This window comes from Lepidochelys kempii, chromosome 7 (genome assembly GCF_965140265.1).
Source record: "Lepidochelys kempii isolate rLepKem1 chromosome 7, rLepKem1.hap2, whole genome shotgun sequence".
Lineage (NCBI taxonomy): Eukaryota > Metazoa > Chordata > Testudines > Cheloniidae > Lepidochelys > Lepidochelys kempii.
The window spans coordinates 23,937,763-24,059,658 of NC_133262.1; the positions used below are offsets into that span (position 1 = coordinate 23,937,763).

Consider the following 121,896-nt stretch of genomic DNA (forward strand, 5'->3'; position numbering starts at 1 on the left):
ATCTTCTAGATGTTTGCAAATTGATTGGTTAATTATTTGCTCCATTATCTTTTCAGGTACTGAAGTTAAGATGACTGGTCTGTAATTCCCTGGGTTGTCCTTATTTCCCTTTTTAGAGATTGGCACTATATTTCCCCTTTTCCAGTCCTCTGAATCTCTCCTGTCTTCCATGACTTTTTGAAAATAATCGCTAATGGATCAGATATCTCCTCAGTCTGCTCCTTGAGTATTTTAGGATGTATTTCATCAGGCCCTGGTGACAAAGACATCTAACTTGACTAAGTAATTTTAACTAGTTTTTTCCCTATTTTAGCCTCTGATTCTACCTCATTTCCACTGACATTCACTATGTTAGACGTCCAATTGCTACTAAACTTTTTGGTGAAAAACTAAACAAAAAAATCATGTAGTACTTCTGACATTTCCACATTTGTTTCCCCGCCTCATTGAGTAATGGGCCTACCCTGTCCCTGATTTTCCTCTTGCTTCTAATGTAGTTGTAGAATGTTTTCTTGTTACCCTTTATGTCTCTGGCTAGTTTAATCTGGTTTTGTGTCTTGGCTTTTCTAATTTTGTCCCTACATGCCGTGTTATTTGTTTATATTCATCCTTTATAATTTGACCTAGTTTGCACTTTTTGTAGGACTCTTTTTTGAGTTTCAGATAATTGAAGATCTCCTGGTTAAGCCAGGCCATACTTCCTATCTTTCCTACGCAGTGGGATAGTTTGCTCTTGTGCCCTTAATAATGTCTCTTTGAAAAACTGACAATTCTCTTGAACTGTTTTTCCCTTTAGACTTGCTTCCCATGGGATCTTACCTACCAACTCTCTGAGTTTGCTAAAGTCTGCCTTCTTGAGATCCATTATCTTTATTGTGCTGTTTTTCCTTCTACTATTCCTTAGAATTATGAATTCTAATATTTCATGATCACTTTCACCTAAAGCTGCCTTGCACTTTCAAATTCTCAACAAGTTACTCCCTATTTGTCAAAATCAAATCTAGAAAAGCCTCTCCCCTAGTCGCTTTCTCCACCTTCTGACATAAAAAATGGTCTCCAATACATTTCAAGAACTTGTTGTCATAGGCGCTGATTCCATGAGTGCTCTGAGGCTGGAGCACCCATGGAAAAAAATAGTGGATGTTCAGAACCTACCCCCCACAACTGTTTGGCAGCACTCCTGGTCAGCTAATCGGGGGCACTGCCAAACAGCCCTTCCGCAACACTGCCAAACAGCTGATCGGTGGCTTGGGAGGGAGTTTGAGGGAGGGCAGAGGGCAGTGAGCAGGCAGGGGCCTCGGGGAGTGGGTGGAGCGGGAGTGGGAAGAGGTGGAGTGAGGGTGGGACTTTGGGGATGGAGCAGGCGCAGGAATTGGTGGAGCAAGTACAGGGCCTTGGGGGGAGGGGGTGGATCACCCCCTGGGAAAACGAAAAGTTGGCACATAGGCTTGTTGGACCATCTGTGCCCTGCTGTATTATTTTCCCAACAGATGTCTGGGTACTTGAGGTCCCCCATCACCACCAAGTCCTTTTATTGGACCAATTTCTCTTGGTGAAAGAAACAAGCTTTTGAGTTACACAGAGCTCTTCTTCAGGTCTGGTGCTGAAGGGTAAGCTGTTCTAAGCCTTCTGTAATTAGAAATGAAAACTAAAGTCTTTTAAAGCCAACAAAAGTCACACTTAAACCGCTACAGTCACACAGTTGCACTGCTGCAGCACTGTAGTGTTTCAATGTAGACACTACCTGTGCCGACGGGAGGGGTGCTCCCACTGACGTAAGTAATCCACCTTCCCAAGAGTCAGTAGCTAGGCTGACGGAATAATTTTTCCGTCGAGCTAGCACTGTCTACACCAGGGGGATGTAAGTTTCCAGTGTAGACCAGCCCTTAGTCTGATAAGGTTGATTCCCCGCCTTTCGCTCCTCCCATCCTTATGGTTTACAAATCTCAATACAATCTAACCCTCAATTGCCCACTTCATTTTTAAGTGGTTTCCTACAGCACGTTTGAACCCTTTATGCTTAACAATGTGTCCCAGTTTGTCATTAGCTTGGACACTCTGGCTCGTAGTTACCTACCCTCCCCAGACCTGAAGAAGAGCTCTGTGGCGCTTGAAAGCTTGTCCTTTCCCCCAACCAAAGTTGGTCCAAAAAAATAGTGTTAGCACACCTACTTTGTCTTTCTCATATCCTGTGGCCAACTGGCTACAGCAACACTGCAAACACTAATTACTATTGTGCTTTTGAAAAGTTGAGGTGAACTGCAGGTATTTTGTTCTAAACAAGTGGTATGTGAATTACCAGTTTTCAGTGCATTCACTCATAAATTATAATATGTATATACACATAGTCAATCTGGCTCTAAACATACGCAACTTCCCACTACACATGCAAAACAGGAGCAGGAAATTGGGCTGGGCAGGGGAACTATTTACTTCCTAAATACACACCCCTTGCTCATTAAATGGTTCAAATTTTGGGTCCAAGTACACTGTTCTGAATTTTGCAGAGCAGTACTGATTTCACAGGTCTTCGGAACAGCCAGACTTTCAGGATGTTTGGAGAGCCCAATGTGACTTCAGGTTAGATTCAACATCATTGTGTTACAACATTGCAAGGGAAAGATTTTGGCTCAGATCCTCAGAGATATTAGGCTCCTAACTTCCACTGAAATCAATCAAGTTAGATGGCCAAATATATTTTGAAGATTTGGGCCCTTGTTCCTTAGAGAAAGGGCAGAGCAAAAATGCCTCTATCAAGAGGAGAAGTAATGAGGGTTGCCACTTTTCCCTGCTTGACAAGACAAACTCCTGTATAACAACATGACAACTTAATGTAAGAATGTGGTGTGCCAAACATTGCTGTGTTTATTTTGCTTGATGGCTCAAATTGGTTATTTTCTGATCCTTTAACATCCTGCAAATTAGGATGCCAGATCACAGTTCACAGCTAATGCAGTCCCAGAAATGCAACCCTTCCTTGTTAGTAAAGCCTGTGGAACAATTGCTACACTATTCTGTTTTTCTGTGGAATATGTGAGTTTCCATTTTCTAATGGAATCTTTTTCATTGAGAGAACAACTCTCATCTGTCATAGTTTTATATTTGTTGAAGGACAAGAGGTTGCTGTTGTATTTACCTTGGAACACAGCATATGCATGTAAAGCAGTGGTTTTCAAAGTTTTGTACTTTCACACAGCAAGCCTCTGAGTGCAACTCCCCCTTATAAATTAAAAACACTTTTTTATATATTTAACACTATTGTAAATACTGGAGGCAAAGCAAGATTTGGAGTGGAGGCTGACAGCTCGTGACCCCCCATGTAATAACCTCGCGACCGCCTGTGGGGTCCCGATCCCCAGTTTGATAACCCCTGATATAAAGAGGGTGGCAAACCTGTGCTGTTAATGCATTACAGTAGGCTATAGTTGTTGGCAAGGACTGTGCCTAACCAGAATGTTGTAAGGGATGCTCAAGCTTGCAAAACCTACTCTGGACTGCATAGAAAGTTGTGGGTTTCTTTACAGCAGGAAAGAGAGGGTGTAGTTAACTCACTTACAGTTATTGACTTGCTTTGGGTCTCATTAAGGAAAATTGTGGCTGTACTGTTTTAAGTCTGACTGAGATAATGTGAAATTCATGCCAGATTATTAAGTAGTGTGTTGTTCGTTATTTGGAAGCAACAAACAGTGGATTTATTAGATAGTACCATTCAAATTATTTATATTTCGCTAGGAAAGGGAGACCTAGTTCCTATGAAGGTATACAATTAAAACCTCTGGACTGAGCCTGGCTATTTGCCAAGAAGACCTCTTCATGGTCCTATCAATATGTTTGTCCTTCGTGATCTGCAATAACCCTTCTCCTGGGGGAGACTTGGCTGAGTCATGTCAAATGTCTGATAAGGATTCCATAGAGACTATCAAACAGGAGAGCAAAAAGAAAAGGAGTACTTGTGGCACCTTAGAGACTAACCAATTTATTTGAGCATAAGCTTTCGTGAGCTACAGCTCACTTCGTCGGATGCATACTGTGGAAAGTTACTCTGAAACAGGAGAGTGTTAACTCTCTGTGTACACAAGCCACCTTTCAGTGTTGTCTGGCACTGGCAGAGTGTCGTATACCATTTCCTGATTACAGAAACTGTTGATGGGCTGTGAAAATCAAAACTGAGTGCCAGAAAAAGGTCTTCTTTTTTTGTCTTTGCAGGTGTGGAGATCATCATGGACAACTCACCTATACCACTGCCACATTGATAACAGATGTATTTCGTGAAGTTTGTGTTGTCCTTTTCTGAAGCATTTGGTATTGGTCAATGGACTGATCCAAGGTAACAGAAGGGCTGTTAGGATAACCCCATTGTTTGCAACAATGAGACAGTAGGCAGGACTCCACAGAAGATGCTCCCATGTGGCATGTTCCCCATATTCTGCATTCTTTGGGCTGTCCTTTGGGCGATGTGGGCTGGATGTGGCACTTTTCAGAGCCTAATTGCTCTTGGATTGACAGCAGGAAAGGAAAGGAAAACAAGGAGAAAATCCCAGGGGATATCTTTCCACCCAAACAAACAGGGAGAACAAAGAAGTATAATTTTCAATGTATTTTATTGATTTTGTCAGCAATTTGGAACCATAAACTACAGTTTTGACATGTAGTAACTGAAGCCTTACAGATCACCTTTAACAGATATGTTTAATAAGTCAGCAGCTTTTCAAAGAGCATCACTTAAACTTGGTAGATCAGTGTTTCTGAAGCAGTGGGTCATGACCTCAAAGAGGGATAGAAAAGGCAATCAGGGAGCAATAAGGCACTGAAAAATGTATTACAAACTAAAGCAAAGAATATCTCACCCACACCCCCACAGTCCCCGTACACTCTTGAGTTACCTTCAATACTGAGTTACCTTCAAGACCAAGTAATCTCTTTCAACCGTTCGAAACACACACACAAATAAATGACACAAGCGTATCATTATTACCACCGACACCTTATTTGCTCTTACTTTTATAGCAAATGTAAGGGGGTTGTGAACATTTTTGACTTCGTATAAGTAGTCAACAACCTGAAAAGGTTGAGAAACACTGCAGTGTAACAATGGCAGATAGGTATTGGACACGTATGCATGGCCAATGGCATGTAATTGCAGCCTCTCTCTCCTTGCTGAACCTGTCAGGAAGGTATTTTGAGTATGGGAGGTTAAATTGTGCCTTCAGATTTGCTAGCAATTCCCACTGACTTCAACAGGACTTGCATGTGTGTATCTAAGGACAGAGTTTGTTCCATATAGTGCACCTCTGGGAATCTCCAAGGTACTTTTTTTCAGCTCATAGTCTCTGAAAGGATGCCTTTCAGCACTGAGACTGTGATCTCACATGACAAAATCAATACTGTTATTAAGGAATAGCAACATGACAAAGTCCACCTGTCCCATGAAAGATTCAATTTACAGTGGTCACATAGCACAATGCACCTGTCACATGAAGCATTCTGGGTATAACAGCACCATGACACAATCCACCTGGTTCAGGAAACATTCCAATTAAGAGTGGTGATGCGACTATTCCACCTGCCACACAAAACATTTTGGGTGCAATAGCAACATGACACAATCCACCCATCACACAAAGCATTCCAGTTACAATGGCCACATGCTTTTCTTATTTTCCAGTATGTACTATCTAACCATATTACCTTGGGCTGTCTTGTACCCATTTGAGCTGTTGGACTGTAAGTTATTTGGGGCAAGGACTTGGTACATTATCTCTGTGTTATCTGTCTACTTATCTGGCCCCCATCATGTAGAATTTGAACAAATATGTACACCCCTACCTTGTAAATATCATGTCTGCTTACAGTGCTATATAACAATAACAGGCAGAATCTACTACATAGGTTACCTGCGGCAATAGCAAACACTTTACTGAAAAAGAATGCCCTTTACTATGTTTATAAAAGCATCACCTACTTACATGTTTATTGCATACACATTTGGTAATAATGTCTACAAATACACCATATCAAATACCTCCCTGTGTACTTATCTGGATGACTTCCTGTATTCATATACAAGTTTTTCAAAGTGTCTATATTTAGACAGATGTGGCCTAGGAACTCCAAGGTTCTAATTCTGACTTTGCCACTGACTCACTGTGTGACCTCAGGCAAGTTACTTCACCTCTCTGTGACTTTGTTTCCCCATTTGTAAAGTAGCTCCTAGGCACTTGTAAAGATTAATTATCTAATATTCAGCATGGGGTGTAAAGGAAGGGTGTAATTCTTTCACCCTAATTTGCTGTATTACTAAAACCTCTGGCACACAAGAGAGTGTAAGACAGGAAACCATCACAATGTGTTGCACTGGGAAATCTAAACCTAATAATTTCACTATATGCTGATGTATATATATATGATCTATATGATGATAGACTCTTATATGTTAAATGCTCTCTTTTAGATACTACACATACTCCTAAAAATCATTTACTCCAGTCAGTGGTGACTCTTCTATGTAAATGTGTCTCAAAAACCTTTGGAGAGACTTCCACTGAGATGAATGTCAGGTAAGTATAACTGTTTGGGTATTTGGTTTGCTCAGAGAAATTTAGAGTTGACAGGCAAGATCTTCAAAAGGAGGAGCCTAAATTTAGGTTTCTAAGTCCATATTTAGGGCCCTGAATAAGTAGCCTGATTTTGATACACTGAGCAGCCAGCAGCTCCCCTTAGGAAAGTATGTTCTTTCCCCTTTCTATCAGCTAATAATTGCTTCCTCACCCTATCACACTTCCACTACATTAACAGAAACATGAATAAAAGATCTGACATGAGATAAGGTGATTAGAACTGCTGTCAGTATTTGGTGTCAAGTGCTCAAGCACTATACATTATTAATAATATAATACAATTTTCTCAAATTTTCCAGGGAAATTTTTTTAGACAGTGGAAAGATTTTAGGATTCAAACTTTGTCAATGTAATGTTATTGGAGAACAATTTAATATCCCCAAAACTCACTTCTTTAAGTTCTTTCTGTTAGGACATTTCCTAGAAGAAGAAACTAAATTGAGAATGTCTGATGTGCCAAATTTTCAATCTTTTGGAGTAGATACTCTCCAGAGTAACCATCACCCAGCAGTAATTCATTTCTGATAGGGAAACATTAAGGGTTAGGATGAAAAAATATTAAGTGAGTGAGGGATTTAAGAACAGTATATACTTATTCGCAAAAAGAAAAGGAGTACTTGTGGCACCTTAGAGACTTTTTACTTGGATTTAAACTTGGAGAGTGGTCAGTTTGGATGAGCTATTACCAGCAGGAGAGTGAGTTTGTGTGTGTATGGGGGTGGGGGGGGTGTGAGAAAACCTGGATTTGTGCTGGAAATGGCCCACCTTGATTATCATGCACATTGTAGGGAGAGTGGTCACTTTGGATGAGCTATTACCAGCAGGATAGTGAGTTTGTGTGTGTGGTTTTTGGGAGGGGGGTGAGGGGGTTAGAGAACCTGGATTTGTGCAGGAAATGGCCCAACTTGATTATCATGCACATTGTGTAAAGAGTTGTCACTTTGGATGGGCTATCACCAGCAGGAGAGTGAATTTGTGTGGGGGGGTGGAGGGTGAGAAAACCTGGATTTGTGCTGGAAATGGCCCAACCTGATGATCACTTTAGATAAGCTATTACCAGCAGGACAGTGGGGTGGGAGGAGGTATTGTTTCATATTCTCTGTGTGTATATAAAGTCTGCTGCAGTTTCCACGGTATGCATCCGATGAAGTGAACTGTAGCTCACGAAAGCTCATGCTCAAATAAATTGGTTAGTCTCTTAAAAAAAAAATAATAAGATGCTCAAATAAATTGGTTAGTCTCTAAGGTGCCACAAGTACTCCTTTTCTTTTTGCGAATACAGACTAACACGGCTGTTACTCTGAAACCTATATACTTATTACAAGTGGTCAGATACCTATGAACAAGTCCAGAGATCTTCCATGAATAAAGGATACGTGTATTAACAGAACATATGACACAAACAATAAAGACCGCAATGAGAAATGTAACAAGCATCAAGCTGAGACCAGAAGGGAGGATATTCTGTTATTATTAGTATCCGTACAGCAGGATAGATGGTCATGACTTTTACAGACAAATCGAGAAGACAGGAACTGAGGTGTACAGGTTGTAAGGAGCCCCTATGAGGTACTCAGAACTCTCACTGCTATAGAAGTCAATTGGAATTGAGGGCATTGTACACCTTGCAATAAGTACTCAAAACCACACTAGCCCAGATCCTAAAACCTTATGTCCACAGGCATTTCACTTAAATCTGCCATTGTTGTTGTAGCCCAGTGTAGATCCATTGATGGTAGCCACACTGAAAGCACTAGTGCTGACTACTAGCTCTGCATTCATACGGCAAGCAGGGATTGGACAATATGGTGGTGAAAAGGAAGGTGACGAACCTACAGTAGGTTCCACCAGTGGAATTGCATAAGTGGTAATGCAACATTGGAAGATTTTTAAGAAATATGCTAGTGAGGTCACAGCTTCGATTAGCCAAAATGAATCAAAGGATGACAAATAAAGGATTGTGTTGGGAGAAAACTAGACGACTCCAGAGTTACAAAAGTAAGAGATCTTGTGTTCATATCTTGTTGGTTCCTCTTTTTTTTTTTTAGAAAGTTAAAATATTATAATGTTAGTTTGAGGAAGTCAGTCAGAGGGTAGAGGTTGTGGAATTGAGATTAGCATTGGAAAGCTAGTCAAGAGAAGTGAGTCGTGAGGAGGGATTTGGAGGAGGGGAGTGAGGTTTCATTGAGAAAGGTTAAATCTTTTTTTAGCTGGTGCTGAATATTTCCAATAGTCACAATCCACAAGTCTGTCTCTTCCTTCTCGGTGGGTCAGGCTAAACATCCAGGGAAGTTCTTGAGAAGCTATTCAGTGATGTACTGAAGCAAAGGATTGCAGCCATCTGAAGGAAGGCAGATTAGTGTGTTCTGGAGAAAAAAAATGAAAATGAGCAGAATTAATCCAGTCTTTTGATAAAATATGTAGCATGTGCCCAGACATGGGCTAACTGTAGGCCAGCATCTTTGTAATCCTCAGAATTTTGTACATTCAGACTGTGTTATAGAACTAGGGTCCAGAATTGGACTCTTAATCTGCACTCCCTGTTTAAGGTCAGATCTTAACTGTGGAATGCCCCTAAACTGTAGCTTCATGCTATCTAGCATTGCCTGAGTATCTAGTTGTAGTTTTTTGTAGAGATCTATTTTAAAGTTAATAAACAATTTATACAAACAATAATTATTTAGTATTTGTAAAGTGAATATTATGATGAAAAGTGCATTATAAATATTAGGGGGCTTATTCCTTCACCCACTTACTTCCCTGGTCCTTCTCGCATGAACAGAGAGCAACAATACCCAAAGTCCAAAGGTGCAAACAATTCAATGTTTATTGGGGTGAACTTCCAGCAAGCATGATTCCAGTTTCCTTCCTTAGTGTCCCCCTTCCCAGCTCTGACACCACAGAGCCTTACACCTGTGTCCCTGTTCCCATTCCTGCCCTTAGCCAAACATGATTCTAATTTCCTTGCTCCCATTCCCTGTTCCCATCACCCCACCCCGCCCCCACCCACTTCCTGATTGACTGCAGACTATATAGTAAAACTTGAGTTCTGCTTAGCTATACCTTAACCAATCATTTTCCTGAAATTTAACTAACCAATCCTAACATATTGTAACATGATTATGTAACCAATTATATCTCACCACCTTAATTAGTTTACACCCAGCAAAATTAATTATACAGCAGACAGAAACAATCACAGAACCAGACAGAGATTATACAGACAAACAATAGCAAAGTGACAAAACAATACAGAAGTGAGGATTTCACATCCCAGCTATTGATAACTGCGTTCTTGCCAGACAGGATGCTATCAAACTAAGTTTCCTTTTACATTTTCTAGGCACTTCCCTTTCTCTGGAGGTGAAAGGCACTATCAGGACAGTATTGTATTCCTAACAGCCCAATAGCACCTTATTTCAATGTGACTAGTTTGGAATGTGAGGATGTGACTGGTCGCTTCCCAGTTTATGGCTGCCTCAGTTGCTTAGCCAAAGGCCTTAGCCTAAGAACAGGGCCGCAGACTGTCACAGTAAGAGAAGGCCCTTACACCGGCAGACAGTGATTTTGATTCTTTCTTTTATATCTCTATAACTAGCCAAGTGATAAGAATACATCTAAATTCTTAGAGTACAGGCCTTTACAGACAGGCCTGAATATCTATATCCTAACACTAAATGCAGGCACCACTGAGAATTTAACAGATTTACAGCCAAAAGCACCAACTGAATGTCTAATACCATGTCATGAATTGGAATTCAAGATACAACAGGGACTGGTCCATTATATTGAGATAAGATTAGATTTAGATGGACTTTTCTTCTGATTCTTCTATTAAAACGTTGAATATGTTCTAATATGCTATGACATTCCAGGGTGCAATCCAGACCAGTGGGGGGGGGGGGGGCGGGGCGGGGGCTGTCACCATCTGCCCTGTAACCTGTGGTGCCTCACAATGCTTTACTGCAGTAGATCCCACCTGGGTAGCTCATAAACAGCCTGCCAGCATGCAGGTAATACTCTGAGTGTCTATCTATAGTTGCAGCCTGTCCAATACATGCCCATCACACTCTGGCTTTCACCAGTCTCGATTACCACCTGCAGGATGACCCCAACACACTCCCAGTCCTGGATTTTCCCCCAAAAACATATGTTCTGCACTGTCCAGACCTGTGGTGGACAGAGCATATATATTCTGTCTCTTGCTCCTCTACAAGGATCAAGATACAACTTGCTCTTTTAAATGGACTTACCTACACAGTTCACAACACTGGAATTGTTTTGATTAAAGAATAAAATAAGTTTATTTAACAAAAGAAGATAAGATTTTAAGTGAGTACAAGTAATGAGGCTTTGAGGTCAGAAATGGTTACAAGAAAAATACAGATAAAATACTTCCTATTACTAAACTTAACAAACTAGACTTGGGTCAGGGTGGCATTCTTACCACAAGTTTTTCAGTAGCATTGATGACCAAATTTTACGTCTGGATCTACTCCCAAGGCCCAATGGCTGTTTCTTTTGTCTTCTTAGTTGCAAAAAGAGAAATGGACAGGGAGAAATAACTCAAGGTGTTTTTGCCCTTCACTTTTATAGTTCAGTCACCCTTTGAAAATGCATTTTCCTGAGAGTGACCCCTAGATAAAATTCTTTTCAGCTGAGAGCAAGGAGATATGGAGTCTGGTGGGAGAAGAGATGTTATGCAGTTGCTGTTCACCTCTGTTTGCTAAGCTGCAGATCTGTTTGTCTCTTGCCTTACCCCCCTTAAATGCCAAAGAATGGCCACTTGATAGGTGACGGCCCATAAGCTTTGATGACATCCAACTAGACAAACTTGTCCTTTGTCTTTGAGAAACAGGTGAACCTACTTCCCAGACTTGTCTGGTAAACACACTTCAGTCGTGATTTCATCTTATGTTCATAACTTTACATGTAATGATGTTACATACATTTTGCCATATTATTGACCAACAAGTTATTCAGTTTTCAAAGTATACTTTACAAGGCATATTTTGTACAAAGATTAGTGTGCAGGGTATGAATACATGGTGCATTCCATCACATATGCATTCCTCCAAGAAAAAATAGCACATTGTCTACATTGTCTGGTTTACATAAATTGGATTGTATTGATACATTTACTCTTATTTGCATTGCTAAAATGGAGAGAATGAACTATCTTGTATAGCATGAAAAAGGAGGAGCCATATTGAAACAAAAGGCATGGAAGGAGGCATTATAAGGGATCTCACATACTATTATATTTAGTTGGAGTAGGAAGTTGGATTGTTTGTCACATGAGGAACAGGACAATGGTGGAGGAATTCTTATTTCCTAATGTGGAGGGATTTAGTGTATGGAGTGTGTTGATGTGTGAAATTGACAACCAGATGTCAGGCAATTATTAAAAGGGACACAAATCCACTAACCCCTGTGAGACCACTGATTTCCCCAATAACATTTTTACCTGGAAACAACTGACATTTGGTTTCAAAATGATCCACTTTTTAAGGTTTTGATTTTGTTTATTCTCAAACAAACTGGTCTGTCAAGAAACACTGACTTCCTAATAGGCTATGAAAACTATTTGTGCTGACCAGTCACCTTATCAGGATTTCCACTGCATTGCACTTTTTATTTTAACCTACACTTGTTTTCATTTTCATTGACAGGTGGTGTCAATATGATGCACATAGAATAATCATGAGGCTTCAATCCATACCTGCATCTGACTTTATAGTTGCATCTTTCTTCTTTGATTTTTCTATCTTTTAATGTTACTGTGATGTTTGCAGCAAGCTGTGGCCCTTACATATACAGCTCCATATCCTACTCAATGACAAAATTCCCATTCACTTCAATGGGAGCAGGATTGGGCCATGTTAGTCTGATGAGGGAAAGCATTACCTGCAGGGATTAGCAAAACATGATAAGAGAATATTGCATGGCAGAGCTGCTGATCATACAAAGGAAGAAATAAAGCAACATCCCAGCCTTGTGTTAGGTTTTCTCTAACGATGCATAAGAAAAATATCCCATTTAAAATAAATGTGTTGCACTTTTGCCAGAACTCTTGTGCTCCACAGAAGGCAGAATTTTCAAACACTGAATCTAGCTCCTCTGAGTACTGTATAGAAAAAAAGGAACCTTTAGAACTGGGCGAGCAGCACCTTATAGCCTGTCAGTAATGTCTGTTCTTTGCACACCCAGCATTTTATGGTCTTTTTTCAGGAAACATACAGGTGGAGATGTTGAATGCTGTGCCCCAGTTTAATGCTGTAGCCACTGCATGTCTGGACTCTGTGATAATTCGGCTGCACAGAGAGGATGGCACGAGTACCACAGCCAAAGCAGTGATGCACCTTCATGAGTTCTGTCCTTGAGCTTTTCCCTAAGTCTTTCTTCTTTTGTTCTATGAAGCATCATCATAATAAACAACACATTGTCCAGCACTTTCCATCCAATAATTTCAATGCAGTTTATAAGCATGAATAAATTAAACAATGCAATCCCCCTGTGTGAAGGGTCAGTATAATTAATACCATTCAATAGATGGAGAAATTGAGGCACAGAGGAGGTGAAGATCTTGCACAATCTCACACGTCAGGGATAGAACCTAGTGTCCTGACTCCCCATCCTCTGCTCTAAAAAGCTGATCCAGCTCCTGTTGCAGTCAACATTAAGACTTGCATAAACTGCAGTGGGCTAGATCAGGCTGTGAGATCCCATTCTCACATAAACCTAGATCTGAGCCTATATAGAGAACTGCATACAAATGATGAGAGATGGGATGTAATGAAAAGCAAGTGATCACAGTGACATTTTGCACATATCTTGTTAGTTGTATGATTTTTGTTTGGATGAGATTTTGAAGGGGATAATTCTCAATTACCCAACTTGTTCACACTTCCCTGAAAAAGGTGAGATTTGAGGAGACTGAATGTGGTTGCATGCAGGCTTGGAGGAGTTTCAGTAGTTGGGGGCCCCTGTGGAGGAAAGCCTAGAGCTGATGAGGGTGGGAGACAAGCATAATGATGAGAGATGGTCATGTGGCTTGGGTGGAGTGAAAAGGGTAAAAAGGGAACAAAAAGAGCAAGTGATAGAATGAGGGGCATGCAATGTATTATTGCAGAATATAATTGTATTGCTGATGCATACATGAGACTTTCAAAGGACTGTATAAACATCAGCTAATTAACAGTGTGGATGTATCTATTTTATCCATCATATCTGTCCTTATCCATCTTTTCTATCCCACTAATCTGCCTGGTCACTCATCTATCCATGGTAGGATGACCAGACAGCAAGTGTAGAAAATCGAGACGGGGGTGGGGAGTAATAGGAGCCTAAACCATGGTATTTCTAGTGTGCCCTTAACCCCAATGACTAAAGGCTTGGTGACATAGGGAAATTCACCAGCATGCTGGTACTGCCCTAGTTATGCAGTGTAACTACCCCTGGGCGGACACATTTCGGGGTGCATCCACGTGGGCAGGGATACCACTATAGCTATGGTGGTGCGACTGCACCCCTGTAGCTGGGCCCTCAACTTCCCCCAGGCCCTTGCAAAAGCTGCAGTGGTTGCTCTTCCCGGAGGGCCAAACCCCCCCACCGCCGGAGAAGGGACGAGGAACCCCGTGCCGGGCAGGCCTGCCACAGCGGGCTGAGCCGTGCGGGGCACTGGGCCGGGACCATGCCCTCGGGCGGGCGGCTCCAGGGCACCGCGGGAACCCACGTGCCTCTCGCCGAGGGCCCAGGCCCCAGGATGTGCACGTGACACGGAGAAGGCGGGGCTGACTCCGACGCTCCACTCAAGGGCCTGGAATCCAAGATGGCCACCCAGGTGACGCCAAGACGACCGTGCTTGGACATGTGACGCGAGTCCAGCGGGCGACTGCCCCACGCCCTATCCCGTGCGTGCTGACGTCGCAGCGCTGGATGGTCCCGTGACCGGAAGCTGGCCAGGGAGAGGCGGAAGTGAAAGCGGAGAGGCTGTTGGCCCCATTAAAGCGGAGCCGAAGGGAGCGGAGGAGGAAGCGAGGCTTGGAGCAGGTGTCGCGGGGCTATTGAGTGCGGTGAGTGGCCGAGTTGGCAGGGCTGTGGGGCTCTCTTCCCTCCGGGGCAGGGAGGTGGGCCTAGGACCGTGGCCTACGGGCTGCTTCCCCCCTCGCTCGCACTGGGGCTTTGTGCGGGGGGACGACGGAGGCTGGAGGGGGTCCTCTTGGGAGGGGCTGACGGGGAGGCTGTGACTGGGCAGAGGCAGCGGGCTCTCGCCGGGGTTTGTGTTGGGGGCAGTGTGTTGCTGGCGCCGGGAGCGTCGGCCCGGCGCTGCGAGCGAAGGAGGTAGCGGAGCTCGCTCCCCGAATCGGAGCGGGCGGGGGGGGGGCAGCTGCTCTCTCCCCCTTCTCTCTCCTCCCCTTCCCCCCCCCCCCACGTCTTCTCAGCCTCGGGGAAGGCAGCCGGCTCCACCCTACTCTCTCTGAGGACGGAGAGGCAGAAGGTCCCGGTATCTAGCTCTAAAGCGAGAGGAGGGGCTCTGGGAGGCGGTGGCAGCGGGGCTCCTCCCTTGTTGGAGTAGGAGGGGGAGCGGGCCTGTGAGGGGGGGCTTTCTCTTCCCAGCTGCGGGGACTAATGGGTGGGAGTTGATGGACCCGGAAGCTTATTCCTTTGTGTCTCATGCTGTGCCAGAGGAAGGGGCTCTTCCCTGATACTGGGATTTGCGTGATTGAGAACTCACTGAGCTCGGCGTTGTGGGGCTGACAGAAGTGGCATGTATGAGGACTGAGACAGGCTTAAGAATTTCTTTCTCTCAGTCCTCCTGTGTAACAATGAAGCTTTCTTAATGCTTCAGAATCACTAATAAGAAAACTGATGTTTTGGATATAAACCTTTCCTGATCAATATGGATGCTGTAGCTAAGTTTAGTTCTTTTTTGTGGAAGAGGCTATCCCTTCAGCCTTTCTAGCTGTCTGTATTGTTCATGTGTATTGTGGTCTCCATGAAAATCAGTAAGAGCTCAATTAGGATTCAGGATGAAATTTATGATAGGAAAGGTGTGTTTGTTTTTTTCCCCCCTCTTTGGTCACACATAGCTACCATATTTTGTCATCAGATTCCTGCAAAGATTCTGGAGAGAAGAGGGGGACAGCTAGAGGCTAAGAATATGTGATCTTCATAAAGAAATACTATAATTTGCTTGAAATATTACTCAGTGGACATAATTATCTTACTAGCAGACTGCCCTTAGTATAATTAATAACAGGACAACACAGACAGCTGAATAGGCTGGCAGTTATTGTGCAAGTAACTTCTTTGCATGTGTAAAGACTGATCCAATGATAGAAAGAATTAAACTAGATGCTAAAGTGCTGTAGACTGCAATAGTATCTTATGGGGGTAAATTAAGCATGATGCAATGCTAAACTTTTTAAAATATATAGAAGTTAAGTTAATGAGGGACTTAAATATGAATGAATACCTAACTACTAGCATAATGTATTGGTTTAGCTGTATCTTAAAACAAATTCTGATCATACTGACTTGTTACTAGCTTTTTAGCTCAAGGCTAGTTAGTTGGAGTGTGTGTATACACACACACATGTCTAAAACTCTTTAAGACAAAGTGCCTTGGTAAGACATAAAAACTTGAGTCAAACAAAGGCCAGCATGTTTAACTGTCTCCCTTGCATAACTTTTTGAAAACTTTTCCTGGTGGAACAAAGCTGCTATAACATAAGGGACTGTGTGCAAACATGTCAACTGAAAACAAGGTGTCACAAATTCCTCCCGAACAAGAAGGAAGCTTTTTGTATGAGAATTATAAGGGTTAAAGACTTAAATAAGACTGAAATATCCGTTTTTATGTCACTAACAACTCTATTGCCATAATGTGTCTATAGTGAACTGCTACCAAACACTAACAACTCTTCTGTGCTATGCAAATTGCAACTCAATCTCTTACTTGATAAAGAAATGTAGATGGGGTAATAAAAAAAAGTACATAACCCAACCCGCTCTACTAGAGTATCTGAATTCATTTGTCAGGTTATGGCTTTAAGTAATTTTAGAACTAGGAGTCTTTAAGGTGCCACCAGACTCCTTGGTGTTTTTGTGGATACAGACTAACACGGCTACCCCTGATACTTAACATAGAACTCTTGTTTACAGCCAAGACAGCTAGTATTTGATTTAAATGCTTTACGTCTCAGCTTGGCCTGTGCACTTTAAGCATGGCTGTCTGGAGTGTACTAACTCTTGTTTATAATCTGTTGGAGTGAAGTTTGGTTAAAGTAGGTAGGCTACTGTGTATTCACTGTTTAAATCAGTAGTTCTGCCATGCCCTCATAGGAAGAACGCATATTCTGTCTTTCCCTTGTGACTTCAGCAGCTGACTAAACACATGACTTGCTATCAACAAACTAATAATACTTTGTCTAGATTTGGTGGATACTTTGCATTCTGAACTTTTCCTAATAAAGTATAATGCTTAAGCACTTAAAATGTAATCCCAAACTTCTCTTCCACATGCACTGTTATAGTCTAATGCCATTCCAGGCTTCTAGTTCAGAAAGGTACAAGATTGGATTAAGTTGTAAAGCCATACAACAGTCTTTAGCTTTGTCAACAAGTAATCTACTGCAACTGCGGAATCTAATATATGAAGATCTTCAGAAATTGTAATCAATTAGGATGATCAAGAAACACTTCTCAAATTCTTAAAGTACAATATAACAGATTGTTATTTCTAGAGTACTAATCTACAAAGATGCTTAAGGCAGAACACTAGATATTGTGAAGCATGGCTTAAAAATACACTAATGTAACTGGTCACACTGGAACAGCTCTGAAATAAATCTAACTAGATTCTCCACAGCTGTTGGGGTTTTTGGTGTGTTTCTTTGGTAAGTCAAAGTGGGTTCTGTAGCTCAATGCCTATTTGCTTTTGGACCATACTCAAATGTCCAAGGACAAGAGTGCTTTTGGACTCTGAACTTCAGTAGCAATTTTTATTACATCGTCTTGTGTGGACGTCTCATGTGACTACCTGTCGGGAACAAATTTATGGACAAAACTTCTTTGGGGAGAGCCCATTGTTGTGTGACACGATATAGATAGCTTCAGTTTCTAACTTGTATTAGACTCTATCTCTCCTCCTGGGGTAGAGGAGAATGTCTCTTCCTAGAAAATTAAGTTGCAGAATATTTGCAAATGTCATGCTGTGAAACTTTACCAGTCCAAAGGTAAGACACTGTAAGATGCAATTAAGTGGGGTGTACACAAGACTGCCTACTTAACTGCTATTGGAAGCAGTTGTTCTGACAGACCCAAATTGTTTTGATGTAGGTGGCCTACAAAGCCTGGTCTAAAACTAAAGATTAAGGAATAAGGCAAAGGATGCCACCATACTACTAAGATGCAAGGGAAAAAAAAACTACTGATCCTCTAGAATGGTGGTGGATTACTGTGTAGCAGGATGCCAAGAAACTTTAGCCTATAGTCAAAGCCCAAACTATACAAAAGTGCATCAGTTTAATTAAACTATTTTGGAATCTGTTGTTAAAAGGTGAAGTTTACACTCAATGTTAAAGTCCAACATAGCTATGCTGGTTATTTCCTCCTACCCAGTCATACCCCTGGCTGATAGAGCTATGCTGATCTAACCTCCAGGGTAGAGACCGATAAGAATGCCTCCACTAACCTAACTACTTTTGCTCAAGGATGGTGTTTTTACACCAACTGGAAAACCTCCCTTCAGTCAGCATAGATAGCTACGCTGCCGTAATATAGACAGTCTATACTGGCATAGTGTCTGTAGTACAGACATAACTTTTAGTCTATAACCTACAGTATATAGACTCTGGTCTAGCTCAGGCTTTTTTGCCAAAACTTTGTGTTTATCACTGGGTCCCATTACCAGTGGTAGAATTCTTTCCTAGGTCAAAAAGCTCAGGGCTGTGACTTGCAGAAAGTAACACTCTTCCCACCTCTCCCTAAAAAGCTTGTTTTCATTATGCAGCCAAAGTAGGAAACATCAAGTGCAGCTTAAATTCAGTAGCCTGTACCAAGGAAAGCATGGTGCAGACAAACACTGGAGCAGTTGCAGTTCAGGTACAAGACTCTGAATTGACATGACTGGCAGAAGCCATAGAGCATTAATGGCTGTGCACAATAAACAACCTAGCATGCATTTTGGTGGTGGTGGTAGTAGTGATCTTCCGGCGCTGGCTTTACAGTTAAAAACTGTGCCCTAATCTGCTATCCAATGGCAAAGCTTCCTGAGGAACAGGCACTTAGCATATGAAGAATACACTACTTGTAAAAACATTGACTTCAAACACAACAATATATTGGTAATCACTACTGTCAACTATTGTTTAGTGCTTTCTTTCCATCTGTGGTCTTCTAAAACAATGATCTCTTAGCCACCTGCCTCTATTGTCAAGGCTAAACTTAATTTTTTCCTGTTTAGAGAATAGCCATTTTAAATTTAGCCTGGTCAACTTAAAGATTTTCTGTCTGGTCCTGTTAATTGCATAGTTAAAACTGACAGTTGATAAAATACTACTATCTTGCAGCTAAATGCTGGAATAGGGCATCTTTAAACAGTTGGAAGCATGACTTATTGGAAGCTGAAACCTGTCATAGAGGAACAAGTACATTTCTAAACTCTGGCTAAGAAAACCTAGTCAAGACAACATACAAGCACAGGAACCAGTAGGTTTCTAAGAAATACAGACAGCATGTTTTTGTCACATGTTGGATTTTCTTCCCTGATGTTCCCTAATTCAGACATCCTTGCTGATCTTGTGCTTTTTTGAGCAAGCAGCTCTTAAGGTTCACTTTGCTGCTACATTTTCTGCTCAGCACAGATCTGCCTCAGTGATGTCATTGTTGCTGTTAGCCTAGTGTTCCTGTGAGACTGCTCTATCGCTTCTACAGCCAGGAATGAAAAGTTCTATACATGAGGCAAGCTGTTTCTCAAACAGTGCTTTTGCTAATGCATACTTGCAGTGATGGTGAGGAAAGCAAGACTTTGTCAAGGCTACAGAAATGTCAGTTTATAGCTAATCTCATGACCTTGGGTTTTGTCACTGGGGAACCTTTTCTTAGGGAGCACTAGCTATTCTCTCAGTATAATCTTCATAAATGCAGCTTTCGGTGAGACAAGATTAAAGTAAACCTTGTACAAAACTACAACATAAATCCCCCCCTACAAACTATTTGGGGATGGTAAATGAGGTCTTTTTTCCGTACATTTTTATAAGGGATGTTTTTACATTGATTACCTCTTTATGGCAACAGTTTGCCTCAAAGATGATGTAGGGATCAAAGCAGTTGAGTTCCTGTCTCACTGCAGCAGTTTGAGTAGCTACAGGCCAAGTTTCAAGTAACAGGCCTCACCATGGATAATGGAGCCACAGGGCCAGAAGATGAAACTGGCACGCTACTAGCACTGCACTTTGTGTGCGCACACTACCTGTCTTCAGCCTCTCGGACTCCCTGATGGAGTGCAGCCCTCCATGTAGCCCGATAGTGGCATCTGCCCATGCTGCTTGAAAGTTTTCAAGTCCTTCTTGCAAATGTGTTTGAACCAGAGCTTAGTCAGCCCGGTGGTCTTGGAGCATCTGCAAGTCTCCATGCAAAAGATCCTTTGGAGTGACTAATACAATATTTTATGTAGCTACACTTGTAGCTTTCTCTAGGGTTTGGGTTATATGACCCATATTTAATTAGCTATTAATACTAATAGCTGAAATATTCATCTGATTTGAGATGGGCATGCATGTTTTTTGTGAGGTTTTTTAACATTACTGACAAATGGTGGCTGTTTTCCTAGGAAAACATTACAAATTCCTTGTGGTACCAGATTTGAGTGATTAAGCTTGAGGGAGCTGATTTGGGCCTGTAAATATAAGCAGTAAGAAACTGAACTGACAAACACCAAGGCTTAATTTGGCTAGTTTAAAATAAGCATTCCTGGTAGTCTGTGTTATATAGCAGAAAGTGTTAATGAAGGTTCTGTTACAGAATATCTTACAATTTTTAAGCAGTACATTTTATACTTGTGTACTAGGCTTTAGACAGGCTGGTTTATTTGGCTTTGGAAGGGACCGGATAACAATATTTCCATTCTTATTTTTTATTGTACAAGTTCTTAGATGCAGTTAATAAATATATCTTAGTACTGTTTGACTTAGAAGGAAAAAAATCAAATGAAGAAATGGGTAGCTGCTAGTTACCTAAGAACAAGATGCCTTCTGTTATGGCTGGGTCTCAATCATTCTCATTTAGCTAAATTGAATGCTTGGTTTTGGCTTTTTGCCAGTGTCTTGCATTGGAGCACACTTCTGCTGCACCTGAGCTAGTGGGGTGAGATTAGTAAAGCTGCATAGAATTAAATTGATTTACAAAGTAAATGACTCTGAAGCTAAAGATTTCTTTTCAGTAAGAAGTTACAGCTGTCCTTGTTCTGATATGTTAATCTTATGTCACTGGACCATTTCACATTAAGTTGCTGTGGCTTGCTCCAAACCTGACTACTTTCAGGAAAAATAAGTAGGACAAATAACCTTAACTGTCAGTGTAGTAACTCTTCTGGTGTAGCTGCAGGTTCAGTTCTGTATAGCTGGCCTCCAGATCCCTTGAAGGATACAAGATTACTCTTCTGAATAAATATAGTGTCCATGTCTTCCTCTGTGGCTTCATACTGCAGTAACTCCCCTGGTTCAAGTGACCCAGAGCAGGGCTTCTCTAGAATATACACAATGCAGCAAGGGTAGACCATTTAATATCAGGGTGTGGTATCTTACTCCACAGACTGGTAGAATGAGAGGTAGACACCCAAGTAAAAAAAGCCACTGCTGCTTAATTATACATTTGTTTCCCAGACAAACTCCTTCCTCTTCTAATTAAAAAGGGTTAGAGGGAGGGGAGAACAGTGAGTAACTTGAAGGTGATGTGAAGAGGAGTCAGTGCCCTCACTTTTGTCTAGGTGTACCATGCTCATCACTGTGGATCTGAGTACCTTATTTGCTTTGGAAACACTGATCAGATCTTCTATTTCCTACCATTAGAAACCTCAGTGTTTTGTAATGCTATCTTTGAGGCTTTCTTGAAATACTCATATGTATTTGCAGCCGTCTCTTCCCTTGAAGACTCATTGGATATGCCTTTGCTAACAATAGCTTGCTTAACTCAAAGGCCTGAGTCATAAATGGAAGGAATCACCTTTATTTCTCTCTCCAGTCAGGTTTCACTTCTTAGTTGGATTCTAGTCTTTAAGATAGAGGTAGACAACCCATGCATGTCATTGGTAGGCAGGCCAGCACAGTTTTAAGACCCTCTAGGGCCTCCTTTGTAGCATAGAGGTTAAATAGAAATTTCTTCTGTCCTACTTCCACTCTTAAGGTACTATGCAGTGTTGGAAATCTAGAGGCTAAACTGGAAAGAAATCCAATTCCTTTGCAATAGATAAACACCTGTTAAACATCTCAGCAACTTTAATTCTCTGTAGTGTGAGCCTTCAACTCATAAAACTTTCCCACTGATGCTACCAGTTAATTTCTTCTAGTGAAGAAACTAGTGTTGACATGGCAGGTGGTGGTGAACACTCTATTGTCTAACGCCACCTAAACACCAGGTTTTAACCCTCATGTTGGCACTCCTGCAGCCTTGTCTAATCTAGAAAGGGATATCCTATTTTCCATGGTGGTAATACCAACTGGTATAGGCAAGACCCTAGTGATGCTCTGAGGACAACTCTAATCTAGCCTTAAGGATGGATAGGGGCTCAGTCTCAGTCATTTTAGTGTTTGGTCCTGATTCGGCCTTCCTTAGGGCTTGTCCATCTGGGCAAGTGATATTAGAATATGCTAAGGTGTGAATTTAAACCAATATAGCTTTACCTGCATAATTCTCATGTAAGTACTTATTCCAGTATGACTTTTTTGTCTCTGGGGAAGGTGTTTAAGCTGAACCAAAAAAGGCCACTCTTGTACTAGAATAAGTGCCCACATGGGAGTGATGCTGGTAAATCTTCCTGCATAGAGAACACCATTAGCAGTAAACTTGACTCACTGCTTGGTCTCAAGATCCAGAAATGCATTCAGGAAACACTTTTACAAGATGTGGGAGAAGACTTGTGGGAAGTGGAGTCACCTCAGGTACTAAGGTGAGGGGTTTTGTAGAATACCCATTGAAGCAAAAAGCAGGTATTGGGTGCATTGTGAATGGAAGATTCCACTGGCACCTGATCTCTTTAAGCGTTCTGCAGGAGGAGGAGAAAAATGCCACCACCTGGTGGCATGGCAATGTACTGAGCAAGAACACTGCTGGTGAGGCTGACACTTAACCTAAAACTTCCTAGCAGTTTATTCTGGGAACAAGGATAGGGATGGGGACTTATTTAAAATTAGCTTCCCCACTAGTTCAAGGACCTGGAGAATGGGGAAGATAATCTCTTCTCACTAGAGGTAATCCAGGAGAAGGCGCTATCAAGGACTAGGAATAACATTGGAGGAGGGGGTGGAATCCTAGCACCTTTTCCTTCTAAGCAGCTGGGGCTAGGCTTCTCATTGGGTGTTCCTCATAGGGAGAGGCAAGGGTGGGGATGGGGTATGGCAACCCTTATCTAATATCAGAGTTTGTGCGTAGCCTTGCTAAAATTGCTCATTCTGTGTACCCATCCTAAAATTGCAAAGACTCTCCCTCACCCTTGTAAGATTCTTCTCCCATCAGGGAATGTCTACGCTGCAATTGGAAAAAAAAAAAAAAAAGCACTGAGGCTTGGAGCCAAGATCAGCTGGCTTGGGCTAAGGCTGCAGGGCTAAAAATTGCAGTGTAAACATTTGGGCTTAGGCTGGATCCAGGCTTGAGACCCTTCTCTCTTCTCTTCCCTTCTCCCCCCCCCCTTGTGGGGTCTCAGAGTCTGGGCTCCAGACCAAGTCCAAACCTCCACGCTGCAATGTTTATCCCTGGAAGTCTGAGTCAGCTGACCTGGGCAATGGGTCTCTTACTGCAGTGTAGAAGTACTCTATCTTTTTGCCTCTGGCATATTCCATCTCATTGACTGAGACCTTTGAAATCTTGTTTGAAAACCCCCTGTAAAAGTTGTGCTGATAGACATCCCTTGCTGAAGAAAATCTTATATGGTGGCTTTCTTCAAAAGGAGTAGCTTTTATTGGTATTAACAAACCTAAGGATAGCAGTTGTAAATTTTTTGGATATCAGGCAAGGCTGACTTACAGCATTTGCTTTCACAGCGAGGGAGTTTCAGGTGATTAAACATGCTGAGCCCACACATGATGCTGTAATTTCAGGCTGTGCAACAGCCTGAGACAAGTACTGCTTCTATGGACACCAAAGAGAGGGAGCAATGGCAGTAGGGGAAAACACAAGGCCAGGAGGAAATAAAAATGTAATTGGCGATCTGAGTCAACATGTACAGAAACCAATCTGACAAAGGGACATCAACTTACATTATCCTGTAAACCAGCAAATTTCCCTGTTTAACTCAGTTTTTGTTTTTTTAATCTAATGTCTCAAGATTTAGTTTTTTGGGTTGGACAAGTCTGTCTAGTCAATTTCACTTCCAGGTTCAATGTTGAAATGTTTACAGTATCTCCAGTTTTTTTTCCCCCTGTCCTTTTGGATTGCAAACACTCTTATTGGACTTGAGCCTTTAGGCTCAATTTTAGATTTAATGTCCCTAAAACTGCCAAATGCTTCATTCAAGCTTTCACTTTTACACTTGTCCATAATCCATAAGGTTATGATTTTGTCACTTTTTTTAGTAAGTCACAGGCAATAACCAGAGGTTCACAGAAGCCCATGATCTGTCTGACTTTTACTAAAAATAATGAGAGGGGGCACAGCTGATTTTTTTGCGGGGAGGAATGACTAAAGCCCAAGCAGAAGGGGGGGCACAATTCCCAGCACCCTCAGTGGCTGGGCACAGAAAATGTCATGGAGATCTCTGAAGACACAGTCCATGACCTCAGACATAATCTTATCCTTAATCCACAATTTTAACAAACATGCTCTGTGGTGCAGTTTTATATTTGACTCTAAAATAACTCAGACTTTTGTGCACAGCTAATATTGACCCCCCGCCCACACTGTATTTGGAGGGCAGCAGAAAGTATAATTGAGCCATGATATAATTTTGTTTCTAAACTTTCACAACTTTGAGACTAATCACAGGTGCCACGTCCTCAAGAATTCTGTAACCTTCAAATCCTGGGTGTCAGTTACAGGGTTAACTGCACCTCTTCTCTTCTGGTTTCTTCAAGTACATCCCCCTGGGGCCTCACACTGAAGTCTCTCGATATGTAGTCACCTGATTTCCACACCAGGCTGCAGCTGCAGTCCCCTATGCATCAATGATTTTTATCTTGGCAGGTCTGACTTGTGTCTAGGACCTAGGATTCTAGTCCCCTGTGACAGTGGTGTGTAGTAATGAAACGGACTTCTTAAAGCATAGTATTTAGAAGCAAAGCATTTTGGAGAAAGTGGATCTTAAGTCAGCCTGTATGCAGGGATACTTTATCTACTTACTGTCGACCACTCCTTGATGGTCACCTGATAGGCCAACAGCCTAAAGCAGAGGTGGGCAAACTTCTTGGGCTGAGGGCCACATCTGGGTGGGGAAATTGTATGCAGGGCCAGGGCAGGGGAGTGTGGGGTGTGGGAGGGGGTGCAGCAGGGGGCTCAGGAGGTTGGGGTGCAGACTGCAGGAGGGAGCTCAGGGCAGGGAATGTGCAGGAGGGGTTCAGGCTCCAGCCTGTCACCACTTACCTAAAGCAGCTCCAGGGTGGCAGCAGCAGCACCACTCTCAGAAGTAGCCGGCATCATGTCCCTGCGTGGCCCCTGGGGGAGGAAGGGGCACAGGGCTCCATGTGCTGCCCTTGCCATGCCTAAGTACCTCCCCCAAAGCTCCCATTGGCCATGGTTCCCCATTCCTGGCCAGTAGGAGCTGCAGGGGTGGTGCCTGGAGGCAAGGGCAATGCACTAAGACCTCTGGTTCTCCCCCCCCCCCCCCCCATGGTGCCAGCCACTTCTGAGAGCAGCAGGAGGCCTATGGTAGCATGGGGGGGGCAATCCCGTGAGGCAGATCCAAAGCTCTGAGGGGCCAGATCTGGACTGCAGGCCATAGTTTGCCCACCCCAGTCTAAAGTCAGGTTTGTGTCTCTCCCCACAACCTATGCCATCTGTCTCCTCCTGAGATGGTGCTTTGACTGCTTTGTCCTCTTGATCTCTAGTCTCCTGGCCTGGCAAAGCAGCCTTGCAGCTTCTGACTGGAGCCTGGAAGTTAAGCCATTGTCCTGTAGCTCCCCCCAGTGTAAGTTGATTTTTCTATCACTATTGTGTTGTCATGCTTGCCTTTTTCTGTCAGTCCCCTGTCCCACCCCCTTCCCCCATTAAGCTAGTTTAATGTTTGTATGGGAAAGTCTAAATGTAATTTTATGAATACTATTTGTATATTTGGTATTAGATGGAACTGCTATGTATCTCTAACTTGTACACAAACATCAGTACTTGATATTTGGTATCTGGCAAATAACTATCAAAACAGAATAGTGAATAAAGTCTCTTCCTAGTAAAGCAGGAAATTAAAGTTAAATGTGTTGAGTACTAGATAAGACACCCTGCCTCAAGGAACTTACTAGATACTTGCAAGTAATTCTCTTGGGACCCTTGAAAAAGCTACGCTTTAGCATGCCTTACCCATGATGTACAGACAAACTGACACAAGTAGTTGTCCAAAGTGAAAAACCTAGTCCTGGCTCCCATCCTGGCCTCTAACTACTGGACTCCATGATCTCTTCAGGATATAATCTACTGAGAAATAACATCTTAAAGTAATGTTGTAGCCATGTTGAAAACTTGTCCCTTCCACTCACAGAAGTATCAGCTCACCCACATTGACTAAGATGACATTCCTTTAAATGTCCACAAGAAACTGGCCACTGGATTGACTTAAGATAGTGTGGCTGAATCATAAGTTACAATGGCTTCATTGCTGCATCTTTTCTGAGTATTGGCTTCTGAAACCTGGTTGGTGGAACCCTGAAGGATGTTTTACCCTCTGTAAAACAAAGCACTCCAGCAGCATGTCTTGCTATCAGCATTTCAAAAGCTGATAGGAAACTGAGGCTCTAGACTAACTGAAAATTGCAGTAATTTTAACCTTTCTCCGAAAACAAGTCCACTGATCACTTGTTGACCCATGAGGAGGAGCTGACTGGTCACATGGTGCTAGCTGCTCATTTTCAGCTGTATCTATGGGTGTCTAATCTGCAAAGAGGCTGGCTGCTCCTTGTTTCCAATTTCCTCTTTTTGGGACTGGAGCTGCCAGCTACCAATGGGCAGGGGGGGAAGAGCACACTAAAGGGAACAAAACAGATGGGTAGTAATATTTGAGGGGAGGTAGTCTTTGAAACACTGAATTAAAATGTGGCCCATATCAAATCTTAAACCCAACTTGGTGAAGCTTCTCAAATTATCAGCTTTCTCAAAACATGCTTGATTCATATTTTTGTGCTCCTGCTCATCAAGAGGTCTATCTTTGAAGTCCTAACTGGCAAAAGGACACTCAATTCTACAGAAACACACAGTCCACTTAAAATGCCATTAACACTTCCTGTAATTTGGGAGACTTAATTACTTTCATATACATCTGACAGGAAGCTGCCATCTGTTACTGCTACTATACAGATACATCTGAATGCATAGGCACCATCTGAGGTGCTGTACAAGCATAGTGAGTTCCTCAAGGATGGTACTAAATACTTAAGTGTTTGAAGAAAAGCTCAAAGTGAAGTAGTTTTGTGGTAACCATGACATAGTAAACACTTTGCTTGTTTAAGTTTAAGGAGCACTTCTGCATCCAAACAGTAGCTGTTGTTAACTGACTTAAATGTAAACTCAGGAGCCTCCGAAAGAAAGCTCTATCTTTTGGCTTTAGTTAAATGTGTAATTGTAATGGCATAACTTGTTCCATAAGGGAAACTAAGTCTAACTGTTGTAAATGATGCCTGAAGGGTACTTGCAGATGAACAGAAGGCATTTCCTTAACATGCCTGCAAGAAGTGTGTTTTGCTCTGTGGACCTCTGGACAACGTTCTCAAGGTAGCTTATAATCCATTTAAAAGTACTCTGTATGCACAGTGACTCAATAGGGTCAAGGAATGTTTGCCTGGCCAGAGATCTCTAATGCCTGAGTCATAACAGAATAAGCAAGGCTGTACCTAATGCTTAACTATGACATGCTATTCTGGGCTGCCAATTAACTGCATCCCTTACTGCATCAAATCATGTCATGTGGATCTGCTCATTCAGTTAGATTTCTTGTATTGGGCTCTCCACTTAATGGCATCAAAACTGGATTGATCATAATGGATACCACATCCTCCCCAAAACCTCTAAATGCATGGGTCAGACTAGCTGCTGTCGTCTTAACAAACAACCAGTTAATTAGTTCAATCACTAAATTTGCTTCATCTCTAAACCTTGTCTGGTTTAAGTCACACTAACCACCTAACATTGTTGCCGCAGAATTTAACCATGTGTAGTGGTAAAGGTTTGTCCTTTGACTGAACAGCTACCATCAAGTCTAGTTCTGATATCTAGTGTCAAATGAGCATCTGAACTTCAGATGTAATTTTTATTCACCAAAAGGTCACAATTTGCATTGGTTGGTATATGTTGAACCCATGGTGGACTTCACTTCCGACAGCACATTTCAGAATAGAAAAAGGCACTTCAGTTAACCCACCAAGTAGAAGTATTAAATTCCTGAGAAATTGCTTTCTTAGCTACCCAGTTAGCAGCAAAGTTATGCTGTTCTCTTGAAGTATTATAAATAGACCTCTTTCATGGGGGGAGGTGACCAGGCCTCTGGATATCTTGCCACTTCTAGGATGGAGTAGTGGGAAGTTGTCACATTTCAAGCTGAAAGAATGCTTCAGGACAATGGGTGTCTACTTAACTTAGATCTTTTATTCACAAAATCCATATGTACTCTTTCCACTTTAATTTCTCTTAAACTACTTTCCTTCATGCAGAATGTCATGACTGGTGAGTAATAGAAATCTCTTGAAGTGGATACCATCCTCTAAATGTTTAGCTCAACTTCTGAGAGGGAAAACAAAGACATTTCCCTACACTAGCCCTGGAGTGGAAGAGTTTCAGTATAAGCCTTGACTGCAAACATTTGCTTGTGAGGTTTTATTGGATCACTTACTGAAATACTAACTTCAAATAACCTGGCATAATTCCCAATTACTCTGCTACCAGGATATCTGCTGGGTCAAAGATCCCATAGTATTCCTCTACAAGAGCAGAGGTGTTCTGCTGGGCTGTTCTGGCCACATCAGCCAGGATGAATACCTGTACTGCTGTGCTTCCTAGCTAACAGCACTAATTAAATAGTGACTACCTATTACACTAGTTTCCTCTTAACTCTGTCCATTTTATTCAGAGGTATCAAAGAACACTTGTACTGTTCCATCTGCCCCACACATTATGATGGTCCTTTTTTCCTCTGCTGTTTAACACTTGCTCACCCACTATTTTGTGCATCCTAGCCACACACCTAGAACTTAAAATTTACCAGAAGATTCATAGTCAGATGGCTTAAATGCTCTTTGCCACCACTGAAGATATAGTTGGGGAGCAACTACCTTCCCTCTTTCTGTTGGCTGGCAGGGGGAGGTAAGGGTTCAAACTGCTCTGGTTCTCACCCTTGTATGATCATCTCTACTAGTAATGCCCAAGGCTATCTTTTCCACACTCTGCAGAAGGGACAAGCACTGTCCCACTTTCAACCTCAGAGCTTCCTAGCTATTGTCATGAATGTCCCTGCTACCCTGCCCTCCATTTTTGGGCTGTTCTTGGCAGTATTTTCAGTTTCTCCACACTTCTACTGCTTGGAGTGGAAAACTGACAAACTGGTAACTTTGCAGGTTGGCAACACTACAAGCAACAAAATCCCTGGGACTCTTTTCAGACCTTAAGACAACAGCAGTGCATTACTTACACAGGTCCCAATTGAAAGCTTTCCCAGGAGAGTGCTTATTCCTTGCCCTGAAGATGAACTTTTCAAGCCCCCTCATATTCTAGGGCTGAGGCTCTCAACCATTCCAGATTACTGGACCCCTTTCAGAAGTCTGTCTTACATACCCCAAGTTTCACCTCACTTAAACTAGTTGCTTATAAAAATATGAAAGTGTTACAGCACACTATTACTGAAAAATTGCTCTCATTTTTATCATAGAATCAACTTGAATATAAATATTGTGTGCAGCAGAATCAACAAAGTAATTGTATGAAATTTTAGTTTGCACTGACTTCACTAGTGCTTTTTAAGTAGCCTGTTCTAAAACTAGACAAATACCTAGATGAGTTGATGTACCATCTGGAAGACTTCTGCTTACCCCCGAGTGTATACATACCTCTTGGTGAGAACCACTGTTCTGGGGGAAACAGCCTCCTCACAGTAGTACAAGGCAGACTCATCAAACATCAGTGTGCACTACACCTGTTTGACAGTAGACTACTGTAAAGGTAACTGATTTGGATGTTTTGGGGCACTGCCATGTCTCAGCTTGTGCATCCATCCAGTTGATTATCAAGTAACTTAAGAGTGAAAGTTAGAGAGGTTGTGAGCATCTCTAGGGCATCTTTTTAATTTGTAGAGATGCATGTTTAAACAGCTGGTCCTGTCCCTGAGGACTGGAAACAAAAGGGCATAGTCACAATGGTATCGTCTCATGCTGCCTCTTGACAATTGCAGAAGAATTTCTAATAAGTTGCACTTTAAATAAGCACTTATATTTCCTCTAATGACTATTACTACAGAATGGTATATACTGATTGGAGTTGGAAGAACACAACTTCCTAGGTAACTTCTGACTCTTCTTGGGAACTATCCAACAGTTTTAGCTATAAAGCTCATCTGGCTTTTCTGAAATCAGAACTGGTAAAGACACAGCTCTGCTCCTTGCCTGGCTAGTAGGTTTGAGCTATGGGGTTTTGTTTTTTGAAGAGGGAGCACTGGGAGACTGAGAATGTAGATGCCTGGATTATGCACATTTCAGTGAAGTTTTTAGATTTAGCCTCCAAGGCTGCTGGATCAACCTGTGCTCTTGGGAGGAGGGAGAACTTCCTAAGTCATGAATAAGGCAAAGGACTCTTGTTTAGAGAGTACCTAGTTTCCCTAGCAAAGATTAAGCCACCAGAAAGGAATGCTGCTGACTGGTTTAGTGACTGACAGGAGTTTTCAGATGGTCTCCAAGAATGGCTGGCTGGAGCCAGTGCAAGAAATGTGAATATGCTCTCCTACAAGATAGTAACACTATTAGACTTTCTTCTAATGAGTCATTTAGCTCTAATTCCTCACTAGGAGGGTCTACACATTTGGTATAAAACAATTGGTATTCAACTTTTCACAACTATCAAGCTAGAAATGTTATCTAGACTGGATAAATAGTCCAATTGCCCAATATAAGAATCTCTCTTCTTTGGCCTGCATAGCTATTCTGAAACTAACTTGCTTATCTGGCCAGCAGTCATCTTATAGAACAAGACTTGCAGACAAAGTTTTCAGGAAGCTGCTTTAGAATAGCAATTGATAGTTCTTCCATTTCTACTAGAAACATACAGCAGACTGTCTCTTGTATGCTCTAGTTCTCTAAAGGTAGACTTTAGAGACTTGTTTTACCAATCTTACATAGTGGTACACCTAATCTGAACTGGTTTAGGTTTAACAGGTTCCCTTTAGTAAAGGGACTAGTTCATACTATGCTTACCTTTGCTTTGACTAAACAAACACCAATTCATCTGATTTGGGTAACTGGCTGACCAACATGGAGCACAGGCTGAGATGATCTTCTGGAGAGGAAGAGAATCCCTAAGGATTTGCCACTATAGCTGAATTGGCACTCTCTCCTTGCACAGATGCAGCTTATGCTGGCTTTTAGTGGTGTAGATTATACCAGTTCCCCAAACAACAAAAGCTTCTACCAGCAAGAGTGCTTATGCTAGTATAACTGAGTCTCCATCAGGGCTCTTCCCAACATAGTTATATCTGTGGGGTGGCTCTTCACTAGTAAGTGCACTCTCCTTCTCGTCCCCCTCCCCACACCACACCTGCTAGACCAGCAAAACTAAGCCTAGACAAGGCCTAAACTAGAGCAAGTCTGCAAAACTACTCTCCAAATGAACATGCTCTTGACAATACCCTCAACAACCTTCCTGCATTTTTGAATACAAAAAACCTACTTGTCTTTGAGGCTATTTCTACACTGGCAATTGAACAACCTCTCCTCTTTAAGAGGTGCTAAACCTCTTCTCTTCCCCCACCCCAAAAGACATTTTGATAATGCACTGTTCACATTGGCACTTATCAGGAGCATGCTCCTACTGACAACACACCCTGCTTGTTGTGGGGGGGGTTGTTTGTCAGCTCTGGCAGGAGAGCTGGCAAACAGCAGCTACACTTCCTGACTTGTAGCAGCACAACCATGTCGCTAAAAGCTGTGTAGTGTAGACCTACCCAGTGGGAGAGACTGCACTGTTTTTTGGGTTTTGGTTGTCCTTGGGTGGAGGGGCACTTTGCTGCTTGAAGTGCTTTAACAAAAAAGCTTTGGTTCTGAGGCTCTCCATAGCTTTGAGTAGATTAATGATTGATGGTGAAAGTCTATTTGAATGCATGTTTCACTAAAGTGAAGGTAGTTTAAGAAGCTGCACCTTCACAGTCTGCCACAGATTTAAAAGATAACACAAATATCCTAAAGCCTATGTTAATACTAAAGGCACAATATCAAATTTAGCTTGGAATAGCCTTTGTAAAATCTCTCAAACGTTTTGGAAGAATGAATGTCCCATAGAAGGCTTTCCATAATAGCATAGTATGAGAATCTGCTTAAGCATGCAACTCCTTCCATATGAGGATGTCTTGCAATGGGACAAACTCAGTAAATTTGTGAAACCACAACTGGAGAAGAGAATTGAGGTTAATTGCCCAGTATTGTACAAGAAGTCTGTAGCAGAGCCAGTAAATAGAACTTGGTCCTATGCATTAATTCTACAACATTCCCTTGTAATAAAACAAACTAGCCCATACTTACCCAACACCACAGGATACAAGGGAGCATCCCTCATAGACCAAGGGTCTCTACTGACCTGCCCACAAACTGCTTAAGGCAGGGTGGCCAGCCTGAGAAGGAGCCAGGATTTACCAATGTACATTGCCAAAGAGCCACCATAATAAATCAGCAGCCCTGCTGATCAGCACCTCCCTGCTCCCTCCCCACACTTCCCAATCAGCTGTTGCATGGTGTGCAGGAGGCTCTTGGGGGAGGAGGGAGGGAACACCAGGCTCATGGGAAGGGGGGTAGGGCATGTAGCCAAGCCAGGGGTTGAGCAGTGAGCACCCCTCAGCACAATGGAAAGTTGGTGCCTAGACAAGGAGCTGCATATTAACTTCTGAACTATATGTGGATCTGGAGTCGCAGGTTAGCCACCTCTGGCTTAAGAGGCTTCACAAACTAGATTCAATCAGCCAGATGGCTTGTGAAAGGCAGCATGAGCTCAGTTTAGCCTACTGAAAAAAGGCTTTTGTAATTAGCTTGGAAAGTAGGGATAGTAGTTCTGGATCAATGGACACCGGCCTGGAAACAAAGGTTGCTGATAAGAGATCAGGGCAGCAGAAAAAGTTGCTCCCTAGACAGCAGGCTGTCTAACCTGAGGGCCTTGCTTTCAAGAGATCTAAGCTAGTCACACTTTCTCTGGGCTAAGCCAGAAGTCATCTTAAGTTTAAATTCAGATGTTTAAAGTGGAACTGAAACAAGGATTATTGTATTAACAGTCTCACAGGTATCCCCAAAGACAAGAGAACTTCCTCCTAAGGTGCAGAAGGGTGAAGTTTCTAGAAGCTATGCCTCTTCAGTCTTGGGCATAGACAGGTGTCTGTTCCAAGTGAATTGTATCCCCATTAGGCTGTGGCCCAAGCAAGGGGAGAAACAGACTGAGGAAGACAGCACAGTTGGGAGGGGCTGTCAAGATCATCTACACCAGTGTTTAAAATCTCCTTTCATACACCATGGCAGCTCCACCAATCATTCTGTAGAAACTGCAAAGCAAATCTGGTGTAACCCAAATAAGGTAGAGCCACCTGTTACTGCCATGAACAATAAATGGAGCACAGGAATTTTGATGATCAAGGCAATAAAGCCACAGTTCTGTACCCTCGTCGTGCTCTCCTGGCCTGCTTGTAGCAATCAAACACCAAACCTGGTCAAAGGCTGAAATTCAGTGCACCAGGCACTGACTACATCTGAGTTCAGATGGGTTTTGTATGGCTTAGCTATAGCTTTCTAAAGCTGTCAGTTCATGTTTATGAATAAAGGACCCAGCTGCTCAGGCACAAGTAGCAATGATGAGTGCAGTCTTCAAAGAATGGAGACTGGCTTAATGTCCTGATCAGAATATAGCAGGACTGTGTCCATGCACAGGGTACTCAGAACTGTCATTTTCTTAGAAAGATGAAGCACATCTTAATCTTTTTTTTTTCTCCCACCAAGCAAGAGGGATTTGTCAGTTGTGAAACTCAGTGCTACAGATCTCAAAACTCACTGTTCCATATAGCTTGCTACCTTCCTGGGCACCAGAGCCATAATACTCAGCAGTTACTTCAGACTGGTGTAGATGAAGTTTGAATGGAAACATTCTAGAATATGCAACTAAACTTGATACCCTGTTGAGTCTAGCATTCTAGATGGTCAGTCCCTTAAAATGTCAATTTCAGTTTGGCAGTTGATATTAAAACACTTTGCATCAGAACTTCACATTGCCACTTTGAGCAATACAGCCTCCTGATCATTGAAATGCCAATCCTGACTAGTACTTAATTTCTGAAGGTGAGGTGTCAGCCTAGCAGTTCCTATGTTGTCCGAAGCAATTCATAACATCTTCAATAGCAGAACTGGAGGGCTCCTAATGGAGCAGTAAGTCAAGTCACTCTACAGCTAGAGTGTATACATAACTTTCTAAGTTACTGGGAGCTCTACAAACTAATACATTTGAAGTGGCAAAAGCTGCCTCTAAATGCCAGGAAAAAGTGTATTGGCAGTGATGCTGAACTTTCCAGTAGGAGTGAAACTAACTGTATAAATTTGTTTACTTGTAGAATTTACTTTCAATTTTTTGAAAACTCTTTACTTTTCCTAGAGAAGTGAGACTCAACAGTAATTGAGAGCACACCAGTAAGACTACTTTGTACATGAATCTTTACAGAGATTAAAGTGCCTTTAGAAACCAAAATTGGCTTTAGCCTAAACTGTGCCATACAGTTGGTTGTCTGCAAGCTGGTACTTCAGGGTACTGTCACCATTCTGAGGTGAAGAAAGTTGGGTGGACTATAAGGCTTGAAAAATCAAATTTAAAAATCAGTATCATGACTGAAAGTTCAGATTTCACATGGCTGCCAACTGCTGCAGTTTTCCAATGAAGGGAGGTGGAAGCCAGCATCCCAGCTTCCACCTCCCTGATGCGGCTGTTTTGGGGGGCACAGCAGCCAGCCCTATCCTTGGGGTGGAGCAATAATTAATCTCCAGGCTGACTTGTCTGACCTCGTTTGGGCAAGGGATCAAGTCCTAGCTCACTCAATGTTTAGCTCCAGCCCAGCGGCTGCTGTCAAGCCAGCAGGGGGTGGGAGGTGGGGGCTGGGAATGGTGCCACGCAGCAGCACCCATGAGACCCAAAGACACCACAGGAGCTGAGCCTGAGCTCCATTGTTACTAGTCTGCGCAATAGCAAGCACCACTGCCATTTGTAACATAAGTAGGTGTCATGGGGGATGGCTCCTGGTCTTAACTCCTTGCCAGCTGTTGTAGCAGTGTCTTCCTGGGTGTGACCAGGGGTAGGGGCAGCAACTCCTAACAGTCACACTGTCAGGGCTACTGGACAGCGCTGTATAGTGAGGTACCCCCTGGCCTGCAGCCCCTTTCTCCCTCAGGATTGGACCAACCAAATCCATGACTGGCCTCCACCCCACAAGTAGCTGGGGCCTCATGGGGAGGTGGAAGCAGGAATGCCTGCTTGTCTCCTTGCTGGGCACGGAGGAAATGACAGTATTGGGCTAACATTTTCTTGCAGTCCATGAAATTGTTACTTACACAGGGCCTTGATTGTAAGGCACACAAGTCTGTTTGCATAGTGCTGCTGAGTGGTGTCAACAAGAGTAAACGTCTGTGTACCCCTCTCTTGCTAAGAGTATTAAGCAGTTGACTGCTGGTCAATGGCAAATGACATCAATGACTGCTCTTCAAACTCTTCTTCCAAATAAACTCTAAAAATCACTCCTGTCACTTGTGAGGAGTCCAAATCTCAGGTCCATCCCACATTTGTCTCTAATGAATTATACCATGACCTGTTCCCTACATTGAGAACTCTGATTAAGACTGGATCAGAATCTGCTGTGACACTTACTAGAATGATTGATTCAATGCAAGCAGTTAACCCCAACAGAGCATCCTTGCCCTGAAAAGGGCATAATTGGATGAGGGGGAAAGGAGCTCTAAAACTGGATGAAACATGAAGATGAGTAACTTTAAAGTTTAGCTTAAAGTACTCCTTTTTTTCCCTCTCTAGAAAACCTTTTGAGAAATGTATAGGCCTTGGCAGAATGCTGAAATGGTGAATTATGGGGTGCCCTCTGGCTTTGTGGGACCAATAAACATGTGATTGTTCTGCAGCAGTTAGACTTTCTATAAACACAAAGCAGTACTGAATCTGCTTAAACTGGTTTAACCCAGACTTCTTTATATTGTGCTAGGCCCTACTAAGCCTATAATCTAGATGAGAAAACAGGTGGATGTAGACAGATGGGGAGCACAAGGAACTGTGGTATACAGACAAGCTCAAAATGGCGACAGTGAGCATGCCCCCATCTGTGCTGTGCTGAGAGCAACATTAAAAATGCCATTAAGGCCCCTATACTAAATATATAGTACAATCCCATCGATACTGGGCAACCAAATGAACCAATGCTGGCCAACCAATGAGAGCAGTGGAGCTAGAGCAGTATCTAAACTTGGGTCCTCAAACTTCTTCTAGCCTAGTGAAGAGGACCTCAGAAGCAGAAATTCTATCAACTGTTCAGCTCAACAGTCAGTTCTCCAAGTACACTATAGTGTATTAAAAACATGATGCCACAGCTGACTCTTCTAAGAAGCTTACAGTGGGGGGGGGGAGTCCCTTTCAGTAAATTGACCCTTAGCAACCATTTTTGCTAAAACTTTTTTAAACATATTTTAAATGAAATTGAAACATTCTTGCATGGTAGGATTTGGTTTTTAATTGCATTGGATTCTCATTGTGGGTGAGGGGATGGGTGTGTTTTGGTTTTTTGCAGAGCGGTTTGTAACCACTTTTCCTAGCCTTAGCATAGGCTGCTCCTATTGAGTTCCATTGCTCAGTGCTCCACACATCCTAGTGATCTAGACTACTAGTACTATTTCTATCAGGATGGTCAACTGGAAAGTTCACCATCTCAGTTCTCTTGCTATTGCGTGTGTCCTCTAACCTTACTCCAAACACCTAATACTTCCCTCTTTGCATGACTTACCTAGAAATAGAACTCTAATCTGTACTGTCTGTGGTCTCTCAAGGAGACTTGACAGGGACAAGAAGCCCCCCTCTAACTGGTGCCATTAGGCTACACTAGCTAAGCTCAGTACTACCAGGTGAGTCAGTTTGGGCCAACATGTCCAAAAGAAGCCAGACTGGATAGTCTTATAAAACATAGTGGGGGCTGTAGCTCAGGCTACTAGCAGAGGTGGGCAGATGGTCTATGCCTCACCATTTATACAAAGTTTATGGCAATCAAAGAGGCCTAAACCAATGAGCAACCACTAATTAGTAACTTGGTGGCCAAGTATTAATTGTACTCTAAAGCTCCAGAAGTCTCTGGTTGCATTTAAAACTTTCAGGGATATAGGATGTTTAAGCTTGGAGAGTTTCAATTCCAGGTTAACTACTTGACTTAGTTTGATAACAATGTGCAGTCATTTCCTCATCAGAATGATGAGAACTCTTCTCTTTCCTTTTTAGTTTGAAAGATGACTTCTAGGAAGAAAGTGTTACTGAAAGTCATTATCCTTGGAGACTCTGGGTAAGTGGAGGAGCCTTTATTAACTTAATGTAAACAACTTGTGTCCAGCTGAAGTGTCCCATAATGTGGCTTGCAAATGCTTGTCCTTCCCTAGGTTGGACCAGTGAAGTATTAGAGTGAGATGGAAATTTGAGTTGTGGAAAGCAGCTGACTACTATACTGCCTTTATGGCTTTAAGGACACTTGACAGCCCCTTGTTCCCAGTGTTTGTCCCCAATTCCATATTTAGAAATACTGGCAATCTACCGTATTGCCAAAGTTTCTATGGTGACTCAACTTGGTAAAAATCTTCTAAATCTGCATTTAGAAATTTGAAGTCTTATTCCTGGGAGTCTCCTAAAGCTTTTACCATCTCATTGGACAATGAGGAATTGGGTCCTAAAACAATTAATACTAAATATACTGTGCTAGCCACTCGCTTGTTATCTGGGAGTAATGAACAATACACAAGTGATACCTTGAGCAAAGATGTTAACTTCAGCTTCCTGTTAATCAGTGAAGCAGACGCTTCTTTGTTCTTGGATTTACTGCACAAACAGTAATTCAACCCTGAGTCTCATCAGATAAACAAATCTGTCATGCCACCACATACAGCAAGTTGCTGAACAGAGAGCACTTGGTAGCCTTGAGGGAGTGGTGGTAACCTCTAAGCTGGTATATCTAGCAGAATCTCCACTCCCAGGCTACTTCACTATGCAAAGTATGTTAAGGTCTTATGTCTCCACTGGACATGATGAAGTTATTTGGCTACTGTAGCAATACCATTCAAACTGCTTTGTTCATCATGTTAGATTCCATTAGCTGTTTTCACTTCATAACCTGAAGGGACTTGAGGTGTGAGAGCAGTATAGCTAATTTCTATTGAAAGCCAATCCCTGCCCCTTGTCTGAAGGCCTAAAATCATGTCTGGGGGGGTCCCTTTGTGCTGGGTACTATCTCAACATCCAGTGCACTCCTTTCTGAAGAATAGAATCTTCAAACTGGCACACCTTCCCAGGGCAGGGGAGAGGTACAACAAGCCTATGGGGGGTGGCTGCAGCATGGGGCTGTCTGGGCCAGGGCGGCAGAATCCACAGGAGTCTCCAGTGGACACGGATGGGACAACTGCCCTGCTCCAGTTGCAGTCTGCTAGATTTCATACATACACTCCCTGCTGCTGCCCTCACTTGGACACCTGTGGTCACAGCTCTGAATATTTCCATTCTGCTGCATGGGGCTAAAGAGCCCTGGTCTGCCCCAAGTGGTTCTTTGGGGATGGGCACCAGCCAAGTCCTGCTGCTGCTGCTCCAGGCATGAGCTACCACTCCCCAGTGTTTCTCTGTCCCTGGGAAAACTTTCCCTGTGAAGGGAGGGGATGATGCAGCAAAAGTTTAGCAGTGTCTGTCCTAAAGGAAAGAAAAGGAGTACTTGTGGCACCTTAGAGACTAACCAATTTATTTGAGCATGAGCTTTCGTGAGCTACAGCTCACTTTATCGGATGCATACCGTGGAAACTGCAGTAGACATATACACACAGACCATGAAACAATACCCCCTCCCACCCCACTGTCCTGCTGGTATTATTTCATGGTCTGTGTGTATATAATGTCTACTGCAGTTTCCACAGTGTGCATCTGATGAAGTGAGCTGTAGCTCACGAAAGCTCATGCTCAAATAAATTGGTTAGTCTCTAAGGTGCCACAAGTACTCCTTTTTCTTTTTGCAAAGACAGACTAACACGGCTGTTACTCTGAAACCTGTCCTAAAGGAACACTTCCAAAAGTGCTTGCAATTATTCCCTTTCCTCATCAGAACCAAATGGGCTGGTTGAGCTTACACAGCCTGAGAACATCTCTCTAGCTCAAGGAGCTTCATAGTCACTTCTCCCATCCACAATAATGCAAGTGTCTTCTAAATGTCCTGCTCACTGTGATCAGGCATTTGGTCAACATACTTCAGAGTGAAGGTCCTGGTGCCTTAATCCTGATATTAAATAAAGCAAAAACGCTTGGACTGAATCGCTTATGGGTATCAAAATGCTGTCTGCAGAAATTACTTCTTGATTAGTCTTGCCTCATTTTCTCTTCCTACAGGGTGGGGAAAACCTCACTCATGAACCAGTATGTGAACAAGAAATTCAGTAACCAATACAAAGCTACAATAGGAGCGGACTTCCTGACAAAGGAGGTGATGGTGGATGATAGATTAGTCACAATGCAGGTAAGGATAGCGACTGAGCTGCTAGCATCTCATCTCTTGTTTACTTGCCTATTTTAAGAGGCTTTCACAGCTCAGATGTAAAGTGCTCAGGAGTGGGCAGAAGTACACATTCATGCCAAATATAAGCAGCTGAGGTCCAGCATTTCTGTGCCCAACTTCACAGTAATTCCCTGCATGTTGGCTCAGGATTGAATTAACTGCAGGTGACCCTTAACCATAATCCTACAAATATCTATGCTGGCTCCTTGGATCTTTGCATTTCTTAGCTACTCTTCTCCCTTTGGCCATCAGTTTCTAACCACCTCAGATATTAAATGCAGCTCCTCAGTTGCGTTTAAGGGACAGAGGGAGAAGCCTTTCTCTACATCTTGTCCCTTGAGAAAGTACAAACCAGGGGAAGGCCTCAAGCTGAGGCCTTCACATGGTGGGGAGTTCTGAAGGCTGGCTACAGCCAGCCAAAACAGAAGGCTTAGTGGCCAAGCAGAGTACAAGGGTGGCATGAAGAAGGCACTATCCTGGGCTAAGATCCAAGAACTTTAGTTCAAGATACAGTTAGCCCTCTTAAATGGGAGGTATCCAACTTATCCAGTTATCAATTAATAAATCTTTCCCTCATGGGAGGGAGGAGAAGGCAGAGTACTTGTAGAGCCAGGCATGAAAGGCCCTTTGAAGGAATTACTCCTTTCTCTAGCAGACTGCAGATTAGTCACAAGTCTAACCTTCTGATTGTAAGGCCCTGTCTTCAGTGGCCTAGAAAGTAAATTGAGGAGACTTATTTACCAGCAGTTCAAGCCAAAATAGCTTCCCATCCTACATGGAGCAGTGTAAGCAGGACTATCTATGCAGCCTAATAACACCAGTGCTTAGTTGCTTTGGGTGTTCAAACACTGCTTTATTTGTGTCTGGGACACTTATAGAGCTGTTGGGTAGTATTACCACCAGGTCCTGGGCTGGAACACTATCCACTTGGTTCCTTAAACACACTAATACAAGGATGCCCCAAGAATAGGATAGCATGTCTAGCCTTCTAGTGTATGCAGACCCTTAATGTTCTAGGCTAGAACACTACTGTGGTCAGAGTGACTGGCCATGACATGTTTGCTTTTTTCATACACACAACCTAGGCCAGTGGTGCACAAACTTTTCCAGTCTTCCTTCTCCCCCTCCCCCTGTACCACCACCAACATTAACAGAATCTGTCTGTACCCCTCCTCCACTACTGCACAGCCAAGGCTTCCTCAGCAGCAGAGCTTGGGCTGAAGGCAGAGCTGGGGATGGGGGAGGAGCAAGACTGGAGGTGAAGCATGACTAGAAGCCTGGCACTCCCTCCCCACTCCCTGTGAAGGTTGGCCCAGGCCCTGCTTCCTGTCTTCCAAATGTTCCTCTGCACCTCCCTAAGGAGGCCTACCCCCACAGTTTGAGGATTATTGACCTGGGCCCCTGACAGGGGGTGGGGGCTAAGAGGGAGTGTGCAGTAGATTTTGAACCAATCGGGGTGATGGGTGGACTATCTTCTAGACTAGAACACAACTGGCTTAACTATTCCCATACCCACTGATCAGGAATATTGATATCTGGTAACAGAATTGCTAGGTCACTAGTCCAGTCTCTAATACTGGTAACTAAACTGGATCTTCTGTAGGAAGATTCAGTAAATCCCCCCCCCACCCTTTTGCTGAGGGGAAGGCCTTCCCTAGTGTCAGCTAGTGATTGGCTTACACTCTGAAGCATGAAGACTTGTACCCCTCAACTTCCTATTCTGATGATTTTTATTGACTTTGGGTAAGCTTCTCCAATTCTAATCTCTTCTTCAGATCTAAAGAGCTATCAAAGGGAAATATCTACTGGAAACTCTAGTGTTCTGTTGAAATACTCCAGGGGGTAGCCCTCTAGTATGGCTGCTCTGCTGTGGACAACCTGGCCACCCAACTTCAAATGGGCTAAAGCACAGAACTGCCATCATGCTTGACTTTTCCCAACTTTGCTGCAGATTTTGCTCTGCTTCTTACACAAAAGGGAGTGGGGCAGGGAAGAGACTTCCCAGGACTCACTTTAACAAACTGCTGTTGAACTTCAGCTTGCAATTAAACTCAAACCAGCTGCAGACAGGAATTCTAAATGATCAGAACTTCCAGCTGTCTTGGGGAAACAAGAAATTGATTGAGTCTGACTGGAAATCACTCTGGGAGCAGGGGGGGAGGAATTGAATGGTAGGATATTAGTGCATAGAATTCCTGACCACATCACATTGGCTTGTAGGGAAACTACTAGCTTGTAGAGTTGTCTTAGCTTGTTTTTTGCTGGTTGCTTACCTATTGGTAGGGTTGAGGTACATGGTGAAACTTGTAAAAGATATACATGAACATATGAAAGCACTACTGCATTCTCAAACCTAACACATCTGTCTGAAAAGCCTCAGGGGAAACTTGTCTTCCAAATAGGATTCAATGTTGCTCAGATCTAGACTCACTGTGGCTGCCTACTCCTGTATCTCTTGTAACAGTGTGATACAGATGGCTTTTGAAAGCCAGGATATGTATAATCTCTTGACTATCCAATCCCAAAGTGTCACTTATTTTAAACTTTCTTGATGCACTGGTCTAAATTTGACAGGATTCAGAAGTTTGATACAATTCTGAAACTGCAGTAGTCTTGCCTCCTACAAGGAGCTAAGGGCCTTTAGGAAGGGCCAGTTTTGCTCAGCTTATAGTGACTTCTTGCACATGCCATATGTGCAGGAGATGTAAGGGAAAGTCCCTAATTTCTCTCAACCAGCCTCATGGCAGTGTTGAGGACTGCAGAATTCCAAGGGGCATTGGATAAACAAATATGCTAGATCCCTCAATTTAAATGGCACTAGAGCTGCCCCCAAGACCCATGTCAAGTCCAGTAAGTAACTTCTGTACTAACTTGTCCCTCTGCTTTTTCTATAGATATGGGATACAGCAGGACAGGAACGGTTTCAGTCTCTGGGGGTGGCCTTCTACAGAGGAGCAGACTGCTGCGTGCTGGTATTCGATGTGACAGCTCCAAATACATTTAAAACCCTAGACAGCTGGAGGGACGAGTTTCTCATTCAGGCCAGTCCAAGAGATCCTGAGAACTTCCCTTTTGTTGTGTTGGGAAACAAGATTGACCTAGAAAACAGACAAGTAAGTCTCAGTAGCTTTCAAGAAAGGCCACTGTATCAGAGAGCTTGTCGGGATAATTCTAAGAGGCAGCTTAGTCTTGTCCAAAGCATCAGGGCAGCTTAGAGAGTCACCGCTAACACTGTTTAACCTGGGCCCTTGTGAAGAGGGCTACCCATCTGTCCTCTACAGAGCCATGCATACATTCCCTTGGAGAGAAGGGGCATAACATTAGAGGAAACATGAGGCAGTGGTTCAAGAAGTGCAGCACAGATGCTAGTTGAGTCTTATTTAGCTGCGCCAAGCCATCTCAAAGACTTACTCCATGCAGTTCCTGGTCACCTCTGGCTTGGTGAAAATGTTGCTGGTCTGTCTTGCGTGCTGTGTGGAGGAAAGGGGTGTCCATTGTGACTGTAGGGTTCATAACATACCTAAAGCGGAGGCTTCCTCTGAGGAATCTGGGGCAGGAGGGGATGGGCAAACATCCTTCAGAATACCTCAAGCAAAAGTTCAATCTCTGCACTAAAATCCCAGCCATTATCAAGCAACTCACTGGGTTTTCTAAAGCAGTTCTCTTGTATGTTGCCCATGCAGTGACAGTTAGGACGTACATTGTAACATCCAGCATATACCTGACTCTTTGAGTCCCAAGGGTTGGGGGCAGTTGGACTATGCAGATGACTCCATAGTTATTGGAGAACTGATGCCAAAGTGCTAGACAGTGGAGTTAATCTAGCTGCATTCTAGACAAAATATCTCACTTGCTCCAGCTGTAGCAAAATCTTACTGCAGTTAGGATTCAAACTGTACCATGTTCGCCTTCCACCTAAGGCAGCAACTTTAGCTGATCAAACTGGATGCTAGCTTTCTGTCCATACATGTGGTAGGTGTTTTCTTAATTTAAAAAAAAAATTCTCCACTTGAGGACCAACACTGGCAGAGTGCTCTTTGCATAGATCAGGGGTGGCCAGCCTGAGAAGGAGCCAGAATTTACCAATGGACATTGCCAGAGACAGTAATATGTTAGCAGCACCCACATCAGCTCTCCCCCCCCGCACCTCCTGAGCATCTGTTTTGTGGTGTGCAGGAGGCTTGGGGGGGGGGGGGGGAGTAGCAAGGGCATGGCAGCCTCGGGGAAGGGGTGGAGTGGGGGCAGGGCCTTTGGCAGAGCCAAGGGTTGAGCAATGAGCGCACATTGGCACCTGTAGCTCCAGCCCCAGAGTCGGCGCCTAGACAAGGAGCCACATATTAACTTGTGAAGAGCCGCGTGTGGCCTTGGAGCCACAGGTTGGCCACCCTGCCATAGATGAAGGTGGTGATTGTTCCCTGTTCCTCATACAGGTTACCACAAAACGAGCACAGGCCTGGTGCTACAGCAAAAATAACATCCCTTACTTTGAAACCAGTGCCAAGGAGGCCATTAACGTGGAACAAGCTTTCCAGACAATTGCACGAAATGCACTTAAACAGGTATGATATGAAGAAATATCTAGCACCCTCTAGTGGCTTTCCAGTCAACTCTGCAACCAGAATCTAAGCTGGTCATGTTGCATTTAAGCTAATGACACTTGCAGGAGACATGCTGAATTTGACTTCTCTGCATCAGTATCTGCCCCTTCCCAAAGGAGTGTGCCAAGCCAGCACTTGCCATCTTTGATGTCTTCCAGACTTGGTGTCCTTTCCCTACTCCTCCTTTGGGCAATCCTCTTCCCAGCAGAAAGCTTCCTTCCCCAATAGCAGTCTGTAACACTGTACACTACCCGCTTCCCTCAGTGGTGCAGACCTAGCTGAGAACAAGTAAAATCTATAACTAGTGACTCTCTTCTCTCTCTTCTTAGGAAACGGAGGTGGAGCTTTACAACGAATTCCCTGAACCCATCAAACTAGACAAGAATGACCGAGCAAAGGCCACTGCAGAGTCCTGCAGCTGCTGAGATGGAGATGGAGGGGTTGAGCACAGTCCTTCACAAACAGATCACACTTAGGCCTTCAAACACACAGCCCCTCTTCTGTGTAAAAACAAATGAAATAAACTCCCATCTCCAGCTGCCAAAATCCTCCCCATCTACCATGAGCAACTGTAAGCCCATTCCCTTACACAGAACTCATCCATGTCCCTACATCCTTCCACATCACTTCATGGTAACAGGCCTTTCTCTTAGTTTAAAATGGAAATTCTTATGTAAGTTTGGAACGTAAGCTAATTCAGGTGTCCAATGGAAAGACTGTTTACAGGTAATCTGTGTAACAATTGACATACATTTTTAACTGTCTTGTGTTCCCCTGTGAAGGCTGCAACTGGAAAGGCTGATTACCCATAGTTCATCGCAAGCTCAGCACTCAGTCTAATTAGGTTGAGTTTTGTATGTATCTGTTAATGCTTGTTACTTTTAACTAATCAGATCTTTTTACAGTATCCATGTATTATGTAATGCTTCTTTAGGAAAAATCTTATAGTACATGTTAATATATGCAACCAATTAAAAATGTATAAATTAGTGTAAAATTCTTGAATTACATGTTTAAGTACTGAAACACAGATCCACTAGAAAGTGAGGAGGACTCTGAAATGCAGTGTGCTAGCAACAAAGTCTAGATAGAGGCAGTATTCTGTACAGTAGAAGCAAGAATTATGTAAACCTTTTTATTGACTTTGAGAGCAGAAAAAAGCTTCATCTCCTGGAAAATCTGTCTGGCTTCCTTGTCTCTAAATTTTCAGAGGATGTGCATACTGGATTATTGGATGCAAAAAATTAAATACAGCTATCAAATGTTCATCTTGTTTGTTCACGTTCCCTGTCCACTAACTTTTTTGCATTCTTTGCAGAACATTAAAGTCTGAGGTGTTCCAGTAACTCCCACCTTTGTGGAAGGAGCTCATCTTTCCCTTTCCTGGGTTGAGGTGGTAATCCCTTGACAAATGACCTGGAATATAAATCTTTCCTCCCCTTGTGCCAACCACTAATCTGGAATTTTTGGTATGGGAAAAACTTGGTTGTCCCCTCCATTTCCTCCTCTTTTCCCTAGTCTTTGTTCTTGCATTTGTAGCTTGCTTCAATGGAACACTTCTTCTACCCGTTTTCCAGAGGTCTACATTCTAGTACGTAGGCTAAGCGGTTGTGACAAACATGATGCCAATAAACTTAACAAGAACAAAACTTGGTGGTGGTTTTCCTCCCGGTTTCTGATTATCTTCCCTATTAAACTGTCTCCCATGCTCTGTAATGGGAACTCATGGAACTAAATTAAAGTGAGCCCTTCCTAAATGAAGGGCCTTGTCTCCCACCCTTTATTTCCTCTATAGAGAAGAAAAATCCAGCAGTGATCTCAGTAGCTTTAAACTCTTAGAAGGCTTGCTCATTTCCATTATTTAACTGCTTGATAAAACTCCTAGAAAAGGCTTGAGAGGCACTGTTGTCTAGAGACTTCAGCAAATGATGGAACAGGTTACAGGGAAGCTCCAGCTCTAATTGTCCACTTGCTGTACAGCAGATGAAGCAGAGTTCACTTCATTGTACCCCTGGTGTCCAGTCCTCTTGGAGCCCTAGGCAGTTCCTGTAAGATCATGTTTGCATTAACATAACATGATTGGCTGATATGCAATCCCTGCATGATGGTGGTGCTCTGCAGAGCAAGTGGTGTCTAACTGCTACACCCAGGCACTTTTCTGTCTGCAGGAAGAAGTGTTGCACTACACTTCAGTGCTGTGGAATCTCCTTGACACTCCCCTCTCCTGCCATCTTTGCATGGACTGTTAACCACAGTACTAGCCTACTGTTAAAGACAGATGACCCAAGTCAAGGTCTTGGGAGTGGGGGGGAATAGGGAAGGGCAACCCAGATCTACTACCAGCTCCAACTGACTTTTCTCTGCTTCAATATCTACAAGGTCTCAAATGCCACCATTGGCTTTTTACACTGACTAATAAGAGAACCCACACTAGGGTTAAAGTGAACGTTCTAAGCTTTGGCAGCTGGTCACAATTCTCAAGTTGCAGAGGGAGGACTATGGCTTAATATAGCAAGCAAATGTAGTGTGGTGGAAGAACTCTTTTTGTTGGGGAGAGGGAAGGCTATATCCCTTTTCCCCCTGCTTTACAGATAAAGTCTGGACCAAATAAAACTCTGTGTGGTGAGGAGAGAGGCCAGTGTCAAGGCACCCTTAGTTAATCCTAAACAGACCAGAGCACACCCCTGCCTCCTGTAGCTAGCAGCATTTAAAGCAAAGCTGCTGGCTAGAGCTCACTTCTGGTGTAGGAAGCCTCTTAACCCTACATCCAACTCATCTGCACAGTGAGACAGCATCCCCCCTCCACAACTTTGCCTGCTGGTGCACTATTTTTAACTTGGAGACTGAGGGACTCCTTCAGAACTCTAAGCATCTTCTCCTTTCTAGGATGGCTCCGTAGTGCTACAGGCCACTCCACAATTCCTCTTAATCCATTACAGTACTTAAATTCTCTGAGAGCCTGTGATGGTGCACGGCTCTCTCCTGCTGCTCTTTTCCATAGTGCTGAGTGCTGCAGTGGCAGCACCCGTGCCCACCTTACTTGGTAGAACAACAAGGATTCTGGTGGCACCTAAAAGACTAACATTTATTTGGGCATAAGCCTTTGGGTTTAAAAAACCCATTTCAGATGTGTGGTGTGAAAATGACAGATGCAGGTGTAAATATACTGGCACACAAAGAGAAGGGTACAGGCTAACATGCTACCTCTTTGATACTTTACTTGGTAGTGTAGACTGCACTGGCTACATACAAGGGCCATCTGTTCTATGTCCTCTACAGCAGGCACCTTATGTGCTAAAGAGCCTTCAGGTGGACCAAGGTGTCCTGGGCTCAGGATGCAACTTGTTTCATAGAGTCAAAAGGCAGAAGAATGAAGCGAGTCTCTTCTCTCAGCACCTTATGGCCTGGCTGATGGCGGCAGCCCAGCGTTACAACAACAAATACGTTGCAAAGGCTTTAGGCTGGTCTGAGGGCTTTCAAAATACAGGCCCTTCATGGGCAAGAGCTACTGCTGTTAAGTCAAAGTAACTATTAAACAGTCCTGCTGACTGCCACGTGTTCCTTTCTAAAATCTTCCCTGGTCTCAGGCATGTTCTGCCAAGCCCAGCCTTCCTGCATCTCTCCAAATCCCACTTCAAACCATCTCTGTCTCAATGTCTTTCCTCTCAGTACTACCTTTGCTTTAATTTAGTCTCCAATATTTACATTGCTTTGCATAATCTAGACTCTGTGGGTGCTAGGTAAGTCAGCTTCTGGCTAGGCTAATTTCTCTGCCCTGAAAAAAGCAAGACTTTTTGCCCAATGAGTGGGAACGTAACCATGAGATGCGCTCAGTAGGTTGTGCAGCCCAGCAAATGTTTTTGAATACTTGTGGGGCTTCTGACTGCCTGCAATACAGTGTTAGACACTTGCCTAGTCTATTGAAATGTAATTGCTGATCAGCAATGGGAAGGACATGTGCAGCTGTTCATGCGCACAAATAGCAGAAGTGCTGTTGGGCCATGGCCTCCAACCCTGGGCTGGGCCTGGAGAAAGGGGCTAAGGGATGCAAGTGATAAGGCTTGCTTGGAATGAGCAGCTGCATGTCCTTTCAGTTACTAATAAATGACACTGAAGTTAAAACTACCTCAATTGAGTTATTTTTCAAATAACTCAGGAGCCCTCTTATGTGGGTCTCTCCTTAGTCTCAAATTAGATTCTGCTGTCTCATTTGAATGCCAAGGGCATTTCAACCTCCCTGAACCACATTGTACACTGTGGTTGGTCATAGATTTAAGTCCAGAAGGCACCAAAGAGAGCTTTTCAATAATGCTTCACTGTTTGATTTATTACTTGTATTGTAATAGCATCTGCTAGCCTGTTTGTATCAGGGTTTCATTGTGCTAAGTGCTGTACAAATATAGGAAGACTTTGCTCCCATGCTGCTCGGGACAGGGATTAGCTCATTCAGCCCCTCTCAAGCACTTGAATAGTATTTGATACTGCTTCTAGTCTAAAGAAACAAGCCTCTTCTGTAGTTCTGCTAGTGTGGAGAAAAGGGCAGCAATTGGCACACCGAAACGGCTACCTTCCTCTATTCTAGTTCCTGATGCCTCAGTCCTTAATAAACCAAAGTTCAGATCTGCACTCAGGACACCTATTTTACCATGTACAGTTTAACATTTGATTTAGTGCCATGTTTGGATGGGGAAGCACTCTTAAATGTTGGGTCATGGGTGGAGTTGATCAATAGCCAGACCTCCCAGGGCTGCTTCATTTGTGAGCAACCTGTGCAACAGTGACATACATTAGGTGGAGTGAATGATTTATAGATCTGGAGCAACAATCTCTACTTTATTTGCCCAGTGCTGCTGTGATTTGCTGGTGGCCTTGAATTAGAAACCAACACTGAGGAGAATCGGAACGTGTGGAAAGCTCCAACGTCCAACAAATATATGAGAGAATTTCTAGGGGTCATCACTCATGTGTGCCAGCCTAGAAGGAAGCAATGCTTCTGAGTTGTTGGGGGGGGGGGAGTTTGGTTTGAGGACAGGTACATGTAATTAGGTTTTCTGAAGAAGAGGATTGGTGAGGAGGAAAATGATTCTGATCTCAGCTGTAATATGGGAGACAAAGTTACTCTCCATTAAGCTGCCATCTACAGAACAGTTGTCTCTATGCTAGCCCCGAAGTTTTGTAAGAACAGCTGTTAGCAGCCATCTAGCACAGTTTCTGTAGTATAGCTGTGTTATGCTTTAAACACAATCCAGGACCATAAAGGTCAGTGAAGCTGTGTCTAAGAGATTTTCAGCTGTAGTGTGAATCCTAAAGTGCCAATCCACAAATGGCCCAGCAATAGTTTCAATCCAGTTTGGCTGGCTGAGGACAGGGCCTATAAGGGTATGTTTACACTGCAGCTGGAAGTGAGCCTCTTAGCCCATGTCAACAGATTTGCACTGGTTTGGCTTGAGCTAGCACATTAATAATAGCAGTGTGTGGACACTGTAGCTCCAGCAGAGACTTGGGTTAGTCACCTGATCTTCGACCCACAGGGTCCGGTGGGCTAGCAAGCCTGAGCTGCTTCCTGAACCACAACATCCATGCTACTATTTCTAGTGTGATAACTTGAGCTGAGCTAGTCTGTGTACCCAGGCTGGGAGGCTCACTTCTCAGTGCAGTGTAGACATAGCCTGAGAGTTTGTGTATGCCAGACTTTGTACTATTCACTGCCCATGAGTATGCCAGCTGGAGAAGTTTTTGTGACCAGCTGATGGGTTGAATGGGCTGCATTTGGTCCCTAACTCTCTGAGCTTCCTTTGCTTATAAAAGAGCAACTCCGTAAATCTTACTGTGCTGGTGTTTGCTGCTAGGGCTGCCATTCTTGTGGTTTCACAAAAGTCTTGCAATAGAGTTTTTCTTAAAGCCTTAGGTCCGGAGTGATGCAGTTAATGTGAGAATCTCTTACATTGCAAGACCACGTTTCTAACCCTCATGGTTGTGAGGGCAAGCCTGGAAATGTGACTCAAGTGTATCCCAGTGGCTGGGTGATCTGGCGATGGACTATGGGGGTAGGCGTCCCTACCCTTTAAGCACCTGTGGTGTGCAGGGTGCCAGTGTGTTGCCACACTGGTGTTAAAGGAGGTTTTCAGGAGAGTTAAGCTAGCTCAGTTGAGCTAACTCTATTGGAAAACAAAAACACACAATTGTTTCCCTAGGCCAGACAGGGCTGTAGAAGGTAGTCATTAGACTGAGCTGGGCAGTGGTGGCCCTTCCCTATCGTATCATGGTATCCCCCAAGGTGGCTGAACATGTCCTGTCGTGGCCCTCTAAAGATACAAACACTGAGTGAGTGGATTAGCCAAATGCAGCTAAAACCTGATGCTTCAAATATCAGAGGTGGCCCAGGTCCTGGTCCCACAACTGTGGCACAGGAAGTGGGGCTGACACTGCTTGGCTTGGCCTGTTGGCTAGGCTGAGAAGGCCTGGGCAAATAGCAGGCTGCTATGCCAAGTCACTTTTTCTAGTCATTTACCAGCTTCTGGCTGACACGAGCAGATAAAGGAAAAGGCTCAGTACTGGGAGGGGGCAGGCAAGACTCCATCATCCATCTGCTCTCATATGCACCATGGGGCCTGCACAGCGGACGGGGAGCCAGGAGACAGGGATGTTATTCCTAGCAGGGTAAGTCTCTGTGCTTCAGTGTCCTCCTCTGTGGCATGGCACTATTACCCCACAACAGGCTGTCCAGGTGAATTCATTGATGGCAGTGAAGTGCTTTGAAGATTACTATATTATGCTAACCAGTGCTCGGACTCCCTCCCTTCATGACTCAAACACAGAGATCTGACTCCACCAGTAGGCTGGGATTCTGGGGATCTCAATCCAATCCAAACCAAACTCCAGGGCTCTATGCCAGCATCACCGCTGTGTGGACAGGCCCTTAGTGGCTTGCAGGCAATGGGAGGGGAAGTCTCAGGAAATCCAAAGGCCTGTCTCCCTGCCTGCCACGTTCAGATGCTGCTAAAGGGCAAGGCATAGAAGCAGCAACAGCTTGGCTTGTGCAAGGAGGATTTGGAGAGGCTGTGAGGAAAGTGCAGGCCTAGCAGCAGGAAGCCCTGAGGGGGAGCAGGGGCAGGAAGGGGCTAGAGCAAAAGGAGAAGCCAAAGGGTCCTGGGAGAAAGGAAACCCGTGAGAGCCCCTGTCCCCCAGGCAGGTCAGTGCAGCTCTGGGGGAGGGAAGTGGAATTGCTGCTCCTGGGCCTGCGGATGGGGGCGCGCCAGGAATTGCAGCTTGACCCTTTAGCTATAAAACTACACACACGCTGCCCTAAGGGCATGAGAGAGCAGGGCTCCGGCCACGGGCGATGCTGCTCTGGAGATAGACGGGTGAGCAGATGCCGGATCGCAGCCCCGGCACAGCTTCCCACTGCTCCCTCCCTGAGGCGGCGGGGTGGAGGCGCGCCGGCGCCACGGGGGTAGCGTTCCTGCCCTTTAAGCCCACTGTGGTGAGCTGCCGCGTTCGCATCCCGCCTGCTGCCGCTGCTCCCCCCGGTCCTCTGCTTCGGGGCTTCCCAGCTCCCGCACCGCCTCACGCGTGGTCACGAGCCAGTGTTCCACCGCCATGGAGACGGTGACGTCACAATGCCTGGGGACCCAGGTGGCCAATGCACAACCTTCCAGCCTCCTCGGTGGTTTGAGTGTCAGCGGAGGGGCAGAGGAACACCCGGCTGGGTCTGGGCGCAGCCACAGGCCTGTTCCCCAGCTCAGCCACTGGGTATCTGGAGAAGGGAGTTTTTAGCAGCTCCCAGGGCGGGAAGGGAGAATCCTGCCTGAGATGCATAGCTTTTGCCGGTTATGTTAATCTGTAGGGAGGGCACTAGATAATATTTCTACCCGCTTAAAGGGATTTTCAAACAGCTATTTATGTCTCGTGGCCTCCCGGGAGGTGGGTAGATATTATAGCCCCATTTTCCAGATGGGGAACTTGAGGCACAGAGAGGTTGAGTGACTTGCCCACGCAGAGTTAGTCAGCAACAGAACTATAACTGAGCAGTCCTGACTCCCAGGCCCCCGCTCTAACAACTAGACCATTGCCAGTTGATGATGGCTGCACCTCTTCCTCTGGGTGCTACCGTTTGATACTGTGGGTGGGTGAATCCCAAGAAGTTCACACTGAACTCAACTCTCAGCCTGCATCACAACATCCGTGGTGCAGGGATTGGAAGCTAGTGCTCCTGAACTCCATCACCTGAGTAGCAGTAACAGGAAGGGGTCAGCCACCTGGTGAAGTAGCCAGCTCAAAAGAGCCCTTTGCTCTGGGAACCCATTCCTAGAGTGCAGGGCGGAGAGAGACTCACATATTTCCATCCTGACAGGTTTCAGAGTAACAGCCGTGCTAGTCTGTATTCGCAAAAAGAAAAGGAGTACTTGTGGCACCTTAGTGCCAGGAGTACTTGTGGCCACCTGATGATCACTTTAGATAAGCTATTACCAGCAGGACAGTGGGGTGGGAGGAGGTATTGGTTCATATTCTCTCTGTATATATAAAGTCTGCAGCAGTTTCCACGATATGCATCTGATGAAGTGAGCTGTAGCTCACGAAAGCTTATGCTCAAATAAATTGGTTAGTCTCTAAGGTGCCACAAGTCCTCCTTTTCTTTTTGCATATTTCCATCCTGTGCACCAGGACTGCAGGCTTTTCTTGCAGGCAGCATCCTATTGCCATGTCTGTGGGACTCAAACTCCATGTCTGGGTTCAGTCTGATGGAATCCAGTGTGACTAGCGCTTTCAGTCTGAGACTTTGATGTAAACATTTCAGCCAGCCCCTCCCAATTAGCTTTTCTCCTCTATCCTTTTCTTTGGCATGAAGCAGATACTTGAGCTGCTGCCAGATATCGTTTAGGGTACTGTCCTGCTAGCCAGCCAATTATTTGTATTGCAGTAGTGCCTAGATGCCCCAGCTGAGATCAGGGCCCTATTGTGTTAGGCACTGCACACACACACACATAGCTACAATCCCTGCCCGAAAGAGCTAACTATCTCAGCAGACAAGCTGGAAAAAGGAAGGATTATGATGGGGGGAAACTGAAGTTTAGAGAAGGTCCAGATCTACAAAATGACATACTTAGGCATCGCAACACTAAGTGTTGCGATGCCTAACTTTTAGGCAACTAACAAATCACTGGTACAACAATGGGCTCCACAAACCCTGAGTTAGGCACCTGGGCTCCCTATACAATGAATGGGAAGAGTCAAGCAGCTTAGAAGGTGAGCCAGGCAACCAGCATGCTAGAGGGGGCTGCCTAAATTAGCCACTGGGAGATGTTGATGAGAGGGGTGTGTCCTAAACTCTGTCCCTCACAGGGTCTTCTCTTCTGCCCTTAAGTCAAGTCCAGGCTGCAGGGAGGTGCCTGTTTTTGCTTGTGAATCACAGCGTCAGAGGGCTGAGGTACCTTAGCCATTTGTTACGAAAATGAGTGAGGCTCCTCTCTCATTCATAGGTGCTGGAACTAGGGGATGGTGCTGCACCCCCCTGGCTTGAAGTGGTTTCAATCATATATTGGTTTTACAGGTTAAAGTGGTTTCTATCATTCACAGGGTTTACAGTTTGGTTCAATGGCTCTCAGCACCCCCACTGTACAAATTGGTGCAGCACCCTTGCTCTCATGCCACACAAAGTGGCAGGGGGAGGAGGATCATCCTTATAATTTATCTCAGTGATTAGGGTATTCACATGCGATGTGGGAAACCCTCAGTTCAGATTCCCCTGCTGCCTGATGAGAATGGATCTCCCACCTGGACTACAGAGGGATTCTCACTCTTTCTCTGGCCCAATTAATATTTAATTATTCAGTTAGTTTATTTAATTAAAGTGGAACAACTTCAATTGTAGAGATAGAGGGAGACACATCAGACCATTCCATAGCCCAGGCGCTAGGGTACTCACCTGAAATCTGGCAGATCCCCATTCAAACCTCTTCTCACCTGGCAGAGTGGGACTTGAACTGGGGATCTCCCACAAACTGGGTTTGGGTGGGCCCAAACCACTGGTGTACAAGTTATAAGGGAGGTCATTGCCTTGTCTCCCCACAAACATGGCTGTTTTGCGTGGAATTAGGTGGCCTCTGAGCATGCCTACTGGCTCAGGCCCCACAGGCAAGCTAGGTGCTCCTCTAACAATCTTCCCCGATTTGTGGGCCTCAGGGAGGAGCGAGGCATCCAGATGCCTCAAGGGAGGCAGCAGTGCACATCCCCAGGTGCAGAAAGATATGTGCTGAGAGAACTTTTACAGTGGAAAGGTAAAAAGAAAAGGAGTACTCGTGGCACCTTAGAGACTAACCAATTTATTTGAGCATAAGCTTTCGTGAGCTACAGCTCAATTCATCGGAAAGGTAGGTGCCTATAGGCCTCCGTGTCGGCCATGTGGGGGTTTGTGGAGTGCAGTAGTGCCTAAAACAGGAACTTTGCCACCGACCTGCTGAATGCAAGTTAATCAAGCCCAGATCCACAAAGGGACAAAGGGGCCTGAGTCAGGAACTGAACCCAAAACTTAATCCCAGTCTAAAGCCTTAACTGCAAACCCATCATTCTTCTCTTTAGGCTTTTGATTACTTATTATTGTTGATGCAACATGGACAGAGTGAGCAAGGATCTGCTAATCATTTCAGTTCTGGCTCCCATCTCAGGTTACTATTGCCCATACAGAATGTCTGCTGAGCAAACCCTAGCAGTACTGGATTGTCCCCATTTTCTTCTCTGTCCCTCCTGCTACTGCCATGAACAGTGGGCAGTGTTAGCAGACCCCCAGCCTCTGGCATTTTTACTTCCATGTCCTCTAACTGGCACAGGGTACATCCAGATAACAGGATGATAAATGCTGTTCAGCCAGGCCTTGTGGTCCACAGGTGCCTGGGACTGTCTCTTCACTTGGATAACTGCATAATTAAGGACAAATCTAAATCTAAATTGAGTTGCTAAGATTCCCCATAGTCAATTCCATTGTTATTGAGAGTCTGTGCTAACTGCTTTTGTTTGGGAGCACTGAAGTGGGAGCTGGGTTTACGGCCTGATAAGGCATTTATTTCCCACTTTCTAGCTGGGCTCAAAGGGCAATTGAGGGGACTTAGTAGAGAAGTCTGGGTGTGTATATAGGATATAGCTGTGCTGCCTTCAGCTGATAATTGTGGGTTTTGGCACATGCCCATTTTTAAGTGGCTCCATCTCTGCTGGGCTGTGGTGGAGGAGAGCTTATTAAATACGCATTTTCACTGTACATGAAAGAAACGGATTGATAGCTCAGGAGGCTGAGTCAGAGGGAGCACTAGAATCTGGGAAGGGAAATTACAGAGTCTTGGTACGTCACGACCCATTTTCCTGGCCTCTCTGAAAAATCTTCACACATGCAAGGCATGGAGCCAGAGATGCTGGTCTCTGTAGATGCCTGGTTTCTGCCACAGTCACAGATAATGCACCCAATCCTGCAGGATGCAGAGCCCATTTACTTCAATGCACGCAGGACCGGGGGGCAGTGGCTAATAAGAGCTGAGTGCATTCACACAGGATGAGGTTGAAAATAGCCATGTCAAATGTCAGAACAATCAGCTGTCACCGCCCCCCGGATTGTCAGGAGTTGAAGGTTGGGGCACAGATCATGGGAAATGTCATTTCTCCCAGATTTGCAGTGAGGTCGTTGGGGATTGGTCCTGCTTTGAGCAGGGGGTTGGACTAGATGCCCTCCTGAGGTCCCTTCCAACCCTGATAGCCTATGATTCTATAATTTGCTCTGTGATTGTAATGTAACACTATTCTGACAAGCTATGGTCGTAATCAGAGCTCAGTTATTAGTAATACTTTGCTGTTCTTTAGTGGCCCCCCCACTAGGAACTGTCAAAGTATGTCACGAACATGTAATAATAATATTTAACTCCTACATAGTAGTTTTCATGACTAGAGCGCCAAGTGCTTTACATCCTTATCCCCATTTTACAGATAGGGAAAGTAAGGCAAAAGGTGGTGAAATGGCTTGACCAAGGTCGCCCAACAAACCAGTTGCAGAGGTGTTCTGAATCCCAGCTCCGTATGCTGTCCATGCTGCCTCCCTTGTGTGTATGACTTCAACCACCAATGAACTATTTTTAATCTGTAGTGTACAAACAGGGAAACTGAGGGATGGAGGTTAAGGATCAGCTTTTCAGAGACTGTGAGCACCACAGCTCCAAATGGAGTCAATGGAAGCTGCAGCTTCTTAGATACAAGTTGAGTACCTGGAAATCAAGGCACGCAAAATTAATGGCTGCTTTGAAGAGAGAGAGAGAGAGAGTGTGTGTGTGTGTTTTGACCCCATAATTTTTCAGAGGGATATGACAGCTAAATAAACGCTGTCAGGGTTGGAACTTGATATACAAGAGCTTTACTGATGTTCACCAGTTCCCAGGGATGCTACCAGGCTTAATTCATTAGTATTTGTAAAGGAAGTGATCCTGCACTGATTGGCTAGAGAATGTATTTAGCATTATTAGCCCAGCAACAGATATCTTAGGGACATTTCCCACCAGCTTACTTTTGCCTCTTCGGCCCCATATTTCTTCAGCCATGGCTGAAACAGGGCCTAAGAAGCTCTGGTGCCAAGGGCACGGGCTGTGAGGGGGGCCCTTCTCTAATGCCCCTGCCCTTAAGGCATACACATCTCCGACATACGGGAGAAAGGGACCTCAGCTCTCACACACAAACTCACAGGCTGTCCCCCACAAGCTCCGTCAGACTAAGCACAGATCCATTTATCCCTAACCTGTTGTGGGATGCAGGGCTCAACAAAGCTTCACTTTATCTGGAGACAAGTAAGGGGAGGGGGGATAGGGAGGCCAGCAGGGGCAGTGGCTGGGCCTGGCTGCTCTCCTGCTTCACTTTTGGACAGTACCAGTCTGTGTATGATGGGGCATCATCTGAGATCTGATGCCTCATACAGTAGTGTGCTGCATTCAATCACAGCAAGAACAAAGGTAGGAGGGCAGCAGGTACAGCAGACCAAGCCTGAGATAGCTGAGTCCATCAGAGAATTTGCTATGGAAAGAGAGAGGGGGAAAGTGCAATGGGAACTACAGGAAAGAAGGCTGGGTGTAAGGGAAAAGATTTTTTTTTTGGCGGGGGGGGGGGTGTTTCTATGTGCAGAGGAGAGTGGAGCGGAGGTGAGGCAGGTGGTGGGTGGCTGTCCCCTGACAGCAGAGAAGGGAGCAGAGATCGGTGGTGGGGGAGGCAGGGGAGGTGTGGAGGGGGGGGGGGAAGGAGGGCACAGATGGGAAGGGAGTGGGGAAGGCGGTGGGGCAGATGGGAATGGTTGTGTGTGGGGGGCAAACATGACAGAGACATAAGGCAGTGGTGGAGGCAGTGTGAGGGGCTGACAGGAAGGGTGGGGTTAAAGGGAGAGGATGTGGGGGAGAGGGGATGGGGCAAGGGAGTGGAGGAGGTAGTGGGGAAGAGGGAAGGGAGGCAATGGGGGGCAGATGGGAAGTGGGGAGAGAGGAAGGGGGCAGACAGGAAGCGGGAGTGGAAGGGAGAGGGTGTTGGGGGCAGATGGGAATGGGAAAGGGAGATGGGGGAGATGGTGGGGCAGAAAGGCAGGGGCGGGGGTGGAAGGGAAGGGAGTGGGGCGATGGTGTGGGGGGTAGATAGGAAGGGAGTGGGGAGAGGCGTGGGGGGGGGGGGGCTCCAAGAATTATCAGTATTTGTCCCGCTGCTGGAGTGAGTGGCGGGCTTTGGGGGACGGGACGCTCCTCCTCCCATGTACAGGGGGTTCTGGGGGGGGGGGTGTGCAGCTGAGGAGCGAGGGACGCAGGTTTCCCTTGCCCCCCCCTTTCCAGACCAGAAGTGGGGCTGACAAGACGGGCGTTCCGGCGGGACCTCCCCCAGTTTTGGCAGCAGCGGAGGGGAATCGCCGCTTTCCCCAGACAAGACTCTGAGCCGCTGTAACTCCGCACCGCCCTGCCCCGCGCACCGACTGACGCCCACCTGCAGGGGCGGCGGGCGGGGAACAGAGCTGCAGCCCCCGCCCCCCCCCACCACCACTGGTCCCCCCCTCGTGGCATGGGGGCATCGCACAGCGGCCCGCTCCGGATTCTGGTCACCGCATCGTCCCCTGCCCAGGTGGCTCGGGGGCGGGCTTGGGCGGCGGATGCGGGCAGCCGGCAAAGAGCCGCCCGCCCCGCTGCACACACGCCCCTTCCTGCGGGGGAGGCGGTGGACAGTGCCAGTGATGTTCTGCCCTCCCGCGGCCCTAGCCCTCTACATCACCCCGGCCCTGCGCCCCATCCTGACCCGGACAGAGGCGGAGGTGCCCCAGGGCCTGATCCCCCCGGCGGGGGATTGGCTGCTGCTGGATACGCAGGGTCAGTGACCCGCTCCCCAGGACAGACGAGGGGGCGTCGCCCCCTCCCAAGGTGACCCAGGAGGCAGCGATCTGGCGGGGAGATTTGGACATTGCCCGCCCACCATCCCCTGCCCCACGCTGACACAAAGGGCTCAGCTCCGCCCGCCAGAGTTTGTTTCTTAAAATATTTTTTTTGGTGGGTGGAAGAAGGGGCATGAATTGTGATGAAATTTTGGGATGGGAATGGCGGGGGAAATCCAGCCGCCCCCCCACGGGGAGCCGCCGGGGACGGGAGGGGCGCGATCTTTTCCTGCGCCATCCCCCTTGCCACTGCAGCGCCATCGGGGAGCCCGCAGACACGCTCCGGGCTGCCGGGGGGCATGTATGTCGCCCCTTCCAGTGGGCATGGGGCAGCAGTATGCACAGACACCCGTGCGAGGGGCGCGATGTGTGTATGGGGGGTTAACCCCTCTTTCCAGAGCGACACGCCTGAGAGCTCCCCCTCTTTCCGCAAGTCCCCAACGATAAAACCCTTCGCTGCACCCCCCCTCCCCGAGATTACCTGGGACGCAGCCCCCGGCCCTGCACACGCAGCCCGCCCTATAGCAATGATCGAGGGCTCCTGCCTCCCCGAACCCCTGTATTTTAATATAGGTCTAAGCAGCGCCTGCCGGGGGGGGGGGAATCTAACCACCCCAGACACAAATTGGGTGACACCGCTCAACCGCCCGGTGGGGTCCCTCTAGCAGCGGGGTCCTGGCCGCGGAGATCCCTGGCGTCTCAGAACCTCGGCCCCTCCATATCGGGCGGGGACCCCCCTGGAAGCGTCTCGCTTGCTCCGTGTTGCTGCTGCCGACCACGTGAGGGCGTCCAGTGTGTTAGTTACAACAAATTATCCCCGGGACAGAAAAGCCGCCAGGGATCCCCGCCGCCCGCAGAGGGGACCCAGCCCAAGACCCCCCTCTTCGCTACCCGACCTGTGGGATAGTGCGGCTGGATAAGTCCTCCTGGGAGGCCCAGACCCCCCTATTCGGGGCGCCCCCCTCCTCTGTCTCTCCCCAGCATAGGGTGTGCTCTTTAAATCGCTTCTCGGGGACCTTTCTCGGGCCCAGGGAGCCCCGGCTGCAGGGCAGCGGGGTCAGGCACCGTCAGGAGCAGGGTTTTGTGGGGCCGCCTCAGCGCTGGGGTGTAGGACCTGGGAGCTAGAGCCCCGCAAAGGGGCTGCAAGAAGCACAAGTTGGAGCTGGCCCTGGCCCAGGCTGTTGTTGTTCTCAACGTGGTCCGCTCATTGTGCATATAAAGGGCTGCCTCGGAGCCCGCCCAGGCAGCCAGGCGGATTGCAGCTCTGAGCTGGAGCGGAGCGGAGCGAGCGGCCGGCCCCTGGTGCTTCCCCACTGACGCCTGCGCTAGCGAGCAACCAGCCAGCTCGGCCGGGGCGGTCCCAAGCAGCGGCCGCGAGTCCGTGCACTGATTAGCTGCGGCATCGATCGGCGTCTTCCCTGCAATCTGAGCAGTCCCAGCCAGCATGTCGGTGGAGCTGGAAGAAGCCGACCTGCCTCTGACTGAGGCGGAGGAAGCGCCCCTGGCCCCGGAGAAGAAAGGTGGCGCCAAAAAAGCGAAGGGCGGGGGCTCGTCCCTGTCTCCCTCCAAAAAGAAGAAAAACAACAAGAAGAAGAACCAGCCGGGCAAGTACAGCCAGCTGGTGGTGGAGACGATCCGCAAGCTGGGCGAGCGCAACGGCTCCTCGCTAGCCAAGATCTACAATGAGGCCAAGAAGGTGTCCTGGTTCGACCAGCAGAACGGGCGGACCTACCTGAAATACTCCATCAAGGCGCTGGTGCAGAACGACACCCTGCTCCAGGTCAAGGGCACCGGCGCCAACGGCTCCTTCAAGCTCAACAGGAAGAAGCTGGAAGGGGGCAGCGAGGGGAGCGCTGGCAGCAGCGCCCCCAAGTCCCACAAGAAGGCTGCAGCCTCCACCTCCCGGAGGGCGGACAAGAAACCGGCCCCCAAGAGCAAGAAGCCCGAGAAGAAATCTCACAAGAAAGGAGCCAGCGGCGCAGCCGCCAGGAAAGACAAGGGCAAAGCCAAGAAGGCTGCCAAGAAAGCCGCCTCCCCGGGGGGCAAAAAGGTCAAGAAGTCTGCAAAGCCCAAGGCGCTGAAGAGCAGGAAGGCATAAGGGGGGGGGGCAGGGCGCCCCCATCGCCCCACCACGCTGGGGCGGGGAGAGAGAACATTTCCCCACCCTTCACCCCCCCTCCAGCTCCCCAGGGCTTTGAGCCCCAAGACAGACTCTGATGTGAGGACAGACCCAGGTTATCCGCGTTGTATTTGTATTGCCGGCCTCGCTCTGTAGCCGTCGCCGCGGGCAGGGAAACGGGGGTTAGGGCTGCCCCAGCCTCGCAGCCCGTCACTCTTGTTTCCTTACTTGGCACCCCCCCCCCCAGCCGCGAAGGTTTCTGCTCGCCGCAGCCCCCTATTTACAGGGCTAGGTCCCGCCCCCCCTCCCCAGTTTCCATAGCAGCTATTTTTCATGAGCGCCCTCGCTTTTATGTTCCCTGCGCCACCCCCGGTAGGGGGCGATGCCACGTGGGTCCCCCCGGGTCCCGGCACCGCTGCCCTGTTGCGGGGGGGGGGGGGTCTTTTGGCCTACTTCAGAATTTTTCGAACAGTGACCACGCCCTCTATTGGTTCTCGCCCTGGCGCCATGGAAACGGCCAGTTAGGCGCCCGTTCGCTATAATGGCGCCTGGGTAGCTCTTAAAGGGCACCTGCCCCCCCCCGTTCGCTGAGCCGCATCACGGCGTGCGGGCAGTGCCTGTGCGGAGCCAAGCGTGGCGAGGAGCTGCCCCAGCAGCGGGGCTGTCGCAGCCTTGGACCCATGTTGCGGGGTGACGCTGGTTGTGCGCGTGGCGGCCTTGCCCATTGCGGCCCTCCGCCCCCACGCGGTGCACCACGTGTTCGGGATTCAGAGTCAATGGCCTTTTTTGTTGTTGGTCAATAAATTGTTCAAACCTTTGATTTGTTTTCTCCGTCTGTGCGGGGGGGGAGGGGACGGGCGCGGTGAGCGTGCTCGGGGAGCGGACCGCTGCTTAGCTGCGGGGGAATGGGAGCGGGGGGCCGTACTGAGGCTTAGCGGGGGCGGCGGGAAATGGGCTCGGGGAGCGAACCGGCGCTTAGCGGGGGGGGGGAAAGGGCTCGGGGAGCGAACCGGCGCTTAGCGGGGGGGGGGGAAGGGCTCGGGGAGCGAACCGGCGCTTAGCGGGGGCGGCGGGAAATGGGCTCGGGGAGCGAACCGGCGCTTAGCGGGGGGGGGGAAAGGGCTCGGGGAGCGAACCGGCGCTTAGCGGGGGGGGGGAAGGGCTCGGGGAGCGAACCGGCGCTTAGCGGGGGGGGGGGAAGGGCTCGGGGAGCGAACCGGCGCTTAGCGGGGGGGGGGGAAGGGCTCGGGGAGCGAACCGGCGCTTAGCGGGGGGGGGGGGGAAGGGCTCGGGGAGCGAACCGGCGCTTAGCGGGGGGGGGGGGAAGGGCTCGGGGAGCGAACCGGCGCTTAGCGGGGGGGGGGGGGGAAGGGCTCGGGGAGCGAACCGGCGCTTAGCGGGGGGGGGGGAAGGGCTCGGGGAGCGAACCGGCGCTTAGCGGGGGGGGGGGAAGGGCTCGGGGAGCGAACCGGCGCTTAGCGGGGGGGGGGGGGAAGGGCTCGGGAGCGAACCGGCGCTTAGCGGGGGGGGGGAAGGGCTCGGGGAGCGAACCGGCGCTTAGCAGGGGGGGGGGAAGGGCTCGGGGAGCGAACCGGCGCTTAGCGGGGGGGGGGAAGGGCTCGGGGAGCGAACCGGCGCTTAGCGGGGGGGGGGGAAGGGCTCGGGGAGCGAACCGGCGCTTAGCGGGGGGGGGGAAGGGCTCGGGGAGCGAACCGGCGCTTAGCGGGGGGGGGGGAAGGGCTCGGGGAGCGAACCGGCGCTTAGCTGCGGGGGCTCTGGGAAATTTGGCGGGAGCGGGTTGATGCACTTGGCGCGCCCCAGCGCTGCAGGGGAGACTGTCGGTGGGGTGGGGTGGGGAGAAGGCGGCTGCATGTGTGGGGCCAGCAGCCCCGCTCTGTACGCCGAGCATGGGGAAAACAGCCTCGGGGGGGTGGGGGCCCTGCCCCTCCCTATGTTCTGTCCATGCGGGGGGAGGCAGGGGCTGTCTGTGTCACGGTCCAGGTTCGAGCTCTCCTCCTCTGGTGCCCCCCTCTCCTGGGGTGCGGAGCTCGTCCCCCTACGGCTCCTGCTTGAGCGTCCTGTCCCAGCTAGCTCGAGGCTGGTGTGAACCGGTTTAAATCTCTGCCCTGCCTGCCGGACCATTTCTTCCCCTGGGTCGGGTCCCCTCCCCTTCTCTCCGACGCAGGAGCTCCCCCTACGATAGAAACGAGTGACCCTGCTCTGCCCCCTACCCTGTCCAGCTAGGCCTGGAGCAGCTGGCTGGCGCCAGGGGCTTTTGGGTCCTGGGTGGGCAGCTGCTGTCAGCTGTGAGCACCTTGCAGTGGCTGTGGCCTGGGCTGTGGGTTCAGCTCTCCACCCCTCCCACTGTCATTTGAGCTGTTTGCTCTCAGGGAGTGTAAGAGTAGGGCACTCGCCTACACTATGCTCCTCTCACTGGCCGGACAGGGGAGTAAGGGCGACAGCAGCAGGCCTGAGTTTCAGCCATAGGCTTAGCTGTTTGTTTTTTTTTAATGTTTATATTATTTCACAGGTATCTCCTACTTGAGCAGAGAAGAAAAACAACACATGCTCTTTCTCTCCCTCCCCCCCACTACTTTTTCCCTAGGGGTGATAGTTGCCAACACTCCCGTGTTCAGTGGGAGGCTCCCAGAATCAGGCTCCATCAGCCGGAGGCTACTGAAGCCAAAACTTTAGGCCACTAAAATTCCAGTGGCACAGCAGGGCGCAGAGGCTCCCTGCCTGCCTGCCCGCCCTGGCACCGCTCCTGGAAGCGGCTAGTACAGCTCTGCAGCCCCTAGGGGTGGGGGAGATGAGTCAGGGCACTACCTGAGCATCAACTCTGCAGCTCCCATTGGCTGGGAACTTTGGCCAATGGGAGCTGTGCCAACCACTTCTGGGAGTAGTGTAGGGCTAGGGCAGGCAGGGAGCCTGCCTTAGCTCCGCTGCATCTCTAAGAGGGGCCACCCACAGTAAGCACTGCCCAGCCAGTGCCTGCATCCCACTCCCCTACCCCACTGAAAGTGAGTGAGGGGGTGGGAGGGAGAGAGACAGGGCAAGGGTGTTTGCACACTCTTTAATTACACAAAAAGAAAAAAGGAGTACATGTGGCACCTTGAGACTATAGCACTGTAGTGTCCAGGAAGTGGATCTCATGTGGACTGTTCCAGGCTGAGGTTGATGGTGGGATGGAAATCATGGTGGAATTCCTTAAGGGCTTCTTTTCCATGGGTCCAGCTGATGAAGATGTCATCAGTGTAGCATAAGTAGAGTAGGGGCACAAAGCATAAGGTGCCACAAGTACTCCTTTTCTTTTTGTGAATACAGACTAACACAGCTGCTACTCTGAAACCTGTAATTACACAAAGCCAACCCCTTCCCCCAAGGCTCCATCCCCATCCTTTTTCTTTCTGAGCACCCCCCATGCCTGCTCCTTCCCCTCCCTCCTAGCACTTCCTGCACACAGCTGAATAACTGTTCCAAGGCTGCAGGAGGTACTGGAAGGGAGGGGGAAGAGTTGAGCAGCAGGGCCAAAGGCCCCAGACATGACTCTCAGACCTCCTCTCAGACTCCAGTTTGAGAACTGCAGCGCTAAAGCCTCAAAAGGATGGCTGGGTCTGAGGCAAAGCTGCTCTTTGGCATAGGTGCCTGTACAGCACAGATCGTTAGGCCCTTACTTGTGCCACGTTTATCTCAACTACAAACAACTGAAAAGAGGGCCTAGGCTCAATGGTCAGAAAGAGCCCACATGCTTCCAGCCCTTTACTCACTGTAAAGTAGGACGACACCATTGCCTGAGAGGGGAGTAGGTCAAGTTTAGTGACACTTTAGTTCTTGCAGCTCTGCTCCCAGGTGGGACAGGTAGGAAGAGAATATCCTCCTCCTGGTGCCAACCCCCACTCCCACCAGGTACCTGCACAGAATCCCAAATCTCCAGCCCCTTATCTACACCAAAATTTGTGGCACAGCAGGGGCATAAATGTAGCATGGCTGAACAATGTAAAACAAAGGCTACTACACAGAAGGTTGTTCACATTCACCTTTAATTCAATTAAAGAGAGGTAAAGCCCAAGCTGACTTGACTGCTGGATAATGCAGCAGCCCCACTACCGCCATCTTCAGCTCAGTAAACTGTATGCCTTTATGTTCTAAGCACAGCTTTGTATACCTGGGAATAATCTTTAAAAAACTAGGGCTTAGATTCACACCCATGCTCCCTTCCCACAGCAGCATCATAGTCTGCCCCTAGGCTTAGCAGAGGTCACAGTAAGCATAACTTCTTATCCTTGTAAAGAGTTCACCCAGCAGCCACACAGTAAAGTGGGGCCTGATGCCCTTTCCTCATTACTTTTAAGCAGGTTTCAGAGTAACAGCCGTGTTAGTCTGTATTCACAAAAAGAAAAGGAGGACTTGTGGCACCTTAGAGACTAACCAATTTATTTGAGCATAAGCTTTCATGAGCTACAGCTCATCTGATGAAGTGAGCTGTAGCTCACGAAAGCTTATGCTCAAATAAATTGGTTAGTCTCTAAGGTGCCACAAGTCCTCCTTTTCTTTTTACTTTTAAGAAAGACTTTACAACTGTAACAGCCAATATGGCAACATTTGGCTTTGTCCTCTACACTACCATACATGTACAGTATTTGCCTACATGGTCCCCATCAAATTGAGTGGAATGGATTGTAGCTTGACTTCACTACCTCTATAGTTGTGTCTTCACAGGCTATGTTTTAAGACTTAGCCTATGCATCTTACTCAGTACTTTTGCACTTCACTGATTAATGGTTCAGCGTAACAGACTCATTATTCCTCATAAAACATCAAGGACATCCATGCAGAGTTTCTTAGTTTGGAGCCCAGGAACAACACAGAATGGTTTTTCTATGCATTTTTCTTTTGGTAAGGTACAGGCAGCTTGACATTTAGTCTACAGCTGGCCATTTACACCCAACATGAGTAAGGTTGTTTAAATGTGACATTTTCAGAGATATAAGCCAATTGCTTCAACCTCTCCCTTCAGGAGCAGGGCCAGAGCACCTAAAGAGGGAAAGCTAGAGAGCATAAGTAGCAAGCTTTAAGCGTCTCCCTTCCTATACTATAACAAGGCAGAAGAATTGATGCACAGGAAGAACTGCACTCATCTCTTGCTATAGCACTGCTGCCTCCTCCTCCTCCTATCTACTTGGGTTTTTAATCATGGCACCCGGGAAGATTTCATTCCAGCCCTTTTATCCCAGATCCTTTCTGAGCAGCAGTCTACAGAAGCTGTAATAAAATGCAGAAAAATAAAAAGTGGGTGGGAGATATCTAGGAAACAAAAGATGAGTGCAGGACACCTACCCCAAATCTTATGTCCAACTCATAAAATTTGGGGTTACATGACCTCTACCACATCAAGAATATACTGCAACAAGCAACCACCTTGCATGCTGTAAGAGGGACAGCTGTGCACTATTACTGTAGAATATACACTTGTATACAAAAGTAGGTTCTAGTCAGGACAGACTGGTCTAGGAAAGGAGTGCGAGAAAGCAAAAATGAAAAGGCCTCGTAGTGTGGCTAGCAGAAGAAAAGTCTCTTACCTCTAGCACTTCAAATGGGTATCTATGGTCTCCTGTAAATAAGTGTCTTCCCTTGCTATAAGCTCCAGGCAAAAAGGGAGCCAGTAATCATTAAGTGAAGGGAAGCACAGTGTTTGTGTCAGTAGTCAGAACTTGTTTGAGTGTAACAAGCTTTCAGGATCTAAGGATCCTACTAGAATCTGGTTTAGGAAAGACTGTGGGATAAAAATCTTCAGAGGCCAGCTCCTGCAGCCAAGTGTTCCTGGAAATTAGTAGCACACCCTTCTTTTGATTATGAGTGATAAGGGCAGAAATTTTTCATTAGAAATTCATCTCCTTTCTAACCTGGAAAACTATAGTGACCAGAGGCCAAGCAACATTACAAGAGTCAAGAGAACAAGAGGGATTTTTAGGTAGACCACTGAAAGTTCTGTGATTTGAGTTTATTTTTATTTAGGCCTGTTTAACTCTTTTGATCAAAATTTTGGAGAAAACATATTAAGGATTCAGCAACCCTATTCCTGGTCAAGTAAGAGGTAGGGAGCTCACAATATTCACCCAAGATGTTTTTCCTCAAAACCAGGGGAACCAGATGAGATATTCCTGATATTTAAGGGCTAGTGTACAGGGGAAAGTTGCACCAGTTCAACTTTAAACATTTTTAACCAGTGTAGTTAAGCCAATACAAACCTCTACATGTTCACTTAGTCTTGTTTGAGAGTGGCTTATTGCACTTTAAACTTAACAGACTAACTAAAAATCAAAAGAAGTCACTCTTACACCAAAATAAGCATGTCCACAGAGAGGTTTACACTGGTTTAAAATTCACATATTAGGTTATGCTGCTACAGCTTCCCCATGTACACCTAGAAAGCCACATGAGAAAGCAGCAATAATTTAAAGACAAGCCACTCCAACTCCCCTCCCAGCCCACCTGTCAGGCCATTTCTGTATAATATATAGAAGGGAAAAAGCCAAAGAGGCAATGCAAACCCAGTTTAAAAAACAAAAATAAAACCTGTGTGATTCATCTTTGTGAACTTAGTCATCACTCTTTTCTGCCAAAAAGCCCTAGCAGGCAAGTGTGTCATAAAAAGGACTGGATGGCTTCCTGACTAGGCACTCATTTCATCTCTACATCACTGTTTTAAATCTAGCCAAGGTTAGTAGTAGTTGTAGAAAAAAGGTCATCTGATAACAGACCAATGAGCCCTTGGAAATAAGCTCAGAGTTAGTACTTTCAGTCCAGTTCATAGTTTTATTATTTGTGTTCCTGACTGGAACCCCACAGTTCTAGGCAATGTGTGTGCGACAGCCCTTGCTCCAAAGAACTTATAATCTAAAAAGACTTGAAGTTCTGGGCCGTCAACAGAAAAGCAGAGCTCGCTGGATGTACAGCATTAATTCCTTTCCAGTTTCTTCTTCACTTAACGACCCTGCCAGTTTCCCTAGTGTCATAATGACTAAGGGCCCCTGATTAAAGCCATATAGGAAATCAGTAGAAAAACACCCACACACACCACCCCCGCTAGGCATCAGCAAGCATTGGGAAAAGGCCTAGGCGCTTACCTCACAGGAGCAATCCTCAGCAGAGGCTGCACTCCCCCCCACCTGTAGCAGTGGTTCCTCCAGGCAAGGGCAGGCCCATTGATAGGACTGCACAGAGAAGACAGTTACTGCAGTTACACATGGAAACCCAAGTCATGGGCCAGAACTCCATTGTGCTAGGCCTTGTACCAACAGAACAAAGAGTTTACTGTATAAAGACAAGAGACAGCAGCTGGAGACAGACAGGGGAAGCACAAAGAAACTATACAAAACTTGCACCATCACTGGCCATGGTGTATACAATCTGTGGGCAGACAGAACTGCAGTCTGCTACACTATTGGAGCACAGAGGCCAAGAAAGTGACTAGGTGAAAATCACCCTTCCTAACTCAGTGTAGCTACTCCCCTTATGTCAGAGCCCTCTGATTTACAGTCACAACTCATGCTCCTTGTGGAGCAACTACACAGAAGGGGTGTGTGTGAATTCTATTCTATCAACAAAGCTATCAGCTAAATTCTGATTACAGAATATTTGTAATTGACATGCAGAAGAACACAGCTTGATTTTCAAATCCCAGGTGGAGTTGCAGGGCTAGTGGATATAAACCTGCAGTCACGGAGAAGTTAACACACAAGAGATTTGCTAGGTTAAGTCAGTCTCTTCAGTCCAGTCTACTAATGCAGCTTTCACTTTTATTACCATCTGGCAAGGTTATTGTGGTGCTATAAAAGCACCACATTTAGAAGCAGGTCTGGGGTAGTTTCCTTAGTCACTAGGGCCCAAATCCTCAAAGGATTACAGTGGCAGCTGGGTGCCTGAACACAATGGGAACTAGGCACCTAAATACCTTTGAGGATCTCAACCAGGCAGTCAATGGTCCACCAATTATTTGACTATAGTCAAATATGGTCAAGTATTCCAGCAAGAATGCCCTGGTATAGGCACCAGACTACCTTTTAGACTGTTTTGCATTTCCCCCCCGAGTTAAAATAATTTGGGTTTATCCTTAAATAGTTATGCCTAGTAAGTTATCGGAGACCGTGAAGTCTTACTGTTTTAATAAATTAGTGCTTTCAAATATTTGACTTGCCCAACCCTAATCTGGGCCCAGATGACAACACAACTTTTTGCAGAATTAAAAGGACATTATTAATTTGAAATCTAATCAGTTTAAGAGTTAGAAGCAGTTTCAGTTGCCAGACCTCTCCAATTCCCTTCCGATAATTTGTATTTTTCCTGTTAATAGAACTTTTCTTCTCCCATGTTGCTATGCAAAATAGCTTCCTGCATGTATTTGTGGGTAACTGCATAAAACGCTGCCAAATGCCCAAGGCAGACTAAAGGAAATTGAGGAAAACATTCTCTCCCCTCTTTGAGCAATAAAGAAGATCTCATGGCAGGCTACCAGTTGAAGTCACAATACTATAAAAATCTGACAGTTAAAAAAAAAAATAGAAGTTTTTAAAGTAGGTTTGGATTCCAAACCTTGCACAGTATTGTTATTTGGACTAGTGCGGACTGGGATGGAGTTTAAATACCCACAAGTAAAGTGTACCTACCTATGCTAAAGCCAAACCCCAGCTAATAAAAAAACAAAAATCAACTATAATAAATATATCTGTTAAGAACACATCAGCCTGGCTTCCACTGGATGCAGGGCACAAGAGAAACTAAAACTCTTTCCTAAATTGAAATAGCCAAATAGATGGCTAGTCATGCACTTCTGACACTTACCTAGAATTTGACAGAAGACCCAGTAGTGGGTAATGTTTTCATTACTGCCTTTCTTCCTCCATTGCCAGGTTTCTAACCCCCATTCCTTCAATTGTTTGTTACACACATGTGGCATCCTATCCTAAACTGTACGCTCTTTACAGCGGAGACAACCTTATTTGTGTTTGTCTAGTGCTCAGAGCGAAGGGGCCCCAATCCTTACTGGTGCTAGTGGCATACAAATAATTAAGTTCCTCAATATCTTCTATTTACAGGCTCTTTAAAAGACAACCACTGTTTCCCCCCCGCAGCTTGCCTGCATCCTCTCCAGGGGCGCTGGAACAATTTGTACAGTGGGGGTGCTGAGAGCCATTGAACCAAACTGTAAACACTGCATAGGATGAAAACCACTTCAGGTGCTGCACCCCCTGGCTTATGGTCCTCTCCCCCTGCACCCTTCTCCACCCCCCCCCCTCCTTTTTCAATTTCCTCCCCATCCATGGAAGAGAAAATCAGGAATACAAGTCTTTGCAGAATCACATCCTAGATGTCTCCTGGCATATATATTGTGAGCTCTCCACCTAAGTACAAGTGGAAAAGGGTACATGAAACTTAAGTCTACACTAGAAATTTAGCTCCCGTGCAGTGTCTCAAGCTTATCATCAGCCAGCTGAGTAAGTGTTCCAGTCCAGCTTTGCTTTTCCTTGCAGGTGACACCTTCTGAGGGAGATTCAAGTTTCTTTGCATTTGCCTCATTGGCTGGGTCATCAAGTGACTCTACATTACCAGCAGCGGGGAGAAAAATTTGGAGGATGACTATTATGTTTGTTCACACAGACAGGCGAGGGGATCAATCTGGAGTGAAAAAAGTAAACATAACGTCTATGGCAACGGACTGGGATTGCTGGACTAAATCAGATCTCTTTCCCCATCCTTCCCAGGAAGACAGAATCCAAATACAAAAAGTTACTGACATAAAAATATCAGCCTGTTTCCTCAGATATGACAATTCCAATGCAAGCAAAAGTTAGGTGATGTGGTGATAACAGACAGCGAATTTGACATACATTCAATACTGAACCAGTTTAATCAGATTTTGGGTTTGCATTGTTCTTTTTTTCAGTATCACAAGTTCTGCATTTTCTAAGAAATACAAAGCAACCTCCTTTGAGTCGTACAGAATGCTGGTCCTAGAGAAACAAAAGAACAAGACACTAAGAGAGAGACATTTTAGAATCTCCATTCTCTAAACAGTGATTTGTATCAAAAGAAAAATACCTAGTTCTCTCCCTCATCCACCCCAGTATGGCCTAACGCTCAGTTTACAGAAGGAAAAAATCCAAGTTGGTCCCATGCAACAGCAGTAAGATACAGCTGCCCAGAAACAAAACCGTTTCCCCCAGGCCTGAGGAGGGGTGAAACCACAGAATATCCCAGACAGCCAGTGTCATATCAAGTTTACGTCTCCATTATCACTAAATCAATACTCTAGTAACATACCTTTTCCACATTCTACAATGGAGTGAAAAACCTCTTCATAAAACCACTTACAGGCATCCAAACTCATCTATTCTAGGGAATTTAACTGAATCAGAGCAAGTTACTTCATCTACAAAATTAAGAGCTGATTTGATAGGTGGAACACATGCTACTTACAGCACAGACAGTTGTCCATTGCACTTTAAGAAGATTATGAAGTTCTACTGTCCAACAGCCTAGACACTGCTACATGCACATGATTCTATCAACCTTCCACATAAACAAGCTGCCCTCACAATAAGGAACAAGATTGCTCTTCATACCAATTTCTATAAGATCACAGCTACTATGCGTCACAGGGACTGCTAGGCTGACTTTCATGCTCATACATTATCCAAATAGCCATTTAATAACCACCACATTAACTATATATTTGCTTTATGTAAATTATAGGTTTTTAAAAAAAGAAACATTAATCCATTAAGGAGGACTACAGTTAACAGATATATAACTAGCACTTCATTTTAAGAACCAGAAGTAGTGATGAACAAAAACACTGCATGTCATTATAAAGTGCAATTAGGGTACAAGTGCTAAGTTCTCAATAAAAATAAGAGGTTCTGCAACATAAAGCTATTAATCGGATCAAGAAAAAAAAAAGGGGGGGGGGACCAATGGCAGCTTCCATTCCCTGCCAATGGTCAACTCATGACCTTGTAATGCTCTTTTAGAGTATTTTCAAGTGCACCCTTTCCCCCAAACCATACAGGACCACACTAATGAGAAATAACTAATCCTACTAGTCCACTGAGTGCATGAACTCAGCCAAACAGCTACAATAAGGTGACTTTGCAAGAAGGGATTCAAAACGTAACCGGAGACCCAAGTTAGGGCTCCTTTACAATTGATGACATTTTCGCTTATACCACTGGACAAAACAAGACTTGGTAGACTTGGCAAAACAAGACTAGTTCCTCCCAGAAACATACTTTTTTTCACATTTGGAAAGTCTCCTGGCCTCACCACCCTCCTTGTACTTACTAAGTCCATTTCTGATCACATTTATGGGGATGTGCAGCAACAGCAGGTAAAATTATCACCCTCCTCAACTTCCCTACCTCCTGCGTGGAGCAAGGTGAGAAAGTAAAGTAGATCATTCGTGCAAAAGTTAAGCAATAGGGAGAGATCACCCTCCATGACTCTCCCACCCCCAAACAATATCCAGGTAGAATACAAAGGAAACACATGGTATCTTCAGTTACATCCACAAACACAACATAAATATAAAGAGCATTGACCAAGCCCAGTCTCTTCCTGCTCCAGGCTGGAGCTTTCACTGTGCAAAATATTTTCCCTTGCAGTTAGTTACACCTTCCCAAAGGGAAAAAGAAAAAAGAAGGGGGGGGGAGAAGAGAGAGAGAATCAATTCTTCCTTCTCCCAAACACTTCTTCCCACGGAATGTGAGCAGGTCCAGAACAGCAAGCCACCAACCCCACAGATGCTGCTCTGAGAACAGAGTTGTTGACCAGCAACCCTGGAAGGATAGCTTTGCAGCTGAACAGTCCAGAAAGCAACCTAGAAGTACCAGGCAGGGTGCTGGCACCTGGGCAAGAGCTTTTTTATTCTTATTATTACTATTTCAAATTCAAACGGCTTCCTTCCTTCGTTTCATACCTCCCTCCTTGCTGGGGGGCTGGAGAGGAAGAGAAAGAATCACAGGCTCATTATCATTCTGTAATAAGAGCTACGACCTCCCCTGCTGCCGGACGGCAAAGCTAGCACATGGGGGGCAGGAGGGCAGTGCCCCCCGGCAGCAATGGGGGGGGTCGGGGGGTGGGAGAGCGGGCACACGGAGAGGACACGAGGGGAACGCCAAGGTTGGCTGCACCGCATCGCGGATCGATTGACTTCCTGGGCATGCGGGTGGCTCGGGGCTCATTTCTTGGAGCTCTGGGTCTTCTTGGGCAGCAGCACGGCCTGGATGTTGGGCAAGACGCCGCCCTGGGCGATGGTCACCCCGCCCAGCAGCTTGTTGAGCTCCTCGTCGTTGCGGATGGCGAGCTGCAGGTGCCGGGGGATGATCCGGGTCTTCTTGTTGTCCCGGGCGGCGTTGCCGGCCAGCTCCAGGATTTCGGCCGACAGGTACTCGAGCACGGCGGCCAAGTAGACGGGTGCCCCGGCCCCGACCCGCTCCGCGTAGTTGCCCTTCCTCAGGAGCCGGTGCACGCGGCCCACCGGGAACTGCAGGCCGGCCCGGGAGGAGCGCGACTTGGCCTTGGCTCGCGCTTTGCCGCCGGATTTCCCTCGGCCGGACATGGCGGGGGGGACGCGGCGCACGGGGAGCAGGGGCCGATCCCGGCGGCTGCCGGCCGGGAGGAGGAGAGGCGCCGCGCCGGTCCCAGGGCCTGGGGAGGGGGGGGGGAGATACAACAGCGTTACAACGCGCAGGCCGCGGGGCACGACCCGCCCCGAGGGACCGCCCCGGGAGCCGCTCGCCAGGGCTACAACGTGCCCGGGCTGCAGCGCCGAGAGGCCCGGCGGGGCCGCCGACCTGCCCCCAGCCCGTGACCTGCCCCCGCCTGCAGCCCCCCGCGAACCGCCCGCGCAGCAGCCATGCGCACGCTATGAAAATAAACCCTACGGAGGCTGAAACCCAAGGCAGAGCCCTGGCCCTCACCGCCACACTGAGCCCGATCCGCCCTGCCAGACGCCCGCAGCTGCAATGACAATAACGCTCGTAGCCGCGAGCGGATATAAATCCAAGCCCAGGCGGCCGGCCGCTTCCCATTGGCGGCCGTGGGAGTCGACCAGGCTCCCATTGGCGGATATTCCGATCCCTGATTTGCATAGGGCTCGCAACGCCCTATGCTCGGATTCGGACGAGGGTGGAGTGGCAGTCGAGACGCTGGCTGGGCCGTCCGCAAAGGGAGCTGGTGGTGAAGCATATTAATGTGCAGCAACAGCAGCTACAAGGAGACGGGATCTTTGACTGCCTCACAAAGCGATGCACCAGGGGAAGGATATTTCTTCCCCTGCTTCGGCTGTAGCGCTTTAAGCAGTCACGTGTCGCTCGTCCTCTTTGGCCCCTGATCGGCTCCATAGCAGGCTCCACGCTTGAATTCACCTTCCAGTCCCGCTGTAAACACCAGTACCTTGCACTGCACTGCGCCCCAATAGCTCTGGGGCTCACGGCTGAGCCTCTCTCTCTCTCTGTACAATATTCCCCTCTCGTCTTGCCCGTGTCACTTGGGTATTGGATTGGGGCAGCAGGGGTGTCACAGGCAAGAAAAATATCTCCCCCCCTCATTGTTATGACAAATGTGGGCAGGTAGCTTTTGTGCCAGGGCAAATGACTGCTGCTCCTGTCTCCCAGAACAGGGCACCCTAGCTGTGTAAGCATGGAACTAAGAAGGAGGAAGCCTCAAATTCTAATTGCAAATCTAATACTGCCTCACTCTCGCCTTTGGCACCACTTTACCTCTCTGAGCATCAGCTTCCACAGCTTTAAGACTTTCCCCAGGGCTGCTATGAAGGGTATTTATGGACATAAGGCCCACATATACTTGTGGACCACTTAACTGTGAATTAAATGTTTATAAAACATTTGGAAGGGCTGTATCAGTGTTAAATGCTCTACTAGGAATAAACATCAGACACAAACCTGGCTGTATGATCCAGACTCTGGCCCCCGTTCAACTGTGCTATTCCGACCCACCATCAATTTTGGGTTGCTCCAAACTCCAGGCTTATGCTCATGATCAATACAAGTGCTAACGTGGGTTGAAGCACACCCAATGGAAGGGGAAGCAACCCGCCACCAGGTGCCTATATTACGGTAAAAAGAGGAATGTGTAGATTACCAGTTTTAACAGCTGTAAGTACCACCACTGGTACCTGTCCTGCTCCTGCTCAGGGATGAAGAGCTTCTGCCTACAAAGCAGCAGGACTCTGAAATTGAGTGTTTTTTTAAAGGTGTGCCAATATAGTGACACTGTAGACCACAAATAGAAGGGCAGCCAGTAGATCACTGTCTTCCTACTTGAGCAAGCTGTATTTCCCCTAGGGGAGTGCCACAGAGGAGCAAGCAGTCTCTTACCTTCTCAAATATTCTCAATAAAATCAAGGACAATCAGCAAAATACAGGGGATCCCAGTTCTCTTGTTGGAGATCCCAATATTGGTAGGGCAGATCTGCTATCCAATAATCCTTAGGCTGTGTTTACATTAGCCCTTTTTCCTGCAAATAAATCCCACCATTTCTAATACTGGTGTAATTCCATCACTGGGAGCCCTAGTGTACAGCAGCTGCATCATCATATAAATCTACATGACACAGTGGTTAAAACCCTAGTTGCCACTGCTTCTACCAACTTTTTCTATATTAGGGCTCCCATTTTGCTACCACCTGTGAGGGAGTGTGAAACTTTTCAGAGAAAGGGCTAGTGGAGACATGGCCACATTGTCCGTCTTTGATCAAACCGATAATGCCACTAGCTGCCCTTCTAGAAAAAGGCCTATTGTCTCACCGTGCAAACACCTAAGGAAAATCTCATTTCATTTCAGTCTCCTGCTACCGTAACAGGATGGGCCTTTTCCTTTCCCAAAACTAATAAATTTCCCTGGCTATTGGCAATGGGTTTGCAAGCCCCTGGTTTTAGTGCTAGGTTTTATACTCGCATGTAAAAAGAAAAATTCCTCATTCCTGAGAGACCAACACTAAGAAAAACGATACACTTGTTTTCTGAGGTTACTGACACAGCTGTTGGCATAACTGGGAGGGGGGGGATTAGGGCCTGCAGAACTGGCATTTGGCTTTCAACAGAAGGGCTTCATTTGGTGCATTTGATGAGCTTCAGGATGAGATTATGGTACCAAGTATGTTCATTAAAAAATTTTTTTTAACAGTTTCTGAATGGAGACACATTTGATTTGGAAATAGATATAAGTTTAAAGGTGTTATTTAGAGAGAACAGTATATAAATATAAAGATAGTTATTTAGTGATAACACTTCCAGCGCTTTCTACCTGCAAAATGCTCTACACATAATCAGCCCTTATGAGTGTTAGGGGGAAGGATTATTCCGCATTTTACAGATGGGAAAATTGAGGCAGAGAGGGATTATGAGTGGCCCAAGGCAATAAAAGAGTGAGTATTAGGAAGAGGATTAGAATTCAGGTATTCCTGATTGCCAGGTCTATATTCACCTCATGCCTCCCTCCATAGTAGCAACAGTGAGTTTTACAACAATTAAATGCATGCTTGTGACTTTTTGTAGAGTCTGTTCTGTAATGGTTGCTGTCTACAGGCAATACACTGAAGAGGGGCAGCAAAATCATTCTGCCGAGAGAAGAAATGACTTGGCAGAGGAAGAAATCTATTTCTCACTTTCTGCATGTTGCTTGCTGAAGCACATAGATGGTGCTGAGACAAGAGTTTCAGGGACCACAAATCCAGCCCTCTGATTCTTCCAGAGTCTGGAATGGGACTGAAATTAGATAATACATTATTTTGTCTTGAAAGGTTAATGATGGCAGTGATAGAGAAATAGACTGCAAAACTGTTTCTGGCTAGTTTACATTAAGCATAGACAAGGGGAAACCCTAAATCCACCCAAACTACCGATCAGCTAGCAGGAGACATTCCCTAGCTCCTCCAAGGTGTCAGAAATGGGGCTCAATGGAGCATTTCCCAATGAATGTAATGTAACGGGTTACCGTAAGGTTCTGATATATCTTGGGATACAGTTTGATATCTTTAAAAGAACTCATTTCCTTGCCGTATGGATTTGGTTCTCCCCCATTTAATGGTATCTTACCATACTCCTGTTTGACACTCCAAAGGCTGCTGCTCAACCGCCCATCCCTCAAAACTCTCCACAGCAGCTAAGAAGCATCTATGGAGCTCCCTTAGAACAAATCATTTCTGAGTGGAGCCATCAATCTGCCTTCTGAGAATATTTTAATTTGTAAATAAACTCTTACCTCTTCAGGAACTTTAGCCAGCCAAAAGTCTTACAGCTCACTGTACTCTATGAAGTCTCTTTTTGCAAGGGTGAGGAAGACACATTATTCACATTGCTTGTGGAGTGGATGATTATGGATTGATAACAAGTATAGAGAGACAGATACACACAAGGACACATCACAACAAGCCAACTGATCGCTTTTTATTTTCTACAAACTACTATTTCAAACACAAATAAGTGATGCTCTCCAGAGAGCACCCACATGCTAAGGTCTTTGCTCTAACATTTGACTCTCACTGTTTGTTCAAGTCCCAGACCAAAGACAAAAAAATACTTTTGTACTTTAGTGACAGTCCAGTGATCTACCTACTCAAAAGAGTGATTGTTCCCTCTCTGGATCAAGGATTCAGAAAATACTCTCTAAATCTTAAAATCCTATTAACAAAAAGATTGCACAAACACTATGGCCAAGACAAGTTTTCCCACACCACTCCCCACAAAAAATAATAAAGCTAAGAGTTATGGCTGCCACAGAAGACAGATTAAACCCAGTAATTCCCAGGAACCTGCTCTCTAAGGTCATGCCAACACATTAAAGCTTGTTTTTCAGTAGTACTGAGTACCTGCAGCTTCTATTGACTTCATTTGGAGCTGTGGGCGCTCAGCACTTCTGAATATCAGGACTTTCTCTTTAAATTTACCAGTGTTGCTACTGTCAGTGTGAGGTCTGGTGTAGACAATATGCTGCCATTTTTACCATTGTGTCATCTAACCCTGCTCTGAGCAGGGTTAGACAACACTGGTTAAAATACTGATTCATGCCTACATTATAACTACATTGTAACAGTGGGAAATTTGAGGGGATATTTCTAGTGGCTTCCATAATATTATAATACCACTGGGGAATGGTTTTCAAAGCAGCCCTTGACAATAGCACACAGACTCCTTAAAGGCAGGTCAGCCTGTCAGAAATGGGACAGACAATGAGCATGGAAAAGAATTTAAAGGTAAGGCCACTTTTAGCTTTCACCAGCAAAACTGACTTAACAAGGCATTTCTCTCTTACTCACACCCCTCCCCATTTCCACAATAGAATGCTTCCTCAGTTTTAAAAGGCACCTGTACCCATGGCACTTGCTTCCAGGATCCTGAACATCCTCCTTTCCGCATATGACATCAGGATCCCACTGTTCTGGAACCCTTATGCAGAGGCCCATACATGTTGCTGTGCCAACACAAAGCAAGGCAGTGTTAGCCCAGAATTTCCTGGCCTTGGGAATGGGTCTCTGTCTCTGATTTAAATTCTAGTTTAACATAGGTTCTTTTTTTCATTTTTCAGCTGCAGAAGTTCTCAAGCATCAAAAGTGTCCAAAATAATCTGTATAGAACAGACTATCTAGGAGAATTAACACACAGGAGAACCAGCTGAATACAATGACAGGAAAGAATTCCATGCAGTTTTTCTGTTCCTCACCCAATGGGAAGAGCATGGATTGCATTTAAGTGCCTCTCTCACATGTATTTGATCCATAGACATTCCCAAGGCAGGTCAGTGCCAACCACTGGGTTGCAGTGAAAAAGTTGGTGGGAGGTGAGCATTGCACATTAAATCTATGTCCCTGCTAGTGGAAGACAAGAAAGAAAGTTTTAAAAACCAAACACTGCTCTCCTGAATCAGTAAACCATCAGCACAAGAAGGGCAACAAGCTACAAAATCACATCAGTGCTAAAGAGATCACGTTAAAATGCTCAATGCAACAGGTCACAGGAGTCTCAGTACCAGTCTGCAGAATCTAACAAGCTAACACGCTGCATCTGCTTAGGAACTCAGAACTGAAAGTCAGTTCATTGAGTTTTGGGCTTCTTTGCACAAGGATCCCCCTCTTCCTTCTTCAGCCACTGGTGCATTAAGCCTGCACTGGTTCTCTTGGGTGCAGCAATTTGAATGAACTGGCTGGACCATCTGGGCAAATCACCTTCCTCTTTCTTGGGAGACTTGTTTTTCACCCAATCCAACATCATTTTGCTGCTAGTGCTGACTTTGGTTTCCTGTGAGGACAAATTACAATAAGAAAAATAAGAACCACAGAAATAGCTGGTCATATATGCAAGGCACATCAGAAAATGCCCACATGGGTACCAAGTCAATGAGCTGGGTCCAGTTTCAGAATGGGGAAGATGCAGCAGCAGCATCACTCCCTACAGTTACACAGCCTTGCAGAAAGTTCCCGTGGAAGTCCCAGTCGGATTAATCCTAAATGCCATTCAGGAAAGAATATACCATATTAAGCAGAGTGATCCCGACACTATACATCATGGTTTATTTCTGGAAGAGCAGGAAAAGGAATGGGAATCCTTGAGGGGCCTTCACTGCAGTGACCCTCTCTCCAACTGAGGATGGATGGCTGCCTTTGGGAACATAAGAACAGCCATACCGGGTCAGATCATAGATCCATCTAGCCCAGTATCCTGTCTTCTGACAGTGGCCAATGCCAGGTGCCACAGAGGGAATGAACAGAACGGGTGATCCGTCCCCTGTCACCCATTCCCAACTTCTAACAAACAGAGGCTAGGAACATCATCCCTGTCCATCCTGGCTAATAGCCATTGATGGACCTATCCTCCATGAACTTATCTAGGTTTTTTTTGAACCGTGTTATAGACTTGGCATTCACAACATTCTCTGGCAAGGAGTTCCACAGGTTGACTGTGTGTTGTGTGAAAAAATACTTCCTTTTATTTGTTCTAAACCTGCTGCCTATTAATTTCATTTGGTGACCCCTAGTTCTTGTGTTATCAGGAGTACATAACACTCCCTTATTTGGGAGTCTCTCAGAGCCATCCTGAATCAGTTAGAAGGGGTAGATCAAGAATCTTACATGGCATAATCTACCTCTCATCCTCAGGCACTGAGTGAGCTGCCAGCCCCTAATAAACAGCTAAAAAAAACATGTGATTTATTCTCTTATATTCTGTGGCATGACCCACCCCATTTGTTAAACTTTTGACTACCTTATTTTTTATTGCATTTGTAGCCCATTTCACAACTTTGATGCATGATTTGCATGCATGATTCGCATGCATGATTCATCCTGTCATATAAGATAATAAATTTGCATGCTAGGATCTGCAATCTGTATTTACATTTTACTTCAAACATTCTATTTTCCCTTTTGTCACTAACAACAAAAACAGCACCCCCGAGCCTGGTGCCCCCTAAGCCTGGCACCCCAGGAGGTCGCCTGAGTCACCTGCCCCTAAATCTGGCCCTGAGTCTACAGCCTCCATTTTCTCCTCTGTAAAAGGCCCTTCCAGGCTGAACAATCTATGCATCTATGAAAATGGGTATAAATTATCTGCGGGCAGGATTAATTCATTAATGTTTGTAAAGAGCAGCAAAACCCTCAGCTACAAAGTTAGACAGAGGACAAAGTACTATTCTATTTATTATTATTAAATAGTATTATGGAGGGAAGTGTGATTTGTGTCAACCACCAGATCTCACCGTCTTTGGTCCCAACCCAATGGGAGCGAGGCATTCTGGTGTATTGTTTCTGGAGTTGTTTACTATAGTGGAAACCGGGTGGAAAGCAATGTTCTCTGTGGAGTGGATGAGCCTAAGGGCTTCCTGTGTTGATACCTCTGTAAAGTCCAACCATTTCCTGACGGCCTCATCCCCATCCAGGATAGCTGGCATCCTAAACATGGGAGGAGATGCAGAAATCTTAAGTCCACATAGAGACACACAACTTATCCGCCACGTGGCAGGACTGAGTGATTTGGGTGAAAGCCAAACTAAGATCCAGAATTAACATAATCCAGATTCCAGCTATCTGGGGATACACTGTGTTGGCAATAACTATTAGTACATTAACAACTGGCTTGAAGGCACACAGACCTAATTTCTGAAGATGTGAGGAAAGGACTAAGCAATACAATGTTTTTCTTTGAGGCAAACAGTGTACTAACTTCACCAAAGCAGCCTGCTTCCCCAGAGGAGGCAAAGGGTCTGTCAATCACTAGGCAGGCCTATGAGCAATTTAATTCTTATTGCTACCAGCAAGGAGCCAAACACAGTGATTTATGGCAAGGGCAAGATTCAGTGACCTGAAACAAGTTAGTAATGTTCTAATGTACTTCTCTAGGGGGATCAGGTAGAAAGAGCATGGAAGAATTTCTGGCCTGTATGTTCTTGGCCACCAAGGCTATGTATGTAGGGGAATACAGTCACACTACCTGCTCCACACAGCACAGAAGTAAAAGGAAGGTTTTCTGCCACACACTCGCCACTAATCTCTGCCCCCCTAAACTCTACAATCCACAGCCAGTCATTCTCACTTGCCTGTTATGGATATCACTTAAGCCTTTAGACGCATCTACTGTGATGATGGTGTAGGTGTATAATGCATCCCCTCCATCAGGGGGCTCCCAGCAATCGAAAATCCCAGCCATGGTGAGTAACCTCCAGCCTTTCCACTCTTCATCATCATCCTTCCCATCTGCCTGGAAAATAAAGATACAGAATGATCACAGTCTTTCCTAATCTCCTTCCTATATTATGTAATTTCAATACAAAGATATTTAAAGGCTATCTGATCCCTCACAGAAAACACACAAAACCAGTGTAGTTCAGCTACCCATGCCTCATCTGCTATTTTAATTACTCTTCCCTATTTCTAGGGCTGTTTACACAAAAACTTTATTAGGAACTTCATCTTGCATTGATACTTTTCCCCCCTCTCAAAGTCATATTCTCCACCTGTGCATTGTACACTGTTACTTTGGAAATGATCGTGAGGTCACAGGAGATGAGAAAGGATAAGCAACAGTAGCAGATAAGATCTTCGATGTAACAGATTACATTTCCATGAAAAAATAAATAACGAAAGCACAACAGGCCGAAAAGAGTTTCTGAGATTATTCAGAACTCTGTTCTGTGAAATTTTACCAAGGGCCATTGACTTCAATGGGAGCTCTTTGTGCTCAGCACTTCTAAGGATCAAGCCTTCCGTCAGAAGAGTGATGGGAAGCACACTGTAGATCAAAAGGCCATGCACAGACTGCAGCTTTGGGTGTACCATCACATATTACAGCAACAGTTCCAAACATAAGAGAAGCTAATCTTTCTGCATTTCAGGGCTTTAATATACAGGGGATGACTACGTGACAGCGGGACATCTTCCATCACTGCCAAAGCCCTCTTTCCACCTGCCTGGAAGTTAGGCCTCACCACACATTTAAGCTGCACTGCTTCCAATATCCTATGCCTGAACCTCAATCACGAACACAGCTGGAGTGAGCAGGAATTTATAAAATAAACATGTTTTTCTTCAGGATAAGTGACAACTAATTAATATTTCTAAAGCCTTTTCAAATCAGAAAGTGCTATATCTCATTGCTGAGTATTAAAACAACATTGTTGCTGGGAATCCAGTACCATTTCTTGCTTGGGCTGTGGGAAGTAAATGAAATAGGGCTGCTTCTTTCCATTGTGCTGCTGCCATTCATAGAATCCATCTGCCAGCACTACACAGCGCCTGCCCTTTACCAGAGGTCCCTTTGGGAAGAGAAGATTTGACCACGTCACAAATCAAAGCAGATGGCAGCTTGGAAGGTATTAAAATAAAAGGGTTGTTGGGGTGGGAGAAGGAGGGGAGGATAAGGCCATGGTTGAAGTATAGGGAACACATTTCTTTATAACACTTTTTGTATTCTATAACTGATCCTCAAATGCATAGACATTAAAGCTGTAGGTCCACACTGGGGTTCTGTTCACATAAACCTATGCTCTGCTATCAGGGTTTATGCCACCATTAAAAGCTCTTGATGAAGTTAGAGCCTTATTATGTAGATAATTCCTGTATATGTGTTTTATACATAGTAATCTGATAGTGTCCCATAACCACCTAAGAATTAAAATACATTAATACATGGTAGTGGCAGCATGAGAACTCCACACTAGCACAAGATGGAAATCTAGTCATTCTATTCCACTCCATTCAGGAAGTCTGATTTAGTTTTAAATATGTCACTGTAGTAATTGGCACTCTGTCTACTCCCTTTCATTAATATCAATGGGAGATAGGCACCTAACTACCCACCACACACCAAAATTAAGTTGGAGGTGTTCTGCAAGTAATACTCAGGGTAATTCTGAGAGTCTCTAATTCACTGAAGGTTATGAGCAGTAAGACAAAATAATCCTTCATGTTCTCAGCTTCCATAATTTAGAGCGTGACAGAACCCCCTCTTATAGACTCCCACCAAACAGTACACCCACCTACCGGCTGAGGGGGGCAGGATAAGTCTACCTATGGAGCTCCTTGTGCTGCTGCTCAATTGGCTTAACAGACAAGCTTTCTATTAATTTTAAATAGTATTTTATTCCCAAAGCTTTCTTTCTATAGAACCAATGTCTTTGTTTTCTCCAGCCTGAACTGTACTTGAACCAAATAGCACGTTATCTTAAGGCCACCTGGTCAAATACAGCATGCGAAAAGCTATCGTTTGTTGGGTTCTTCTGTTTCAATGAAACTGAGATGCTAGGTTTTACATTGTGTCACTCAGAAGGATTTATTTTCTGTGCAACAGGGTGGTGGTGGTCAATTCTTGTTAGGAAGAGGCTTAGATCTCTGGTTTACAAGTCATTAATAGCACTGCTAGGAGCTGATGATTATAAAATCTTCCCTCTCTCAAGACTCATTAAATGCAATAATATTGTAAACTTACCTTGTAGGAGGGTTTCTCCATCATGGTTTCGCTGCAACAGTTGGAGGTTTTATACTGCATTTTGGAAGGGTCAGCTTCTCTAAACCAGGCTGGGACCAGTCCCCAGCGCATAGCCGCAAGGACACGCTCAGAAGAATCAGCATCCTTTCACATAAAATAGAAAAGCACCTCATGCCAGTACACAAGACAGGAGCAGACAGCAAATTACAAAGTAATCAGAGCATATTGTAGCTCTCTGCCTTCTCCATTATATAGTGGAGACTACAACAGATCACAGCAAACTCACTCACTACAACTAGTGGCAGAGAGCCTAACAAGAAAAGAGAAGCTTACAGATAACTTATTAAAGTAATATCTTACATTTTAAGAAGAAAGGTTACTTTCTGACAAGAAAGAAACTTTTAGTTGCTGTTCTGCTAGTTACTTTTCTTGGCAATTCTATCACTTCTGTTTTGTATGGGTGTGAGAATATACTCAGTGCTGATACGTGACTGCAACCAAAAAATGATTCAAAAGTAATCAGTAATTATTACTCCTATGAGAAAGTCATTGAAAATATGCAAGGGATTAATTTTCAGACCCAGCAATATGCAATATGGCTATTTTTCAAAAATAAATATAAACACCACTGGTTATAAGGAATATTCACTATATAATACAATATTTGCGTATAATAGTAAATTTGCAATTTTTACTTCACTAATACTAATCAGAGATCTTCCACTCTAAGCATATTATACATTCTGTCCTACCAAAAAAAGTCCCAGCAACATCATCATCTTAGGGCCTTCCCCAATGTAATGAATAATTATAAAAGGACATTGTTAGGTTCCTTAATCTTTTTTATTTAAAAAAAAAATTCTTACAAATGTTACAAACAATAACTTTGTTTTAATAATCTGATCATTTTTAAAGTCTAACTTACTTTCACTGTTCACATTTTTGCATTTTTTCTCAGTTTGGACAATGGAAACAGACTGTGGGTTTCACTTCTGCTTCTAGTCAAATTCACTTTCTGATTCTCAGGTGCCAGCCAAAAGCTGCAATGTTTGGGTGGCTAATACCACAGGAAAATGGTTTGTTAAAAAAAAGTTCCCAATGAACAAAACTACACAGAAACATTTCTATTGGCCTTGAGTTTTGTAAAACCTTTCAGGCCTACAAGCAGAATAGAAAGCAGCAAAGAAAAGCACAAATCCAATTGTTTCCGCTTCAACATTGTAAATAAAGTGTGTCACACTGTTCCCAAATAGTGAATAAGCATGGAAAGTAGTTTAATAAAGACAACTGTATGATCAGATGTTTGCTTGTGCTCATAGTTAGGCCTCTGGTACGCTTGAGACCACTACCTATCATACTGGCCAATACCATCTCATTGTTTCCTTGTACTCCTCCATCAGTCTGCCTACGCCCATCTGTTGTCTCTGGTCTTACACACTGATTGTAAGTTCCTTGGGACAGGGACCATCTTTTCTTGTTCTATGTTTGTATAGCACCTAGCATAATGGGGTCCTGGTCCATAAATGGGGCTCCTAAGCACTACAGTAATACAAATAATAAATAGATATGTTTCAAGCACCATCTTTTTCTGCTTTGTGATCTCATCAGCTATTGCAGGAGAATTGTGGAATTTTAAGTATAGTATTTAAGCAGAAAAGTAAATGAGGAAGTAGTTTTCAAATGCTGTGCAGGTGTATTGGGTTAGAATGATACAGTGTTAATATTTTTAATTTTCACCTTTAAACATTTCTGGTTCTACAAATCTAAGTAGTTGTAACAAATATCTAATTCCTGACATTTCAGCAGAACTTAAAATACCTTTTTACTGTAGAAGTAGGAACACATACAGCACTACTAATACAGCAATCATGTGTACTGAAAAGCCTGAAGTGTCAGTATGAATTCCTGCAAAGCACATACTAGCAGTAGGAGTCTGGAAATACAGAACTAGAATTAAACTACTAAGGCTTGGAGAGACCGAAAACTGTAATGCTCCAAAATATAAAGATATTTATATCAAACTGGTCAAGTACAGTTGTGAAATATACAGTTACCCCCCTTCAAACTACAAGTCATTGTATAGGATGCACCATAATGCGTGCTAAGTATTTTGTTTTGCTTGAAGGTTACCTTCTCGAAGTGTCGTCGGGAAACCAGAACAGGGCTGTTGGACTGGGGATTCTTGTTGTAGGAGGGGCTGTATTTATCAGCATCTCTCCATTCAGGTTGTCTTGTTCTACCATGGTTATCACGGTACACACAGGCCCGGCGGATGCGATCTGCTCCCAGAGCACAGGCCGTGCGCCCACACATTCTTCACAAGTTTCCTAAAAGAAGAGGACATTATATGCTGTGGAACAATGGCCTCAAATCTGATTTCAGGTGACAAAGCATGAACACATTTCACCTTCACACTGGACACAAAAGGAGCTATTTACTACATGCACGTCTTCCCCTACCACTCAACCCCTTGTCCACTCTATGGCAAAGTGTCAGGGCTTTATTATTTACAGAGCCCAAAAGTGTGCTGGATATTGTAAAAAAAGCCACTAAGACTTAAATAATCTAAGTAAGCATACAATGAACAGATGAGAGAACAAGAAGCGAGTGATTGAAGTATCATATTTAATGCACACCACGTAGTTCAATGGGCATTCCCCCATACCTTTCCCCCCATCTATGATGTTAACACTTCTTTCAGTGGGATGACTAAGGATTGCAGTTGAGTAATATTCAGTGGAGCAAGGGAGGCTGGGAAGACGCATGCTCAAAGTTATCTTTAATTGTTACATGGTGCTTAGATAGAAGAAATAGGTGCCCTGGAAAAAAAAACAAGACAGATTGGTGTTGCTGCCCACTATATCCACTGAAACAGACCCCTGGACACAGGCTGGGGGAAGCCCTTTGTTCCCCTGTATTTACTTTAACCATACATCTAAATCTACAGGAACCAGTAAGTCAGGGGAGGCCCCAGGCAGCACAGCTCTGGGAAAGGGGGAGTGGGAATCTCTACTCTGGGTCACTGGTTGTTGGACTGGGGTCTCTCACTGTAAGAGTGATTTGAGGGCCTGCCTGGTGGAACATGGAAAAGGGGGTCCCCTGCCCAGAGAGAGAGGGATTTGGGGACCGCTGCCCAGAGGGAGGTGGTCAGGGGACTGAGAGGGGTTGCTGGTGTGGGGAGGGGGAATTGTAAGGGGGGTCCTGGCTGGGAAGGGGGCTGCAGCGCTCCTTGCCTGGGAGCTGTGGGGCTTCCTGGTGGGGGGAAAAGGGGCTGGAAGAGCTCCCTTCCGGGGGAGGGAGGCTGCAGGGGTCTCCGGTGAGGGGTTGTTGGGGGTGGGGGGGGGTTCCCGCTCAGGGACTGAGGGGATCTCCGGTGAGGGGCTGTCGGGGGGCGGGGTTCCCGCTCAGGGACTGAGGGGGTCTCCGGTGAGGGGCTGTCGGGGGGCGGGGTTCCCGCTCAGGGACTGAGGGGGTCTCCGGTGAGGGGCTGTCGGGAGGAGGGGGTTCCCGCCCAGGGACTGAGGGGGTCTCCGGTGAGGGGCTGTCGGGAGGGGGGGGGTTCCTGCCCAGGGACTGAGGGGGTCTCCGGTGAGGGGCTGTCGGGAGGGGGGGCGGTTCCCTCCCAGGGACTGAGGGGGTCTCCGGTGAGGGGCTGTCGGGAGGAGGGGGTTCCCGCCCAGGGACTGAGGGGGTCTCCGGTGAGGGGCTGTCGGGAGGGGGGGCGGTTCCCGCCCAGGGACTGAGGGGGTCTCCGGTGAGGGGCTGTCGGGAGGAGGGGGTTCCTGCCCAGGGACTGAGGGGGTCTCCGGTGAGGGGCTGTCGGGAGGGGGGGGTTCCCGCCCAGGGACTGAGGGGGTCTCCGGTGAGGGGCTGTCGGGAGGAGGGGTTTCCCGCCCAGGGACTGAGGGGGGTCTCCGGTGAGGGGCTGTCGGGAGGGGGGGGTTCCCGCCCAGGGACTGAGGGGGGTCTCCGGTGAGGGGCTGTCGGGAGGGGGGGGGTTCCCGCCCAGGGACTGAGGGGGTCTCTGGTGAGGGGCTGTCGGGAGGAGGGGGTTCCTGCCCAGGGACTGAGGGGGTCTCCGGTGAGGGGCTGTCGGGAGGGGGGGGTTCCCGCCCAGGGACTGAGGGGGTCTCTGGTGAGGGGCTGTCGGGAGGAGGGGTTTCCCGCCCAGGGACTGAGGGAGACTGACTGCGGGGAGGGGGGCTGCTCAAGGGTATGCTAGCCCCATGGTGGGTTTCTATTGGGCCCGCTCCGTCGCCCAGCCCAGGGTGGGTCCCGCTCCCGCTCCCACTCACCCGGCCGTTACCGACACCTCAGCCCGCCCGCTGCAGCCGCCAACAGCCCGGGCGGGGGCGGGTCCCAGCCACCGTCTGTGAGTGGGCGGCGATGGGCACGTGACGGGGGTGCTGCCGGCCCCCGCCAGGCTCTGCCCCGGGCACGCGGCCTGCTCCACGGACTGGCGAGGGAGCGGGGCGCGCGCGCGCCTCTGGTCCCGGCTGGCTCCGCTCGCCAGGGGGTGAGCGCGGGCGCAGCCCCGCCGCAGCCAGGCTTCTCCCTGCCCCCGGGCCCGGGCCCAGCCCCAGCTCCAGCTCCCCGGGGCCGGGACCCACCGCAGAGAGGGCTGGGGCTTCGCCGGGCCGGGTAGGGGGGAACTAGACGGCAAAAGGTGAAAAATCGGGAGGAGGGGGGCTAATAGGAGCCTATATAAGAAAAATACCCAAATATTGGGACTGTCCCTATAAAATCGGGACATCTGGTCACCCTACGGCTGGAGGAAGGGCCGCGTTTGGGGGCTGTCCAGGGCGGGGAGGGAAAACAGGGGCACAGGCACCTCTACCTGCCTTCTCTCTCTCCAGCTCTAGGCCCCCAGCTCTGCTCTGCTGCGGGGCTCTGGGCACAGCCCGGATGCACTTGACAGTCACACACCTGCCCCCAGTAGTGCTCTGCACAGGCACCCTGGGCAAAGGACCGTGTAACCCCCTCAGTCAGGCCGAGCTGGTGAGGCCATATCATCAACCGCCCGAGCTGGCGGAATGAGTGTTCCTGGCTCCCTGCCCTTCTGTCAGCTGCACATCTCTGGCAAAGACCCTTCCCAACCAAACCATGGCCTCCGCTCATGGCCAGGGTCTGCGTCCACAGGACGCGTGGTCAGCTGCCCACTCAGCCTTGTGTTTTGCTGCAATTCCCCTAGTGCTGCAAGACGGGAAATAGGACCACTCTAGTAAGAGGAGACACAGAGTTCATTCTCCTAGCTGACAGACTACTGCAGAAGCCTCAGGGCTAGCACTGTGGGTTGCACAGGTGCATGTGTTGCCCTATAGTGGCCAAAGCCTCAGGACCAGGAGAGACAAAGGTTTGCTTAAAACAAAAACACAAAAGTGGGAGGCTCATGCAGAAGGTGATGAGTAAGGAGAACTCCTTGAGTATTAGCACAGGATATGGTGAGCCCCTCCAATAGGGCGGTGGGAGAAGTGAACAGAAGAGGCAATGACAAAAATAGGTGCTACCCTAGATAATCACTCTGTTAAAGCATGCAAGACCGGCATTGTCTATGACAATCTCCCTACCAGTCGCACATGCCTTGTCAGTCTTGCAGGAATGAGTTGGTGCAATGCCTTTGGCTACACCTTTAGGCCAATAATAAATTATGTAAATTCCATCAGGATCTTTTAATACTTTGTTTAATGTTACATTATATGGTGACACTTTGCATAAAAAAACACAGGCAGAGTAGAACAAAGATCAATTACACATGCTAGAAGCAGACATCTCTCCTGTTTTCCCCTTAACTCACAAGTTAACCAAAATGATGACTCCAGAGAGGAATGACAACAGCTCTGGTTGATATATTACACGCTGTTTGATGTTACACATCACCATATTGCTTCTTTCATATTCAAAAATCTAACTGGTCACATTTCCTCAGGATACTTACAGCACACCAAAAATCACATAATCCTCTACCACTGATACAGTAGGCTTTCAGTGTTAGATCTAAGAACAACTGAAAAACCAGTTACTGATAACTACGGGAATGTGAACAGCCAAACCAGTTATACACAGACAGCGTGTTCAATTGATTTACACTTTATAGAGACTATTTCCTTCTGACAGGGTTATGCAAAACTAGAGCTAGGCACTTATTTCCCATTCTTTGACTGAATATAATTGCAAGCCAGCCAATCCCAACCCACTGTGTTGAGGGGTAAGTACCCTGGGAGAAGATCAACCTGTCATTTTCCATGAAGATGATAGCGGAAGGCAGCCAAGTTCTATAGCCTGCGGGAGAGGGAATAGTATTATTTTATTTATTTACGGTGTCCTGTTTTTAAGGGTCTTTTAAAGACAAATATACTAGCAAAATTAGTGATAATTAAAAGCTCACTAATTTCAGATTCCAAGTGACTTAATGGGTTTGATACAGCATTACCATGATAGGAATGGTTAAAAAAGGCTTCATTGGAAACACAGGACCTCCAGACTGCAGAGTCCAGCAACTTGGTACTAAATGGGCTGATTCTTCAGAGGGGTTTATAGATTTAAGTGAAACTGAATGCTTCCTAAAACCTCCTATCAGGGCATAAAAACACCACAATTTTATTTAGAAAAACCCAAATAACTATCCTAGTTTTACTAATGATAAAAAGCTGCTGTAGTGAATGTGATTCCAATTCAGTGTCCAGAACAGAGGGGAACCAAGAAAACCAAGAGCATTCTCCCTTTATGTCAGAGTGCAGTCTCAGAAAGACAGTTTAGCCAACCGAGGCCATGATTACGTCCACAGGAAGCTCTTCTCCACTGCGGGCTGTGACCTGCATTGTTACAATGTCTGTTAGGACAAGACGAGAACGCACCAAGAGGTCATGGCCACCCCGAAACACACCTGGAAACAGAGAAGAGAAGAGGGAAGAGAATAAAGTGCTTGAATGCCACTCGCTCATCCATCAAATTCTAAGGATACTCATGTGGCTGGAGCAAGGTCCACTCTCCAAAGAGCATCAGCAGAACATAGTCCAAAAAATCCCCAATGCAGCTGGATAGTTAAAAACCCCACAGTAGCACATTACAGTACCCGGATGAGTTAGTCACTAGTATAAATCTTTCAAAACCCGACAGAAACACAAATTACATTTATATTTTAGACTCAAATGGGGAGAAGATCAAGACATTTCTGATAGCACCATCAATTTCTCACCCAGTATGCATTTTAGTTTAACATCTAGAATTACATTCAATTTATTGCTCAAGTCCTCCTTGCATCTCCCATAGGATACCTCAGTTCACCTCATTCTGGAAATCCAGGGACTCCCACAAAGATGGGGGTAACAGCTTCCTGAAGATCATGCAGGGCAGTTCTGAACTCAATTCAAACCATCCCAAGGGATTGGGCTTGTCCCCAATCCCTATCCCCAAGTAATTCTTCTGATCCCAACATTATCAGCTGCCTGAATTTGAAGGGATGAGGAGCACAACAGAACAGGTCAATGAGTGTTATATGAGGCTGTAGCAACTGGGCGATAGGCTGTGTACTAGCTGGGCTAACATCCTGAACACTACTGTTCAGTCTCAAAACAGACAAATCCCTGTGTATCCCCGGGGTCGCCAAGAGTGCCACATAAGGTGGGGCAGAGATCCCAAAGGAGAATCCCAACAGCTTACCTGCCAGGTACAATGTGTGAGAGTTCTTGTTGTCTGGCACTTTATCCGATCGCTCACACGGCTGCATCCCCAGGAACTTAACAATATTACTGACTGCCTCTGTTAAAAGAAACAACAGAGCGTCAGTTTCATGGGTTTATTTAACATCACTATTTTAACAGTGTCCAAAGGTATAGCAAGGCCCTACTCCCAATACAGAGAAGAGATGTGGTCTCTGCCCGAAGGGGCTTAGAAAGTAGCTCTTCACAGCAGAGAGAGCCTCCATATGTGTTAGTACAGGGCCCAGCTCAGTGGGGCCCTGATCTTGAGAGAGATCTTTGGATACTAATGCAATACAAATCATAAATAATAATTTTGTACATGACACAGCAAGGGTGCATGGGTAACAAAGGTGAGCAGGAAGGAGGATATGGACAGCATCAAGATGACTGCACAGTAACTCAGCAAGGACAGTGCACAGCAGTGGTAGAAATTATTTGAGGAGATAAAAGTGGATAAAATGAAGGAGGAGACAATGAGCTTCTTTCAGGCCTTGCAGGAGACATGGGTCTTCAGGAGGGATTTAAAATAAGAGAGCGTTGTAGCTTTGAGTACCAGTTCAGGGAGGGTATTCCGTGCATGAGGTGACAGGGAAGACAGCACAGAAATAGCCAAAGAGACAATAGACAGCAAATTAAGGATTAATCCCCATCAGGCAGTGACGATTAAAGGGAGCAACACAAAACTGCATGATGAAGGCCCAATATAAAAGTACCCCCAGAAGCTGTCACCCCAACAGACTTCAATGGGCTTTGGAAGAGGCCCAGATAGAGTCTTTAAAATTAATAAACTGAGTGTGAGGATGAGAACAAGAGAGGTCATTTCAGGATCCCTCCTCCTCAGCTTCATATTACATCTATGGTTTACTCCTCCTTCCTACTTCTGGGCCCTAAGGTGCAGCCTAACTCCTCCTGTGCAAGGACGGCTAGAGTTAAGGCTGAACCATGTTCCAGCTTCTTGAAAAGGGTGTTGCTCAAGACCAGTGTGAGGTGCTCCCTTCCTTCCTCATACGCCATTCCCAGTCCCCAAAGGCTCAGGATACTCAGAATGTAGGATGTGTTTCCATCACAACAATGACCAAACCAACATGGTTTCTTTTGAAATTAAAAGCAGCTTTTTGTCATGAAAGGCCAATACTGTGCACAACAGGACACATCCAATTCTATGAACCTACACCAGAGATGAATTTGGCCCATCACAATCTTACTCAGAAAGAGGTCTGTATTGGACCTTAGACCTGAACTACGACTCCAATTTCAGGGTGTAGAACTAGACGCCCAAAGGAGCCTCCAGCAGACCAAAGGGAGCCACAGCTCTAAGGGTATATCTATATTGCAGCTGGGAGGTGTGATTTCTGCATAGGCAGCCTGACTTTGGCTAGCTCAGCTCAAGCTAGTGCGCAAAAATAGCAGTATGGATGTTGCAGCAGTGGCCATGGCTTAGGCTAGCCTCTCAAGCTCAGACCCAGGGGGGTAGGGGGGCCTGGACTTGGGCAGCTAGCCGAAGCCACCACCAGTGCTGCAACATCCACGCTGCTAGTTTTAGCATGCTAACTTGAGCTGAGCTAGTGCGGAGTCTGTCTACCTGTGCTGGGAATCACATCTCCCTGCTGCAGTGCAGACATACTCTAAAAGGCCAGAGTTCAGACTGCCTCTTGCAAGCAGGGAAATGCTAGGAGTTCTGTGGGGCTCAGAGACTTCCTTACCTTCCAATGTTTTAATGGTGGATAAAGTGAAGGTCTCTTCCTTTTCAAAGTCATCACCCACCTCGTCCCAGGCTGCTCCAAAGTTTGGCTTCAGAACCCTCTGGATGTGATCAGCTACCGTTACCTCAATGTCTTCAAGCTGATAGAGAAAGAAAGTTTGACAGAAATAAGATAGTTCTTGTTGGGGGAAAGCTATAGACTTGGCTCATTGCAATCAAGTAAAGACTGTGACATTTACTTTTGATCACGGATTTTCTCAGAAATTAGCTTCCTGTCTCCCTTCTGATTTATTTGAGCAATGATATTTTGGTACAATCTGTTTTGATTGGGTATTGGAGTTGGAAGAGCTTTCAGCTCTTCCATGCCCATGGTTTTATGATGGGACTTCCCATTCCAAGCACAGCTCTCAACCTGCCAAAGATCAAAATGTTTGAGAAAGATCCAAAAGAAGGGACCACACACAAATAAAATTTAACCAAATAGAGGCAGGTGCTTGGACTAATGCAAGGTTTACATTTCTGGAATACTTCTCTATATTTTGCATCCCAGCTCATCATTTCTGAGATCAGTAACGCACAGTGAGAACCTCATGTCCAAGAAGAACTGACCGCAGAGTCCATAATGGAGAAGGGTACATGCCTGCATTTGAGACCTTCTCAGGAAGTATCATATCTGATACAATCCACCACTGAACGTTAGGTGAGCTGAGCTGTTGGTGTGGCCACATTTATGGGAGGTTGAACTTGCCTCATCAGATAAGCCCATCTCTCCAGTGCATATACACCTGGAAACACTCCTCTGCAGGGGTATGATCAAGATCCCCTCATAATTCTAGTTTAATTAATGGATGGACTCTGGTTGCTATTTAAAATTGCTCAAGTGCCGTAGCAGAGAGGGATGAGTGTCTCGTATAACCTGGCACAGAGTAGGGTCTAGCTGCGCAGCGTCCTTTGGAAAATCCTCTCTGTTCCCTCTGCTTGGACAAAGCTCCACCAGCTCTCACTACAGCTCATGCTGACTTACTGCCCAGTAGTTGCTACAATCAGATACTCAACAGTGTCTGGTGAGGAAGGGGCAGGGAAATACAGGAGCCAACAGAACAGGTTAAGGTTCAGACACATCACATCTTCTACTCCAAAAGGCAAACAAAGTCACCCTGTGTGAAGCGACCAAATCTGTTGGCTAAGCTCAAGAAAACTTTTAGCTCCCAATGAGCAACAGAGACCTCGGCACAAAGATTGGTTTTGTGCTCAAAAGCTGTCTGGATATAGCAGTGGCTCAGACAGAAGCCCTTACACAGAACCCTAATACAGCCCTTGTCTCACTGCCAAAACGAAGGAACCAAGGTTCCCTTCCAGGCTCAAGAGCCAGCAATGGAATTTTCCTGGTACCAGAGTCAGACTCTGGCCTATGAAGTGCAACGCATTCAGTGCAAGAGCTGGCCTAACAGCCTCCATTCATTAAAGCAGCTACTGTGTTGGTGGAGCCCACTGTCCTGTTCTGAGCATTGACAGGTTATTTTTAAAGTCAAAAGCACTTGTTCAAGAACAGAAGGAGCTTTATTTACCCTCCAACAGAGAGTTCTAGTTCACAGGAGGGCTGCCCATGCTGCCCAAGGCATGAGTAGGAACCATGCCAGCTATTCCACACAGCTTTGACAACACCCTTCATTCCTGACACGTGACACAGCATGCTAACCTAGGGCAACCCAACCTGAGGGAGACACCACAGCCTCTATGAAGACAGATGTCCAGTGTATCCATGTATGTGCATGAAGAGTACTCATAGGAAGGTACTCCAGGTTAGGTAGAGTAAACCACCTGTCCATGCTAAGATTTTACAGCTTATGAAACTCAGAGCTTCATTAAATTTGTGTCTTGGTCCCAACAATCAGAAGAGCAGCTGCAGAGACTGGGGAAACTCATGACAAGGAACTTCCATCTCTCCATGGGAGGAACCCCACACCCCTCTTTACAGGAAGTGCCCAAAGCTTCTGTGGCCAGATTACATTTCAGAGGAACAGGCTATTGGTGCACAGAAAATTCAAGGGAAACAAAAGCCCCTGGACCTACTGAAGCTCCAGGTGTCAGATCCTTACCACGTACTCATCCTCATAGCCTTCATCGTCAGCTTCGCCAGTGTTTAGGTCACAATCCTTGACGGTGAATTTCATCATGCAGCTGAATGTACAGGCCACTGGGGAGCGGGGTGGCAAAGGAAAGGCTCACGTTACCATCTGACATGCATTTCTCTTCATGGGCGGGAGCGTGGTGCAGTGTTCAAAATAGGGGACCGGAAGAGTCCTGGGTTCTATCCTCAGTTCTGCCACTGAGTTGCTGTGTGAACTTGGTTGCTGTGTGAACCTGAGTTGCTGTGAAGAACTTCCCCTCTTTGTGCTTCAGTTTCCCAAATGTGAAATGTATACATTTTATCTATTTAGATTTAGTAAATGATTATAGATACAGTGGGCTGAGAGAATTGTTTGTAAAACACTGAGATCCTTAGATTAAGTTGTATTATTCTTCATGGGAGGATCTCAAATAACTTTAGGAATGCTCATTAAATAAGCCTCACTGCCCCTGTGAGATACTCAAGATATTTTATCTAGGAGTCACTTCAACTACCACTGAAATGCTGTCACCTCTGCATTGCAACACAACAGCTGATTAATACTTCTTTACAAATTAAGACAGGTAGTGATGAACCATCCCAGATGAAACAAACTACCCAGTGAACAAAAAAAGAGGTATAGCAGTCATCAGTTGTGTTACTACAAAGAAAACCAAATGAGACTGAAGCGTGGAGAGAGGCCATTTCACTTTCTGATTGGTGAGGGCATAAGTGAGCTGGAGACTCAGCCGTACCCATTCTAGAAGGCATTCCAACTTCTATCTACCTACTGTAGGTACCTATGTGGCCCCCGTTCCCATAGTGTCTGAGTGCACTACAAACATCTTATAACATCCCAGGGAGATAGAGCAGTATTATTATCCCAGTTTCACACATGGAGAACTAAAGCACAGAGACACTAAGTGATATCTGTGGCAGAGCAGGGAACTAAATCCCAGTCTTCTGAGTCCCAGGCTAGTGCCCTCACCACCAGACCATCCTTCCTTTCTTTAGAAGTTGCCTGAGCAATCTCATCTTTCAGTCATAATATCCATTAAGGGTAGTGGTAAGGGCATTTCCAGTGCAACGGGTGTCCCAGGCCTATGCTGCAGGGGAAAGACAACTACTTTTAAGAAATTAGATTAGGCAAGGAAGGAATTTAGGCTCTGTTAGTGTGGGACCCTCCAAATGTAGCTCCCACAGACCTCGTCAGTAGCCAGCATCACATTAATTGTTACGTTCACGCCAAGCAGTCTTCCTAGTGTCTGAGAAGAAGGGAGACAAAGGGCTGTGCACAGCCTCACTCTGAAATGCTCTGAAGCAAGTTAACCTAGGAGAAGAAGTGGGAAGAATTCTTCCAGGAGGGGAGCCTTGAAAGGCTGTATCGCACAGAGTGGTGAAAAGAAACAGTACTCAGTGCTGTTGGATGGTGTGCTCACTTACCAGCTATAGTAAATGGCTTGTACATGGGGCAGAGGGTGTGGGGAACACAGTATGGGTTATTTAAGGGGAATGGCAATCTACGAGGACAAGCTGCTTACCTGCTGTGGGGTCCTCTTCAGGCAGCACCACAAGCGTGTAGCAGATACCAGGCTGGTTATACAATAGGCTTTTGGCAGGTATGTAGCCAATGACCTCATACCCCTCTGTCGGCTCCATCTGTACCGTGACGTTCTCCAGGATCTGATCATTCAGTGTATTTGTACAATCAAACTACACAGGGAAAGAAAGGGAAGCAACAGCTTGAAGCCATTAATGATGGACATAATAGGAGATAGTGATTCAGGCAGAGGACTTGCTCAGTATGAATTTTAACACTGACCGCCTTTTGCAATATCTGCTACCTAAATACAAACTCTGTTCTACTGGATGTTGACTTGTGAAGTCAAAGGACCTTCCTGTGAAGGTTTATTTAGACATGTACCACGTAGAGAAGCTGGCATTTCTACTTATTCAGCTGAAAAGTTAAAAACCCCCAATGGATGCAGAAACCTCTGTAAACATTTAATAGGAAAAGAAATTTAAAATAAAAACACACTGGCCTAGTGGCTCGATCTTAGCCTTCTGCCTGAGAGGAATCAGAGGGTAGTTCGTCTCTTTCAGTACAGTATTGTATCTTAGTGCTTTGTGCAGGGCAATTTTAAATGTCTCCAGAAAGACAGCTTTCCATCACTTCCCCAGGGAAAGTATTCTAAGATCTTCACCATAAGGAAGGTTAGATTGACATATATATAGCCTACATTTTCCTTCCTCAAAATTTATTACAAGTGCAGTATTTCAGAGCTGAGCTGGAGGTAGCCCTTCTAATGGCTAGAGCAGAGGAGGGGGAAATCAGGACACCTGGCTTCTATTTAGGCTCTGCCACTGACTCATTATGTGACCTCAGGCAAGTCACTTCACCTCTCTGTGTGTTTACGTGGGTGTAAAATGGATGTAGATAATGCATGTGTCTCTGTAAAGAATTTCGAGAGCCTCTGTAAAAGGAGTTAGGTAAGCATAAAATATTCATACTCTTCATAAACTAACTAGCTGCAAAACTCCACATGCCCTGGGCCACTTGGAGTCTCAGATGCCCAGGTGAAAAGTTGCACATGCATCATAAAGAATGCCTCAGACATAGCAGGAACATGCCTAGGGCATAGCCAAGCAATACAGACCGAGTATATATATTATTCATGGCTTAAATGAGTATAAGTCCTCTCTCCTCTTGACCTGTCTTTCTGTTGTAACCTTTTCACACTGTCAAATTAAGGAAGCTCCACCCTTTCTTGACCCTGACTCTGAGGCCTCTGGTTGAGGAACATTTCCCTCCCACCCCATAAACAAAGTAGCCCTCCACAGTCCACATACACACTATGAATGAGAACAGCACCACCTAGTGACTGCGTACACGCTTTAGATCAGAGGTGGGCAAACTATGGCCCACGGGCCACATCTGACCCGCGGGACCGTCCTGCCCAACTCCTGAACTCCCTGCCGGGGAGGCTTACCCCTCACCCCTCCCCTGCAGCCACGCCGCCGCGTGGGCAGCAGGGCTGTGTGCTCCTGCAGCGCAGAGCGGCAGCATTTCTAGCTCCAGCTGGGCGGCGCAGCTGCCAGACATGCTGCTCTGAGCAGCATGGTAAAGGGGTGGGTAAGGGGCAGGGGATCCCGGGGAGCAGTCAGGGGACAGGGAGCAGTTGGATGGGGCAGAGGACAGGGAATGGGGGGAGGTTACATGAAGGGGGTCCCAGGCGGTAGTCCCGGAAGGGGGCGGTCAGGGGACAAGGAGCGGGGGGGGGGGGAGGCGGGGGGCTGGATAGGGGGCAGGGGCCAGGCTGTTTGGGGAGGCACAGCCTTCCCTACCCTGCCCTCCATACAGTTTTGTATCCCAATGTGGCCCTTGGGCCAAAAAGTTTGCCCACCCCTGGTTTAGATATACAATATGCATACATGCTTAGGTTAAATTCAGATTACTTGGGCCCAGAGTATGGAAGAAGCGGTCTCAATACCATTTACCTCTGCTACATATTATGAACTAAACAAGACACACCACTGGGAAGAAACAGCCCAGTGGGTAATTAACAATTAGGAGATTATTTTCACAACCCTGTAGCAGCATCCTACACACCTGGAACACCATGTGGTTGACAAATGTATGCTTGGTGCAACGGATCACGTACTCAGTCTCAGATTCTGTAAGAGCCACAGGCTCTGGAGAGGACTTGAAGAGCGGGCCCAGCCCTTTGAACTCTGGGATAGCTGCCAGTTGCTCTAAAACAGAGTTAACAGAAAGAAACTTTTCTTTTTCCGAACTCCCAGGTGTCAGATAGCAGGTCTCATTCAGAGGCTCTAAGAAGCACCTATTAAGTCACCTGAAAGTGTTTTAGCAAAGAGCTACCAGCAACTAAATATATTAATTAGGGCATTAAAATCTAGCACCAAATTATTTCTTTGGACATGCCACCCATTCACCTAAGTAGAAGCCAGACACGAGCATGCCCTGAAGGTAGAGCTGGATCCCAAATATCATACGAGTGAAAGTGCCCAGAACTTAGAGAGATTTCAAAGCTCAATTAACTCCTGCTCATCTCTGTAATAAAATCACTGATCCAATACTGTGCAAAGGTATAGATTCAGGGTGAATGTGACCACTCTGACAGGAGCAGTGAAGGGCCCCAAACCTGGTCCCAAGGTGTGCATGAGCAGGGGGAACATGAAAGAAAGCAAAACACCACACACATACAGGAATTAGGGGCTTAGATCAGCCAATCTCCCAGGCCTGGTATTGATCGGTTTTTGAGTGCACACATTCACCATTCCTGCTGCATTTATAACCTGCAAAATCAGAAGTATTCTTGGCCCTTCAAGTTTGGAATCCCCTCCAGATGAGGGGCATAGGAATTGCCATATTGGTTAAGCGTAGTGGCGCATCTAGTCCCATATCCTATCAGTGGCTAGTATCAGAAACGTCAGCAGATATGCAAGAAAAACTGCTGTGGGCACATGTGAGATAACCTGCCCTCAGGAGAAGATCCCCTAACCATAACACCACTCGTTAGAAGTTGCTTGAAGCACAACGGTCTATTTCCCTTTCATGAGGGTCAACTCAGATGGTGAAAGACTACAGGATTTAGGCAGGCTCAACAAATCACATGACCGCTACGTCCGCATCTCTTCCCCCTACACAAGGTTAATGAGAGATGTCCCACATTCTGCTTACCTTGGAATATTTCTTGCCTTGTTGCTGCCACTTTCTCTGGCTGTTTGACCACAGTGATAGGAATACTTTCTGCAGGGACAGAAGCAAAACAGGATAGAGAAATGAATTGAGAAGATCACAAGCTCACATGCAGAAAACATCTTGATTGGGACTCCTATAGAATATGAAGGAAGCCCATTTTTTGTCTTGCTACAGACTCCATTAGTCTCACCCCCAAGTAATGCATCCTATTGTACTCAAAGTCCTAACCTTCACTTCCAAAATAGCTTTGGAACAACAGTAGCTTCAGTGAGGATTATGAGCAATTACTATTATTAGCAGGAGGATTACAACAGAATCCTAATCTGGGAGCAACTGAATTTACAGCATGGACTTTACAGAAAATAAACACCCCAAAATTCAAACAAGATGGATCTTAACAATTCATAGCATCACACAAGCTGGAGAGAAAGACGCCCATGAGGTCCCATCCAGTCCATCTCCTGAGGGGATGTTGGAAGCAATCAGCTTTAATACTGGAGAGGACCGCCCCCTGTTATTCCGTGGGTACCTGTTCTTTGTTCTGTGATGAGAGCAGTTGCCAAAGGAACAGATTTCAGGTCAAAGGGTTTCTCAGAGGGTTCCAGGGTATACTGCTGCAGTGCCCTCTCCAGGCCAGGAATAGATACTGTCAAGCCTGAGGAAAGAAGGGAAATCACTGAAGTTAAAGCAAACACCAACTCTGTGAGCCATTGAGTCAGAGTCCAACTAAAATCTCTATCTCTGCTCTTCTTAATTGGCTAGTGCTGTAGAAAGCATACGTACCCAGTGTTCATGCACTGGACACACTGAATCCAGTATTTCTGAAAATACTATGAGGACATTTATGCAAATGATTATCATCCCCAGAGCAAACCTGTACACTACAAACATCTGGAATGCTTTTGGCAATTCTATTGTAACCACATTCCTCAGGGCCTGAATCTGGGTCTCTGATGCACAGCCATCACTGCACTACAGCCTGAGAAGTCAGCCACCCTACGGCATTCATACGAGCAGATTTGGAAAGGATAGCTGAAATGCATGTGTCCTTCACATCAAGAGGTAACCTACCAAATGTCTTTACCTGCCCTTACCATTCATGCAATTACTGGACAATTGACAGATTTATGACAGTCTGAAGGATGTTCAAGCTCCCTGGAACCAGTCTGTTCCCTAGGGACCTTGGGTAAAAAACATGCAGCTTTATTCTGAAAAGCCTCCACATTACCATTCAGGATGTAGCCAGCATTGAGAGCTTTCTGCTTCTGCTCCAGGACATTTAGGTAGAACGTGGCTCTGTCTCTCACTTCATTATCATCATCCATCACGCACCTGAAGGCAAGCCAACACCCAGCTGTGAGCACTGTGAATGTATGCAGAGGACTGATCTACCTTGGTGGTGGCCTAAAGAAACTGAAAATATGCACTGTAGAATAGAGTTAGTTGTGGCACTGGTGATCATACTAATACGGCAATAAATAAATAAATAGTTCACCTCCTTCCGACAGCCATTCTGGGCTTCTCAGATTAATTTTGTGGCACTGAATGCAACAGCAATATTAGAACCTGCCATGGGAGGCAGTGTTCTATATACCCGATAGTGGCTCTAGGACTCTGCACCCAAAATACTGTGCCAGTCCACAAGTCTGATTACGTTCTCTCAAGTGGGTCAGGAGCTCCAATATGTCAAGAAAATCCCAGGTTTGTCCAAACATTTAAATTCTTTGGCAGAATCTCTGAAATGTCTGCTGGGACAGAGCGCAGACTATGTAGCTCACCTTTTCAATAACACTAAGATGCTGGGTAACACATCCTCATTCTGGGCTCCAAATTTAGCCAGCGCACTTACTGCACCTGTAGCAACAGCAAGGAAAACAGGATCAGCTGGCAAAGTTAGCAACTGGAAGTTCCCTCTGTTTTGTGATCTCACTTTAATGCAACAGTTTTACAGACAAAAGACAAAACGAACAGCAAATTTTTTTTTTAAGTTAATCAGAAGCAGGAAGCCTTCCAAAACAATCAGACGATACAAATTACTCAAGATAGTTAAGTCCAAAGCAGACTGTGAAGAGTTACAAAGGGATCTCACAAAACTGGGTGAGGGCAACAAAATGGCAGATGAAATGCAATGGTGATAAATGCAAAGTAATGCACATTGGAAATCATAATACCAACTATACATACAAAATTATGGGATCTAAATTAGCTGTTATCACTCAGGAAAGATCTCGGAGTCATCATGGATAGTTCTCTGAAAACATCTGCTCAGTGTGCAGCAGCAATAAAAAAAGCTAATGTTATTATCTATCCCTTTCCTAATGGCTCATAAGAGAGAAAATACCATAATGCCACTATATAAATCCATGCTATACCCACACCTTGAATACTGCATGCAGTTCTGGTCTATCCATCTCAAAAAAGATGCATTAGAATTAGAAAAAGTATAGAGAAGGGCAACAAAAATGACTCTGTGAGGAGAGATTAAAAAGACTAAGACTGTTCAGCTTGCAAAAGAGTTGACTGAGGAGGGACATGATAGAGGTCTATAAAATCATGAATGATGTGGAGAAAGTGAATGGGGAAGTGTTATTTACCCCTTCATGTAACAATAACTGGTAGTCACCCAATGAAAGTAATAGGCAGCAGTTTTAACAAACATAAGGAAGTAGTTTTTCACACAGTGCACAAACAACCTGTTGCCAGGGAATGTTGTATAAGCCAAAAGTATAACAGGGTTAAAAAAAGAATTAGATAAGTTCATGGAGGATAGGTCTATCAATGGTTACTAACCAAGATGTTCAGGGATGCAACCCCATGCTTTGGGTGTCCCTAAGCCCCTAACTACTAGAAGCTGGGACTGGGACGGATCACTCGATAAACTGCCCTGTTCTATTCACTCCCGCTGAAGCATCTGGCACCAGCCACTGTTGTAACACAGGATACTGGGCTAGATAGACCATTGCTCTGACCCACTGTGGCCATTCTTATGTAGAACACAGAGCCAGGCATAGTGCAGCAAAGTGCTGGCAAATCTTCCTCCACCCATCTCAACCAAAACATCAAAACCTGCCCACTGTGTATTCTTCTACATGGAGACCAGCACTCCTGCTAAGGGATGTTGGAGTTTTCTTACTATGGACAAAGGGTTGTTAGGGACTAAGCCAAGTGCCAAACTGTATTTGAACTCATTCCACAGAAGGTAAAAAGCAAGTGGATTAGCCCACTGAGACTTGAAGTTCAGTCACAGAAATTTACTTGAAGTTCAGTCACAGAAATTTACTCAACCTTGAAGGACATGTATCTTTCTACGCCTGCACCTTACCTGCACGGACCTCCTCATGCTCCAAGACGACCCTGTTGTAGATGAAGCGAATGTATTTTGAAGGGTTATTGGTCTTGGGCCCTTCCTGCCCCAGCAGGTGGAGGATACGGGTGGCCAGGACAGTGAACTCGCAGTCCTCAATGAACTCGCACAGGTGAGACAGGCCAGTCTCTTTGCTCTCAGAGTTTTCCTCAATGATGCTGATGATGCAGTCCACAATGGCTCGCTTGTACTCAAAACCGCCCTATGCAGCAAAGGCCAGTGAGAAAATTCAAAGGAGGCCAGAAGTTCTAACTGGGAATGTTAACCAGCCAGGGAAGGATTTAGTTAGACAGAGACATCCGCGACTGCTGTGTTTGAAAGGAACTGGGTAGCAACACTGCCCCACTCTGTTAGGTCTGCTCAGTGCACTGGGCCACTTCCAGCTACTTCCACGTGTGTACTGCACCTCAAAAAAATTGCACTGCCAGAACCATACTGGGTCCAGCTCTTATAAACATGATGAGAATTGGAAGCACATCACAGCCCTTAGTTTTTCAATGGGACTTTGGAGTTACTTCTGTGCTTACTTAGGAGCTGCTAATATTCAAGGTCTCTGTGCAGCTCACTCCAATTAGAAAACAATTACAAACACTCCAATTAAAAAAGCAAGCCTTAAAGAAGGGGCTGCAGCTGAAGGGTTTACATCCCTTTTAAGAAAAGTCCCATTTTGAGCCACTCTGCTGCTAGAAACATTACATAAAACAACCATATGGGGGGAAAAATAATCCCTCTTCCCACACCAGACAACCAAGTATGAATCACAAAGGCAATACATTAGGTATCAAATCAACCACTGCAGGGCCAATCAAATACAATACATTGGGGGGGGGAGATGAAAGATCAGTATCTCCCCTGGCATACCCTGCAACTAGCTACTAAATACACATAAGATTACCTTTAGATGTTACTTACGTTCATTCTGAACAACAGGGGATTAAACAGAGTGATGTCCTCTTATAATTTACATGCATAATTGTGGGTGCTCTGAATATATTAGGAGCTACATTGGATGAAAGAGCCATAAAATTGAGTGGTCTGAACTTTGAAACCATATTTCAAAATTATACCAGCCACCCAGGCACAATCTGCACAAATGGAATATTCTATTTTCAAAGTACAAGATAAGAGGTCTTGGTATGATCCAAAATGGGAAGTTTTAATAGGCAGAACATGATCATCATAACTGACAGTGTTAATGCCAGCTGGGTAGCAGGCATATGTGGAGTCCTGAGTGCTATAGGAGATTATTTAGAAAGGGTTTCAGAAAATCTCTAACAGTGCCTTTATGAAATTCTGTATCTGAAGGCACACAGAGAATGGCTTCAGGTATGATCCCTCATTGCAACAGCAGGGGGAGCAGAACTAAAATAGTTTTAGGTCATCTGATAATGGATTTTTGACACAAGACAAGGCTTCTTAGAATGTAATGTCAAAATAAAATGGGCAACAACAGAAGCTGGTTCAATGTTATGCAGACATGTAATGCCAGTGGATCTCCTGTTACATGCATTTGCTCTGAAAGTTAATAAAGCCCAGCAGCAGAATCCCACTCATGCTTCAAATCAGATCATGGAAACATTGATAAATAGTTTTTGATGTCACTTTGCAGACAATTGTCACATATCAAGCTGGCCATTTCTACTAACCATGCTTACATTGGGATTGCAAGCTTTTCACCTGCTACATAGCACTTGCCATATGGCACTGAATACGACAGGGCCTCATTCTGAAGGGGGCCTCTAGGTGCTACTGCAATACAAATAAATAATAACACAAAGTAGCTGGCCAGTAGCCTTACCTCTTCCCGGAGCATAGTGAAGAGGAAATTCATGAGGACTGCATGCTTACGTGGGTACTTCTGACACAAGGCACTGATAGCCTGCACCACCACAACCTGACCAGGTTTAGAAACAGTGCATTTAACAAGGAGAATTCTGTCTTATTTCAATTTGTTTTTTTCTCCCCTCCACATGAATTTTAAGCTGGACTGAGAAGCCCAGGAGACCATAGCTCTCTCTTCATCTACAAGATGGGTAGCATGCACTGGAGAAGCAGCCACAGGGATGAGAGGGGACTCCTCTCTCCATGCACTAGTTAGTCCCTGGAGAAGGCTGGTAATAGGGCCCATTGGAATAGGGATTTAATTACTATGGGTAGTCTCCAGAACAGAGCCTACTAATGGCAGCAAGTTACAGAGACTGTGGGATACTTTGGGGATAGGTCAATACCATCATCCCCTTGCACTCAAGTCTCCAGCAGATCTGAAGTCCAGTCTCTGGAAGTGAAAGAGTGGTATAACCTGACCCAGATTTCAGAAGGCAAGCGTACACAGAGAAAGACAAAGGCCCAGTACAATTCTCACTGTGGGACACCTTCCATACCTTGAACTCATCTGAGATTTCTGACATGAAGGAGGAGATCTGCTTCATGAGCCGGTCAATGCTGCTCTCACTGCCTGTTTTCAGCAGCGTGGTGATAGCCAGCGTAGCGATGCTGCGGTTGGAATCGGTCACGAGGTTCTCCAGGTCCAGGTTACAGGCAGTCACAGCAGATGGGTGCTTCATGGCAACCTAGTGAGGAGAAACAATGGAATTAACTGACTACATGGAAAGGGCCCAGCTGACAGAACCAAATGCTATACAGACCCTATACAGCACTCAAGCCTGTCTACCAAACCAAATATAACAGGTTCTAAGAAGCCATCCCAGATCAGTAACTCACCTGAGGGCAAAGTTATCAGCTCTGTTCTCCCAAAGAAATATGCCACCCTGCTGAAAGACAGACACTGGTAGCATGGCCTTTAAATGCTGTGTGTCCATTTTCCTGCTCTCCATTTATTAAGGCTCAGGCTCTATCCATTGCCACACAGGAAGCCAGAAGTCCCTGCAGGGGCTCTGAACTTCAGTTCTCCAGGGACCTCAGCTCTGTACAGTCTTTGGAGCCAGGCTCAGACCAGCCACTACACAGACTCTGTAGCTCTTCCCTTTGGAATTGAAGGGAGCAAAGTAAAGGCTATGAAAGGCTGCTCCAGCCCTTGCACTAGAACAAAAGTTGCTATGAGGACAGGGTGAGGAGGAGTGTAAGGATTTGGTCCCAGTCGCTTAACAAGGAGCTGCTTCATCCTAAGGAGAGACTTGGAGGCGTTGAGGGAAATGCAGTACTGCACAACACCTGAGATTCGCTGTCACTAGAGACCACTAGTCAGTGTGATTTGTTTTTCTTGTCTGATGTGTTCCTGGATGTTTTTATTTTGCACAGAAAGCAACGAAATAGAAACTCTGGTTTCCTGATTTCTAAATACTTGGGAACTGTGTGTGGGACAGGAAGGGTGGAGAGTAAGAATGATAGAAATCCAATCTTTACATAGCCTGGCCCCCTTTTTCTTCTTTGGACCCTGGACCTGGGCAGGGGGAGGGGTCTGGACCTCACCATCCAGGGGAGGTGAAAGATATTCAAACTCCTAGAACACTGAATCTTACCTTGTTGAGGGTGCGGACAGCTGCATATCTAAGAGCTGCTTTCGGGGAGCTGCAGAACAACTGTAACACTGAAACAGCATCAAATGTAGACATTGAGAAATCGATGAACCAGGAGTGCCCCACACCCCGCACAAAAAGATTCTGATTCACTGTTAGAGCAACAGTGAGCAGGAAATAATTGGAAGCTCCCTGGATTTACTCTCTCAGAAACATAGGGACCTATGGAAGGTTAGCTAGTCCAGTGGTTTTCAACGTATGGGCCGCAGACACTTGGGGGCCCACAGGCAACACCTAAGGGGTCTGCGAAAGGTTGTCATTACCATAGAACAGTGGTTTTCTACATGTGATCCACTGACCATGTCTAAGATTTCCAAAGGGGATCATGTTTCCATTTGAAATTGAAAATCACTGAGCTAGTCCGTCTCCCTCCATTCCTTAACATCACTAAAAGGTGTTCATCAAGCCATGATTCGGAAATTTCTATCTCCATTCCCTAGTCGATCTTCCCATTGAACCTTTATTTCAACTGCTACTTAAACCCATTTTTTCTTGTTACAATTTAAATCCCATTCTATTCCATGTGTTGTTGGCCAACAAAGAACACGGTTATTGCAGATGCAGATCTCCTACACACACCTTCCCCAGAGCCCAAATGCACCATCTCAGTGAGCATCTGAACTCCATGGGGCTGGGAAGCTAGAGCTCCCAGGTTGCTTCAGAATCCAGGTCTCTCACAGAGCTGCTGGCATGTCACAAGGTAAAAGGATTTTTGTTGTTGTTGCTAATTACAATGAGCCTGCATTGTAGAGACACAGACCCTAGAACAATCCACACTGAATGCAGCAGGCAAACACTTTCTAACATCAGCAAAGATATATATAGGCAATAATGACATCTCAACAAGCTTGAGTACTGATAAAGGCCTTACATCACAGAGTAGCCAGCAAATGCAATTGTCATAGGCCCACAATCCCCCAGTTACACCCTTAAATAGCACTAGAATTACCAGACACGGCAGGTGCCAGCTCCTTGGCATTGCAGCTAGGCAAGTTAACAATGGCAGAAGCAGCTTCATAGACCACCATCTCGTGTTTGTTTCTTAAGCAGTTCTCAATGAAATCAAACAAGGGGCTGTCATGGCTAGGAGACAAAGTCAAGAAATTAAAAAGAGCCTTAAGCACTGGGAGGACAGAATGGGCTGGCAGAGAAGGAATGGCTCTCGGAGCTACTAGAAGTTGCATTTTATGAAAAAGAAATATGACTGTAATCAGTCTGTGTTCAGCTAAGGCTCTGTAGTTGTCACTGTGCTGCACTAATTTGCATTGCAAGGATAGAACTGAGACCCTCCTACTCCAAAAGCATAGACCCCTCCCTGATGAACTAAAGGGGAATTTCCATTAGCTGTTAGACATATAGGGCTCATGACAATCAATAGTGCAGTTCTGGTGCTATCCAGCAGAGGGCAATGATACATACACACTAGCCACTTAATTACAATATGATATGGAAAATCAAATGAAAGATTTCAATGAAGTGTGAGAACCATACACAAGGGGATAGCATAAACATGGAAGCAAAGTGTCAGATCACCAAACACCTGGATTAGACACAGATTGTCCAGTTACAAAATAAAAGTGACAGGGAATCACCTCCCACTCCCTTTTCTGTACTATGTTTTAACTATTAATAAAAGGAAAGGGGTTGCATCATGTTATATGTTATTTCTTAAAGGTTTAAACAAAACCAGATAACAGGACAAGCCTGTAAGAGGAGATTCCTCAGATCCCATTTTTTAAGTCTTCCAATATGGCAACACAACTTCCTCACCTTCCCGCCTCTTCCTCCAGCAATTTGCTGGCCACTCGGATCATCATACAGTAGGCAAAGGGCGACTTCAGGCCATGACGCATGAACTTGCTGAGCATCTTGTTGACTGCCAGACGGTCATTCTTACGCACGTGGTAGAGTAAGCCGAGGGCATGATACTGCGCATATTAGCAAAGGAGAAAAGAAAGGGATTCACAAACCACATGCTATGTTATTTATGCATTTACTCATCTATGGCCCAGAGATGTACAACTGAGCTTGGAGAATACCAAAACCCCTGATCTGCTGCATGCACCCTAGGGTTTCTTACCTGCACCATGATATTGTCACTGGAAGCTGCTTCCTGAGCTTCATTCACCCAACGTTTTACCACGTCGAAGCTGGTCTTCAGCAGATGCTGTGGGCACAGAATAACGCACAAGAAAAGAGTCCATCAAGGTCCAGGATAAACTAATTTGAATCAGCAAATCACAAAAACAGCAACAACCCCCATCTTCGCCAGCTTGGGTTCTGGAGAGACAATGATACAGTCCTACCTTGAAGGGGTGTTGTGAGCACTATTCATCGACATTAGCACACGGAGGACAAAGGGAGAATCTTGATAATGATGTATTTATATTCCAGTAATTCCCTGAGGCCCCAATCAGGATTGAAGCCCCACTGTGCTGGGTGACCAACATGCCCCTCACCCCCGCACATAAAGCCTCAGTCCCTGCTCAGAAGAGTTTGCCACCTAATTCCAATATTGTCTCAGTTAAGCAATTTCAAATCTACTTTACAGAAACACAAATCACCAGGGATTTCTGCTTTCCCCTGGCTCCAGTCTCACAGCTCTCATTAATGAGAGGAAGAAATATACACACCACAATGGAGGAGAGGTGCTGTGTCTGATGTCATGACACCTCCACAAAGCACCATGTAAGCTTCCTGCCAGAGTGACCACAAATGGGAGATTTCCTGGCTGCCAGGCTGTTCCTGCACAAATGCTATGTCTCATCGGGTTCTGATCCAAGTCCAGTTTTAAATCTGAGACCAAATTCTGCAGACTGACATTCAGGGTAAATGCTATCCATGGGAGATGTGAGCATTACAAAGGAACATGGGTCAAAAAGCTAGTGCAGCATGAGTAGGCCCTGTAAGCTTCCTCCTCCTATTATGCCTATTTCCCAAATGGACCAATGCAGGCCCACAGGGGCTATGACTCAGTGTTGTCAAGTGTGTCCTAATCAATCGTACTTCATATTTAAAGAAAAAATTTCTATACTGAAAAGATGGCTCATATTTTAACATGTGAAAATACTAGACACTGGAGAACGTGCTGCTCAGCTCCCAACACAGAAATTTGTTTCCTGGTTTAAATGGCCCTCACACAAATCCCTGTAGGTGCATACGTACCAATGACGACACCAGGGCAGAGCTGGACACACTGGGCACCTTGTCCACAATCGCCTGCTTCATGTAGCGCTCAATGGCCTGCAGCATAGTACTCTGCAGAGAGGGAAAATAAGAACCAACTCCTTTGAGGAGTTACAAGGAAAGCTGACAAGACTGCAAGGGGGACAGAGAGAGGGGAAGAAAAAGGAAAAGCAAGGCCAGATATAGGATGCAAGGGCAGAGTTAGGAGGGCCAGGCATTCAGGACCAAGAAGATAAGGGCCCAGCAACACGCAGTCGCCTGAGTGGCAGCTGGCACTTACATCAGTGATTTGGCAGAGTGCTCTCACAGCAGGGCCTCGGTAATTGTCGTCCTTCCCAGTCATATCTTTGGTTAAACTGTATAAACGTGAAGGAAGTTTTTTAGTATTGCGTAATTTACCCACTAGTGCTATAAAAAGCACACATGCAGCGTTGCACATACCAACACATGGGCACTGGATTTCACAGCCAAAATCCACAATAGGAGGGTAAGAGGATACGACAATGCTGCCTTCAGCCTAGTCCTGCTCTGGTAGGGAAAGTTTGGTCACAAGAGGAATGACAGGAGCCCTTATGCCATTCAGATCACCTCAAGAGACCAAAACACCAATGCAGCTACTTAGAGTTAAAGGCTAGAGTAACGAAGCATCTGGACTCCTTTCCTGAACATCCTGCCCTTGCCCAAGGCAACAGGCTGTGTTTGGTGCAAAACTACATGTGGGGGAGGGGACTGACAGTCCCTATACGTGCGGGCTGATTTCTAAATGCTGCATGGGGGATGTACCTTTGCAATTCCCATCAACTCTGTCATTACTGTCTCCCACTGCAGCAGCTTCCTTTTAGGTCAGGACTTCCCATTGGGAAATCAGTGGTCCAGAGATGATGTGTCAGACAAGGCTTGGGCCCAAGTCATGGGGTACGTTAAGCAGCGCCCAATGAGGTTGGAACAATAGAAGTCATATGGCCAAATCCCTACCTACCTATTTGGCAACGTATCCCCCAGAGAACACTTCAAGACCCTGAGAAACGTCGAAGGGCTCAGACAGAAAAGCAAGAGTTAAAAAATAGCCCTTTACAAAAGAAGGTGGTCAGATACCACGGTGTGGGCACAGCATGGGAACCCAGAGAGACAAACCAAATACACAAGGGCCTGGCATATGGCATTTGCTGCACTGTCAGTTCACATATATTGTTAGGATTTCAGTGCCTATATTTCAATGGCCCCCTTTAAACAAGAGCATTTCCTCAGCTTCATACCTCCCTTCAGGGATCATAGCTATCTCTAGATGGCTAGAGAAGACTTGTTGGAAGGAACATGCAAATAGCGGTGAAAGGAAGGGGGCACCTCAGCGAGGACTCACCTACTGGTCACAATGATGACATCCTCAGAGATGGAGGACATCTCTTTGATGGTCAGGTAACACATCCTGCGAAGAGTCGGCTGGCAGGTAAAACAGGCAACATGAGCATTAGCTGGCAGCACGCCAACCCTGGCAGGGCAGAGAGAGTTGCCAACTCTCATGATTTTATTGAAAATCTGATGATATTTGTCATTTCCCTTTAAATCCCAGCTCCTGGAGCCAAGCGATTGTGAGAATCTCAGCTTTCATTTAAAAAATAAAAATAAAAGGAAGGGTGAAATCCTGCCCCCGTTGACATCAATGGAAATTTTGTTCTTTGTGGTGCTCGTGGTTACAGAGAAAAGCTTGAAAGTGTGACCTGAGGGAACTCTCAAGGCTCAGAAACAGGAAGGCCAATAACAAGAACCAGACTTTTTTTTAAAAAAATCATCAGATTTTTAAGCCAATTTCAGGATTTTGAGGCCCAACTCATGATTTTTGAACACGTGACTGGAAATACTGGGTACTCTGCTGCTCATTATACCCTGTAGGGAGTCACCAACAGCGTGTTTGCTGCAGGACTGTTCAGAACTGCAGCACCCTTTCTAGTAAGCTACTGGTGTGGTGCTAGTTCTTTGCCTCCTTCAGGTACTGCTATGGGCTGAGCTACCTCAACAGGGAGGAAGGTCACTTTATCATGGGGCACACAGCAAGGCAGACCATCATCTATTACATATTAGTACAGTGCTTAGCACAAGGGGGCCCAAACTGGACATAACTTTCAGGGACTCCCACAGTATAAATGTTAAATAATAAAGGCAGTTAAAATGGAAGAGCCCAGATGGATGGTGAAGCCTGATGAGAGTCTCTCATTCAGATGGTTTGGTTACGCAGAAAGCACACATTTGGAAGAGCTGGGAATGAAGGGATGGTCAAGAAAGCCATTTGCACTTGGTGACTCTCTGAATACTTTATGTGATAGCACTAGCCATTAAAAAGTTCATTTGCCTTTTATTTTTGAATGGGAAGGTTCCCAGCCAGGAAATGGAGTCACCTTTTCCCTTCAATATATTTGTCTGTAGGTTGTATTAGCATTAGCTGAAGTGCTATCTACCTTGATATTCAGCTTCAGAACCTTTGTTCAGGTTCTCGCCCCCTGTAGGAATCTCCCAAAGAAGCAATTCTCTACACACAGACTTTACGGAAGTCAAAGCACACTATGGAACTTTTAATGTGCAGCAGCAGGATCCACAGGGCAGTACGTGGCAAGCTAAGGTGCTCTAGATTCACACCCCATCTTGCCGCGCACAAAGTCTTCATGTAGACAAGCACTAAGTCACCAACGAGCAACAGGGAAAAATGAGGCACTACTAAGATGTCAGTAACTAGAAACAGATGCACTTCATAATAATCATGTGCATGTGGGGGGCATGGATCAAGTGGATCTACCCAGGGGAGAGCAGCATGTAACAAAAAGAGATAGCTCAGGGATGAATGTGAGGCTCTCACCAGCATCATATCCTGCTAGACAAATGTACACACAAAATGTGTAAGTATAGGACTTACATCATTGGACTGGAACAGCTTGGTCATGGCAAAGAAGGATTCCGTAGCTTCCATCACACCCAGGTGTTCCCCCTAGAATGGGCAAAATAGGGACAGAAATTCTTATTTACAAAAAAGCAGTTTTTGTACAGGTTAAAGGTTCCAGGACAACAGACTTTATCCACAGAACAGGTACAGCTTGGGTCATGACAAGGTGAGTTCCCCCCCAGTGTGCCTCAACACAGGCAGGGAGGAACCACCTTCAATGCCCATCAATAGGGCCCTATCAAATTCACGGCTGTGAAAAATGCGTCATGGACCACGAAATCTAGTCTCCTCCATGAAATCTGTATCGTATAGGGTAAAAGCATACAAAAGACCAGATTTCATGGGGGAGACCAGCATTTCTCAAACTGGGGTCCAGGCCGAAAAAAGGATTGTGGGGGAGGTCGTTGCACGGTTATTGTGGGGGGGTCGGAGTGTTGCCACCCTTCCTACTGCACTGCCTTCAGAGCTGGGTGGCCAGAGAACGGTGGCTGCTGGCCAGGTGCTCAGCTCTAAAGGCGGCGCCCCACCAGTAGCCAGACAGCAATACCATACCATGCCACCTTTATGCGCTGCTGCCTTCAGAGTTGGGTTAGGACCCCCCCCCCAGTTACAACAGCGTGAAATGTCAGATTTAAATATCTGAAATTATGAAATTTATGATTTAAAAAATCCTATGACCCTGAAATTAGCCAAAATGGACCATGAATTTGGTAGGGCCCTACCCATCGACGCTAGAAATTGGCCTGCGTGGCCCCCTGATGTGGCGCTGAAAGTGGTTTAATTGCTGGTGTAGGTGGAAGAAAACCTTACTCAGCACTGTGACAGAAGCATGACAACAACTGTCAGCAACAAGCCAATGTCCCGAAGGATGAGAGGGGAGTTCAGACTACATAGCCCATTCAATACTCCATCTCAGCTGAGATGGCTAATAAGAGGACAGTTAGGTCCAGATTTTTTAAAGTAGTCAGGTACCTAAAGATGCAGATTAGACACTGAATGTGATTTACAAAATCCCACTAGGCGCCTACCTGCTTCTTTAGGTGCCTAAATACCAACCACTGCTATGTGGATACCTGACCACTAGGAATTGGATTTAGAACCAAGTTGGTCATCAAACAGCTATAAGACAATAACTTCCAGTTGCTACCAATCTGTGCATTTGGTTTTTCAAATTGCCCATTCGATCACTCTAGAACTCTTTGGGCCTTGAGAAAGTGATAACTTACTGGAACAGCTGTTTAAGTAACATTTCATAAGGCACTAGTTAAAATTAGCAGGCAAGACTAGTTTATAAAAGAAAAATGTTTAAAATCTAAAGAACTCCTAGCTCACGTTCTCTCCATTACCTGGTTTATGAGGTACAGAATCTTGGTGAGGATGTGAGCACATTTCCGAGGGTTTATGGGCGTCTCATTAAACACCCGAGCCTAGAAACAAACAAAAGCATGAATAAGAGCCCAGAAGACAGTCTCTGTGGTTTATCTAACACAGTGTGTGAACTGAGCCACTGATGCAAGTTACAGACTGGATATTTTATTATTCTTTCAATGACTTCCGATCAGACTTTCTCAGTTTGGGACAAAAGAGATGCCCCCACCTTCCTAACAACCATCCCTACTGACTCACCATGGGATCTGAAAGCCACACTGTGATGATAAAGGTTCTATAGGCCAAATTTCAATCTCAGCTACACTCATGCAACCCCATTTTAAGAGGAACAATTCTGGTGCCGATGCACAAACCAGAATAGAATCCAGCTCCCTCTCTCAGAGCGGAGCTGTTTCTGCAGGGCTAACAAGAGCAAACAGTACTAAAAATGTTATTTCTATCACTGAAGTGAATAGATATAACTCTGAATTGCAAGGAGCAGGTCTGCGGACGAAAAAAGAGGCCTTTAACAAAAAAAAAAAAAAGGTCATTTGTCAGAGCAGAACCACCCTTTAAAGGCAAAGACTGTCCAATAACCAACCACATCCTGTTTCTTAATTTCCCTATCCTATTAGAATTTTAGGGCACACAAGGCAGATTCCCCCTTAGTAAGAAGGATTGGGAAAAACTGGGAAAATCTATTCTTCCTACGGACAAAAATACATCAATTTACAGTTTACTAACTCTTTTAATTGTTATACAAACAGGATCCAATTGTGTCCCCTCCAAAAAAAAAAATCAATGGGAACTTCTGCTTTACTATTTATTTCAATGCCAGCAGGATTGGGACAAAAGTGCAGTTAATTTCTAAAGAGCTCTAACTTCCTACCCCAGAGAGGAGACTATACCACTGAGGATGTTCATAGAAGACATAGGATTTTTAGAATTTACCTCTTGCAACACTGCACTTTTCTCCAGGTGCTGGAATGGGTTGGAACCTCCACCTGTAAAATAAGATAATTAACAAGAGTGATCCCAGGAATTGTGCTATGTGAAAAGACACTAGAAAGCCTCCCTTCTGATCATACCTTTCTTTTATGCCTACAACTTAAAATAGCTTAAACATGAACTCACTTTTCAGAGAATTTTCCTAAAACATGAAGTGATTGTTGTTGTTCTTCTTGGCATTACAAACTGGTCAACCTTATCCCCTCCTCAATTGGGACTTCCTATAAGTTCTCCCCACCTTGCAGCAATTATCCATCAGTTAAGAAAAACTGTGAGACTTTCTTCAGAGCTAATCAATGTTACTCCTAAATGGGCCAGAGGAGGTTGTTGAATATAAAGAGCTCCCACTTTCAGTCCCCAGGTCTCAGAGGACTGCCACCTATGGGAGCAAATGATCAGGCCCAGAAATTAAACCCAGTGTAGCAACTGCCATAGAAAACACCAAAACACCAGACTGTGCGAATCTGGAATACTTTATACTTTGCATTATAAAACAATCAGAGAATTCATCAGTAAACTATATTTTTGGCTATACAGCTAATTAAAAAAACCCCAAGGCAGTGAACTGGAGAGCTTGGAAAAAGTGTATTTAATCATTCTGTTTAGTAGACTGCATGCTACTTTCTAACGAAAAACAGCAAAAAATGGGTCTGGAATGATCAGAAGGCAAGAACTACAATTATGATTAGTATCTAGTCCTCATTAAGTGTTTATTAGTGAACTGCAGCCTTTCATAAGCTGATAGCTATTGATAAGCAAATTTCATTAGTGCCTAACCTCAGTGTGGCCCACAGGCTATATACAGCCCATGAAACTCCACACTGCAGCCTATGGCCAGGTCATGTTTAATACAGAGATGCTGCCTGGAAAGAGTAGAGGTCCTGGCATGCAATGATCTGGACTTGAAACATCACATGCTGGGCTCAGTAGTCTTTGTAAGAATCATCCCTAAAGACAAGGTTCCTGCGGTGTTTGCGTGCAGCAATGGCTCCAAAATGCTCAAAGTAACATAAAATGCATTATTATAGGGATGATTCTTACAAAGACTACTGGTCCGAGTTTGTGAGTTTCAAGTTCAGATCATAATAGAGCATTGCATTCTGCTAATTCTTATGTAAATAAGATGCAGCAATTAGGCTCAGAATAAGTTACAAAGACAGTACCCTGTACCAAAGCTTGGACACTTACATGTTGGAGTGGGAAAAGAAGAATGAGGAGTGAGAAGGTTAGCAAAAAATTCCAGTGTGTACATGTGCACATGTTCCAAAGAGGGATTTGAAAAAGCACTCCTGGTAATTTTACTGGCAACTACATACAACTAATTCTGCATCCTGACAGCCACTCTGACCTCCTCTATTTGTGATTCTAAAATCTGCCATTAACAACATCACCATAGATTACTTCACCCTTCTCTAGCACCTTTCATCTAAGCATCTCAAAGCACTTTACATATTTTGATCTAAACAATTATCCCTATTTTAGAGATGGTGAAAACTGAGGCACAGAGAAGTTAAGGGCTACACTTCCAAACATGGCCTCTGTTTTTGCGTGACCAACTTGATATGCTCAGAAATATTACAGGTCTAAAGTTGGGCACCCAAAATTAGAGTCCACTTTTGAAAATATGTCCTTAAGTCACTTGACCAAGACTACATAAGAAGTCTGTAGAACACATTGGGATAGAACCCAAACACCCTGACTCCCAGCCCCAGGCGTGAATCACAAGAACATCTTTTTTGGGATTTCAGGATTCCACATAAAATATTAATCTACCGGGTCAGTAAATCAAGGGATGAGCTACTGCACTTAAGATTGTTCTATCCTGTACTCTTGCCATTTTCAATGTGCTCAGTGGAGCATCACAACGATTAGCTTTTGGACTGTCACCTTGTGCACGTGTAGGTAACCTGGATGGAGGAAGAAGTGTGCAGGGATGCTAGAAATCTTCATTTAACACAGAAAAAGGGAAGGGGAAATGACCACAAAGAAGAACAACAAAATAATTTAGAAGGCCTTTGAAATTGTCCAAGTAGTAAAGATGGTTGGGTAAACAAGGGCTTCTATTAATCAGTGGGAAGCAAAATGAGGTGGTAGAGCCAAGGCGAGGAAATAAAGGACCACATCTTCGACTGACCTCAGCTGCGTTTGCAAAGTTTGCATGGGCAACCAGATGCACTTACAAATGTTGAGGATGCAGTTAAGGAGACGTCCCTGAAAAGGTGGCCAAAAACAGATTCCCTCCTAAATGATCATACCTTATCAAGTACTGAGATGAAGAAAAGATGCAAAGGAAGCCTGGGATAAAGCCGAAACCTGAGCAAAGGGTTTAAACATACATTAAAATAAAAAAGTAAAGACATTCCTGGAAGCCACACATATGCAGAGATACATCCCTGAGACCAATCACTCAGATTATTTTAGAATTAAATTACTAAAATTACAAAAGGAGCAAGTTATATTACATGAATGGCCTAGAAGAAAGAGAGTTTCACGTGAACTTGAAGAAGATACCATGAGGTACAAGCGAAAACTCAAACACCTATCTGGACAGGCCTTCTGTCCAGCACTGTCATATCCAGCACTGATTCTATGTGGATCATGCAGCAAATATGATACAGCCTTCTCCTTTTATCCAGACACTGCTCCTCTGTTAAAGAGCAGCAGATGGAGAAGCAAGCAATGAATGATTTGGCAGAGCTGCTCCAAAATACCTAGAAGCTGCACCTGTGCTACTCAGTACAATGTTATGAAAGGTCCTGCAACATAATTTTGAAGACAATATTTTAAAGTCACTTTGAGCATTTCAGAGTCATCTTGCTAAAAAGAGACAACATGCGTGACACAAACACTACTGGAGAGACTATAAGCCAGTTTCTAGGCTGCTTTAACGCTTGGTTTGACAATCAGGAGAATTTTTCTCATATACATGTTTCTGACTGTGAGTCATGTATTAATGTGCAGAACTGTGTCCAACTGCCCGGCTGCTGTGTCAAGTGAAGGTGGTGCAGCTCCCTGGACTACTTCATCATCCTGCGCTGGCATGGACCAATGAGAACCTAATAGAGATTTTCCATTTCCAGATGCTATGGTCCAGTCTCCTAAGCTGTGTGACACTCAAATACTATGTAAATGATATAGATCAAGTTTGCCCAATAATCATTTCCACAATGCTTACCCAACCCCACCTTTCTGTTTATATTGTGCTCATCTCCATGCCATCTGAGTTCCAACCCCAACTTTTGTATCAGTTCATCAATATTTTACTCTACGGCAATTATCAGGAGATCAATATTTTACACTATGGCAAACACGGTCTCCTGAAAAAAAATCACCAGCTTTACATTTACATAAAACATCTTGAACAGCAATCTACACACAAATAAAGCAAATGTGGCTCTAGGCAAAGATGCTGCCACTAAAAGGACACAGAGGTTGCTTTATAAACTTGCAATTGGTACATCAGAATATCAACCATACATTTTTAAAAGCTACCAACACAGAAGCCAGGCGGGCCAGTGACTGCTTTGGGCGACAGAGAGCCAGGAGACAGGCAAAGGAGAGAAGAGGAGGCAGAGCATGAGGGGACGGGGTAGTTAGGGTTTCTCTAGATGTCATTTCAGGGGCATCCTCCTTAATCACCTGCCCCTCACTGTGCAGCTGGCTTTGGGACATCACCGCAGAGCAATGGGTAAATCAGGACTCCTATAAATCCGTGGGGCGCAAGGTGAGGTGAGCAGGCCAGAAAATAAAGGCCCCCACAACTTCATCTGGCGTCCTTAACTGGGTGGGCAAAGTTCGCACGGGCAGCCAGAGCCCCGGGGGGGCGTTGCGGGCAGAGTTAAGGAGAACGCCTGGAAAGGTCACTAGCCGGGGACACCTCACAAGCCGAGACCCGGGGCAAAGGGCTGGGCGGACGCTGAAAAGCAGCGCCCACCCGTGGGGCCGCGAGGCCGGGCACGGAGGCCAGCTCGGGACGCCAGCCGGCGGGGAGCTGGCCCCGGGCAGCGCGGTCGGGTCAGGGGGCAGACAGAGGGTCCCACGTCGGCACAGCCCCCCGGGACGGGCCCGTCACACGCTCACCGGCCTCCTCATCCTTCTTGTCAAACTTCTTCAGCATCCTGCCCGGGGCTGGGGGCGCGCGGGGGTCTCCAGCCCAGCACCTCCACTTCCGGCCGCGGCGCCGCTTCCTGCCAGCCTGTCACTGGGACAGCTCCGCCGCGCAGCGCCGCGCATGCGCATGCCGGGCTGGAGGCTGCTCGGGGTGACGTGGCTGGTGGTGCTGGGCGATCGCGCTGGGCGCGGGGGGGCGGGGCAGTGACTGCGGGATCCAATGAGCCTGCGGGGCGGGGCGGGGCGGCGGCTGAGGGGGAACCCAGAGCCTGGGGGCGCTGACGGGGGGGCGGGGCGGCGGCTGAGGGGGACCCAGAGCCTGGGGGCGCTGACGGGGGGCGGGGCGGCGGCTGAGGGGGGCCCAGAGCCTGGGGGCAATGACGGCGGGGCGGCGGCTGAGGGGGACCCAGAGCCTGGGGGCGCTGACGGGGGGGCGGGGCGGCGGCTGAGGGGGACCCAGAGCCTGGGGGCGCTGACGGGGGGCGGGGCGGCGGCTGAGGGGGGCCCAGAGCCTGGGGGCGCTGACAGCGGGGCGGTGGCTGAGGGGGGCCCAGAGCCTGGGGGCAGTGATGGGGGGGGTGGGGCGGTGGCTGAGGGGGGCCCAGAGCCTGGGGGCGCTGACAGGGGGCGGGGCGGCGGCTGAGGGAGGCCCAGAGCCTGGGGGCGCTGACGGCGGGGCGGTGGCTGAGGGGGGCCCAGAGCCTGGGGGCAGTGACGGGGGGGCGGGGCAGTGGCTGAGGGGGGCCCAGAGCCTGGGGGTGGTGACGGGGGGCGGGGCGGCAGCTGAGGGGGGCCCAGAGCCTGGGGGCGCTGACAGCGGGGCGGTGGCTGAGGGGGGCCCAGAGCCTGGGGGCAGTGATGGGGGGGGGGCGGTGGCTGAGGGGGGCCCAGAGCCTGGGGCGGTGGCTGAGGGGGGCCCAGAGCCTCGGAGCGGGGCAGTGGTTGAGGAGGGCCCAGAGCCTGGGGGCAGTGACGGGGGGGCGGGGCAGTGGCTGAGGGGGGCCCAGAGCCTGGGGGTGGTGACGGGGGGTGGGGCGGCAGCTGAGGGGGGCCCAGAGCCTGGGGGCGCTGACAGCGGGGCGGTGGCTGAGGGGGGCCCAGAGCCTGGGGGCAGTGATGGGGGGGGTGGGGCGGTGGCTGAGGGGGGCCCAGAGCCTGGGGGCGCTGACAGGGGGCGGGGCGGCGGCTGAGGGAGGCCCAGAGCCTGGGGGTAATGACGGCGGGGCGGTGGCTGAGGGGGGCCCAGAGCCTGGGGCGGTGGCTGAGGGGGGCCCAGAGCCTCGGAGCGGGGCAGTGGTTGAGGGGGGCCCAGAGCCTGGGGGCAGTGACGGGGGGGCGGGGCAGTGGCTGAGGGGGGCCCAGAGCCTGGGGGTGGTGACGGGGGGCGGGGCGGCAGCTGAGGGGGGCCCAGAGCCTGTGGGGAGTAAACTGAGGGGATCACAGAGCCTATGGGGCAATGACCTGGGTAGTTAAAAGTTTCTCTGGACCTAGGTTATTTCACATGCTGTATTTGTTAATCTCCTGCCCCTCTGTGCAGCGGGTTTGGGACACAGGAATACTATTTCCTGGGGAAGCTCAGTGCTATTAGAGAGAGAATAACTCCTGCCAACTGTGGGACCTGACAACATATAATTGATAGGGTTGTGCCAAGTCATCTCCTTTACCTACTGCATAGTGGTCCTGCCCCACCAGTTTCCTGGGGCCTTTCACTGGCAACCGGGCTCAAAAGTGGGTGACATTTCCAGCCTATAGTGAAGGATGTGAGAGACCTTTAAGGTGTATATTGAACCTAAGACTTTTGTGAAATGTTAAACCAAATCCTTTCTGCCCATATCTAGAGGGGTCTGTTGGAGGAGAGTATTAAAGATCACAGGATGTTCTTTGAGAATCTGATGGGGTTATTGAAGGGGTCTTGGCTCACGTTCCCTTCTGCAGTAATACACCTGCTGCCACATATGAGCTATCACTGAGGACAGAGTGGCTGCTGGAGTCATT

At 46.1% G+C, this 121,896-nt stretch overlaps 5 protein-coding genes and 1 long non-coding RNA gene across 9 annotated transcripts; 3 read left to right on the forward strand and 3 right to left on the reverse strand.

Annotated features, from left to right (window-relative positions):
- Nucleotides 1-4,213: 4,213 nt before the first annotated feature.
- On the forward strand, nucleotides 4,214-13,063 carry LOC140914176 (uncharacterized). Its single transcript, XR_012159787.1, has 3 exons — nucleotides 4,214-4,327; nucleotides 6,452-6,557; nucleotides 12,849-13,063. It is a non-coding gene; the product is annotated as an uncharacterized lncRNA (long non-coding RNA).
- A 1,493-nt stretch (nucleotides 13,064-14,556) lies between these two features.
- On the forward strand, nucleotides 14,557-46,276 carry RAB7A (RAB7A, member RAS oncogene family). Of its 2 annotated transcripts, XM_073351398.1 has the most exons (7): nucleotides 14,557-14,692; nucleotides 25,877-25,956; nucleotides 37,731-37,791; nucleotides 39,864-39,990; nucleotides 42,924-43,142; nucleotides 44,460-44,588; nucleotides 44,957-46,276. In XM_073351398.1, the coding sequence occupies exons 3-7, from the start codon at nucleotides 37,739-37,741 to the stop codon at nucleotides 45,050-45,052; spliced, it is 624 nt and encodes a 207-aa protein (XP_073207499.1). In that variant the 5' UTR covers nucleotides 14,557-14,692; nucleotides 25,877-25,956; nucleotides 37,731-37,738; the 3' UTR covers nucleotides 45,053-46,276. The 2 variants fall into 2 exon arrangements, with proteins under 2 accessions (XP_073207499.1, XP_073207498.1); XM_073351397.1 differs by lacking the exon at nucleotides 25,877-25,956.
- A 13,994-nt stretch (nucleotides 46,277-60,270) lies between these two features.
- H1-10 (H1.10 linker histone) lies at nucleotides 60,271-61,986 on the forward strand. Its single transcript, XM_073351399.1, has one exon. The coding sequence runs from the start codon at nucleotides 60,494-60,496 to the stop codon at nucleotides 61,145-61,147; it is 654 nt and encodes a 217-aa protein (XP_073207500.1). The 5' UTR covers nucleotides 60,271-60,493; the 3' UTR covers nucleotides 61,148-61,986.
- Nucleotides 61,987-71,056: 9,070 nt separating this feature from the next.
- On the reverse strand, nucleotides 71,057-74,252 carry LOC140914178 (histone H2A type 2-B). The gene is made up of 2 exons (XM_073351400.1): nucleotides 74,146-74,252; nucleotides 71,057-73,873 (listed from the first exon to the last, which is right to left on the reverse strand). The coding sequence occupies exon 2, from the start codon at nucleotides 73,782-73,784 to the stop codon at nucleotides 73,404-73,406; it is 381 nt and encodes a 126-aa protein (XP_073207501.1). The 5' UTR covers nucleotides 73,785-73,873; nucleotides 74,146-74,252; the 3' UTR covers nucleotides 71,057-73,403.
- Nucleotides 74,253-77,613: 3,361 nt separating this feature from the next.
- HMCES (5-hydroxymethylcytosine binding, ES cell specific) lies at nucleotides 77,614-88,624 on the reverse strand. 2 transcript variants are annotated; one of them, XM_073351405.1, is made up of 8 exons: nucleotides 88,458-88,624; nucleotides 86,828-86,981; nucleotides 86,293-86,489; nucleotides 84,163-84,306; nucleotides 82,871-82,990; nucleotides 81,776-81,936; nucleotides 80,939-81,131; nucleotides 77,614-79,482 (listed from the first exon to the last, which is right to left on the reverse strand). In XM_073351405.1, the coding sequence occupies exons 3-8, from the start codon at nucleotides 86,473-86,475 to the stop codon at nucleotides 79,279-79,281; spliced, it is 1,005 nt and encodes a 334-aa protein (XP_073207506.1). In that variant the 5' UTR covers nucleotides 86,476-86,489; nucleotides 86,828-86,981; nucleotides 88,458-88,624; the 3' UTR covers nucleotides 77,614-79,278. The 2 variants fall into 2 exon arrangements, with proteins under 2 accessions (XP_073207506.1, XP_073207505.1); XM_073351404.1 differs by lacking the exon at nucleotides 86,828-86,981.
- A 1,202-nt stretch (nucleotides 88,625-89,826) lies between these two features.
- COPG1 (COPI coat complex subunit gamma 1) lies at nucleotides 89,827-120,034 on the reverse strand. 2 transcript variants are annotated; one of them, XM_073351401.1, is made up of 24 exons: nucleotides 119,872-120,034; nucleotides 115,735-115,787; nucleotides 114,762-114,842; nucleotides 113,389-113,460; nucleotides 111,844-111,923; nucleotides 110,764-110,839; nucleotides 110,463-110,555; nucleotides 109,378-109,464; nucleotides 109,068-109,225; nucleotides 108,247-108,380; nucleotides 107,241-107,308; nucleotides 106,143-106,331; nucleotides 105,560-105,655; nucleotides 103,720-103,963; nucleotides 102,176-102,251; nucleotides 101,626-101,729; nucleotides 100,927-101,052; nucleotides 100,377-100,445; nucleotides 99,285-99,427; nucleotides 97,216-97,387; nucleotides 95,664-95,761; nucleotides 93,566-93,704; nucleotides 91,822-91,920; nucleotides 89,827-91,045 (listed from the first exon to the last, which is right to left on the reverse strand). In XM_073351401.1, exons 1-24 carry the CDS (start codon nucleotides 119,906-119,908, stop codon nucleotides 90,915-90,917), a joined length of 2,625 nt encoding a protein of 874 aa, XP_073207502.1. In that variant the 5' UTR covers nucleotides 119,909-120,034; the 3' UTR covers nucleotides 89,827-90,914. The 2 variants fall into 2 exon arrangements, with proteins under 2 accessions (XP_073207502.1, XP_073207503.1); XM_073351402.1 differs by lacking the exon at nucleotides 105,560-105,655.
- Between the last annotated feature and the right edge of the window lie 1,862 nt (nucleotides 120,035-121,896).

Coding starts and splice junctions, on each gene's coding strand:
- RAB7A (XM_073351398.1), top strand. CDS start 37,739: ATGACTTCTAGGAAGAAAGTGTTACTGAAAGTCATTATCCTTGGAGAC. Junction 43,143..44,459: donor TTGACCTAGAAAACAGACAA/GTAAGTCTCAGT, acceptor TTCCTCATACAG/GTTACCACAAAACGAGCACA. Junction 44,589..44,956: donor CACGAAATGCACTTAAACAG/GTATGATATGAA, acceptor CTCTCTTCTTAG/GAAACGGAGGTGGAGCTTTA.
- H1-10 (XM_073351399.1), top strand. CDS start 60,494: ATGTCGGTGGAGCTGGAAGAAGCCGACCTGCCTCTGACTGAGGCGGAG.
- LOC140914178 (XM_073351400.1), bottom strand. CDS start 73,784: ATGTCCGGCCGAGGGAAATCCGGCGGCAAAGCGCGAGCCAAGGCCAAG.
- HMCES (XM_073351404.1), bottom strand. CDS start 86,475: ATGTGTGGGCGCACGGCCTGTGCTCTGGGAGCAGATCGCATCCGCCGG. Junction 81,937..82,870: donor CACAGCCCAAGCAAGAAATG/GTACTGGATTCC, acceptor TTTATTTTCCAG/GCAGATGGGAAGGATGATGA. Junction 81,132..81,775: donor TTAAGTGATATCCATAACAG/GCAAGTGAGAAT, acceptor TCCCATGTTTAG/GATGCCAGCTATCCTGGATG.
- COPG1 (XM_073351401.1), bottom strand. CDS start 119,908: ATGCTGAAGAAGTTTGACAAGAAGGATGAGGAGGCCG. Junction 110,556..110,763: donor CACTCTGCCAAATCACTGAT/GTAAGTGCCAGC, acceptor CCCTCTCTGCAG/AGTACTATGCTGCAGGCCAT. Junction 106,332..107,240: donor CTGTCCGCACCCTCAACAAG/GTAAGATTCAGT, acceptor TCTCCTCACTAG/GTTGCCATGAAGCACCCATC.